At 50.5% G+C, this 137,560-nt stretch overlaps 4 protein-coding genes and 1 long non-coding RNA gene across 5 annotated transcripts in view; 1 reads left to right on the top strand and 4 right to left on the bottom strand.

Annotated features, from left to right (window-relative positions):
• Window positions 1–2,281: 2,281 nt before the first annotated feature.
• On the bottom strand, window positions 2,282–8,744 carry ZNF436 (zinc finger protein 436). Its single transcript, XM_080801321.1, has 2 exons — window positions 8,624–8,744; window positions 2,282–6,018 (listed from the first exon to the last, which is right to left on the bottom strand). The coding sequence occupies exons 1-2, from the start codon at window positions 8,727–8,729 to the stop codon at window positions 4,766–4,768; spliced, it is 1,359 nt and encodes a 452-aa protein (XP_080657447.1). The 5' UTR covers window positions 8,730–8,744; the 3' UTR covers window positions 2,282–4,765.
• A 1,362-nt stretch (window positions 8,745–10,106) lies between these two features.
• On the top strand, window positions 10,107–13,358 carry LOC308341487. Its single transcript, XR_013966710.1, has 3 exons — window positions 10,107–11,088; window positions 12,640–12,707; window positions 12,941–13,358. It is a non-coding gene; the product is annotated as an uncharacterized lncRNA (long non-coding RNA).
• Window positions 13,359–19,924: 6,566 nt separating this feature from the next.
• TCEA3 (transcription elongation factor A3) lies at window positions 19,925–57,349 on the bottom strand. Its single transcript, XM_080801460.1, has 11 exons — window positions 56,813–57,349; window positions 51,818–51,880; window positions 50,784–50,889; window positions 50,154–50,295; window positions 42,643–42,705; window positions 32,891–33,054; window positions 32,669–32,725; window positions 30,141–30,295; window positions 24,501–24,647; window positions 22,589–22,660; window positions 19,925–20,123 (listed from the first exon to the last, which is right to left on the bottom strand). Exons 1-11 carry the CDS (start codon window positions 56,879–56,881, stop codon window positions 20,115–20,117), a joined length of 1,047 nt encoding a protein of 348 aa, XP_080657586.1. The 5' UTR covers window positions 56,882–57,349; the 3' UTR covers window positions 19,925–20,114.
• A 3,949-nt stretch (window positions 57,350–61,298) lies between these two features.
• Window positions 61,299–108,353, bottom strand: ASAP3 (ArfGAP with SH3 domain, ankyrin repeat and PH domain 3). The gene is given in 27 exon segments (XM_080801270.1): window positions 61,299–61,481; window positions 61,484–61,520; window positions 62,474–62,527; window positions 62,529–62,565; window positions 63,107–63,314; window positions 64,358–64,553; window positions 64,685–64,792; window positions 64,887–64,954; window positions 65,525–65,640; window positions 65,802–65,887; window positions 66,877–67,054; window positions 67,310–67,404; window positions 67,640–67,773; window positions 67,862–68,055; window positions 68,229–68,277; window positions 69,429–69,516; window positions 69,829–69,898; window positions 70,840–70,955; window positions 71,138–71,224; window positions 71,375–71,450; window positions 71,887–71,972; window positions 72,191–72,302; window positions 79,312–79,361; window positions 80,576–80,650; window positions 82,546–82,691; window positions 82,783–82,855; window positions 108,114–108,353. Coding segments are annotated over 27 exon segments (2,703 nt in total). The 5' UTR covers window positions 108,243–108,353; the 3' UTR covers window positions 61,299–61,446.
• A 23,040-nt stretch (window positions 108,354–131,393) lies between these two features.
• The window catches only part of E2F2 (E2F transcription factor 2), a gene marked incomplete at its 5' end in the record, with an annotated part of 17,903 nt that continues 11,736 nt past the window's right edge, over window positions 131,394–137,560 (bottom strand). Inside the window, 2 exon segments of the mRNA XM_080801388.1 lie at window positions 131,394–132,048; window positions 136,778–136,970. Of these exon segments, the coding sequence (XP_080657514.1) occupies window positions 131,771–132,048; window positions 136,778–136,970 (471 nt within the window). The 3' untranslated portion in view covers window positions 131,394–131,770.

The following is a 137,560-nucleotide window of genomic DNA, read 5'->3' as shown; positions in this document are numbered from 1 at the left end:
GTATTAATGCTAAGTGATCTCACTCATATGTGGAATTTAAGAAAACAGATGAACATATGGGAAGGAGAAGAAGGAAAAAAAAGGAGAGAGGGAAACAAGCTATAGGAGACTCTTAAGGATAGAAAACACAGGGTTGATGGAGGGAGGTGGGTGGGGGGTGGGTTAAACGGGTGATGGGTATTAAGGAGGGCATCTGTTGTGATGAGCACTGGGAGGTGTATGTAAGTAATGAATCACTGAATTTTACTCCAGAAACTAGTATTGCACTGTATGTTAATAAGGAAAATTTAAAAGAAGAAACACTGTAAGCAAGATGTGGCCTGGTGATGGTCTGAGTGACGGCAGCCGAGCCCATTATCTTGCTTATATCTTTGCAACTCTTAGAGGCAGATACAACTACCCCCATTTTATGGATGGGAAATCCAAGGAGCAGGAAGATTAATTAACTTGCCCAAAGTCACATGGTAAGACGTGAGAGAACAAGTAGAGAAAGGAAGGTTGGTCATGACTGAATGACTAGTCCGCTAATATTTATTGGTTTGGGGAGGGCGCCAAAAGGATCAGGAGCTGTTGAGTATGATATGCAAGTGTCCAGCTTGGATAACCGGGCAATGACTGAGTTAAGAAATACAGGAGGGGTGCCTGGGTGGTTCAGTCGGTTAAGCATTCTACCCTTGGTTTCGGCTCAGGTTGTGATCTCATGGGTCATGGGATGTAGCCTCATGTCACATTCCCCGTTCAGCAAGGAGTTGGCTAGAAGATTTTCTCCCTCTCTTTGCCCCTCGCCTCACTCTCTCTCACGCGCCCCCCCTCTCTACCTCAAATGGATAAGTAAATCTAAAGGAAAAAGGAGGAAGGAAAGAAGGGAGGGAGGGGGGAAGGGAGGGAGGGAGGGGAAGAATTATAGGAGAGGCAGCTGGGAGGTGGTGGAAGAAAGTGCTAAGGTCAATTGGGGCGTTGATTTTAAGGTGCCTGGGTAATTTCCAAATGGAGGGGTCTACAAGGCAGCTAGGCGCAAGGGCTATTGTGAAACTCTCCCCAAGAAGAAAAAACAAAACCACCTTTGGAGAAGCTGAAAATGATACAAACTTTGAACATGAGGCATTTAGGAAAACAGATTTTAAAATGGGATTAACTATGAAACAATTTTAGGTCATGACAAGGTAATTTTCTTCTGTTAGTTTCACTCCTCAGTTGTTTTCACTAATGACCTTTTATCTTGGAGTCCCCAACAGAGAAGCAGTAGCCCAGGCTACCGTAGAGATGGGTATCTAACTAAGGCTTCAAAGAGTCCATTTCTCCCAGGGCATAGGAACTCCTTTTCAAATAATACCAACTTTTGAAACCGTAGGGAACCACTTAACAAATTATCATTTCAGTGTGTTCATTGGTATCCTAGCGGCTTGGAAGCAAAGCCCTAACCTAGCCTCTTAGAGAACAGATCACACCAAAGGAAATCTCCTTTACAATAATGGCGAAGCATTAACATATCAAATACCTTTAGAGCGGAGGCTCCGGGTGAGCCTGCATTTTCCTTCAACGTTTCCTCCCAGAAATAAAAACTGTTGAACAGTTTTTAAAAATAGAATTTTTTAAAGGGTTTTGATAAAACCTCTTTCCCTTTCCAAGTTTTGGCAATAGGTATAGTTACATTTTTTCTTCCGTATTTGTGTTTTTCCTCAATTTAAAGCACTTCTACTCTCTCCCTCTGCCTAGCCCGGCCCTCCCTTTAAAGAAGGTATTCATCAAAGAAAATTGCTTGTAAGTGATTTGAAAACATAGCCACACCCTAGTAATACATAATCACTGCCTTAGGCAAATTAACTGTCCTGAACAGAGAGCCTTTGACTGTTTCTGAGAGGTTATCTGTTCTGGGATCCCAGTACTGGTTCAGTAGAAATTGTTTCAGCGTTCTCAACAGGTACCCAAAAATACCTCCTTAAAGCAACAAGGCCTCCTCTCATTTCTGCTTTTGGATGTGTTTGTCTTTTTCCCTCTCCAAAGCTAATGGGCCACTCATAACCAAATTACTTCCATGCTCTTTTGCCACCAGCCCAATCTTCATAGGAAACTACCCAGATTTTTGCATCTTCCCAAATTTTGGCACTATCCAGAGGGCTCACTCATGTGTGAAAACAATGTACTCCCCCATTTCCACAAGAACATCTGTACAAATGCATTAATGTAAAGACAATCATGCCCCATTTTAATGAATCTGATGAAATGCCATCTTAGGAATCAGTGGTGGATGACTAAAATAATTCTCAGTGTTTTGATTTTTAAAAATTATACTTTTAATTATAGAATATTGTTAGAATACAGATGTAGACACTAGCATAACTGCGACCAATACCGTACGAAAAACTGCTCTACACACTTACTTATTCACTCACTCTCCACAACCATAGAAAACAGGCACAAAGTGTTCAGGGTATGTGCAGAAGCAGCCAGAGACTGGGGAGCAGAAGACATGCAAAAAGCATTAGCCATGAGAGTCTGATGCATAAGTTCTACACAAAGTTCAACACAGCAAATGGGCAGCAGCTGGGAAAAAAGAGAGAAAACAGGTGGTCTGGCCCTTGCCCTTTTAACTTCCCAGCTGGAGTGTAGGCATATGGAGAGAAGCCTGGGGCACTCAGAAGCCTCTTCTTGAGCCACTCACCTCTAAGAAGCCAAAAGCAGCAGCAGGAATAGCTTGGGGCGAGGCAGAAGAAAACGGGGAGTGATATATACTTGGGTCATGAGGATGCTGTCTTCTGGGGCCACTCCAAAGCTGACGCCCATTGTGGCTCACAGAAACCACAGAAGAACTTTGTTATTCATTAAAACCATTAGCAACACTGACACGGGAAAAGACATACTGGAGTTGAGTCATCAAGAACATGTAAGTCATTCAACAATTAAAATACGAATACCCACCATCGGCTAGATTTTTGTATAGAACACAAAACATGCTCCCTGCCCCAGTTTGTATTTCAATAGGAGAGGCAACATAATAAAGAAACCTCCTTCAGGGAGTGGTGGTGTTACTTTCAAGGCTGTGTCACTGCAAAGGATCCAGTTCCACACAGCTGTGGGTCCTAATGACTCATTTTAGTAGACTCCCCGAGAGACCACTGGCTCCCTTAACACACCAAGTCCCAAAGAGCTATGGCAGAAGTATTTTTCAAATGTTACAACACTCACGATAAAGCACAGTAGGAAGAACTTGGGGGCACTTTCAAAAATATATATTCCTTACTCTAGTCCCCTCACACTGCCACCCCCAAAAGCCTGGGTAAGCATCAACATCTGGGGTATTTCTTAATTCCTATGGTGGGCTGGGATGAGAGGATCTGACACTAACAGGTTTAAATTGGGTCAACTCTCATTTTAACTACATGTTTCTGTAGACTGAGAGGATGGAGATATATTCCTATCTAGGTTTATTAATTCCTTGTGACTAGGCCAAAGAGAAGATAATGCAGTCTGAGAGCGGGACAATCAATCTCTCTATCCGGTCATTATCTCCCCCAATTGGCTGATACACAGAAACAAGTGCTTAGTTTTGTACAAAGACAGATCTTACAGGAGAGTGCACACTAGAGCACTATTGTTTAAGTTTTTTCCTTAAAAAAAATGAAAACAAAAGGACATTTCTCACACTGAAGTTGTCTGTAGCTCTGTCACATGATCAACATCACCCAAGAACATGCTAATTCTGTGTGAATACAGTTTCCACGACTGGAAAAATTACAAGAATACACGTTTTACTGTACATTACACATGCCCTTATGCAAGCCTAGATGAACACTGGGATGTGGCCCTTATCAAATTCTAGAGTCAGCAGTATAAGGAGAATTGATCTTAAAGGGCAGAGGGGGAAGAACACAGAAAGGACCGGTGGTATTCCTTGGGGAGGAATTCTGTGTTTCCTTCCCTGAAGTGGTCAATCCCACTTGCTCCTTACACTCCACCATCAGTATGGTCCTAGCTTTCCTGGAAGATATGTTCCCTACAGTGATTCCCAAAGAAAATGAATACATTCTGATTAATGGCGATAACAACAGTGGGCATCTCTTTTGCTCAAGTCACCACCACTGATGAGTTCCTTGGTCCCCAAACCTGTGTCTCATTTTTCCTTTCAATCTGTATCTTCAGTTAGCTTCTCCAAAGATGCAAGCTTTAGTAAAGTTAAATTAGAAACAATGAGAAAAGTTTTGATCATCGCCTTCATCGTGCAGAATCCTGCTCTCAGGAAGATGGAAAGAGACAAATGCATGAGCAACTCAAGGAAAAAGCCTTTTGAAGGGGAAGATGTGTGTGCCCAACTACTACAGAGAGTGAATAGGTGTGGCAATTTGGGCAGTCTCTGGTTGTCTTTTTCTGAAGCAGCTGTGACCACCCTATTACAGTCCAACATTTCCCCTAGCATAGTTCTTTGGGCCAAGGATGAGAGAAATAACTTTTAAAGTTTTACTCCATTTCCAGGCCTGAGTATTTACCAGCATTTATCCCCTGGTCTTCCGATTCCCAGTTATTTGTGGGGCTGATTTTGATGAAGTAATTCATTAATATCGAATGAATAAAAATCATTACTTTGGAGGAAGAGATAACATTCCCAGAGTTGTGGGTCAGAATTGCAAATGGCTTATCTTCTTTGATGTTTTAACCTGTGGCCCACATGGAAATTCAGTATGGTAAAAGAAGCTCAGTCTTGAGAGAGCTCTTGGATATCAAATAAAACTGTACCTTCAAATGAATCATTTCTTGTTAATTACAGGACTTAGTCAGTATGAACTCTCTTATGTTTAATAAGAGCTGAGCTCCGGCTGAAACTCTTCTCACATTCGGTACATTCATAAGGCTTCTCTCCCGTATGAACTCTTTGATGTGTGATGAGGTTGGAGCTCTGAGTGAAACCTTTTCCACACTGTACACACTCATAGGGCTTCTCTCCAGTGTGGGTTCTCTGGTGTTTAATTAGATCTGACCTTTCACCAAAGCTTCGCCAACACTCGTTGCACTCATAGGGCTTCTCTCCAGTGTGAATTTTCTGGTGTGTGATGAGATGAGAGCTCCGGCTGAAGCTTTTCCCACAAGCATTACATTCGTATGGCTTTTCCCCTGTGTGGGTTCTCTGGTGCTGAACCAAGTGCGAGATGCGGCTGAAATTCTCCCCACATTCATTACAGTGGTACGGCTTTTCTCCTGTGTGGGCTCTGCGATGGCGCACTAGGTCGGAGTTCTGACTGAAATTCTTCCCACACTCATCACACTTGTAGGGCCTCTCCCCCGTATGGACTCGATAGTGTTTGATGAGATCAGATCTCTCGCTGAAGCCTCGTCCACATTCATTACACTCGTAAGGCTTCTCACCTGTGTGGGTCCTCTGGTGCTGAGCTAGGTGAGAGCTCCGGCTGAAGCTTTTCCCACACTCCTCACACTCATAGGGCTTTTCCCCACTGTGTGTCCTTTGGTGCTGGATTAGGTGAGACAGCCGGCAGAAACTTTTCCCACACTCGTTACATTTGTGGGGCTTTTCTCCAGTGTGGATTGTCTGGTGCTGAATGAGGTGAGAGCTTCTTCCAAAACTTTTCCCGCACTCATTACAGTCATAGGGCCTTTCCCCAGTGTGTGTTCTTTGATGCTGAATAAGATGTGAGCTTCGACTGAAGCCCTTTCCACATTCATAACACTTATAGGGTCTGTCTCCAGTGTGGGTTTTCTGATGTCGATTAAGGTCTGAGATCTGACTGAAGGCCTTTCCACAATGAGAGCATATATGATATCGGATGCCTGTGTGGACTTCCTTGTGAACAAGCAGATCAGTGACTTGTTGAAGAGGATAGCTTACCCATTCTTCTGCTGTTATATCTCCCCACTGTCTTTCTGATCTATCCCCGCTTTCAAAGGCCTCTTCATTTTCAGGATTTTCCTCAGTATTCCCAACAGGTCTTTCAGAGGCAGTCCCAAATTCTACATCTTCACTAATCTCTTGCTTTGGATTCACCTCGTTCTCACTCCTGATCTCAAAATCTGTAATAAAGGATAAACAGTCATAATAATAATACTGGCAAATACACACAAAAATTTATCTACTGTGTACCAGGCATTATGCTAAGTTCTTTATCCCAATTATTTCAACCACCCCAAAAGTCCAGCATTATGATGATTTCCACCCTATGAATGATTTAAATCCAAGACCCAGAGAAGGGCAACGCTTGGGTGGCTCAGTTGGTTCAGCATCTGCCTTTGGCTCAGGTCATGGATCCCAGGGTCCTGGGATCGAGTCCTACTTTGGTCTCCTTGCTCAGCGGGGAGCCTGCTTCTCTCTCTGCCTGCTGCTCCCCCTGCTTGTGCACTCACTCTCTCTGACAAATAAATAAAATCTTAAAAAAAAAAAAAAAGACCGAGAGGAGTGACTTGTGCAGGCTTATAAAATAGTAAATGGTGGAGCCATGACTGAAATTCAGGTCTGTCTGATCACAGAGTTAATGGTTCTTTATGAAAATTATATATATTCCTGGTGTTTTGAAAGAAAAGAGCCAGAAACAGAAAATATAAGAGACTCCATATTAGAATCTCTAAAAGCCAAGGGCCTAGATATTTTATGCGTGATTGGATTGTGTGTTATGTTCTTAACTTTTCAAGTCTTCATTATTACCATTATGTCATAGTTACTAAGAATCTACTGCGTTACTATGGAAAAAACACATTTTTTTAAAAGATTTTATTTATTTATTTGACAGACAGAGATTGCAAGTAGGCAGAGAGGCAGGCAGAGAGAGAGAGGAGGAAGCAGGCTCCCCGAGGAGCAGAGAGCCCAATGCGGGACTCGATCCCAGGACCCTGGGATCATGGCCTGAGCCGAAGGCAGAGGCTTTAACCCACTGAGCCACCCAGGTGCCCAGGAAAAAACACATTTTTGTCTAGCTATAGCAAGTCTTTAACTGACAGGAAAAGTGACTGCCAAATGTTACTTGCTACTTCCCAGTGGCCTTTTTATATGAATAGAGGAGGGAAGGTTGGAGGATGCAAAAACAGCTCAGAACATTCCCGACATTAAATAAATACAGTCTTCAAATGAAAATGAAAATATACAACCACTGTCTACAAGAAACTTTCTACCAGACACTGTATTTTCCAAGTCGGTTTCTTAGCATACTCTTCAACAAAGAGGTTAATAGGTATGCTGGAAGAAAAGGGTCCATGGATAAATTCATTTGGTACATGGCGCATCCAATAGCCTCTTCTTAGAAATTCACATGCCGTTTAACACATTAAAGGGTCTGACAAGTCTTGAGGTAAAGAAACCTTGTAAATATTATTAACCCAGTGCCAAATTTATTTGGGAAAGGAACTTGTTTTTCTCTGTGTGTGTGTGTGTGTGTGTGTGTCGGTGTGTGTTCTTTCATGCTTTCATTCTTCTAACAAGTGCTACTTGGGCTGGACCATAGCCATATAAATTCACATTTCTTTAAGATTCTCACTTCATGCTTTTGTTGGATTGAGTGGAATATTTGGATTAGAGACTGCAATACATCTAGGTAAATAACTTAATTTCTAGTTACTTTTCTAAAGGAGAGATTCAAGAATCTTGGAACATCAGAAAGAGCCCAAGTTTAAAACAAAACCTCTCATAGTTGCCTTTTGTTCTGGGAAAGGCTACAGAAATAAAGGTTTCCAAAAAAGAATTAGTCTTAATGAATGGCAGATGACCTAGTGAACCATACACAGTTGCTAACTTCTGTCAAGTGTTACCAGGAGACTAAGTGAGTCAAAGACCATTCAGCTCAAGAATATATTATTTATTCTAGTTATATCCACACCAAAGGATAGCCAAGAGTAGACAGGTCTGCAGACCATCAAAAAAATTCACTTCACTGCCTAACAGAATCTGTGATCTCATTTAGTTCATGATTCTCCTGAACATTTGACACACTCAAAACCTACGATCAACTCTGAATCCCCTCTAAACAAGTACCTGCTCCAGATAAATAAAGGAACTCAGCCAAAGCTAGGGCTCTGAAGCCAAAACAAACACAAAAATGTGGCTTTTTGCCCTCCCATGAACCTGGGTCAGAACTCCCCTCAATCTTGCAGTAAAATCACCATTTACAGGGCCATTTACATCCTGGCACGCACCATTATGTTAGACCTGTTTGGTCAGTGATCTGTACAAACAGGCTGGAGAAGGGTAGATGACTCAGGGCACAAGAAATCTGAATGTTTCTAAAATGGGCAGAAACAGTTTTTCTTTTTAGACAATATGACCTTGATGTTCCTACACTCAAAAGATTTGCCTGTGGACTGAACTCAAGCCAATAGCCAATTAATTGCTTTAAAAATCAAACAACTAGGGACACCTGGGTGGCTCAGTTGGTTAAGCAGCTGCCTTCGGCTCAGGTCATGATCCCGGCGTCCTGGGATCGAGTCCCACATCGGGCTCCTTGCCCCGCAGGGAGCCTGCTTCTCCCTCTGCCACTCTGTCTGCCTATGCTCGCTCGCGCTCTCTCTCTCTCTGACAAATAAATAAATAAAAATCTTTAAAAATCAAACAACTAGGTTGTGCTGGAAGAGTTAAGCCATTTTTGAGAGTCTTGAAAATGTGGGGGTGGAGAGAGAGAGAATCCTTACTTACCTAATGAGACGACGTTTCCATAATTCTCCTGCATAACATCCCTGTAAAGGTCCCTTTGTGTAGGGTCCAGAGGTCTCCATTCTTCCCGAGTGAGGTACATGGCCATATCTTCAAATGTCACAGGTGCCTGAAATCACACAATGCTTCCTCATTACTTGGTATCCAGAGTACCAGTTTTTCTTCTTGAAATTAGAGACATGGCTAGAATCATTGAGAAGGCAAAAGGAATTAACTGAAGAGTCGAGAGAATAAGCAGGCAAAAAAAGAGATGTGGTAGAGAAGGGAGCCATTTACCAGCTGCTGCCCTGCTATTTCCATAGCCAGATGTCCCTGCCCACTCCAGAACTTTATCCTCTAGCGGTACTTTTCTCAGAACACAAGCATCACCTACATCACTCCATACCTTTACTCACAATGTTCCCCTTTTCCTGGAATCTCTTTCTCAGACTAGCAAGATCTTACAACTCTTTAAGGCCCTGTTCCAGTACCAACTGTTCTTCTGTGCCCCCAACCCCTGCTCGGCTCCACTCCTCCCTCAGACTCTCCAGCATTAATCACTCCCACTTCTTGGTTCTCACACCACGGCACTTTGGCACTTTGTTCCTACGACAAATAAAGCTGTTATCACGTCGTATTACGGTTAACCGGATGCGTCGTCTGTCTCCCTAAAGATTGTGAGCAGGCAGGGAGGGCCCGTTTCATCCATCTTTTGTCTCCCCAGTATTTAAAGGCATACAGCTGGTGTTCGATAAATGCTTGTCTGTGGCTATACTGGCCTGGTACTGAGGTTCCTGGAGGCAGAATACCGAAGCGAGTGAATTACGAATCCCTGGGAATTGCCAACAGGGATTTGCAGAGCAGAGAAACGCCGGGACAAGGTGGGTAAGCAGAGGCAGGGTCCGAGAAGCCACCCCCGGCTTACCTGGGACCCAGCCATGAGCAGGGTGGCTGCCATCTCGGACTCAAGGATTCGCTTCCCAGAAGAGAGAGCAGGAAAGCAGCTAGCAGACAGCGCTAAAGGAGGCGAAAAGCAGGGCGTGAGGCACAGAAAACAGGCCCTGCCCACTCCCCAGGGCTGGAGTTCTGGCCGCCAGACGGGTGGGGAGGGCCCTGGACCCGGGCCGGGTCACTCTCCTCCCTGACCCTCGAGCGCGACCCGCCCTCTGTGTCTCCGCCACCGTAGGGTGGAGGCACTGCAGGAATTTATTAAGACAGCCCCCTGGCTCGGGCTCTCTCGGGCCGGGGGGTCAAGTCGATGCTGTCTCGGGGAGGAGGCTCTCAGCCCAGCCCACAGAACGCCTCCGCTCTCCCATCTCGAGGCTGGGCCCTTTCCGGCAGCTACCTCAACCAATCAGCGAGCAAAGCTCGCAAAACGCTCTGCCAATTAGATGGCGAACATTAGGCCCACCTCTTGAGCGTGGCTGGGCACCCTATCACGCCTGCGCATGCCCCCGTGGCCTGCCGGGAGTTGGAGTTCCGTTCTGGCGTACAAAGGCCAGTCAGAGGCCAAAAACCAAGGAGGGAAAAGAACAAAAGGGTGAGGAAAGAAGCACGTCCTCCTAGCCAGGGCGTAGTATCTTCCGCTTTCTTCACTTGGAGACCACAGCCCGATTAAACCAGAGAGGTTGCCCTGCATCTCCTCACGACCTTAGAAGCTTATCTTGAGTCGGGCCTTAACTTCGACTTCGGGCCTAATTTAGACGCTGGCCTGTGTTGGGTTCTTCTGGGATTGGCCCTCATTTGACAGCCGGGGCCTGAGAGGAAAGCGGCAGCCGCCCACTCCCCAGGGGAGACTCCGCGGCCGCGCTGTAACTTTGAGCTCCGCCCACGCACTACGTCTCCCAGCAGTGCCTGCGGCACTCTCACCGGCTACCCAGACTACAACTCCCAGGAGACCCTGCGCCGCGGGTGCGCTGGCTAGTGCGGTACGCGGCTTGGCCAGGCGGTGTCCTGTCTCCACCGCTGTTTAACCCTATAGGGGCATCCAACCTTGTCCTTCTAAAGAGGGCGCCCCTTGAGGGGCGGGTTAAGTTGCGCCCAGTGGAGAGGATGCGAAAACCCTGAGGGTATACAGAAGCGACGGTGGGGGATAGGGCGCCTAAGGAGGAGCGAGTCCGGCCTCAGGGCTGAGAAGAGTGGTCCTTATCATCCCTGACGGGTTGTCTCCTAAAAGGATTTCTGACGGTTTCCTGCACGGACGAGTTCTTGGGCCTCTGAGCCCTGAGCCGGGTGGACCTTCAGGATGCTAGCAGTCCCTGACCGGCTGAAGGTGGGAAGCCGAAAAACCCAGCTGGGGAAAGAACAGACTTACCTCCTGACCCGCAAAAGATCCACTAGATCGCCGGCTCCAAGATCTGAGAGGCCTCAAACAGATTCCAAATCCGCAGGCAGAGTTCTCTGAGACTTCGGGTGTTTGGAAGGATTCTGGAGATCACTGGCAGATCCCGGATATCTCAGTCCCGCAGGTAGATTTCAAATCCTTAGACTTGGCTGCAGAGCCCAGAGATCCGTAGGCGGATCCCAAAGACTCACAGACTCTCAGGCAGCTCAGAGAAACCACAGACTCATAGGCAGATCCCTGAGACCACAGCAGCTAGCCAAGAAACACCAGCAGCAGCTAAGCTGCATTCAACTGGAGTTCTTCCGAACGGAAGGGCTTGCAGCCTTCCCTTTCCCCAGCCAGGATGAGAAAATTAGACAATGGCAGCCGAGCACTAGGGAAAGCAGGCATTCTGCGTGGGGAAGAGCTCTGAGCTCGCTGTAGCCTTGGAGAGGGAAGTGATGGAAAAAGAATATAGCAGCTTATTAGGGACTCCCACCCTCTTCAAGTTATAAATATCCCCAGAACCTTGGCTACGTGCCCAGAAGCCTGTTGTCTCTAACTTTACAGGAGACTTCTCTGCCTGGGCTGGGAAAGGGGCTTTTCTTTTGTTTTGCAGATATATCCACCCACTGAGTGACTTGAATTCTCCCCCCACCAACCCCCAACATGACTCCGGGCTATGCTTTTATTAGTGAGTGTCCTGTTCCCAGTGCCCAGTTATTTATGGTTAAATTACTCAAGTGTCTAAAAAGAGCTAGGACCCTACCCAGCCCTGAGGCCGACTCTCCCACTCCCACTCCTCTTCTCATCCCCAGCTGTGAGGCTAGGAATTCTTTAGATAGCTCAGAATTATACCATCCTACCCCATCTGAAATTTATTTGGATACCACACACACAAAAATAAATAAGAAGAAGAAAGAAAGAGAAAAAGGAATTTTGGAGGGTCCCGGAGAGACGGTGTCCGCAGTGGGAAGAGCGTGGGGTATTGAGGTCAGACAGACAGACCTGAGTTGGAATCCTGGCTGTCTGTCCTTTAGAAAGTCATTCAATCTCTGCAGACCCATTTCCCTTTCTGTAAGACAGAGCAATCGTCCCTCAGTTGGTGGTGAGCACTGAGTGAGGTGACATAAAGCACTACGCAGAAGGAACGCTCACATGATAGCTGTTACTATTATTTATCCTGCCTTTGGTGGCGGGGGTAGGGGGGGAGACTTCCAGAAAGGCCTGTGGATATTTTCACTGGCTCAGAAAATCTGGGAAGTCAGAGTGGCCCAGGAGCTGTGAGAACCTGCTGGTGGCCTTCCCCTCATGTGGTGTTTCTGCTGGAAATCCAGAGGGGATTGGAAGTTGGGCCAGTTTGGTGGATTCAAGCAAATTGGTAGATTGAGCCCAGTAGAGCAGAGGTATTTGAGGCTGCCAGAACTCAGAAAGTGGAGGCCTCGCGCTCAGGGAAACTTCTGGACAAGGACAAGGAAGGGGGGGTGGGGTGTGTCAGTTCAGACTTTGGTGCAGTAATTGCACATTTCTAATTGGGCCTAAGGTGAGTTGAGCCCCTGAGCCTCTCAGCCCAGCGGGGCTCCCTTTTCATCCCTTCTCTGACAGATTGCTTTGTAAACTTCCTTAGGCCTTTCTCCCCCTTGCTCCAGTGCTCTAAGTCCTTCTTTGTCCTCTCGATGTTTCTTTTATTCCTCAGGCCTGCCTGGGGGCTGGACGACTCTCTCTCCCTCGGAGCCCAGGTTGGCTGCTGGCCTCCTTCTGTGAGTAAGTGCTTCTCTCTCTCTTCACCTGGGACCCTTAGAGGGTGGAGGAGAAGAGAGGCTGAGAGCAAAGGGAAAGCCCAACTGCCTTTGGTGCCCTTGGGGAAGGAGGGGAGGAAAGACGGTGGGTGAGGGGCTTCCTGCTGCAGCCTTCAGCGGGACTCTGAGGGTTGGGGGGTCACACTGGAGAAGGAGGTGGCTTCCTGCCCTATTGTTCAGGACGTCATTGTTTCTCAGGAATACTTATTGTATGTGAATTTTCAATAATTAACTTGGAAAGCTGCACGTGTTCCCATCATTCGGCAAACACCGAGCACCGACTGGGTACAGAGGGGGCAGCAGAGCCGCTCATCACGGAAAGGGGCCAGAAGAACCTCTGGGCCGGGGTCTCCAAGTTAGGCTTTTGACATTATCTCCGAATGGGGTTATACGTTATGTCAGATCCACTGACCAATTTGATCAAAGACCCTCTTTCTGTGTCCTTAAGCTTGTTTCTTATTAACAAAGACCACTATGCCTGTGGAGCACCCTACATTATTGTATTTTAATAAATCCTTTGATCATCTTGTGAGCAGCACAATTATGGTGTGATTTTTTGTATTAGAAGCCATTAACGTATTAAACGTGGAAAAACATGCCTCAGTATTTATTTGTGAACTTGTTTTGCCATCTCATTTTCAAATGTCCTAGGAACATCAAGAAAAATCCAAGCACCCCGGGTTCCTCTTGACCCCTGCTCCAAGCAGAGCACAAGGAGTTGGGGACATGGGGGACACACTGACTCCGGGTCGCTCGTTGCAGTCCAAGTGCTGTAGTATACGATGAGCAAGTCTGTGCAGAGGAGGGGGCGGACAGACAGCACAGGGCAGGGGAGGAGGCTTCCCAGAGGAGGTGACATCTGAGCTGGCTCGCAGAGACTGTAGGAGTCTCGGAGGTGGAGAATGAGGGGAGGGAAGGCATTCCAGTCTTCAGAACAGCATGTGCGAAGTCAGGGAGGCGTGAAAGGACACAACTTGTTCCAGGATGGCCGGGACTGTGCTGGGCTAGAGGAAGAGTGTGGGTGGAGTGGCTGGGGGAGGAAGCCGAGTAGGGACAGTCTCTTATGTCCCCTTGCCTGCCTGCCTCAGCCTTTGGCCTGTGGATCAACAGAGCTGGTGATGAGGTGCAGATTGGGGAGGGGGGTGCAGACTGGGGCTGGCCTGGGGTGAGAAGAGCAGATCGCCTCGCAGGAGGAGGGGGAGTGGAGAGGACTGGGAAGTTCCTTACGAGCTCCAGAGTTTCAGCTGGTTTTCTCCTGAGACGATCATTTTTTTCCCAAAAATGTAAACAATTGCATTAAAAACGTACAACAAACTTATCTAGTATGAGTTAGTCTACTTAAAAGCATCGGATAGGCCCCCGTTCACCGAATATGCTTCCTGTGTCTCTCTTCGGTATCAGACACTGCGGGGAGACAGGACGCAGCCCCTCACAATGACCGTGGGGCTGCTGTGACGATTAAATGTGAGAGTGGCGGCAACACATGGGCACAGAGGAGGGCCTGGGCACACAGGTACCATCATTGTTATGAGGGAAGTAGAACACACTGCAGATGCCCTTGAGATGAAGCCCTATTTCAAAGTGGCTTAAGAGCATGAACAGCGGCCTGGGTTCAGTCCAGATTCTGTCTCCTGGAAGCAAATTACTCTTTGAATTTTGGTATCCTCAGTTTGTGAAGAGTATGATAAGGCGGGGCGCCTGGGTGGCTCAGTCGGTTAAGTGTCTGACTTCGGCTCAGGTTATGATCTCAGGGTCCTGCAATCTGGTCCCACATCAGAGTCCCCACTTACTGGGGAGTCTGCTTCTCCCTCCCCCTCTGCCCCTCCCCTTGCACGTGCTCTCTCTCTCTCAAATAAATAAATAAAATCTTCTTTAAAAAGAGTATAATAATACAATTCGTAGAGACAGAAAGCAGAATAGTTGCCTAGGGCTTGCCTAGGGCTCAGGGAGGAGGGAATGGGAAATTGCTTAATAGGCAGAGCGGTGCAATTTTGCAAGATGAAAATGTTCTGGAGATGGGCTGCACAATGATGGGAATGTACTTAACACTACTGAACTATGTGTATACTGAAAAATGGTTAAGATCGGTGCTCATTTTGGCAGCACATACACCAAAAGTGGAACAATACAGAGAAGATTAGCACGCCCCCCTGCGCAAGGATGACAAGCAAATCTGTGATGCATTCCATTTAAAAAAAAGCCCCCCCAAAAGGTTAAAATAATACATTTTATGTTATCTATGTGTTGTCACAATTTAAAAAAGGGGCACCTGGGGGCTCCTGGGTGGTTGTCAGTTAAGTGTTGACTATTGATTTCAGCTCAGGTCATGATCTCAGGGTCGTGGGATTAAGCCCTGTGTGGGGCTCCAAGAGAGGCATGGAGTCCGCTTCAGATGGTCTCTCTCCTTCTGCCCCTCCCCCTCTGCATGCGTGCACACGGGCTCTCTCTCTCTAAGTAAATCTTCTTTTTTTTTTTTTTTTTTTTGAAGGGTGTGCCTGGTTGGCTCAGTCAGTAAAGCATATGACTCTTGATCTCGAGGTTGAGAGTTCGAGCCCCAAGTTGGGTGTAGAGATTACTTAAAACTAAACTCTTTTAAAACACAAAACAAGAGAGTATAATCATAATAACTCAGTTCATGGGGTCTGACAGTTAGTGGGGACAATATAAAGTAAGCCCCTCTACTCACAGTAATGACAATCGCTAACATTTCACTGATCAAGTACTTCATGTCAGGTATGATTGTAACGAATCCTCACAACCCTTTGGGCCATGTGCCATTATTTCCACCATCTTATAGAGGAAAGACAGAGGCATGGAGAAGTTACATAATGTGCCCAAGAAAACTGGCTAGTCAATAATAGATGTTATCCATACTGTGAAACAAAGAAATCATCACCATCATCACCACGGTAGAATGCAGTGCAAGTATTCAAGGGTCACCATGCTGTGGGAGTTCCGAGAAGCATCTTTTTTTTTTTTTTAAAGATTTTATTTGTTTATTTGACAGAGAGAGAGATCACAAGTAGGCAGAGAGGCAGGCAGAGAGAGAGGAAGGGAAGCAGGCTCCCCGCTGAGCAGAGAGCCCAATGTGGGGCTCGATTCCAGGACCCTGAGATCATGACCTGAGCTGAAGGCAGAGGCTTTAACCCACTGAGCCACCCAGGCGCCCCCGGAGGACCATCTCTTATGGCCAGGGGATTAGAGAAGACTTCACAGAAGATGTGCCTCTGAGAAGGGAGGCAGCGGAAGGGTCAACAAAGTGAAGAGGATTAAGAAGATTAAGAGGTACAAACTTCAGTTATAGAATAAGTCGTGGAGACAAAAAGTGCAGCACAGGGAATATAGTCAATAACATCGTTAATAATGCTGTATGGTGACAAATGGTGACTATACTCACTTGTCAAATCACTAGGCCGTACATGTGACATTAAGAATGTTTGTCAACTGTACTTCGATTAAAAAACAAAACAAAACATGCACCTGAGGTGAGCCTTGAAGGATGGGTAAGATTAGGACGGGGAGGGGGAGGAGGAATCAGAAAAGGCAGTCACGGCTGGGAAGGTCCATTGGGTTTTCAAGGACGGGGCAAGTACCTCCCACAGGCTGGAGCAAAGGGGCAGCAGAGGTCAAAGATAAGCCACCTAAGACAGGAGAGGAGCTTTGAAAGTCAAACTAAGGAGTTTGAGTTTTGTTTGCCAGCTGGAGGAAATCCAGGGGAGGAGACTGGGGCGGTGGGGAGAACGATGCTCAGAGCCATGCAGGGCAGGGGCAGGTAAGGTAGGGATGCTTTGAGCTAGGAGGCCAGTAGAAGGTGCTTGTGTCAGGGCAGGAAAAAAGAAACCCTGAAAGAATGTTGCTAGTGTTGGGGGAGGGCAGGGTTGAACAAGGGAGGGACAATAGAATCAGTAACTGACAAAAGAGAAGAGGGCAAGGGGAGGGTCCGAGATGGTTCTAGAAAGCCATCTGGCTGACAAATATAAAAGAAGAGGGCACTTGTAGAAAGAGAAGATGTGAGTTTAGTTTCAGATTAATTGTATGGAGAGGGCCAGCGTATTGAGAGGAGAAATCCAGATAGACACTCGGTGACGTAAGTCTTAAGCTAAGGGAATCTCAGGGCTAAAGACAGATTTGGTGGTGTGAATGAGCGTACCAGGAAAGAGTTCTCACTCCATAGAGTCTTTCACGTTCCTGTAACCTTTAGAAAATATCTTCTAAGTTGGTCATAAGATCTTGAAAGTACTTTGTTTTCAAGGTCTTTTGGCCATGACATTACGGGTGAGAAATCCTCTCCTCCATTCCAAGCATGGCCTCTGTGTTTCACCTTCTCTGACCTTGCCTTTTTCCTCCTGTAAGGTAGCAGTCTCCCCTCCCCTGGGAAGCCTTCCTAGTGGCAGAAGTTCGCACTAACTCCCTTGTAGCTCGCCCCCTCTTCGTCTTTGACATGAAGGAGGAGATTGGGTTAAATCAGGAGTCCCAGCCAACAGGCTTTGTGCAACAACCGTGTGACACACAGCATGGCCAGTGTGGCTGGAGCACAAAGTATGGGGGCAGGGCAGAGGCCAGCCCTGTGGGGCCTGTAGCTCCTGCCAAATGCAGTGGGGGCGGGGGGGGGGAACGGAAGGCCTAAAATGCGGTGGGGGGGGGTGCTATAATATGATCAGATTTGCAATTTTGAAAAGCCTATTCCGGTCAGTGGAGGGAAGAGCATGGACTGGAGGGACTCCAGAGTGGACACAAGAAGACCAGTTGGGAGGATATTGATGTCTGCTGATGAACACAGTCTGAGGCCTATTCATGCTTTTCTGTGTCCTTTTGTGAGCCTAGAAGTGTACTGCATAGATGTGCGGACTGGAGCCGACTTGTTCTCGTGCTGTTTGATCTGACTCATCTCCTTTGTAAACAGTAAGGTTATTGAGGGCGGAGATTCAGGGTTTGTATTTTTTCCGGTGCTGTAAGTCCCCATGACACCGGGAGCACAATGGGTATTGAGACTGTGACTACTGAAAGTCACCCCACGGGGCCACCTGAAGCAGCGTGAAGTAACATTTATTGACACAGTTATAATGATAATTGTTGCTTTTGGTTTCTAGACATTTGGACGGAGGACTCGATCATGCAAAGAAAAAGCTGGGTATCTAAACCCTTTACTGCTCAGAGCATGGTCGGTGGACGGCAGCATCAGCAACACCTGGGAGCTTGTAAGAAATGAAAAATCTCAGGACGACTGGGCAGCTCACTGGGTTAAGCATCTGCCTTCGGCTCAGGTCGTGATCCCAGGGTCCTGCGATCGAGCCCTGCATCGGGCTCTCTGCTCAGCAGGGAGCCTGCGTTCTCCCCCTCTGACTACTTGTGATCTCTGTCAAATAAATAAATAACATTAAAAAAAAAAGAAATGAAAAATCTCCAAAAAATATAAATAAATAAATAAAAGTGAACCAAAAAAGGCAGGGGGCACCTGGGTGGTTCAGTCGGTTAAGTGTCCGGCTCTTGATTTCCGTTCAGGTCATGATCTCAGGGTCCTGTGGCTGGGCCCCCCATGGGGCTCCCGGCTGGACGTGAAGTCTGCTTGGGATGCTCTTTCTCCCTTTCCCACGGCCCCCTCTCCCCACCCTGCTCACATACGCATTTTCTCTCTCTCTCTCTTAAAAATAAGTAAATAAAAGTTAAAAAAAAAAAAAAGAAAGAAGAGAAATATCTCAGGCTCCCCTCCCCCAGCCCAGACCCGATGAATCAGAATCTTCATTTTTAACAGGATCCCCCGGGGATCCCGGCCCAGTTTTAGAAGCACCTGGCTGTGTAAACAACAGGGCTCCACAGTCCCGGGGGGGGGTCATACTCGAACCTCAGGTACGGATGGCATTTATCCATCCTGTCCAGCATGGAAGACCGCTTACGGCTTTTTTCCCTGCCAGGCTGGGCATTCCTGGAAGGTAGGGGCTGAGCATTGCGTGCGGCCCCGAAGCTTCTACAGTTTCGGGCACAATGACGGGAAGCAGAAGACCAAGGTTTTGGTCCTGGTTCTGCCACTGACAAGCTGTGTGTGTTTTATCTTCTGAGAGAAGGTTTTCCATCCTTCCAAAGGACACGTTCCCCCAAACCGGACTCGGGGAGGGCTGAAGACGGTGGCGGATTTCTCTGCACTGTTTCCTTACGGGCTTCATCTAGAGGAGGAGGCACGTGATGGGTGGAAGGGGGAAGGCAGGAATCAATCCCAGGGCGGATGAGACCCGGGCATATAAGGAACGTGGGCAGAAGTTACTGCTAACAGCTGCCCTGCTGAGGGAACTAAGGCAGACAGAAGCCAGACGCTTCTGCACCAGCACCCTGTGAGGTGGGCACTCACGCCGCTCCCATAACCACAGATAAGAAAGCGGCTCGGAGAGGTTGAGTGACTTGCCCAAGCTGTCAGGAGTTCACAGGCTTCTGTACTGAGGCCGTTTTAGGAAACACAGAGTCTAGGAGGCTCAGCCTGGGGCTGTCAGAAGGCTAGGGACAGTCCTACACTGAGACCCAGGACACGCCCATCAGACCCGCTCACGAGACTTTTCCAGAAAGCTCTAGATTTGCCTAAAGTTCCTCCTATCAGCTTAAAAAGCAAGCCCGTGTCATTGCAGGAGGAGCACGACAGGGCCCCTTGTGCCCTACGGACTTCCTCTGAAGCTCGGGCCACAGATAGAGCTGCGAAGAGCATATCAACCAGGGCCTGGGCGGGGTCCTGAGCCCCAGGATCTGCAGAACTTGGGCACAGTGCTGGTACCACAGTGTGGTACCCTTCGCTCAGAAAGCTTGAGCTCAAGATGATCTGTTCCCTGCTTAGAGGGACCAGGTCTGGAGTCCTGAAAAGGCCCTGAAGTCAGCTACAAACAGGGGATAGCAGAGAGTCTGGGAAGAGATCCTTCTATACAGCGTGGGAGTCCCATTTGCCGATGCCAAGCTGGGTCCCAGCTGTTCCGCACATGTGCCTCTGGGGCGGGAGTGGGGGTGGGGTAAGATTTGTGTCTGGCTGGTATTTTTCAACTCAGAAAAAGCTGAGGTCGGGATGCGAGGGAAGGGACTGAAAGCAAAGGACTGTCAGACCACAGTCCAAGACATGACACCTTAGCCTTGAGGCTCTGAAGTCTGAGCTTCTGCGTGAGGTTTGTCGACACAGACTCTTAACATCATACCCCAAATAGGCTCCTCTGTTCGTGGATCAATTTTAATAACAGATTATTAGTTTACAAAAGAATTCTCCCTCTGATCCCTAAGAGCCCAGTCAGAGTTCAGCGTTTTTCTTCATCTTAATTTTTATTTTTTCTCCAGCTACAATGGTTTAGTGCTTTCTCTTTGTTCTTCCTCACCTTGTTCACTGAGATCCTGGCTGGCGGTTCTATCAGCAGAACTACAAAACCAAAAAGGCAATACAATTTTAGGGCTCTCCCTATGTCACCCAAGGAAGCAAGGGGCGTGGGGAGGGGTGGGGGAGACATGAAATAGAAAGTAGGATCTGGAGCCACAGAAAACAGAGTCCAAATCCCAGCTCTGCCCTTATTAGCTGTGTGGCCTTGAACCAATCACTCAAGTGGAAAATGGGATCATAATCCGGGCCAATGCCAGAGGCAATCAGGAAATAAATAATAGGAAATTTGATGCCGGGCATGTAGTGGGCTTTTAATGCATGGTCAAAAACATCACTGTGATTATTACTCATCAGTTGGCTAGACTCTAAGCCTCCTGCATGGCAATGGACACCATGTGACAATGGTGTCAGGAGTCATGTAGCTGCCATCTCTAATGGGCCCTGTTGCTCCAACTAGCAGGAATGAAGGGAAAGGAGCTGGATTGGGAGCATACAGAATGTCCTTTTCCCAACAGCAATAATCACAAGAGCTACTATTTTTTGAGCACTTATTCTGAGCTGAGCCATACTACATCCTCATGGTCAACCCTATGAGGTAGGCACCATCTATCTCTCCAATTTTCGCAGGTAAAGAAGCAATTCAGACAAGTTAAGTGACTTGCTCAAACTCCGATAATACTGGTAGGTAACAAACTCATAATATTAAGAACAGTGGTTTCTATGTGCCAGCCCATATGTGCTCAGGGCTTTTTTGTGGTATGGTTATACATGTCGTACACTGCACAAGAGAGCCTGGCCCTAGGGCAAGTTGGGGCTAAAACTCAGCTCCTGCCCCGATTGCCTAGCTCTGTATCCTGGTGCACAGCTATGTCTACTTGGAGGCAGCGAGACCTTTTTTCAATATGATAAAGATACCATATGAGCTATCAACTGTGAATAACAAAGCTGTTAATGCTTTGTTTATATTGCCTTCTCTAATTCCTCAAAACAGCTCTGCAGACTAGATATTAATACTCCCTTTTTATAGATGAGGGAATTCAGGTCTTGGAGAGTTCGGGTCACTTAGCAAAGTCACTTTGTAAGTCGATAAAGCTAGAATCCAAACCTGAGGCCAAAGCCCACGCTCTAAACCACGAGGCCACAATGCTGGTCCCATCCGTAAGTGCTCAATAAGTGAATAAAGGAAAAGTACACAATCATCTGACTTTTACCTTAAAAAATATGGCAACTCTAATGGAGGCCCCAGGGCTATCAAGGCCCTTAGTAAGGTTGCAGAAAACTCAATCGATCAGGAATTTGGAGTATTGTCTTTCAGTGCTCCGAACTGTGTGGCTTTAGGCTTGCTAAGTGTTTTTCAGGAGCTCAATTTCCTGGCCTGAAAGTGAGAGTAATATTGTAAGGAACATTTCTCATAATTGTTTGTGAACTGTGTGTATGCATATGCAATAATCTTCACCTCCACCACGGGAGAAGGCATTACTATCACCCTTTCGCTCAGGGAGGTGAGTGACATGCTCAGGGCCACACAACGAGTAGGGCAGAGTGGGACCTACAACCAGGGCTCCCAACTCCCAGCCAGTCTTGGGCTCCTTGCTAAGTACCTCTGGACTTTTGGAGCACCTGCCAGCTGCCTGGAGACCCAGACATCGCACCAAGCATGTGCGAGTCAGACAGTACTGGAAACTGACATTAGTCACACGATCACACTGAGTGTTTTCAGAAGACGACGTGGCAGGAAGGAGCACTCTGAGAGGAGTCTTTGCTTGGCTCCCATGCCTGAAAACAAAACCTCTACCTTTGCAGGGGCTGGGACAGCCCAGATTACAGTCTTGGGTGATGTAGGGCTCTCCCAGAGCTGCCTTATGAAAGGAGGATGACCTGGGAGGTATTTGGTGGCAATGCCCCCTGACAGGGCTCAGCCTTCCTCTCATCCCTGGCTGTGGCAGGGTTCAAAGGAAATCCCATCTGTGAAAGCACTCTGCAAAGAGGTACGGTCCGAAGGCAGAGTGCTGTTGCTTTTCCTCCCCTCTGTGGATCTCACAAGGCTGACTGCAGCTGTGCTCAAAGGACAGACTTGCCCACCCTGTGATAAAATGTGGGCTGCAGGGCACCTGGGTGGCTCAGTTGGTTGAGCGACTGCCTTCGGCTCAGGTCATGATCCCGGAGTCCCGGGATCGAGTCCCGCATTGGGCTCCCAGCTCCATGGGGCGTCTGTTTCTCCCTCTGACCTTCTCCCCTTTCACGCTCTCTCTCAATTAAATAAAATAAAATCTTTAAAAAAAATGTAGGCTGCGGCTCCCACCCACGCTGGGTGCCTTCCGAAACAAAAACATGCACACGCACCTTCTCCCCGCCTCCCCGACAACCACCCGCCACTATCTCCAGCTCAGCAGACCCACTCTGCACAGGCTGGTCGGCCCTCCCTTCTTGGCTGTGGGTATAGGACTCCTTATGTGGGGCAGCAGCTGTGGATGACAGGGGAGGGAGAAAGTGACAGACATACAGACCTTCCAGCGATTGCCACATTCATTGCACAAGACAAAGGTAGTCATGGGCTCATCCGCACTGCGTGTCTGCACCTGAGAGAGAGAAAAAGAGAGAGCTGGACCACTCAGGAATTCACCCCCATGCTCTAAGACCTGCCATGGCTCCCACTGTCTGCAGCAGTAGGTCCAAATCCCAGAGCTTGGCACTGTTATTCCTGCCCCCCTCATCACTGAGAGCTCCAGAGTGTACACCTCCCCTCCTCGGGGCCATCAGCTCACCTCCAGTGCCCCACTGGCTCAACCAGCCCTCTGCCCTTTCGCTTTTGTTCTTTATCCTTCAGAACAGATCACTCTTCTCTCGCTTCAAGGCTCATCTCCCACAGGAGTTATTTCCTGACTCACCTCTGAAAATACCCCGTTGGCTGTGCCTCGCTGATCAGAACTTCAGGGAGCTAGACGCGCCCTTAAAGATCATCTAGTTCATTCCTTTATTTATTTGTTTGTTTAAGTGGGCTCCACACCCAGCTCCCAGTGCGGGGCTCAAACTCACAGCCTAGAGATCAAGACCTGAGCCGAGATCAAGCAGGGATGCTTCCCAACGAGCCACCCAGGCGCCCTCCCCCACTCTCCCCGTTCCTTATGATGTCAGAAGTGCAAGACTTGAGGCCCAGAGAGGAAAAGCAAGTTGAAGGTCAGCGGACCCCTGGGACACTCTAATGTCCTGTTTCCCAGTTTCTCACGCCCTTGACCAAACCAGGAATATGCAGGAATCGGGCTTCCCCCAGCAAACCCCTTGCACTTACAGATTGAACAATTACTGTTCTGATTGTCTACAGCCAACCCTGGGTGCATATGATGTGTTACTTTGCTGATACTCCGCTCTGCTGTGATGTCAGCTGGGAGTCTGTGAGGGTGGGGGAGGGTAGTCGCCCGGGCTCCTGAGTGACCCCTGCGGCGGGCCAGGAGGGCACAGCTCAGCCCAGCCTCCTTACTGCAGAGCAGTAACACTGGAGGGACGATAACACTGGGGTTTCTCTGTGCAGAGCAAACTTGGCTAATGGGTGGTTTACTTCTGGTGGGAGGCAACACACAGGAAACACATCACTCCACATGGAAATGGGCTTGGAAGAAAGCAGGAGGCTTGCACAAACATCTCTGAATTCCTGGATGGGAATGCTTTGAGAGACTCTTCCAGAACGGCAGGGTTGGCTGTATTTCTGCAGTGGCCACAGATTCCCGAGGGCAAGGTGCTCTAGGTAAATCTTGCTTGCCCAGCAGAATGAATAGAGTTCTAGAGTGACTATGTACAAATTAGAATCCAAGAAGAGTAGTGCCCCAAGACCATAATATGGACAACCCAGAAACAGAAGGTGGTTCTTGGGTTTTAAGTCCTTCAGAGGAGGGGGTCTCCACAGCCTTCTGCGACCCCTCCACGCCAGAACAGTGGTCTTCAGCCTTAGGACTGGGGGCTACATGCCTTCAACTCAGCGGGCCACGTTGGCTATATTTCAGGCAGGCAGAAAAGTCTCGATCTGGGTTTGTTACTATCCCCGCCATTTAGGACTGTCTTGGCCACCTTGGACAAAGTTGTGAAGCTTGACCCTGTCTGGGCCTCAGTTCCCCTATGTAGGAAATGAGGGAACCAAGTTTTCTATTGCTAAGTTTCTTTCCAACCATCTGTGACTCTCCAGAAAGCCGTGCTTAGTAAGTCTGGCTCCTCCTATTCTTGGTTCAGGGTGGACCAGAGCTTGCTGGCCAGGCCTCACAGACCCCAATCTGGATGATTCCATATGCAGGAGAACATTTTCTAGAAGCCACGGAAACAGCAAGACTTGGCCTTGTCTCTGCAGCCCGGAGTTTTAGTCCTTTCTCCCCCCCACTCCTCCCGAAGCTGCCTTTCCACCTCTGCGCCCCCACAGCCCCCGTCCCACACCTGGTTATAGGTACAGTTCTTCTTCTTGCATTTGCTGCACTGGAAAAGGTCAGTGGTGGTACCGCCCGTCTTGGCCATCTGGTGCTCACGGATAGCCTCCTGGGTCATGGCGTTCCTCAACTCCCTCAGCTCATCGCTGGCCATTTCCTGGAGAGAAAGGAGTCTGCCCTTCAGGGCTACAGAGTCCCAGGGACCCTGCCCCCCCGCCCCACCCGGTTTCTAGAAAGCCTCAACAGAAGAGACGGGAACATCCTGGATTGAGGACAAGGAGCTGGAGGGAGGCCTGGACTCCTGGCCTCGCCCCAGCTTGGAAAAAGCTATACCCAGAGAGTCTGCATCCTGCTTTGGGTGGGAAGGCAAACCTGTAGGCTCTGACTGGGCCCAGAGCGGGAGGGCATGTGTGGGAGAGCAGAAGGCAAACAGCTTCCGCCCCAGGGTCAAGAGCTTGTGTACATTTCCTCAGATCTGGTGCTCACGCCCCCTGCCAGTGCCTTTAGGTACCCGCCTGAGCCTTCCTGCTTGAGTTGCCTGGATCGTGACCCCCTGATCTGTGCTGTTCCCCTTTACCTTCCGGTCTGGACTTGACCCAGTGCCTGTCCAAATTGCAATCACGGCCTAGTCCATTCTGCCTGCTGGGAACCTTGACTTGCTGCGGCCGCCCTGACCCCCGTGGGACCCGAAGCTCCTGGGTTCACACAGCTAACTGCTTCCCTGCGTCACAGAACATCTTTCTCTTCAAGCTCCTATAGAACAGTCTCCCATCTCCTGTCCGCTCACCGCAGACACCCAGCATCTGCATTATCCAGGTCCTATCTTCACCCATCTCCCTGGCCACCTGACTCCCCTTTCAACCCCTGCCGGAGGACAGCAGACAAGGGACACTCAAACTGGAGAGAGCTCTAGGTGAGGTTGGTTTGGGGAAGGGAAGATGGCCAGAGCTAATGTTCAAATGAGAACCTGGTGTGGGGTAAACATTTCCATTGTCGTTATCTATTCCCGACTCCTTAAACCGTGGAAAAAGTTTTGGCACAAAGGTCGGAAACTGTAGTGGGCCGATCGCGGCATTGTCACCACTTGGGCTTCCTGATGAAATGCAGAGACCTCTGAATGCAAAATCTTAAGGGCAGGCCTGGGGAATTTTACTAGTGCCCTCAAGTTATTCTGGTCCTTGCCAATGTATAAGTCCAACCATATTCAGTTCAAGGACTAGGTCCTAACCCTGGGCAGGGGTGTACAGAGAAACAAGTCAACCAGGGGCCATGTAAGCAAAAAGCAGCTAACTAGGGCGCCTGGGTGGCCCAGTGGGTTAAAGCCTCTGCCTTTGGCTCAGGTCATGATCCCAGGGTCCTGGGATCGAGCCCCGCATCGGGCTCTCTGCTCAGCAGGGAGCCTGCTTCCTCCTCTCTCTCTGCCTGCCTCTCAGCCTACTTGTGATCTCTGTCTGTCAAATAAATAAATAGAATCTTAAAAAAAAAAAAAAGCAGCTAACTTTCATTTGGGGGGAAATCCAGAGCCTAAGGCATTCATTCAAAGAGAACTAGATGTCAATTTACTGAATGCCTTTAACTGCATTTGCGAGCTGGTGAATAGGTCTCAGCCTTAGGAGAGCCTGATTTGTCCCGGTCACTAATTTCCATAGTGTAAATGCTCCTTCCATGGCCAATTTCAAGCTACTCATGTGGGGTAACTGAGTGCAGAGCTAGGAACAGCCACACAGGACCACCTTTCTTGAGCTGGCCAGCAGGCCCTGACCACTGGACTGCCCCGACCACTGTTTCTGAGCCCTAAGGATTCAGATATGCAGATGGGCCACCTGCCCCCAGGTAATGCTCATCTGGTAGAGTCTCCAGGTATATAGCCAGGATTGTGAGATAGCAGAGCAGCTCCCTAAGGCGGAGTTACACACAGCACAGGGGGAAGCCCAGAGGAGGGTGGCTAACTGCTCCGGGGCAGGAAGGCTCGTTGAAGAAACTGACACCTTAACTAGTCTTGAAAGATAAGCAGGAGTTCTCTAGGGAAACAGCCCTTCTAGAGAAAGAATAGTAGACACAAAAGATCAGCCGAGAATAACACACAGGGGAAAGGGTGTTTGGGGGTGTGTTCAAGCTGGGAGATGTGGCGGGGGGTCCGATGGTGGAAAGGGGGTCTTGTGTACCAGTTACGAAACAGAACAGGAAAACACCCGCTCACCAATCCATTTACCTGTCTCCGCTCTGCCTTATGGAGGAGGCCGTGTCAAAGACACCTGGAGTAAACACAGCACGGCAGTTTAGTACAGCACTGTAATAAGGTGGGGCATGAGGATGGGGATAGAGCGGGAGAGGACACCGGTCCACTGTGTATGCATCTTGACAGGAGGAACCCTGAAGGCGAACCCCATGAGCAGGAGCTGCGCGGCTATGACGTGCCAGGCACGGGTCTCAGTCCCGGGCGAGCAGCGCACAGACAGAACCCCCCCCTCCTCACGGGGTCAAGGGTACAGCCACTCCATGGCCCTAAAGAACATCTCAGAATCGACTCCATTCTGGGATGCTTCTGGGTAAAGAGGAGAAGAGGGAAGGAAGATTGAGGGAGGAAAGAGGGAGACATGGGATACAGAGAGGGACACCCACGTACAAGGGCATCCGCTCTCCCAGGCTCTCCCTGATGGCCGCTCCTGTGTCCTGAGCCAGAACATAGCAAGCTGTCCAACCCCAAGCTGTTACTGTTCTTACTGGATCAAAAATGGTCTTATATTTCTTTTTTTTTTTTTTTAATTTTAGGGGCGCCTGGGTGGCTCAGTGGGTTAAAGCCTCTGCCTTCGGCTCACGTCATGATCCCAGGGTCCTGGGATCGAGCCCCGCATCAGGCTCCCTGCTCAGTGGGGAGCCTGCTTTCCCTCTCTCTCTGCCTGCCTCTCTGCCTATTTGTGATCTCTCTCTCTGTCAAATAAATAAATAAAATCTTAAAAAAAAATACTGCCTTAAAATTTTTTTTTAAGATTTTAATTATTTATTTGAGAGTGAGAGTGAGAGAGAGAGAGAGCGAGAGCAAAAGAGCACAGAGGGAGAGGGAGGAGACTCCCTGCTGAGCAGGGAGCTAGACCTGGGGGTTGATCCCAAGACCCCGGGATCATGACCTGAGCTGAAGGCAGACACTTAACCAACTGAGCCACCCAGGCGCCCCTGGTCTTATATTTCTTACAGAAGCTTTCTGCCTGGGACCAAAGAGGACCCAGGATGAAGAGCTCCTCTCATTTGATGCCTGGACGGTGGGCAGAGGGTAGGGTCCTTGGTGCGTGGCCCCATGGAGGGCCTGCTAGGTTCTCGGCTCGCTCCTCTGGGTCTGGTCAGACTCTTCTTGGCCATGGGTTGACCACCTGATTCTCTTGCTCTGTCCTAGCAAACAGTCCTTGTGTGGAGCCCGCATGTCGGGCTTGGCCAGTTACTTTGCTGGGATATCTGGGGTCTGTCTTTGTCTTAATCCAGACAGTCAGCTCCATTCTGACCTCTAGCTTATGGGAACTTGCTGGGCTTGGCTCGAACCTGTGTCTATACCTTGCTCTTGGTTCTCCTGGGCCTGGTCTCCCCATGCCTTGGATTGCCTGGAAGAGTCTCTTGAGAGCATTCCTACAAGGCACACGCATAGAAGTAGGGCTTGATCCCAGGACCCTGAGATCACAACCTGAGCAGAAGGCAGATGCTTAATCCATTGAGCCCCCCAGATGCCCAAGACCAGATATTCTGAATTAAGCCAAAAGAGAACCCTGGTCCACCTGTGCCAAGTTCCTCCATTTGATGCTAAAACCAGGGCTTGCTCTTGTTTGGGGTATTTGAGGAAAGCAGTGAAGAGAGAAATTAATATACAGCCACTACATCATTCCCCCCCCCCACCACACACACACACACACACACAATACCAAGTACATTCCACACATTACACACACCACACAAACTACACATGACACACACCCACCACACATGCCACAAACGCACACAGGCACCCCCTTGCCAACAGCATCAAGGTTCCCAGACGTCCTGAGGCACAGCCAGACTCCAGGATCCCAATGCCCTGCCCTTCCCCTTGTCTGGGCCTCTCTGACTTGGTGGAGCTCGCCCGGAATCCCCTGGATCAGCCCAGGCAACCAAAGGCCACTCAGATCTGATGGTGTTCAAAAGGTGTTTCCAAGATGTGGGCTCTGAAATTCGATCTGGGTTCGAATCCTCACCCATCACTTACCAGTTGTGTGAGGCTTCAGTTTTTCTCATCTATAAAATGGGGATAAAGATTTCCTCTTTCACAGCATGGTGCTCGGGGTTACAAGAAATGTCAGTCACTGAGTCTATCATATAAGAATTCTGGGGAGGGCTTTACCTATTATTATATTAACCTAAACACTCATATGTATTAACTCATTCAGTCTTTCATGAGATAGCTATTATTATTTTTTTTAAAGATTTTATTTATTTATTTGACAGAGATCACAAGTAGGCAGAGAAGCAGGCAAAGAGAGAGGAGGAAGCAGGCTCCCTGCTGAGCAGAGAGCCCGATGCGGGGCTCGATCCTAGGACCCTGGGATCATGACCTGAGCCGAAGGCAGAGGCTTTAACCCACTGAGCCACCCAGGTGCCCCTATTATTATTATTGTTATTTTTATTTTTAAGTAAGGGCTTGATGTCAACCCTGAGACTGAGCCCTGAGCTGAGACCAAGAGTCAGACGCTTAACCCACGGAGCCACCCAGTTGTCGCATATTAGTTATTATTATTCTCCCTGTTTTACAGATGAGAAAACTGAGGCCCGGAGAGGTTAAGTCACCTGTCCAAGAGCACACAGATAAGTGAGAAGAGCAGAATTTAAATCCATGCAGTCCGGCGCAGTTCTGAAGCTTGTAACCACTGCACTTACTTCCTCGGACAAGCTGTTCCCTCTTCCTTCCCTTACTGACTCCTTCAAGCTGGGTCAATCCTTCCCTGCTCTAAGTTCCTGGGGTGGCTCGATCGTGGCACTCACCACCTCTGAATTGTACACAGTTGCAAATATGTCTGTCTCCCCAGCAGGGACTATGTTCCAAGGAGACAGGGACTGCTCCTCTGCTTGGGCCCAGGATTACACAAGGCAGAAGACGGAGGCAGATGACGAAGCAGTAAAGAGTGGGTGTTGTGGGGCCCAAGAGCTTGCCTCGTAGCTTCGACATTTTTTTTTTTCTTAAAGATTTAAATTTTTAAAAAGTAATCTCTACACCCAACGTGGGGCTTGCACTCAGAAAAACCCTTGAGATGAAGAGTCACATGCTCCACAGACTGAGCCAAACACACCCCTGGTTTTGACGTCTTCTAGCTGGGTGCATAGGCAAACCAGTGAACCCTTTCGAGCCTCAGTATCCTCACCTGTAAAATGGGGATACTAAACACTTCGACCTCAGATGCTGTGAAGATACAACTGGACAATGAGCCTAAGGCACTTAGCACCGTGCTTAAGTCATAGTAGCTGTGTTCGCTATCCTGATGGTCCTGAAGCCTGGAGGGATGGGGAGTCGGAGAGGGTCTGTCTGAAAAAGACCCCAGCTCATCTCCACTGAGTCACAAGGCACAGAGGTGGGCAAAGCCGGAGGGGCCTGGCCTCCCACCCCGCGAGGCAGGGGTCCCAGCCCCACTCTCACCTCTGCCGTCATCTTGGCAATGAGCCCAGCAGAGATGGCCCCGCTGAGCACATTCCTCCTCAGGCTGGGGTTCCTGGGGTCCTTGAGGTTGCTGATCCGGCTGCGTACCCGGTTCCGGTACTTCATGTCTGTGCTCTTGAGCTCCTGGTAGATATGTGACCAGATACGTCAAGGACTAGCGAGCCACTCGTGGAGGGGCACAGAAGGGTGGGGAGCCACTCTCCGAAGCCCAAAGAGCCGCAGGACCTTCTTCTGTTCCTTTCCTCGGACTTGTACAGGGGTTGGGCACCTACATAGCCTCTGACCCCTGAAATGGGGATCTCGCTCAGGCATTCGGGGTCAGCGACACATCGGGGATGGGCAACGGCCTCCCCAGTGAGATCAGACCTTAACAAGCACAGTGGTGTCAGGGCCCCCAGGGATGGGCATGAGGGGGTTGTCTGAGCTTTCTGTGTGACTCCTGTGAGTCATATGACTTCTCTGTGCCTCGGTTTCCTTATTTATAAAATATCGGGCTATTACGAGGATTTAGCAAGCTACACTGCGTGATCCACTAGCCTAGGGGCTGGGACATCGAGTGCTCAACACTTAGGGGCTGTGAAGATAAGAACAGAGATGAAGACAACCCCAGTTTCGAAGGACCACTGGAAGGTGGGAGTCCAGCTATCAGAGGAAAACAAAAGACCAGGAGCCTCATGTTGAAGCCTCAGAGGTATTGCAAGAAAGACATCATTTTGTTCAATTGTGTTCCCAACATATTCGAGCATAGAACCACCTCCCCCTGCGCCTATCCCCTAGGAATACCTATTATCATGCCACGGAACCCACTCTGGGAATTGCTGGTCAGAGTTACTTCTCTTGAACAGATAAGGAAGCTGAGGCTTAGGAAGGATGCAGCCGAGCTCAAGGTCACAGGGCAAATTCCCAGCAGAGACAGGGTGGGAAGCCGGTAATGCTCTCTCCACTCTCCCCTCGCCAGGCAGGAAGTGGCCCTGACCAGGACAAGGTGGAGCCCAGGCCCGGGGGTCACTGACCCCTTCCGAGGGGCGCAGCCCTCTGGCTGCCACGTTACTGCGAGGTCTCTCCAAACAGGACAGATCGTTTGGGGACCCAGAGCATTCAAGCCCCTAGAACTCATCCTCCCCCTTATCTCCCACCTTCTAGGAACAAAGAGGTAAAGGGCTTGATGCAGGTCTGATTTCCGGTCCTACGGAAGAGGGAGGAAGGGAAGGAAGAAAGGCCAGGAGTGGAATGAGGTACCAGACCACCAGCCTTTGTTTCCAGCTGGGCTTGAAGGTCGAAAGGGACCTGTTTGGAGGGAGGGACGATTGCTTGGAGAGAATAGAGATGAAGCTCAGAGTTTTGCTCTGTGTTCCTGAATCACTGAGATTGATGAAAACGTATTTGGTGAGGAGTTCCATAGCCCAAGACGTGCTGGTTCATAATTAAAGGACAGTGGAGGGGAAGTCCCAGGAAGTATTCGGGAGGATATCCAGGTGGGCCTCACACAGGAGGTGGCAGCAGGGGAGGTGGTCAGACCAGACGGAGCAGGGACCGTCCCCAACAGACCCGACTGAGCTCCCTAGGTAGCCCTGGTTTAAAAGGGTCACTCACACCTCACTGAGACTCTCAGAACCCCTCTCCCCTGGGGATCCTGTCCTCCTCCCTCTACACCTCTTCCATATGCTGTGCATATGCTTTCATATGCAGAGAGGGAGTTCCTTCCCCCAAACAACAATCTGTTGGTGCAATGGGCCCACACGAATTGGGGGGGGTCACCTCCTCTCTGTCTACACAGCCCCCTTTCAAAGAGTAGGAGAATGGGTCATACGGAAAGAACTCAGGACATGGAATCCAAAGGCCAAGGTTTTCAGTCAAGCTGTGACACCCAGTCGTTCCTGAGCCTCAGTTTCCTGACCTGTAAAATGGGAGCAACAGCCCCTGTCTCATAGAGACCGTGAGAAGTGACAGAGCAGGAAGTGTCGGCTGCTCATCACAGGGCCTGGTACCCAGCAGGGAATCAATCTTCAGGGGAGAGAAGAGGGGAGAAGGCTGAGCACGAGGAATGCTGTCCTCCCTGTCCATTCTGATACTTGACACTGCAACCGAGCCACGTGACGACATGGCCTGTCTAGCACGGCGGTTGAGCTCTCAATTTCTAGAGTCACGCTTTCTGGGTTCAAATCCCAACTCTACCACGCCTGTTAGCTGCATGAGCTTTGGCGAGTGACTTAACCTCTCTGAGCCTGTTCACCTCCCTTGTAAAATGGGATTAGTCAGGGAACCTACCTTGCGGGATTGTTCTCAACCCTGAACGAGGTGCTGCTCATGAACAGCTTAGCAAGAGGCTGGCGGGTGCAAGACTTAATAAATGTTAGCTAGAATTAAGAACTCCGGTTCAGAGGCAGAACAGAGGGCTGTCCCCAGAGCCCTTCCCCTCCCCCTCACTGTCCCGGGTCCCTTGCACTTGGGAGACTCTGCCGCTGGACAGTCCGGGCACCCACAGCCCCGGCACAACTCAAGGATATGATCTTCGATTTCCGACGCCATCTTGTCACAGTTGACTCCATAGTCCTTGTAATCGTCTGTAAGAGATTTGGGAAGCACAGGCGTCAGCCAGACATGACCTTGGCAGTGGAGCCTGCCCGTACCGGAGACTGGAGTGTCCTGTGCCCCTCCTGAGAAAGACCCCATCTCATCCACCCTCTAGAAGCCCTTCCCTCCTCCACCCCCAGCCCAGGCCCTCTCACCTTCCGCCTTCAAGGCTGCTGAGAGCATCTCCACACACTTGTCCCGCACAGAGTCCCCTGTGAGATAGCACGGTGCCAGGAGGCAGACGGAGGGGGCAAATGTGGGGGTCAGGGGGCTGCTGGGTGTTTTGGGGGTCTCTGCTTTCGATTTGCTGCTGTTTGATCTGAGGATGACAAACAGTAATAGACATTTGGACATTAAGTGGATAAAGCCTTCCCTGAGCACCATTCTGGACGTTTTCATGGGTGATCTCCCTTAATCCTCACACATCACAATGAGGTAGGTGCTATTTTTAGGGGCTTGACATGGATCATCTCATTTAATCCTCATGACAACCCCACGAGGCTGCTTCTCTTCTTACCTCCCTGTTAGAGTTGCATTCGAAAGTGAATCGTAGGACTAGTCGCATTCACAATAATTTGACTCGGGTCACACACGTGGAAGCCAGAACTGAAACCCAAGGAGTTGAACTCAGGCGCCCAGACTCTTAACCCAGCGCTCTGCTCTGCAGGTTACAGAATGCTGTAACACCACGTGAAACCACACTATGATCCGTTAGACACCGCGCTAGCTGCTCTCTCTGTCTTCTCGCTGGACCATTTACTCACTCATTCAGTGAATGCTTAGTAGGCCCTTACTCTGCAGGTCCGGTGCTAAGAACAAAGGGTAAAGCAGACAAGTCAGCAAAGCTCCAATCCTCAAGGAGCTGACGGTCTAGTGACGGGTGAATTTATCACCACTGGCTTTTACCAGGTACCAGGCACTGTAGGAACATTTTCTAATCGAATCCCCAAAGCAGTCCTCGGTGGTGGATACTGTCCTCCTCCTCATTTGCAGATGAGGAAACAGAATGACACCACTGAGACTTGAACTCGGGTCTGTCTGAGTCCGAAGTGTACTCTTAACTCCCAAGATAGATTGCCTAAGAAGGATCTCATTTTGAGGACGCCTGGGTGACTCTGTTGGTTAAGTGTCTGCCTTTGGCTCAGGTCCTGATTCTGGGTTCCTGGGACTGAGTTCTGCATTGGGCTCCCTGGGGAGCCTGCTTCTCCTTCTGCCTGCCGCTCCCCCTGCTTATGCTCTTTTTCTCTCTGACAAATAAATAAAATCTTAAAAAAAAAAAGAATGATCTCATTTTGGTTTGGGCTTAAAAACCCACAAGTATATATACATGTATGTACAGATGACTGGCAGGATAACTTTGCGTCTTAGCGTGGGCGGTTTGTATAATAGATATTTCCCACAGATCTGGAGACTGGGAAGTCTGAGATCAAGGCGCTGGACAGAGCTCACTTCCTGGCTTGTAGACAACTACCTTTTTTTTTTTTTTAAGATTTTATTTATTTATTTGTTTATTTATCAGAGAGAGAGAGAGCATGCACAAGCAGGGGAAGAGTCAGGGTGGCAGGCAGAGGAGGAGAGAGAAGCAGGCTCTCCGCTGAGCAAGGAGCCCAATGCGGGACTCGATCCCAGGACTCTGGGATCTCGACCTGAGTCGAAGGCAGCGGTTTAACTGACTGAGCCACCCAGGCGTCCCGTAACTACCTTCTTGCTAGGTCCTCCCATGGCAGAGAGTGAGCAAACTCTCAGGTGTCTCTTATAAGGACACTAATCCTATCAGATCAGGGCGCTGCCCTCACGACCTCATTTAGTCTTCATTTACCCCCACAAAGGGTCTATCTCCCAATGCAGTCACTTTGCGGCTAGGGGCTTCAACATAGGAACATTCAGATGGCAACACCTTGTTAAGAGCAATAATTAATTATTATTATTAATTATATAATTGGTTATTGATCATAATAATTAGTACTTATTAATTATCTCTCTGAGGTGGAGATTTCAATCTCATCTTTGCTTATCGAGATTTTCTATATCTTCCCTGAAGAGTATATCTACTTCCGTAATGAGAAACTCTTCGGTTTTTTCTTCAAAAAAACATTTGATAGTCACGAGTGGTCACTCTAAGCTGATGGCTCAGACGGGCCTCCTGTGTTCCTGTTCTCAGGGAGCTCCCAGCAAAGGTGTGTCCCGTGTGTCCAGAGAGATGAATGGATACACGGAATGCGACATGGAATACAGTGGACGACCATCCAGCCACAGAAAGGAACGGAATCCTGAGATACGCTACAACATGGATGCCACGAACGGAAGACGTGGTGGGTGAGATGAGCCAGATACGAAAGGACAGATACTGTGTGATCCACTGACACGAAGTACCTGGAATCGTTACATCCACAGAGACAGGAAGTAGGATGGTGGTTGTGGGGGCTGGAGGAAGGGGGAAATGGGGTCCGGTTTCAGTTTGGGAGGATGAGAAAGTTCTGGAGATGGGACGGTGGTGGGGTTGTACCACAATGTGAATGTACTTAATGCCACGATACACTTAAAAATGGTTAAAATGGCTAAATTTTATGTTATGTATATTTTGACCCAATAAAAAAAATCCATTTAGGAATCTTTAAAAAAAAATCCATCTAGGAAGTTCACAGAGTAAGAATAACCACACACTTTGACATATGCAATGATAAGTAATCTGTTTTTATATATTTGGCAAATCTTAATGCATTTGAAATGATAAAATATCTTTTTTCTTACGCTGGAAAAAAAAGGTTGAAACACACATTTTGTTATATATATTTTATCACGATAGAAAAGCTTAAAAAAAAAAAAAGAAGGAAGTAGTGATACACGCAACCAAAAAAACTAGGCTGAAGCTTGGACTGTTGTTGGTCCCTTTTGAGTCCTTGCAAAGAGGGTGCTGGGTGAGGGGAGACATCCGCCAGCATCCTGTTGGTGACCTGTGCAGATCAGTATCACAGTGCCAGCCCCCTTAGTAACCACACAGCCTAAGAAAGCTCAAAGAGGTCCCACAGTGCAGTGCAACTCAGTTCAAGTTCCACAGGGGATGGGGAGGAGGAGCTGGCCACAGAAGGAGCAGACAGGAAGATGCGTTCATGGCAGAAATGCACAGAAGTGTGAAACCCATGTTTTGCATGGGCAGTGTTGAAGGGCTCAGGGCACCTGAAGCGTGAGCCTGAGGGTGTTGGAGAGAAAGGACAGGACTTGTTAAGGGGTTTGTTAAAAAAAAAGGTAAAAGCCAAAGTCATCTTTTATTGCTTGTTTGCTATCTCTTCTCCATAACCCTGACTGTGGCAAGTTCCTGGCCCCATTTCACAGATGAGAGGATGGAGTGATAGTTCCACAACTCCCTCCCTTTCAGAGCTTCTTCTACACTACTCTTGGGGAGGGGCCAGGCGTCAAGATGCCTTCACCTTCATCTCCTTCAGTAACCCATCAGGATCAGCCAGCCAGTCCTTAGGCCTCCTCGGAAAAACTGACTCATGAGGGTTGAGTCTTCCTCCACTCCAGAGTCTTAACCCACTGAGCTCTTGCGGAAGGTCCTAAGGGGCTGCTGTATTTCTTAATTCCAGGGAGTGTTGTTCATATTGTCAGCTGGGTACCTCCTGGAGTTGTACAGTGCACAGCCTGGGCAGCTGCACCATACCTCTCTGGAGCTATGGACGCACTTCTTCCCCTCAGGAAGATGATCCTGGGCTTCTGAGAATTCAAACCCAAGGAGTTGTGTCTGGGAGTGAGGCTGACTGAGTAGCCTAAGCTTTCCAGTGTTAAAAATCTGGGGTGACAAGATCCAACATCCAACATCCTGCTAGGTACTCTTCAATGTAAATTCTGCTGGAGACCTTGTTGTTCCTCAGCCTTTGCTGTTTGGCTTGACCTGGCTTGGATGCCTTCTGTCAGCACAGACAACCTTGGATCACTGGGATTTTTGTGTTCTCTGGAACCCTGAGATTCCTCAAAGGTGCCTATGTGCTGCCTCAGAACTGATGCAGGCTGGGGAGGAAAGGCTCTGCTCTTGTAAGGTTTATATTTTGAATTATGAAAAATTTTGCCCAAAGGGATTTCCTAGCTTTTATTTGTTTTTTTAAATGTAGTTTGAAACTTTCTATTCTAGTTAAATTTACCCTGGATTTGACCCAACCCTGCCTGACAAGTGAGTGGCCTGGTGGCAGGCACAGGGCTGGGGAACCCAAGCTCCAGCCTGCTCTCTGCTGGAGTCAGATTTTGTGGGAGGGAAAGGTGTGGGTGAGGGGGGGCTGGGAAGGGGGTAAAGTCTAGAGCTTAAGGGGCTGCCTGCAATCAGTGGGAATCTCCCCATACCCAACCCTGGTCCTAGCCACTGGGCTCTCACCTACACAGCCATAATAGCCCCAAAGCTGATCTCCGGGCATCCTCTTGCCCTGCCCCCCTTACAATCCATTTGCCACATAGAAGCCTGGGGAACCTTTTCAAAAACTCACAGCAGATCTCATCACTCCCTGCTTCTGGCCCTCTAATGGCTTCCAGTTATTTTCAGCATAAAGTCAAACTCTTCACACCATGGCCTCCCAGCCCCCCTGACGTTGGCCTCTGCCTCCACTCTGACCTAATCTCATGCCACACTCCCCTTCAGTTCATGGAGGCTTCCCCACTGCACTGCTTCTTTCTCTTCCCTAAATACACCTGTTACTCCCACCACAGTGCCTTTGCACTGGCTGCTCCCTCCTCCGGGAAGGCTCTTCCTCCTCCAGATTTTCTTATGACTGGGCCTTTTCCCACCAGTCAGGTCTCAGCTCCAGTATCACATCTTCAGGGAGGCCTCCCCCAACCAGCCCAGTCAAGCAGCCTATCCCTGACCTGTAACTCCCTAGCACGTGACCTGATTTCTTTCATTCATAGCACTTATCCAAGTCTAGAATTAACTTGTTTGTGTGTTTATAAGCATTGTCTGCCTCCATCTCCAGATTACAGGTTCCAGAGTATAGGGACCCCTTTGGCTGGTTCACCACTGTTTCCAGCACCTGGAATAGCATTCTGGGCCAACACTTGATGAGTCTTTGTTAAATGCATGAATATAAGATGAGTTGAGAAATTTGGCTACAAAGAGATAAAAGGCACATCCAGGAGGCCTAGATAGAGCTGAACGGGGTGGGTGACAGGTCCTCTTTGTAAAGATAGAGACCTCTCTCCAAGCCAGTGTCTGTCAACTCCCACCACCCAGGCCAGCCCATCTTCAACTGTGATGGAGCCCCAGATTCTTCCTGGTGCTGGACCTCACTGAGCTACATGCCCCATCACCATATCCTCAATGTCTAGGATTCTCCAGTGGGGACCCAACAGGGAAGCCTGGAGCACACGTTGCTTAGAATGACGCATGATAACAAATGACAGCTCTCGTCTGGGGAATGCCTACACTAAGGTGGTATATTTATTAAGGATCCAAGCTGCTCCAGAGCCGAACTCCAAGGCTCAAGGCCTGACACCACCACTTTGTAGCTCTGTGACTCTGGGCTAGTAATGGGGATGACAACAGTACCCATCTTAGACAGTTTCTGATAGGATTCGAGTACCCAGGAGAATTCTAGCAATGAAGGGTTAGGTAATTTACCTAGATTGCCACATTAAGTGTGAGTATTATTACCAAGGATTATGTACTTACTGAGCATTTATATGGGTTGGGAACAGTGTTAAACATTTTGTTATCTCATTTAATCCTCATAACGACCTGGAAAAGGGTCATAATTACCCCCGTCTTACAGATCAGTAGGCTGAGGTTCAGAGAGTGGAACTGACTTGTCCAAGGTCATCCAACCAGCAAATGGCAGAACCACACCACAAACCGAGATCTGTCTGCTTCCAAATTCTTTTCAATACGTCTCACTGTGTTTCTACAAGGCAGAGAGTTTTCCAGGGTCGCCTAACCCAGGCTAGGTTAGGCTGCTTGTTGCTTTCTTCTCCCCACCTTCCCGGCAGGGCACTCCCAGCCCTGGTCCCTCCCCTTGGCTAGGAGCTGGCTGGCTGGCTGGCGTTCCTGTCTCGGTGCATTTCAGGCAGCCAGCCTCATTTTGCTTTCAGTGCACACGATCGGGAACAGCGACAAACTGCAGGGAAGGCATCACTGGCGGGGGTGGGGGTGGGGCGTCGGATTTATCAACAGCTTCCTTCTGCTCCCCGGATGTGCCAGCGCCAGCCCCACAGCCTGTGATCTGACATCACCAAGCCCGTAGAAAAATTCCACCCCAGGTCGGAACGGAGGCACCTGGAGGCCCGCTTGCTGCTCCTGCGCGCCACCTCGAGGACATTGCAGTTACTACACCGATAGGCAAGCCCAGCTGCCGGGTGACGACAAGTCAACAATTCAGACAGCGGGCTCGCGGGCTCCATACGTCTTCCTCCTTGTCACAGGGGTGCCCTGCGGGGTTCGCTCCATGATGCCCCAGCTACAGTTCCCAGAGCACCACGCTCACTCATATTACTACAGCTTTGCACCTTCCAGTCCCACTGCCGGTCAGGCCCTCTCCTGGCTTGTCCACCCAACTCCTCTTCTCTCAATTCTGAGCACAAATACATTATTTTGGAGGAAGTCTTCTTTGACTTCTCAAGTCATATTGAGACTCTTCCTATGTCCCCATTGAATGTTATACCTTCAAAAATTTTTTTTGTTTAAGAAGCATTTGGAAAACAAAACCAAAAAGCATTTTGGTGTCTGCCTCTATGTCAGTGATTTGCCACATGAAGGCAGAGATCCTGAGTTTACACCTTTGCCTGGGCTTAGAGGCTGCAGCTGGTGGGCTCCAAATGAATTTTGTTTGCCCTACTATGTCTCAGAAAAATAGGAATACATTGTCCATATTTAAAATTGGGAGTTTCAGGGGGTGCCTGGGGGGCTCAATGGGTTAAAGCCTCTGCCTTCAGCTCAGGTCATGATCTCAGGGTCCTGGGATCAAGCCCCGCATCGGGCTCTCTGCTCAGCGGGGATACTACTTCTCCCTCTCTCTCTGCCTGCCTCTCTGCCTACTTGTGATCTCTGTCTGTCAAATAAATAAAATCTTTAAAAAAAAATTGGGAGTTTCATATGAACCTCTAGATGTCCAGCTTTCCTTAAAAAAACAGGAAGACATGGCATGCAGGGCCTGCATTTCCACAAAACAACAAATAGCTGGGCTGGATAGTGAGTTCCCCCTTCAGACAGAGAGGTACGCTCCAGTCTGCCATGGTCTCCACTAGTCTCCCACTGTATGCACATGACCTTGGTCCTTGGAGCATGTTAGGTTTGCAAGGAGGTGCTCAACAAATGTGCTCATTGGATGGATGGATGGATGGATGGGTGGGGGGTGGATGGATGGATGGGTGGGAAAGATGATATCGAGAGGGAGAGTGTACAGGAAACAGTGTGGGTAGTAGATAAGGTGGGTTTACAAGACCTGCTTGTATTTCTCTGGATTCCCCACCCTCAATATGGAACGAGCAGGAAAGGGCACAACTGCTCTAAGGACAAACGTATTTTGCTTGACTGACCTTCAGAAAAAGAATGCATGACAGGAGGGAGTCAGGAGACTTCAAGGTCACAAGGCTAAGTCAGGAAAGGAATACGGAGGTATAAATCCTTACACAAACATGAAATGTTTTTCTTATAACATCACACCCAGAACTGGACTAGTGGTCAGTGTTTCCTTTTGGGATAGAACAATCCTTCATTATGCAGGTCTGTCCTTCATGTTCCAGGACATTTAGCATCTCTGGCCCCTGCCTAGTAAATGCCGTTGGGCTCCCGCCTCTCTCCCACTGCAGACCGAATGTTCGTGTCCTCCATTAAGTTATATGTTGAAGTCCTAACCCCCAATGTGATAGAATTTGGAGGTGAGGGCTTTGAGCGGTGATTCGGTTTAGATGAAGGTAGGGCCCCATGATGGGATTATTGGCCTTATAAGAAGAAAAGAGACCAGAGCTCACTCTGTGTGTGTGTGTGTGTGTGCACGCGCGTGTGTGTTGTGCAGACACAGCGAGAAGGTGGCTATCTGCAAGCCAGGCAAAGGGCCGTCATCGGGAACTGAGTTGGCTCATACCTTGGCATTCCCATCTTCCAGAACTGTGAGGAATAAATGCCTGTTGTTTAAGTCCATGATATTTCGTTACAGCAGTCTGAACTAAGATACCTCCGTGTCACAGTCATCACTGTGACCAAAAATACCTCTACGAATTTCTAAATGACTCTCCACTGAGAACCACTGGTGCAGAACCAGGATGACCCTGAGTCCTCCATTCTTAGGCCTCACTCATGGAAGACATCACCAGTTGACCACAGAACTCTTCCCTTCAGAGGCAGGATGTGGCCTCAGACTCCGACTCCAAGCAGCAGTACTCCCCAGATCCGCCACTCATCAGCAGGCACTTGGCAGCCATTTTGGACCACAGCAGCGCAGCACCCCATCAATATCCCAGGACTGTTTAATCTTCAAAAACCTTAAACAGCCTAATTTTTATGCCTCTTTTTTTTACAGTGGTAGTCTTACTGGTACATTAGGCCTCAAATAACTGTGTGGCTCCACACATAGTCTCCTGGAAGCCAACACATTTACCATCCTAACCTGGTTGCCCCGGCATCCAATATGGCCCCTGGACATGACTCACTAGCTTTGAGCCACCTCTACGTCACTTCCTCCTGCTCTGACCTCCCCTTGGACCATAGCTCACACTCCCTCTTTCAGTCACAATCTCTCCTTAGCCACCTCATCAAGGTCCATGGCTTCAAACGTTAGATCCATACTAGTGAGTCTGAAACTCAGATTTCTAGCCCAGACATTTTTCCTGAGTTCTGGCTTGGTATACCCTGAGTGCCTTCAACTTCTCCATCTGAATGACTAGGACACGCCTGAAACCCAACACATCCCCATCCCAGCTCTGTATCACCTGCTGCAGCCTGAGTTAGACGCAGTCTTCCCCATTCTGTCCTTGCCAGCCCTCAAGAGAAAAGTTTTGGAGTCATCTTGACTCTTGACATTCTCTGGTACCCCTCCCCAGCCTGTCAGGAAGCCCACCGTCATATCTTGCCTGAATTATTGAGTAGCCTCCTGGCTGGGCTCTGCTCCTGCCCTTGGCCCTGACAGCCCATTCTTAGCACAGCAGCTGAAGGCATTCTGATAAATTCCCTCGTGGGGCTCCTGTTCTATTCTATCCTCCAACTCTCCCGCCTCACTTTTCCACTCCAGCCCTGGCCACTTCACCGCCTCCTGACCCTGCCACTCAGGGTCCTGGCTTGGAATGACCCGGAGATCTGCATGGCTCATTCCTTCATCTCTTTGAAAGGTTTGTTCAAAGACGCTGTTCAAAGGCCACTGTTCAAATGACCATCCTTCCCAACCCCCTCACTCTGCCCTGTTGTCTCCACAATGCTCGTCACCTTCTAAATCATTGCCTGATTTATTTATTCTGTGGATTGCCTCTCACCCCTTGTTAGAATATAGGCCTCAGGACCGCAGAGATTTTGCTTTTGTTCATTGCTGTGTGTATCCTTGGCACCTAGAACATTTCCTGGCACATAGTTGCCCCTCAATAAATATTTGATGAATAAATAACTTGCTGACTTATGCTATTTCGGGTAACTAAAATGCAGAGATCCCACTCCAGGGATAAGTTCTCCAGACCTCTGTCCTCACTGGGTCCAACTTGACCTTGAGAATATTCCCTAGATAGTGTTGGGGCAATAGTGACTGGTCAGCCACCCGAGTGAAGGAGCCGTCCCTCTGATTCAGGGTCCCATTCAGTCTTCCTGTGTAGGTCCTAGAGTCTGCAAGGAACATAACATACGAGGCTTTCTGCTTTCCTCTGCCCCCAGGCTGTCTCCATGAAAGCAGAGAGGGGAACACATGCTGAACAGCACCTCTGGGATGGAGAAGCCCGTGGCTTCTTTTACCTTTCCATCGGTGGCCTTTTTGGAGAGGAGCTGGCTGAAGACTTGGAGTCCGCAGAGTCCCTCCTGAAAGAAGAGAAATTGGAGATGAGACTCCTTAAGTTAGCACCAGGACGGATCCCGAGAGCTCAGAGGCTGGGGAGAAAGCTTCTGGGAGCCAGGCCTGCTGGGCTGAGGGTGGTGGAACCCACCTGGACCATGGCTGCCCGGAGATGAAGCTGCAAGTTGTGCGGGCTGGACACCTGCTCCTACCCTCCATTAAATGAAGCAATCAAGGGAAGGGGGTCTTATACGTGCCATGTACATTATGTGTGTTATGCATATGTTACTAGTGGGTTTTTTTTTTTTGGAAAGATTTTATTTATTTATTTGACAGAGATCACAATCAGGCAGAGAAGCAGGCAGAGAGAGAGGAGGGGGAAGCAGGCTCCCTGCTGAGCAGAGAGCCCGATACGGGGCTCAATCCCAGGATCCTGGGATCATGACCTGAGCTGAAGGCAGAGGCTTTAACCCACTGAGCCACCCAGGCGCCCCTAATGGGTTGTTTTTTTTTTTTTTTTTTTTTGGAAAAATTTTTAATTTTTAAGTAATCTCTATACCCAAACTGGGGCTCGAACTTACAACCCTCAGATCAAGAGTCACGTGTTCTACCAACTGAGCCAGCCAGGCACCCCCACACCTTTACTTTGTGTTACTAATTATTAATCATTAATTCTCAACAGACTCCCCTCCTCCTTGCTGTCAGGCAGGCCTTGGCTAGCTGGAGTCCATGGAGACCGGCATTCCTGGGACTGCCTGTTCTCAGGAGGAGCCAAGGAGCTGGAAAAGATCAGCTTCAGCCTCCCCTGCGGGCACCTTACTTAGGAGAAGCAGAGAGAGGCACACAGGCCTTGGAGATAGTAGAGCTGTTAAAATGACAAGTGAAATGGTGCATAAAATTAGACGCATACTATTTCTAAAGTCACACAAGAGAACCAATGCCTAGGAGGAAAAAAGATTGAAAGAAAATGTGATCGTGGCTCCTGGCTGGCTCAGCCAGTAGAGAATGGGACTCTTGATCTCCGGTAGTAAATTGGAGCCCCCTGTTGGGTGTAGAGATTACTCAAAAGAAAAAAAAAAATCTAGGAGCACCTGGGTGGCTCAGTTGTTAAGCATCAGCCTTAAGCTCTGGTCATTATCTCAGGGTCCCGGGATCAAGCCCCACATCAATGCGCCCCGCATCAGGCTCCCTGCCGGCGGGGAGCCAACTTCTCCCTCTCCCTCTGCTCCTTTCCCCGCTCTTGCTCTCTGGCTCTCTCAAATAAATAAAATCCCTAAAAATAAAAATAAAAAAATCTGAAAAAAAAAGGGAAAGAAGGAAAATACAACCACGGTTACAGTAGGGTGATGGGATCAGAGGTGAAAATTAGTTTCTATTCTCCAAAATGCATGTAGCTACATTCTCTTTTTGCTATCTAATACGTTTCCCCCTTTTAATGGTTTTATATGAAATTAATCTGTCTATAAATTGTAACCATCACTCCCCATTTCACTTACCCAGGCTTCCTTTTTTTTTTTTTTTTAAGTAATTTCAGCGCCTGATCTGGGACTGGAACTCATGACCCTGAAACCAAGAGTTGCATGCTCTACTGACTGAGTCAGCCGGGTGTCCCCCGAGACTTCTTTTTAAGTGCAGGGCGGGCATCCCCTTTCTAAGGTACTACAAAATATTCTTACCTACTATGTATATTATCTGACCAGCCCCCATGTAAATTCCACAAGCACAGAGCTTGGTGGGTTTGTTCACTGTGGCGGACGCTGTCCCTGCAGAGCCCACATCCCCTCAGGCACTCACTCTCCCCGTGTACTGGGACTCAAGGACTCCATGCTGTGGGGTACCCCAGCCTGTGCCCGAGAGAGTTCTCCGTGCCAGCCAGTGCCAGCCAGCCAATGGGATGGAAGTGCCAAGGAGGGGGCACCTGGGTGGCTCAGTGGGTTAAGACTCTGCCTTCAGCTCAGGTCATGATCTCAGGGTCCTGGAATCGAGTCCCCATCGAGCTCTCTGCTCAGCAGGGAGCTTGCTTCCTCCTCTCTATCTCTCTGCTGGCCTCTCTGCCTACTTGTGATCTCTCTCTGTCAAGTAAATAAAATCTTAAAAAAAAAAAAAAAAAAAGGAAGTGCCAAGGAGTTAAGGACCCCGGGAGCAGCCTTCAACCAGACATATAGAAATTGGTGAATAAACATCCCAGCGTCCTCAGCCCTCAAGGGGGTGAGCCGAGGTGTGTTCTCCACGTCACCCAGAATTCCCCGGCAGGATTTAAGCCCTGGTGGCCCACAGCACTAGCCTGCCCACTAACACACCCTGGGCTGGCTTCCTTCCCTTCCCCATCTCGCTTCCCTCATTCTTCTCTCTCCATTTCCTGAAATCACTTCCCAAGTAAACCCCTTGCACTTGAACCTGTGTCTCAGGGTCTGCTTCTGTGGAATCCAATCTCATACCTGGACTGGCTTATTCCAGGCCAACAGAAGACCATCTAACACAAAACGGGTGCTGTATAAGTATTTGTTGCCAAAGGCCGTGGAATCGACCAATGCAGAAATATAAAAACTCAAAAGGTGGGAAAAGAAAGCTCCCCAGTGGCAACTATCGCTGGAGTCAATTCCTTCTGGTTCCTTTCCTACGTGCACACAAGCGTATACAACAGGTGTGCTAAAAAGGGAGAAAGTGGTCTGAGCTGCAATCCCAGCCCTGTCCTGGGCAGGTTATCTTCTCTGAATATGGGTTCCCTCCCCCCATCAACTGGGGGAGAAAAGCACCTGTGTCCTGGGGCTGGCTGGGAAGAGGTTTCTGTCCCTATAGGAGTTTTCAGAACATAGAAGTCCTCCATGCCCGGTAGTCCTAGGCACCTGATTTCTGGTTTTCCAGATTGTGCAATGTTCCCTACCCAGACTTCCAGCTGCCACCTCATCCTCCACGTGGCGTGGGCGATAGTGGGTAAGGCAGCTTTAGGGGCTAGGCCTGACTATCCTGTGGGCCAGACTCATTCGGCCCCAGATCTTCACCCCAGCTTAAACGCAGGGGAGGCAGCAGAGAGAGAGAGAGAGGAGGAGCGACCCTTCTTCACATGTCCTTCCAATCCCTCGCTGGGCCCTGGGAGTTCCTCTGTGGGGTTCCTCCCCGAATGCCCCATGGGGACGGACAGGTGCAGGCCAGAGTGGGAAGCTGGAATTCTTGCAGTAGAAGAAAGAAGAGAAGACATGAGCCTCAATCTCTGAGACTCCCCATTTTCCGGCCCTTCTTCTTTGCCTTTCTTTTTAGAGCAAACCAGAAATATTCCGCAATTACTGAAAACGACCATTACGAAAAGTATTTAGGAGCAAGAAAAAATGCTTAGAATACGATAGGAAGATAAACAGGGACATAATTGTTTGTATACTCTGCCTATAGGAGTGGAAAAATTGTGTATATTAGTAGATCAGGACCGGGAGGGAAGAAGATGTCCAAAAGCTGTTTCATTTGTTGGAAGTGGCACGCTGTGGACAAATATTTTTCATTTTTATTTTATTTTTTAAAAGACTTTATTTTATTTTTTTTTAAGATTTTTATTTATTTATTGGACAGACAGAGATCACAAGTAGGCAGAGAGGCAGGCAGAGAGAGAGAGAGGAAGGGAAGCAGGCTTCCCGCTGAGCAGAGAGCCCAATGCGGGGCTCGATCCCAGGACCCTGGGATCATGACCTGAGCTGAAGGCAGAGGCTTTAACCCACTGAGCCACCCAGGTGCCCCAAAAGATTTTATTTTTGAGTAATCTCTACACCCAACATGGGGCTCGAACTCACAATGCTGAGATCAAGAGTTGTGTGCTCTTCTGACTGAGCCAGCCAGGCGCCGCTCATTTAAATTTTAAATATCACTAATGTGGATAGTGTTTATATAATAAAAAATGATAGTGAATCATCATTAAGGAAACCAAAACAAAAAGTTTACCAATTGAATTGAAATCGGACTCTTGCCAACTTAATTTTCCCCACGAGGTGGGGAGACAACCTACTCATTCCCTGGTTGGCCTCTGTGACTTCATTTCCCAGGGAAAAGTACTCTTGATTTTGGCTCAGGTCATGATCTCAGGGTCATGAGATTGAGCCCGTGTCAGGCTCCGTGCTGGGTGTGGAGCCTGCTTAAGATTCTGTCTTGCCCTCTCCTTCTGCCCCTCACCCCTCTCTCTAAAGAAAAAAAAAAAAAAAAAGAAAGATGAGAAGGGTACACATCAAAATGTTAACAGTGGTATTTCTGTTATTTTCTTTTGTGTTCGAGTTTCTAAACTTTTTACACTAAATGTGCCTTATTTATTATGAAATAAATACATGTATTTGGAAAAGTTATAAAATAATATACAGCGTATAATTTCATGTTATTGACAAAATAAGCACGCAAAAAAGTCTGGAAGGATATATATGATTACATAAATGATATATGTATTTATCATGTATGTATGTATGTATTTAGAGAGTGTGGGGGGGAGGGGCAATAGGAGAGGGAGAGAGAGAATCTCAAGCAGACTCTGCACTGAGCACAGAGCCTGATCCAGCGCTCGGTCTAACAACCCTGAGATCATGACCTGAGCTGAAATCAAGACTGAGCCACCTAAGCACCCATAAATTATATACATACAATTTTATATGTATATATACACACACACACACACACACACACACACACACACATATATGTATATATACAGGAATATACATATCTAATATATATATTTAATAATTTTTTTAGATTTTATTTACTTATTTGACAGAGATCACAAGTAGGTGGAAAGGCAGGCAGAGAGAGAGGGGGAAGCAGGCTCCCCGCCGAGCAGAGAACTCGATGTGGGGCTCAATCCCAGGACCCTGGGATCATCACCTGAGCTGAAGGCAGAGGCTTTAACCCACTGAGCCACCCAGGCACCCCTAATATATATATTTAAACACAGATTATTATACATGATTATATGTGCTTGTCTCTAGACAATAGACTTTTTAAAATTTTCTTATTTGTATTTTTAAAAACTTTTACAATGGGCAAGTATCTACCTAAATAGAATAAATACAATATAAAATATATAAAATATAAAATAAATATAAAATAGTTAAATTAAAACAATAAATATAATTAGAATATATTACAAATAAAATATTTTATTTTTACAAGGAAAAAAAAAAACCCCTGAGAAAATGATGCCCATTTTTCGGGCCACAATACTGAGTCTCAGAGACTAAGGGTATGAATAAGTGACAGAGTTCAGCCCAGAACTTGGTTCTCTGGTCTCCAGTCATCTTCTTAATTAAACCCACACAGATGTATTTTTGTTTTTTTTTTAAATGGTTTCATTATTTTTTTCTTACTTAAAAATTAGTACACATTTATTGGAGAAAAATAAGAAAGACAGAGATTTGCAAAAAGAAGGAAAAAAACTCAATCCAACCACCCAGATATAATCACTGTTACCATCCTGGTATATATCCTTCTCATCTTTTCTCCTATACATGCACGTAAAATTCACTTAATTTTTTTAACTTATTTTTTAACTTGTTTTTTTTAGTAAACTCACCACCCCAAGATCAAGAGTCACATGCTCTACTGACTGAGCCAGCCAGGTGCCTCTCACTTACTTAATTTTATAAAAATGGGATCATACCATATATACTATATTATACCCACAGCTTCTCCTAATACTTAGTGAATATTTTCCCACATCATTAAATTTTTTTCTACCCAGCACTGCCTCTCCATGGAGGCCCTATCAGCTTTTTGAACATAGTAAGTGGTTTTTCAATGTGTGGGACTGTTGTGTGTTTGGAAGGATACATAAGATCCTTGCCCCACAGCTGTTTGCACAGCCCAGACTGGGAGTAGCGTGGTAGAGGTATGTCTCCCTTCTGGGTGAGATCTTTTCTTCTACAGCATCATTCCCTAAAACTGTTTTCTGCAAAACACTTGTTTTATAGGATTATAATAAACATTCATTTTAAAATGGTTCAGAGATTAAAAATGTTTCAGAAACGCCAGCAGAAATATGTTACACATACAACATTTAGTCTTTATGCTTTAATCTGGTTAATTCCTTTTTTTTTTTTAAAGTAATCTCCACCCCAGTGTGGGGCTTGAACTCACAACCCCAAGATCGAGTCCCGTGCTCTTCCGACTGAGCCAGCCAGGTGCCCCTAACCTGGTTAATTCCTTAAAATGAATTCCTTATAGTGTCTATAGTGGGTAAAAAGGTATGTTCTTTAAAAATATTGCTATATCGGGGGTGGCTCAGTGGGTTAAGTCTCTGCCTTCAGCTCAGGTCATGATTCCAGGGTCCTGGGATCGAGCCCCGCATCGGGCTCTCTGTTCAGCGGGGAGCCTGCTTCCTCCTCTCTCTCTGCTTGCCTCTCTGCCTACTTGTGATCTCTGTCTGTCAAATAAATAAATAAAAATCTTTTAAAAATATTGCTATGTCATGGATGATATTACCCACAAAATACCTATTATCATCTACCATCAGATACTATTCAGTATTACTTAAAACTGCCTCCTTACCTAGTAGATGAACAAATGCAGATCCCTCCCCCCCACCCAGGGAATTAAGGGCTCTAGTCACATAGGGAACAGGTCGGATTTATTTGTGCATCGATGAGGACTTTTATCTGCTCTCATGGATAATGCATTTGGGTCTATATGAATTCATGCAATTTGGGTGACCCTGGTTAGGTGGGCAAGGGGGAATGGACACGGAGTCGAGACAAACAACTCTTCTCAGCAGAAGTCTGGGGGTCTGACAAAGATGCGATCCCACTCGGTCACATAACAGCTGTGTGGTCTTGGAAAAGTCCCTGCTCCCCAACCTTCGGCTTCCTCCTCATGAAATGGAAATGTTGAATAGAGAGCCAACAGAACACTTTACTTTCTGTATGGTTAAGTGAGTTCCTAGCCCCATTTACCTGGAACCCTGACAAGGGTGGGATGTCAGCTGTGTTACTAGGCAACGTTGCTTATAGCAAATGAGCCCTGATTGGTAAATTACATGCAGGCAGGAAGGGCTCTGAGCCCAATATAAATAATTAGTGGAAAACCATAGCTTTGGGGGGCTGCGCTAAGGACAGTGAATCCTGCTGGGATCCTGGCAGCTTTGTCTTCTCAGTCAGGGCTTCATGACCCCCTCATTGTGGACTCATTACCCTGTACCTTGGTAGAACTCAGAAGAGCTCTGGAGGCCGTGTGGTCCCCTAGCAGATGAGAAAGGCCTGGGCCTGCCCTGCTGGCACAGTGTGCCTCCTGCCGCGGCGTCCTTCTCGGTGAAGCCAGTGACAGGGATGGCCTATTTGGGTCTTGCCGGTCTGTCTGATTGAGCCCAAGAAGAACCCCTCAAGGGGGTCCCATAGGAGGTGAGAGCAGCAGCTCTTCCCAGGGCATGAGGATTAAATGAAGTTATAGAAACAGAGCCGCTGGCAGAGGACAGGACAAGTGTCACCCCCTTCTCTCCATCCCAGGAAAAAAATACCTGTCTTTGGGCTCTTCGCCTCGTTTTTTCCTTGGTGGAGAAAGACCTGTCTCTGGCTTCCAGTCGGAACAGTCAAGCCCTTTTTCCTTCTTTGCTTTGTCTCTCTCCTCTCCTTTTTCTCCTTTGGGGGGTCCAGGGGAGTCTGAAAACGAAAGCGTGGCATTGGTCCCAAACTGCGTTCTATCTCCGCAGACCCCAGCATGACTTCGGGGAGGGTGGCGCAAAGGGCAGGGACGATGATAGCAGCACGTGCCCCCAACACACCCTTACATACACACGGAAATACATTCACACACGGATGTTTATGCAACATGCACACACATGTGCAAACCCATGCCCATACAGGGATAGAAAGACATCTGCACACGGACCGTATTTACACAAATGCGTCTATACAGACGTGTGGTCTCTACAGAACACGCAAGCACACGGAAATACATACATAGAGGCACACGTCTACAAATGTGCAGAGCGTGTGGGCCAACACTGGCATCCCCCCCTCCGAGGCCCCTTGTCATTTCTTAAATCATTTGACAAAACACACACTGAGTGCCTGCTTTAAGCCGGGCATGGTCCCGACCCAGATGAAGGGAGAAGCACACAGCCCAAGCCGACTTTGACCCCTCTCACCTAGCAGTCGCTTCCAGTTTTTGATGAGGACTTTGGCCAAGGACACAACCTCCTTGTCTGAGCAGTGCTTGCGGACCCCATTGACAGCCACTCCAATCCTGGTTGTCTGCAAAGCCAGAGGGTCAAGGGCTGGTCTTCCAATGGGCTCCCAGGACTGGCGACCCTAACTGGCAAGGCCTGCCCCTGCTCAATGCCCCACCCCCCGTCCCCCACCCCAGCCTCTGCAGAGCCCCGGCCCCGAGCCGTGGCTGATGTCGTGACCCTGGTCCTGCAGCACGCATTGAAGTCCAGGGCTCAAGGCCCGGCCCCCAGCCCTGATGGTGACCATGGCTTCGGTGAAAAGCTGCCGCTGAGGACCCTTCACCACGTCCACCTCCTGGCAACTCTGAGTTCAAGTTTCAGCTGAAGACACAGGTCTGGTGCCTACAGCTTGGGTCTGTGCTGATTTTTTTCAGGGCCGAGAACTTCTGGTAATGCTTGGGGGCTGTTTGGGCAACACAGGGAGGATCTAAAAGTGGGCAACTTTTCCTTCTCCCTGGATCACCGGCTTTTCAGATCCCATAGGCCCAGGGATGCCTGGGTGGCTCAGTTGGCTGGGCCACTGCCTTCGGCTCAGGTCATGATCCTGGAGTTCCCGGATCGAGACCCACATTGGGTTCCCAGCTCTGTGGGGAGTCTGCTTCTCCCTCTGACCTTCTCCCCTCTCATGTGCTCTCTCTCTCTCTCAAATAAATAAATAAAATCTTTAAAAAACAACAACAACAAAACAGATCCCATAGGCCCAGGGCTTAGGAATTGGGGTATTGAAGAAAGCAAATCAGTCCTCCTCACAGACCTAGAGGGCCTCCTGCCCTTGGAAGGTACCCGGCCACCATCTCAGTGCCTCAGTCTCCACCTTCAGAGTGCACGACCTCCCATCAGAAATCCCTCCCAGAGCCCACCCTTGGAGGGCCACCCTCCAGGTCTTCCTCTTCCCCAAAAGGTCTTCCCCATCCCCAGGCACAGCCCCCCGAGGCTTCCCATCCCCGCCCCACCTGGAGCAGCTGGATGGACATCCGACAGCTGTTGAGCTTCTTCAGAAGGTCGAGCGCCGCTTCCTGTGGGAGGCCACAAGGTGAGGACGGAGGCCATGGCTTCTGCCCCAGGCCCCTTTCTGACACTGTGTGGTGTTGCGGGAAAGAGGGGGGCAGGAGGTAGGGGAGATTGCTCAGCTACAGGATAAATGTAGTCAAGTGCTCGAAGGACAGGCAAGGGACAGAAAGAGGGAGAGAGGGAAAAAGTTCTGCCCCAGACGAGCTCCCTAACTTCCTCTCCCACCACCCAGCTGGCCTTGCGCCCTCTCTGAGCCCGGGCCCAGCTCTAACCACTCCCCCCGCCCCCCCACCCCAGGTTCGGCTGTTCTTTCTACTGGGCATGTGCTCTCCTCTGCCATCTTGTCCTCTTGCCAACTGTGAGCTCCTGCAGGGTGAGGACTGTGCTTTTTTTTTTTTTTTCTTAATAGCTTTAATAAGATATAACTGATACGCAATACACTGCATGTTTGATGTTTGTGTACACCCATGAAACCATCATCACAATCAAGAGAACATAGCCGTCATCCCCCAAAGTTCCCTTGTGCCCCCTTGTGATCCCTCCCGCCCTGCACCCCAAGCCCAGACCCAGGCCACCGGTATTCTGACGTCAGTCTAGATGCATTTGAAAGGATTTTATATAAAGCATACTGTGATGGGTTTTCTCCTCTGGCCTCTTTGACTCTGCATAATTGAGATTCATGTATGTTGCTGCATAGATCAACAATTCTTTTTATTACTGAGTCGTTTTCCATCGTAGAGATGTACCACAACTGGCTTATCCGTTCACCTGTTGGTGGGACGTAGGGGTAGTTTCCAGCTGGGCCTAGGAGCATTCATGGACAAGTCCTTGTGTGGACATGTACTTTCAGTTCTTTGGGGCAAAGAGGACTGTTTTAGTCTCTGAAACCTCAAGGTTCAGCACACAGCTCAGCACTCCCTGACTGAATGGCTAAAGCAGAGAGCAGAGGTGGGAAGGGAGAGGTGGAAGGGAGCAGAGGACCTCAGATCTGAAAATCTGCTGGCTGCCAGGCCCCATGCAACCCCTGCCCCATTTCAGCCCTCTCCTTCCTACACCTACTTCCCAGAGGCCAGCCCTGGCTCCTGTCCTGAGCTCGGTCCCCTGGGAGCGCCAGCTGACTGTGTCCTGCATGCCCCTTGCCCTGGTCTCAGTGTGTGGTTCCAGCTGCCAGCCCCTGCCCTGCCAGGCTTCCTTGCCAGGACCGCGTCCCAAGGGCTGCCCTCAGCCTCTCTTGGAACTCGGTCTGTAGTACGTTTTCGGAGGCGTGACCTGCGGACGTGCGAGCGTGTACATAAACGTGCGGGCAAACAACTCTGCATGCACCACTAATTCAAGGCTTCCTGGGTGCTGGGCCCTGCCCTCCATCCTTCACCTGCATTTGTCCCTTTCACTCTCACACTGGCCCTGCGAGGCACGTACTATCACTACCCCCCTTCTTACCAAATTACTACCCCATTTTCACAGATGAGCCACCCAAGGAACAAAGAGATTAAATACTTTGCCCCAAGTTGTAAGGCATTGACCTGGGATTCGAACTGAGGCCCCTCGGCTCTAACCACGATACAAACTGCGTCGAGATGGACACGCAGCGACCTCGGGGTGTACGATTACGAAATTTGAGTAAGGGCAGTGGCCTGTTGCTTAATGTTTAACGCCCAGTTCTCAAAGAAAAAAACCACCTGATCTGTAGTGTTTGTCAATTTCTATAGTGTCAATAGTCCTCCCGTGGCCAGTTTGGAGCTACCAACTGCTGTCACTGAAGTAAAGGAGGGACTGGGAAGGGACGTGCAGAACCACGCATTATACGCTGTTTCCACCGTATTGATGTGATCCATGTGAATCAGCTCTAGACCCCAGGTGATAGTGAAATGAAGTAAAACAATTAGCAGTGATGGCTTTGGAGAGTTTATTACCTTCGTTTTTAATATAACTTATTTAATTGTAAGTATATCTTTAATTTTTAAGATAATGCTCTACGTAGGGAACGTAGTCAATGGTATTTCATTATTTTTTAGAGATTTTATTTATTTATTTCAGAGAGAAAGAGCGAGAGCAAGAGAGAAACAGAGAGAGAGAGAGAAGCAGACTCCCCACTGAGCAGAGAGCCCAACGCGGGACTAGATCCCAGGACTCTGAGATCATGACCTGAGCTGAGGACAGATGCTTCACCCACTGAGCCACCCAGGCACCCCAAATCAATGGTATTTTAACAGCATCGTACGGTGACAGGTGGTGGCATACAGAATGTATAGAGCTGAGGAATCACTATGTTGTACACCTGAAACTAATGTCACGTTGGCTGTCAACTATAATCAATTAAAATAATAAAATAGCAGCTGTATTTCACAGCCAGCTTGGAAAATTCCTGAAAGATCAATAATGGCTGTTGCTGCAGCTCACCACGGGGCGTGTGTCTCTGTGTGTCCCACTATACCGCTGGGGGTGATGGAGAGAAACTGCCAGGAGCCCCGAGCGAGAGTTGCCAGCTGTGACTCTCCGTGTACAGGGCTGGGGTGTGCGCCCAGCTGTAGCTCTGGTCCCCTCGTAGAGCTGTGCGTGTGCGGCTCTGAGCAGCGTGTCTGTGTGTCTCTGTGGGATGATGCCCGCGTTACAACCTCCGAGTGGGTCAGTGTGGCTGTCTGAGGGTAGTTCTGCGGCGCACACATGTGTGTGTCTTTCTGGAAACATCATGGCCACTGTATCTGGCACGTCGGTGCCCGTGGCTGTGTCTCATACGCAGTTACGTGTGTAGATGCTTGTCTAGCTGTTGCAGTGTGTGGCTACGTGTGTGCAGCTATGTTTGTTGTGTGTGACTGTGTGTATGTGTCGCTGTGGCTGTCGCTGTGGCTCTGTGTCTGAGGCTGCTTCAGCCGGACACTCATAGCATTTGACAAAAGCCCTTAGTATGTTGCTGGGACTTCGGTAACTGGCAGCAAACCCCAGGCCTGAGCTGCAACGTGGAGGATCCGTCTTGTTACAGGAAATGTGTCCTCCTCTCCCTAACCGCTGCTGGGCGGGCCCCACTTTTGCTCCCAGAGCAGGCCCCGCCTCTCCCGGCCACAGGCCATGAGCTTGTGCCCACCCAGATGCTGCCAAGAGCCCAGGCGCAGACGTGGCCATGAAGGAGCTAGCTCTGTGCTACCGAGACCTTGCATCCAGACGGGGCTCTCTCCTGGATGGAGCTCTGGGTACTTTCACAGGAATCCATCCCCCAAGGGACATAGTTTCCTCTTCCCATTTCACAGAAGAGGGCACTGAGGCCCAGAGAGGGAAAGCCTAGAGAGTGGTGAGCCTAGGACCATACAAGGAATGAGGGGGAAGCCAGGGCAGGTCCCCTCCTTCTCAGCCAGAGCTCTACTCCCCCCAAAACTGCCTTTCCCCAGGTGTCCCAGTCCCACCACCCCCACCTCCAGCCCAGAATCTGTCAGCCCAAGCCTGGGGTCAGCCAGGGACAGGTCTGTGAGGCAGAACTGAGCTCAGCAGACAGGGGCCTGAGCTCCACCACCTGGAGCTGGGAAAACGCCCTCGGATGCGAGGCTCAGTTCCACTGATCTTGGAACCGGGTGGGGGGAGGCTGGGCTTGTAAGGGTGACGGGCTCCCAGAACTCCACAGGTTTCATGTCCCGCCTTGCTGTCCCAAAGGAGGAGTCATTGTCTAACTCTTACTAAGCATCCATGCAAGTGCTCCCGAGGGCCTCACATCTCTTCCACACTCACCACTGCCTGCAGTCACTCCTTCCCAGGAGGTAGATAATCTCATCTCTTCCCTCCACGTGAGGAAACTGGCAGACTCTGCCCTTTATATGGACACCCACTCACTGTGCCTACTCTAGGGCTGCTTGACACACTCCTTGGCTCCGGTGACTCTTCCTTCTTCCCCATTCTAAAGCTTCCCTTAGGGGCCATCCCTTTCCCAAGCTCCTAGAGTCACAGAATGGGCTGAAAAGACAAGTCAGGCTCCAGCAGGGGCTATGGAGCTCTCAAGGGCTAAGTCGTCCTCTCTTCCCTCTCCGGGTGTGCTCAGGCCCTCCTAGACCCAAGGCCAAGTTTGCTCTGACCAGGCAACCTGGTGGCTGCCAGCTTGAGGCAAAGATCATGGTGAGGATCAAACATTAACTTGAAGTTGGCCTGAGAGCCCAGGGCCGCGCAGGTAGGGCCCTCTGTCTGCATTCTCCTCTAGGTCCGGCTCTCCCCTCCAACCCTCCACCCTCAGGCCCAGGCCTACCGCCAGTCCTCCTTCCCTCCCCGCCCTGAGGGCCCCCGAGGGCGCGCAGTGGCTGCCCCGCACCTGTTCGGGCCCCGCCCGCTGGGGCCCCACCCTGCGGCCAAGTTAAGGGAAAGTTGCAAGTTGAACCGCTCCTGGCGCCCGCAGGCTGTGAGGTTGTGGGATCTGCGGTCCCTTGCTGCCCTACCCTAGATCCGCTCCCCGGGTGAGGGATGGAGGCAGCTCAGCACCCTCCATCAGCTCAAGTTTCTTTACCCCTTCTCGGGCACCCAGGATTTTGCAATCCACCCCACCCCCGCGCCGTTCCCCCTTCTCCCCCGCCCCGCTGTCGCCACCACTCCCGGGACTTTGCCTTGAGTCCCCGGACTCCGAAAGTCCTTTTCCAGGTCCCGGTCACTTCGCTCGCTTTCCCCGGCCCTGCGCAAGCCACTCAGGGCCCCTGAACCCCGCTTGTCCAGAGGGGCGTGCATAAGCCTCGTCTCTGGGGCCCGCGCGATCCTGCCCAGCGCCCTGGGCCGGGCACACGCCCACCCCGGGTGTTCGCAGCAGCCCCCAAGGGGCGCTGCGTCCTGCGCCAGCGCGCCTCCCTCGGGCCCCGGCGTCCCGCACGCGCCTCCCGGGCGCCCGGCCAGCACGCGCCCCCGGGACTCCCGGCTCGCACACGCCGCGCCTCCTGGGGGCGGGTGCCGTGGCCCAAACTCTGCGGCCTCACCGTGTTCTTCCTGGCCACCATCTTCTCCAGCTTTCTGGCGATCCTCAGCAGCTCCTCTTCCTGGCCCATGCTGGCGCTCGACGCCCGCCGGGGCGAGGGGCGCCGGGGCTGCGGGAGGCGCGAAGGCGGAGGGCGCGCGACCGCGCGGGCCCCAAACCCACACGACGCACACGCCTGCGGGGGCGGGGCTCTCCCCCCACACCCCCTCGGCCCGCCCGCCTCGCAGCCGCAGGGGGGGAGGGGTGACGTGCACTAAATATAGACTTCAAGGACTCGCCCGGGCAAAGTTTGCCCGCGCCGGCGGGTCTGGCCTCCCGAGAGGGACGAGGCCGCGCGAGAGAGGGCCCTGCGCCTCGGCCCTTCTGCCGAAGCGAGGGTTGGCAATTGGGGAGGCCGTGGCCCTCGGACACAAGGGGCTGTCTCGGCAAGCAGGGCGCCTGAGGGTGCCCCAGCGCTCTGGGAGGAGTCCTGGCTCCAGCGACTCTGCACGGTCGCAGCTCCAAGCGGGCGGACCTCGCTCCGTGTCTGCGCCCAAGTGCAGGCAGCTTGCAGCGCTCGGCTCATATTTCGTGCGCGGCCGTCAAATCCAACTCTGCTCTACCGGGGCTCGCTCATTCGTGCACACAGCCTGTGTACACGCGCGCACCCAGGCCCTCTGGTTCCATCGATTTTGTTGGCTGCAGTGAGGTTTTGCGTTTCTTACAAGCTCCCCCGAGTGCAGCAGGGAGGGCTGTGCCGAGGACTGCTCTCTATGTAATGACGACTTGGGAGATTCTTAGGTGCACCAAACTTTGAGAAATCCTGATCCGGGTGGATGGGTGCCCCTAATTTATTCAGGGTCAGGCCACCTGCCTCCCCAGTGGGATTGGGTCTGGAGGGGGGATCTTGGATGAAAGGAGGAAAGAGAACTGTGCCCTCACAGCTGCGCACCCATTTATGTTCCCATGGAAGGACCTTCCTTCCAAGTGTCTCCAGCACATCCAGGAAGAGTCCTAAATTGGTGAGCGTAATTAACACACAATTATCTTTTTGCTTGGAAGAGGACCTGGAGGGGAAGCATGAAAAGTGGTCAGTGCTGTATGCAGACGGGGGGACACAGTGGCTTGGAGTGTTCAGTGTTAAGAGAACTCCATCCCAGCTGGGGTCACGGCTCATCTGGCTTCTAACTGCTGCTGAGTGAGTGACCTGGGACTATGGTAGGAAGGAGTGAGTTTATCTTCATTCAACAAATGCATTTTGAGTGTCCAAGACCAGTCCCAGCAAACTTGAGATATATCAGTCTATGGGCAGGAGAAAACCTAAGGGAATTTGGATGCAGTCAAATATATTATCACAAGTGCGGTGAGGGTCAGGAAGAAGTAAGGATACTTTAAGGACACATTTGAGGGGACCCGCACCGGTGGACGTTTCATCTGCCCTGAAGAAAGGAAGTTTAATCTTTGGGGCAGAAGTGCGGGGTGGGAAGGGACTATTCACATAAGGGATGAAGAAACTTTCATTCATTCATTCAACATGTATTTATTGAACAACTACGATGTGCCAGACAGTTCTAGCCCTGGGCATCCAGAGAGGAACAAAACAGTCCTCCCGGAGCTCTGAACGTGCAAAGCTTAGGGATGGGAGTGGGCTTGGTGTGTCAGGGTTGGAAGAACTGAAATATTGGCGGGGTTATAGCTTAGAGGTTGGTTTTGGGGGAAGACAGGGCAGAAAGCCAGAGGTGAGTGCGGTCTGACCACGCCAGCATTATGGGCCACTTTTAGGAGGTTAGACTTTATGTTTGGGATGTGTGGAGGTCTCTTGGTCAACTCCCAAGCAACCTCTGGGTTGAAGGGACAGCTGTCTGTAGTTACTTAGGGTTGCCTTTTTTTTTTTTTTAAGACTTTATTTTCAAGTAAACTCCACACCCAATGTGGGGCTCAAACTTACAACCCTGAGATCAAGAATCACACACTCCACTGACGGAGCCAGCCAGGCGCCCCAGGATTGCCTTGAAAAAAGAAAAAAAGCAGAGCTGATCCTCCTCAAAGTTCCACAGAGTTCCCACAGTGAGTTGTATGACATCAACAGAAGCCAAGACACCTACATCACTGGGGCTCAAAGGACCCTAAGAAAACATCGAGTCCAACCTCTTCATTGTACAGATGGGAAGACTGAGGCTTAGGGAAGCCCAGGGTTGCACTGCTCAACCATATCAGACACTGTTGGTACCCGCCGTATTCCCTCTACCCACCCTCACTTGGAGGTCATAGCAGGCTGTTTCTGGACGCACCTCCAACACCTTCCCACATCTCGGAATGAGGGCTTCAGAGCAGGCTGAGGTGCTTGGAAATGGACACTCCCAGGCAGGACCCCTCAGCCAATGAAAGACAACAAAATATGTGGTGGCAAACACACCAATTTTTTCACTTTCAGTGGGACAACTCAGAGATTTGTTCTTTTTTATTCTTTTTTAAACCAATTTCTGTGCCCAACATGGGGCTCGAACTCGTGACCCCGAGATCAAGAGTCGCATGCTCTACTGACTGAGCCAGCCAGGGGCCCCGAAGACATGTTCTAATCAATAGTCTCTCGAAGGTCCTGAAGATAAGCCCTAGTTCACAGTAGCCCCTCATTAACACACCCCCTATTGCTTTTTGACCCAGTATTCCACTCCCTACTTCCTTATTACATTTCCTGGGGTCACCTTGCAAATTATAAACTCCTTGCTCCCAGATCTTTGTCTCAGGGGACCGCAAACTGAGACAAGGACTGTGGCCAGCCTAAACTACTGGCCTTCCGGCTCCCTGGCCAGCACACTTCCTCTGCACCGGAGTTTTTAACCCACGTACCGTTAACATTCTGGAGGGGATGATCCATTGTTTTGAGGGCTGAGCTGTGAACTGGAGGGTGGTCACCAGGATCCCTGACCTTTAGCCACTAGATGCTAGTAGTACCTTCAGTTGGCAACAGTCAAAAAAGGTCTCTGTGTTGCCAAACATCCCCCTGGGGGCAAAACCACCCCTGGGAGCAAACCCTTGTTCGCGCTGCGGTCTTCCTTAGTAGGTCCAGAGAAAGAATTCCAGGCCCGGGGCGCCTGGGTGGCTCAGTGGGTTAAGCCACTGCCTTCAGCTCAGATCATGATCTCAGGGTCCTGGGATCGAGCCCCGCATCGGGCTCTCTGCTCAGCAAGGAGCCTGCTTCCTCCCTTCTCTCTCTGCCTGCCTCTATGCCTACTTGTGATCTGTCTGTCAAATAAATAAATAAAATCTTTAAAAAAAAAAAAAAAAAAAAAGAATTCCAGGCCCTAGGATTCCCGCCCCTTCCCTACTGTTCTTCAGATCCCACAAAGGAAGCCACTGCATTTAATGCAAAAAAAAAAAAAAAATCTTTTATTAGCGATGAGTGAGATAACAAGTCTGAGATGAACAAAACCAGACGCTGGAGGCCCAGAAGACAACCCCATTGGGATCTGTGGGATCCCAGACCAGGCCGGTCTCCAGAATACACAGCCCCACCTCCCAGGCCAGATTGCTTCATTGGCCATTGGCACTCTCTGGCCTCTCCTGTTTGGCCTGACCCATGCCTGCCAGGGCCCAGCGCCGGGTACCCATAAAACCGTCTTAGAGATTGATGATGGCTTAGCTGTACCTGTTTTCTAATACGGGGCTGAAAGTCACGGTGGCACTTCGGGGACTGGGAAGCAGAACTCGAGTCCCTGCCTTCCCATTCCTATTATTCTCCTTCCTCCTTTCTTAGCTCTTTCCTCCCCTGAGAAGGCTTCGAGTTGACCAAAGGAAAAGAAGAGAAGGGAAGATCAATCATCCCAGACCATTCCTTTCCTTCCTGTTACACCAAGGACAGTAGGCAAATGGGGGCTACTCTGAGCCTGCTTCCTGGCTGAGGAATAGAGCAGAGGTCCCCAGGAGGGCTGTGCGGTTCCTCAAAAGGAGCGCTAGTGCTTATTCACTTAACAGCCGGTACAGCACGAGCAGTGGCCAACCAGGATGGATGCGAGCTGTAGACAATGCAGAGTCCCATCGGCGGAAGGGAGCTGATTGCGTCTGCCCCTGGGCCCGGGACCATCCCCTGGAATCCAGTCCTGCTGATTTCCAAACCCAGCCTTTGGGACCAGCGACCCAGCAAGGGACCACATCTGCAAGACCCTTGTCTTACTCGTGTGGCATCTGGACGTAGAGAAAAACTCAGTAAAGTACTGGACTAACAAACGTCCAAAAAGATAGCCCCTTGGCTGGCAGAATCCCTGGTCTGGATGATGAAGGTGGGCTGGTCCTCCTACCCTTACGGAGCCTCCAGACTGATGGAAGAAATATATTCTGGTCTGATGAGAGAGTGAGGGTTCTGCAGCTAATGGTAGCTCATGAGTACTCAGACCCAGCTAATGAGCTCCCGGGGCGGGGACGGGATAGAGAGGAAGGAACTGCCATCAGCCCAAATATGGAAGGGCCCCGTATCCTTGGAGGGGGCACGGGCCCATGGCAGGGAGGAAGGCCAGCCACAGAGGCACAAGGTACAGACAGAGCAAGACCTAAGGTAATGGAGAACTCAGTTCCCCGGTCTTGTGGGCTCAAGTCCTAGCACTGAACATTGGGGTCCCACATGGGTGCTAGTTCTGGCATGCAAGGACCAGCAAGGAGCTAGTCTTGCAAAAGCTGCGCGGAGTTTCCAGGAGAACCCCTCTCCTGGAGTCCTCTCCTTCAGTGAAGCCAACCTGGGGAGAGAAGAATGAAAATGGACATGGTCCAAGTACCTATATTACATACCACCTCAGTTCCACCACCGTCCTATCATGGATAGATGAAATTATCCCCATTTCACAGACAGCGAAACTGAGGCTTGAAGAAGCAAAGCCACTTTTCCAAGTGGCTTTTCCAAGTCCTCCATGTCCTACAGTCCAAGCTCTTATCACACATATGCCACCAACATGTATCCGCTAAATGCTGGGGGGCGGATACCTGGTTGTGGACACAGATTGGGGTCTGGCGCCTGACTTGCATGGACTGAGAATGACGACTTCTCAGAGAGGCCCAGCTCCTGCCCCTGCTGCCTCCGACTCCCAGCACAGCAAACACCGCCACCCCTGAGGGATCCCCAGGGGAACAGTGGTTTCGTGCTCAGCCCAACTGGCTCTGTCCTGTGCCCACTCCCAGGATCCCCAACTAACTAGGGGTGACTGTGAGAGACGCCACGATTCAGCAGGAGAGGCCGGATTCAGGGTGACAGTTCTTGCCTTGTCCCTGTCACACGCCTCTCTGCATGGGAGTGGCCTGTCTGGGTGGATTCAGGGGACTCTCCTATACAAGGGGACAGCTGGCAAGCCAAGGGCTGCGCTCCAGCCGCCCTAATCCTGCCTCATCTGCAGGGAAGTGAGCCCCCAGCCTGGCTGACACAGGTATGCTCGTCTTCCCCTGGAGAGAAGCCCCAGCTCGGGCCTCCTCACCTCTGCCGTCCCTCAAGACCTGGGCTCTCCCCAGCTTCATGAGTCCTGGGCTGGAGGGGGAAGGGGGCACACCAGGGCAAGGGACTGGCCGAACTGTGGCCACCCAGCCTCCTATAGACTCTGGCCATGGGCAGAGGTCCCCATGACCCCACCCCACCCCAGACCAACTCTGCCTCCCACATGTCCTGCCACCACCCCTCGAACCACAGTCCCAGAGCTCATACCGGCATGTTCCTTGTGGGCAGAGGCTGCCTGGCTGAGGGACAGTCTTCCAGGCTCCAGCCCACCCCGCCGATAGGAGCGAGTGCTCTCGGAGCTGGAAGGCAGGGAAAGGCCAAGGTGACCTCATGCCGGGAGCCTCTTAGAGCGGGGACAAAGAGCTCAGGTATAGGCTGGGGACTGAGACAAGCGGGGACAGAGTCCTCCAGGGTCCTGGCTGGGCCCATCACAGGCTGTAGAGGCCTGGAACTGGAGCTTTCCTGTGTCTACTCTCCAGACTCCAAACCGAAAGCATTGTGTACAGGGAAGGGAGGACTGGATTGTGGGTTGGCGATGGGACATGGCAGAGATCCCTCTAGAAGAAGCCACACGGGCGGGACTTAGCCTTCTCTACCCCATCTGCAGCAGTGTGAGTTCCAGGCTCCTTCCCAGCCCTTCAGGCTGGACTCAGAGGCAGGTGTGTGAAGGGCGAAGGGTCCCCTCACCCCCCACTCAAAGGCTAGCGTATTGCGTTAGTCGTGGGCCTCGGAGCTGGGAGGTGTCCCAGTCTTTAGGCAGCCACCATTTACAGGTGGGGAGCTAGACGATGTACATAAGGGTTGGGAAAAACTTGCTCAGCTGCAGAGCTGGGCTCTTACCTGAACCTGACAGGGGGATACATCTCTGCAGGGATGCTTCCAGATGTCAGGCTGGGTCGGGAGGGGCCCTCCTCAGAGCTGGGTGGGGTTTGGCTGGGACCCGCAGCGTCCACGGGGCTTGTGAGGGTGGAAGAGGTGGAGGCTGGACGGCCCAGGCTCTCAGGGGCCCCGGAGGGCTCACAGCTCAGGCTGGGGACTTCAGAACGATCTGGAATCAGAAGTGATAAAACCTGGGGCGCCTGAGTGGCTCAGAGGGTTGGGCCACTGCCTTGCTCATGTCGTGATCTCAGGGTCCTGGGATTGAGCCCCGCATGCCCTGCTGAGCAGAGAGCCTGTTTCCTCCTGCCACTCTGCCTACTTGTGATCTCTCTCTGTCAAATAAATAAATAAAATCTTAAAAAAAATTGATAAAAAAAAAAGAAGTGATAAAGCCTGTCTTTATCTCTTACTCTGTTCTCAATGTCAAAGCAGTCCTTGGCCTCTAGGGCCTATCACGGCTGCCCCCACTGCCTACGCCCCCCCATCTGGTGTTCCCCTCCAGCTTCTCCCCACTCTGCTTGGGTCTCATGGGCTAGTGATGCACTGTTTTTGCTTCTGCTCCCCTGGGTCCTCAGTCTGGACTCCTCTGCTCACCCCTCAGGCTCAGCTCAGGTGCTGACAGGACAGGACGCCCTCCTCAGCCACCCCTCAGTCCCAACAGGACATGCTCCCTCCCTCCCCTGAGCTCCCAGAACAAGCTTCTTCATTCAGTCAACAAACAATTCTTGAGGCAAGCCAGGTTGCCGAAATACTAGTCCCAGAACACTCTAATCCCTGTCCTTTTGAGATTTACATCCTTCGTGGGATGGGGGTGGGGATTTACATTCTGTACCATCCTGTCTGATATTGTAATGAATTGTATTTTGGCTGTTATCGCCCCCACTCACTAGACTGCGTCATGGTCACCCAGTGGATGGTCAGTAAGCGCTTCTCTGACTTTTTACTTAAGCATAGCATTGAGGAATCTGGAGTAAGACAGACCTGGGTTGGGATCCCACATCAGGGACTTAGCTGTGGGATCTTGGACACGTGACTTAACATCTCTGTTCCTTTACCTGCAGGGGGGGAGATGATAGCCTCTACCTGACAGGTGATTGCGAGGGCGGGAGGGGGGACGTGGACTACCGCACACAGCCTTAGCTCAGCACGCCAGCACACGGCAGACCCTCCGTGAACGGTATGGGGAGCGCTTTTCCGGGTGGCTGGCCATACCTCCGCTGGCATGTCCTGCACGCCCTTGGACCATGGTCCGAGAAGGGTTTTTGACCGGCAAGGGTGGGGGGCAGGCCTCACTCTGGCTCTGAGGGGCAGCTGATCCCAGGCTGGCGACGGTCTCATAGGTTTTGTTGCTGAGGTCGACCCTCCCGCTGGCCCAGCGGGCCTGGGCTGGGGGCTTCAGAGGAGAGCGCTGCAGGGGCAAAAGTATGGGAGAAAGGATGGTCTGGTTCCTCCAGTTCAGCCCTGGCCCTCCCCCTGCCAGGCCCAACTGGGCTCCTTCCATGACCTAACAAAGGCCTGAACGATGGGGCTGGGACCCACCTTCTCTTCCTCGTCCTCCTCACTGTCAGAGCCAGGCTCAGGGGAGATTCCCCAGTTGTAGTCCACGTGCAGAGGGAAGGCGAGGGTCCCAGCCTGGGCCTGCTCCAGCTGCCAATAACAAAGCCCTGGCAGTTCAGAGGGTCAGGGGCTCAGCAGAGAGACAGAAAGGGTAAGGGGCTTCCCCTCCTTTCCTAGACCTCACCAGCTCCTCACACTCCTTGTGCTGCTTCTTCCTGGCTATGTCCAGAGCTGTCTCTCCTGCCTCGTTCACTGTGAGGGGTAAAGCCAAGGGTCACGGTCAAGGTCAAATGCATTCCAGCTTAGAGGTTATGATGGGCCTCTGGAATCAGACTGTGTTTGAATCTTGGCTCTGCTACTTCCTGGCTGTGTGATCTTGGGCAAGTTACCTAGCGTTTCTGGGCCTTGATTTTCTTATCTATAAAATAAGTGTAATACTTGTAACCTCCTGACGAGGCTGTCGTGAAGACTAAAAGAGTTACTATGCCGGTAAATAGTGGCTATCATAATCATTATTATTTGTGTTCAGCTAGTATTTACTTGGTTAGGTACTTTCAGAAACATCATTTTATGTTCCTTGCAGGTCTGCTAGGCCAGTGGTATTATACCCACTTTACACACGAGGAAGCTGAGGTTCCAGAGATGAATGGACAAATCCCAAGGTCACAGAGGTGGTCAGAGGCAAGCCAGGATTAGAACCCAAGTCTGTCTGCAAAGTCCGTGCTTGTTACCTGCACCCTCGGTCTGGGAAGAGGGCAGGAAGTTCCGCACCAGGGGCAGGAAAGAATGGAAGTCTGCTGGGGGACGTGCTGGGAGCCCCACCTGTGCCGAGCGAAGCTCTCCCTTTCAGCAGCAGCTTGAGGCAGTCAGGTTGGTTGTAGAGAGCAGCCCAGTGCAGAGCGCTGTTCCCGTCAGCAGCCTTGGCATCCAGGTGACCTCTGCGGAGGGGAGGACAGGGAGGCAGGAAGGGGAACAGACAGGGGAAGGGGTCAAAGTCAGGGAGAAAAAGTGGCGGGGGGAGGATTGTGGAGAAGAGAAAGGAACGGGACGGGGGTGGAGGAGGATGAGGAGGTGGGCAGACGGGCAGGGAGGCTCTCACCCATTTTGGATGATGAAGTCCACCAGGGGCAAGGAGGCAGGGCTGGCGACTCTGATGGCCAAGTGCAGGGCGAGCTCTCCAGGTGCCTGGGTACACGTCCATACCTCTGAGACTCCCCCAGTTCACCTGCCCCCAACCCAATATCACCCTTTTAAACTCTTGCTGCCCCCTGACATCTCCAGATATAAAGCTGCCAGAACCCTGAGAGAGGAGACTGCGGAGAGGGAGTCTTATGTTTGGGAGGAGAGACCCTTCCTCCATGCTTCCTTCCGTGGCTCTGCCTCCCAGTAACACGTGCTTCCCAAATTCGGTTCTTGGCCCCGGCCTTTCTCTCTCTGCTCCTCTCTCTCTCGCTGGTCCCCTGAGAGCTCAGCTAACCTCAGGCTTTCAGCTCTCACTCATGTGCAGGCTGTTCCAAATTCTTACCTCATCTAAGTGCTGCACCCTCACTGCCCACTGGACAGTCCCATCAAGATATCAGACAGTTCAAAGACATGACATCCACTTTTCATCTACAGTCAGCAACTCCTGCCAGTTTAACCTTTCAGACGTCTCTGATACCCTTCCCCTCCCAACTCCCTGGCTCATGAGATATTTGCTACCAGAATCACCAATGCAACAGGCTTCCCTGATCTAATCTGACTCACCTTTACCCATGTCCAAGGTTAGTCAAGGAAAAAGAAAGATACTAACATTTCTTGCACACATATTATGCACTTGGCCCTTTAAACACATGCTTCATTCTCACTTCAACCCTGAGGTGCTATCATCCACCCATTTCACAGATGAGAAATGGAGGCTCAGAGAAGTGAAGTCACCTGTTCTAGATCACACAGCTAGGAAAACACAGACCTGTTCTAGATCTAGTTAGGAAAACACAGAGCCAGGACTCTGGCCCAGGTCTGCCCCACAGAAGTGCTCTGTCCCATTTACTCCATTTACCCCTCCAACAGGTGGGGTTTGAACAGATGTCGGGGGGGGAGGGGAGCAGAGGAGAGTGACAGCTGGTCCTGGAGAAGGACCCGGGAGTATGAGAGGGGGTGGGATATAAGTGGCCCTTGGAGGGGGTCCTCACCTGTCCCTCAGGCCCAGGCAGCAGCTGTCCAAAGTCCTGCCCGTTAGCAAAGGCCTCCAGTACTGACAGGAGGTCCCGGTTGCAAATGGCCGTCCGGAGTCTCTGAGGCTCAGGTGTGGACCGCCGGGCAAACCTGTGTTCCACATACTTGGCCACGATGTAGTCCCTGCGCGTGCTCCTGCCAAAGTCAACCACAGTCTCAGAGCATCAGCCGTTTCCACTCCGCTGACCCCTGGAACCATCCTACAGGAGCTACGGATCTCCCCCTGCCCCCTCCCCCCTCCCCACCGAACCATGTCCTGGCCTCTTCCAGATCTGCGGCTCCCTTCTCCCTAGACTTCTGGTCCAAGATCCTCCTGAGACTACGAGAGCTGGAGAAGCCGAATCCCCAGCCAGGACGCACGGCCCGACCCCCATCTGAGAATCCCCTTACATGTCACTCTCAGCTGAGGGTTTAGGGCCGCCTTGTGCGGGCAGCTGGGCCTCCATGACCTCATTGAAGCGCGTGTTTCCGATGTTCAAGGCCAGCTGGGGTCGCAGGAAAGCGGTGGGGTAAGACCGGTGCTTAGGACAGCGCCCCTGGAGGACGGAGCCTCCAGAGGCCCGATCCCGACCCTCCCCTTTCCGGATCTTCAGGATCCTGCCCCACCTCGCCCCGCCCCGCCCGACCCGAGCGCAAAACCCTGGGGCAGAGCCAGTCGGCCCAAGCCCCGCCCCGGCGAAGCCACGCCCCCAACCCCCTCTGGCCCCGCCCCGCCCTCACCAATAGCTCGGAGGGGCCCAGCAGGTCCAAGGTGAGGGACTGCATGCGCGAGAAGCGCACGCCCAGCTCGCGGTGGACGCCCGAGCACTGGATGCAGGTGAGCACGCCCAGGTTGGTGCTGAGCCACGTGGGGTCTGCAAAGGAGAGCGGCTCGTGCCTGGAGGCGCCGGCCCTTCCCCTCCGCTGCCAGCTCCCTCCTCTCTCCCCACACCTCTGGCCCACCTGCAGCCCCGCAGTCGCAGCACTGGCCATTCCCGGGCCTGCTCTTCACCTCGGCGATGAGCAGCTTCGTGAGGTCCTGGGGCTCCCCGTCCAGCCCGGAGCCCCCCCAGGGTCCCGGGCCACCGCCGCTGGGCTCCGCGAGGAAGGCACTGCTCAAGGCCTCATCCTTGCTGTTCTGTAACACTGACACCCACCTACGGAAAGGGTGCGAGGGGGCATGGGAGTGATACCCGCAGGGGTGGGGTCACCTGGCTGGGAGGTAGATAAGGCTCCCCTGTCCCCACCCCCAGGTTGTCTCCAGCTGGGAGGGGAGTGGGGAGAGACAGGGGAGGGGGGTGTGTAGAAAGGGGGGGGTGGTGTCACTCACGCCTCACACTCATGTTCATCTTCTGCCTGGAAGTGGTATGTCCTGTTGTCTGTGGGGAGAGGGGGTATGTCTGGCCCACAGAAATCCAAGGAGCCCTCACCCAGCCCATGGGGTCCAGGTGGAGCTTTGTCTCTGTGGAACCAGACTCTACCTAGCTGGGAGTTGGGGGGTGGATAATGGTGGGCAGGATAGTGGCTGGCAGCATGGTCTATTTCTCAGAAGTCACCTCCAAAGGAGGATCCTACCAAGGCCCCCCTGTTCCAGGACCACCCTCCCCCCAACCCCAGCTCAGAGACAGGGTATCCTCCAAACCTACTGCCACCACCCCACATGGGCCCTCAGCCTCCTGTCTGGTCTCCCTGCTCCCCAACTCCCCCTTCCCCCATCTGTACCATCTGCCAGACTGTTGTGCCCAAGGTTCTGATCTCATCAGGCCACCCCTTCTTCAGGACCCTCTGTGGCTCCCTATTGCCAGGAAATAAGGTCCGAAACTTTAAGAGGCATTCCCAGGCTTCATCTCCCACCACTCTCCTCTGTGAACTCTGTACTCTGGTCAGCCTGGTCAGACCCACTCTCCAGCTCCCATGCCTTTCATCATGCCAGTCCCATCTCCTGAAACGTCCTCCCCCAAACTCAGCGTTCTCTGTCCTTCAAGGCTACACTCAAAGGCTTTCTCCTCCAAGCAGCCTTTCCCGATTCCCCACAGCAGGGCAGGCCTTCCCCTCCCTTATCTTTGACAGTGCTATATCTGTACCTCTCTTCTGGATACTCCCCATCATCTTACTGGGTCCACACATTACATCCCTGCTAGAGAGAATCCCTGCCCTAGAATGAGATCTATGTCTTTCTCAGCCTGCACCAGCCCCCACGTAAAACCTGGCACCAAAGCCTCCAAAGGATGAAGAGTGAAAATGTTAAAGAAATAACTTCCAAAGCCGAATTACCCAAATCCATCCAAATATACTTTACAGAAATAATATTTAATGTGAAATGGGGGTGCATTTTAATATTTAATAGTCTGTGGAGTAAAGCCTCTAAAAAGAGCATCCAGGGCCTCAGGTATCTGATGCCTGCAGGGCCAGCTGTCTGGTAAACACACAGGGGACTGGACACAGGGCCCTAACTGAAGCCTCCCAGGAGCCAGCAGGTCTCTTAGAGACGCACTGGGTAGTTGTGGGGGAGGATACGGGAACTACTCACGAGTCACCAAGTCAAAGCACTTTTTCTCATCAGGGTTTGGCCTCACTTGGCACGTCAGCAGGGTCAGCTTCACTGGGGGCCGGTTTATCTGTGGGAATTTGGGGAGAGAGGATACATGTTCCCCTCTGGGTCTCCCAAACTCGCAGGCCTCCATTTTCCCAGTCTGTTAAATGGGCATAATTGTCCTGTTCCGGTTCATGGCTCCCCTCTCCCGGCGCCTCAGGGATGTGGAGTGTGGGCCAAGATTAGGTTAAGAGCTTTGAGTCCCAGCCTTCCTCCCACAGTGGGTCTCCAGGGATCTGGATCCAGGTTTGGGGGCCAGGGCTGGAGGGAGGGTTTGACACTTGTTTGTTCAGAAGAGAAGAGAGGACCTATCGATTGTGCCCCCTCCAGGCCTCACCGTGCTGTGGGAGATGGTCAGGCAGCCATACTTGACTCCACACTTCCTTTTCTGCCAGACTCTTCGAATTCTAGAGCCCAGAGGGATAGAGAGACACTGACCCAAGGCTCACACCTAATTCCCCTGTATCAGAAAACAGAGTCCTGGACCAGGTCCCCGGCCCCACCCATCTGACCTCCAGACACTCCTCTTCATCCCCTGACTCCTACACCCCTTACTTTCTGGGGCTCCCTTCTGATGGTGGAGACATAGTCTTGCCCTGAGGTACCTCCCAGTCTGATGGGGGAAACATAGCCCCCACTCTCTGGGAATCCTTATTCCGAAGGAGATCACGTGACCCTGGCCTTCTGAGAGCCGCTAGTCTGATAAAGGAGACACAGCTCCAGACTTTAGGGAACTCCCAGACTGAAAGGAGGATCAGGCTCTCGACCACAACAGCTGCATTACGATTAAGGACAAAGCAAGATAAATATTGAGACCCCCCCCCAAAATAAAATTGGCAAATCCATGATCCAAAGCTACTTAACACTTCTTCAAGAAGCAAATATTAATTAGTATACCAAAATTATTATTCTCTGATAAAAACTGATTAGTCAGGAGAAATGGGAACATACCATGGAGACTTTGCATTTCATACACTGATTTTTTTTTTTTTTTTTTTTTTTTTTTTTTTTACACCAGGGAGCAAGGCACATCAACACTTTCATTTCCAGGCATACTCAGTATATTACAGAGGTTCAAAGGAAGGGCACGGGGATGCTCTAGGGCATAATAAGTGCTCAGTAACTGCTAGCAGCTGCTTTGATCCTTTTTCAAGTTAGGAACAACCAGTGACTTCTAGGAGTTCACGTGCTTAGGATTCGGAGGATTTTGCATTGCTAGAGTGGAGGGTTCTGGAACCCACAGAGTCTACGTAAATGATGAGAACGGCTCCCCCGGGCAGCTCCCCCAACTGTCATTTACTGGCCGTGTGGCTTTGGGCAAGTTAGTCAAGCTCTCGGGGTCACTTACCCGTCACTCTTCTTGTAGAGAAAGCCCACCTTCTCCGTCCCAAACTGCTTGTTGCCTTGGTGCTGATGGATGCTGTAGCCCCCGCCGCCTCCCGAGTTCTTCCGGCTCAGAGTCTCCTGTTCCTCCGACAGGCAAAGGAGACAAGGAGACCTTAGGGCGTCTGGGTGGGCAGAGCCTCATTCTGCAGGGGCCCCTCTCAGACACTTCTCAAGGGACCCTTGAAGTGGGTCCCCCTCTCCCTCCCTCCACGGCGGGCCTTGGGAGAAGGCGTTCCCTTGGGGATGATTCGGGGGCTGACCTCTCTGCTGTCAAGCTGCAGTGTCCCTCGGAGGGAGTCCCGGAGCCGGGTCAGCTTCTGGAGCTCCTCCTCTTGGACTTGACGGAGCTGTGGAACAGAGGACCCCTCCGTCAGCCAGCGGACGGGCCAGGCGCACGGCCCAGACCGAGACGAGCAGAGGCCAGCTCTCCCCACCCTCAGGCTCCCCCCGGAAAGACAGGGGCTTGACCAGGTCCCCAAGGCCGAGGCCCAACTTACCGCATGTACAGAGGCTGCCAGCTTCTCGATGAAGGGGGACAGGCTCTGAGCGGCCTTCCAGCCGTCTTGGAAAAAGCTAAGAGGTGTGAGGCCCAACAAGGGATGAGAAAGATGAGAAAGAGGATGTGTGGGAGAAGGTGCTCCAAGGATCACGGGGCACCTGGGGGCAGTGTTCTCTGTCAGGTGGGAGCCCGCTCTCCGGAGCCCAAGTTGTCTGGGTCTAGATCCCACTTACTAGCTGGGGGATGTTAGTAAACCTGAGGCTTAGTTTCTGAGGAGAAAATGGGTTGCTGGGGATTGAGTGGGAGCCAATGTGTACGAGAACGTACTTAGCACCTGATACACGGTGAACACCCCCTTAAGGGAAGCTGTACAAAGCATCACCAACAAGGCACAGACAGAGTCCTTGAGGGCCTGCCAGACCCTGGGGAGGGGCCTTGTTTTGTGTTGCCTGAAGGGTTAAGGGGCAAGGACCATGGCATGGGGGGGGTGGGGACAGGGCAGAGACCTACTTGTGCTGGGCGTGGAAGAACTTGATGAGGCTCTGCAGGAAATCAGGACCCTGCTTCAGCTGGCTCTCCCCGGCTCTCAGCAGATACTGGGGAAGGAGCAGGGCCAAGCACGCAGTGTGAGCAGAAGCGGAATCCTGGGGGCAAGGGGGCTGCTGTCCCCATCCCAGGCTCATCTTCTTGGCCATCACTGAACCTTGGTGCCAACCCTCTGGGCCAGAACCTGTGACTGGGCCCCCCTGGGGGCTCAGGAGACGAAGACAGGAAGACATATCCCGCCCCGCCCTCACCCCTGCAGCATCCTTACCTCACACATGTGCAGCTGGAAGACGCGCCGCTCTCTCTGAGTGTCCTGGGCCACCTCCCCAGGCGCCCCTCCTGTCACCCGGGCTCGGTCCCTCTCCTTCTCCAGCCTGGCCCTAGGCCCCAAGGAAAGAGAAACCTGAACAACTCTCACTGGGGCCCCTTTCATGTCCCACCACCTCCCCACGCTCCTCTCTGCCACGAGCACACGAGAGCGAGGGGGCCTCCCGTGCGCCAGCCATGTGGCAGGGCGGGGGGACAGCGGTGAACGAGGCAGATTCGGGAACCCACGGGCTGGTGGATCAGATCCCAGCCATCAAGAGAGCCACAGAAAGCTAAAATGGGGATCCGCAGGAAGCGCTGCCTGAGGTGAGAGCTGAGGTCTGCGGAGTTGCCAGGAGGAAGCTAGGAGCATCAGACCCTGCTACGGCTGGAGGCAGGAGGCCTCCGGGCTCAGGAGTGGAGGCGGAGAGGAGGTGGTTCCCTGGCTCCCGGTGAGGGACAGAGGGGCCCGATCACACAGGGCCTGCTTCAGATCATGTCAGGGTTCCCAAGAGCAGTGGGAAGGACTGGAAGGTTTTTATGCAGGAAGTGATGGGCTTAGATGAGGGCCAGGTGAGGTCTGGGGTGACCAGTGTGATTTTGCTGGGAGGGGTTTAGGACCACATGGCTTAAAGGATCACCAAGCACCTTCATGCTCTGAGCCACGGAACCTCCCAGGTAAAGCTTAGCAAACCCTTGTGTTTTTTTTTTGTTTTTTTTTTTTTTAATTTATTTGACAGACAGATCACAAGTAGGCAGAGAGGCAGGCAGAGAGGGGTGGGGGAAGCAGGCTCCCTGCTGAGCAGAGAGCCCGATGCGGGGCTCAATGCCAGGACCCTGGGATTATGACCTGAGCTGAAGGCAGAGGCTTAACTCACTGAGCCACCCAGGCGCCCCCAAACCCGCATTTTCTTTGTGAGTGAAGACGGGGCCTCCTGGGCTTGCAGCTGAGAGCAACCTGGGCCTTGCCCCCACAGATCTCAAGGGTTGGCTGTTTTCCCTCTTTGGGGATGGGTGGATCTGTGTGCAAATGATTTCCTGGAAACCCCACGCCCAGCAGCCCACCCACTCTCAGCCGGAGAGTGTTTCCACATCTGGGGCTGGGCACCTGTCACCACAGTTCCTCTGTCAAGGAGATGTCTTACTTATCAGTGGCGTTTTCAAGTAGGTGCCAGCCCCAAGCAAAGACAGCTGTGGGATACATGACAAACATCACTCCCCCCTGCCTTGGTCTCCCCATCTGCAAAACGGGGATCCTTCTCTGTACCCAGATGAGACAGAGGACACAGCAGACTTAGCACACAGAAGACCCTACAGCTATTATTATCACAGGTCCCTCTAGGCCTTAGTTTCCCCATCTGGAAAGTGGGGAAGCAATGGCCTAGGCAGAGTTCATTCTGGCTTTAAAGTTCCAGGTCCCTCTGGGGTCAGGCCTCTGGGATAGTGTTTATACACAGAATCTGTCCCTGGAGAACCAGAGAGCAGCTTCTCAACCCTGGAACTACAGATACTTTGATCAGATGATTCTGATGTGGGGGCTGTTCCGTGGATGTAGGATGTTTGGAATCTCTACCCACAAGGCTCCTGTAGCCTCTCCCAGTTTTGACAGCCAGAGATGTCTCCCGGGGGTGATGTGGGGGCACAGAATCACCCCCGACTGAGAAACCACTGCTTTAGGATGCAATTCTGTAGGTTTTCTAGAAAAAATTTCTTAGGAGTGACTCTTTTACATTTCCCTAAGACTTGATGATATCCCAAGAGGGAGTCTGTAACAGGGTAGTGGAGTTAGGGTGGGGACTGACCCTATGACCTGGGCCTCCTGGGGGGTCATGACAGATGCTTTTTGGGGGATCTGATGATGAGCAGCAGAGAGAGGTGCTGGCTAGGCCAGCAGGGTGTCAGCAGTAAGCCTGGCTGGCAGCTTGCTAAGGAGGGTGGGAGACAGAGAGGGCAGAGCTGCTGGCAGGGGCAGGGGAATCTCCTGCAGACATTGCTACCACATCTTTCAAAAGTAAAAAATGAAAAACAAGCTAAATGTCTATCAGGAGGAAGTAGTTAAATTATGCTATGGCCAGCTACAGGAATACTATGCAACTGTTAAAAAGGATGAGGAAGCTCTGTATGTACTAACATTGAGGGACATCTGCTCCAGAGTAAATGGACAAAAAGGAAGCACCATACGGTACAGTGGCTAGAAATGCACAGTCTGGGTTTGAATGGCAGCTCTCTCACCCAACTTTTTTTTTTTTTTAAGATTTTTTTTTTTTTTTGATAGAGATTACAAGTAGGCAGAGAGGCAGGCAGGGAGAGAGGAGGAAGCAGGCTCCCCGCTGAGCAGAGAGCCCAATGCGGGGCTCAATCCCAGGACCCTGAGACCATGACCCGAGCCGAAGGCAGAGGCTTAACCCACTGAGCCACCTGGGCGCCCCTCTCTCACCCAACTTTTATAAAACTTTCTAAGCTTTAGTTCACCCATTTCAAAAACAAGACAAATACTGTTTTGTTCTCCGATGGTATAACGCATGGTATGGTCCCTGGCCTACGGTAAGCCCTCAATAAGTAGCAAGATTATGATGATGCTAGTGATATTGACAGTTATGGTAATAACTGCTGGTGATTCCTTTATTTTTTTTTAATTTTACTTATTCATTTGAGAGAGAGAGCAAGCAAGCACCAGCAGGGGGAGCAGCAGGGGGAGAGGGAGAAGCAGGCTCCCCACTGAGCAGGGAGCCCAACTCGGGGCTCAATCTCAGGACCCTGGGATCACGACCCAAGCCAAAGGCAGACGCTCAACCAACTGAGCCACCTGGTGATTCCTTTAGATAATGTGTGTGTGTGTGTGTGTGTGTGTGTGTGTGTGTGTGTGTTAGCATAGGGTGCTTCCTTATTTATTTATTTAATTGGGGCGGCTACTGGCGCTAGTGGAGATTAAAGGACAGAAGCTAGGTAGCTCAGGATGAAAACAAGCTGTAAAGTACTTTGAACGGCTTTGTGAATTACCATAGCTCTGTTCCTCCGTTTCCACTAAGGTAACGTAAGAAATTTACCCTGCCAAAGCTGACCTGGCCACCTGAGATGACCTGCCAACCTCAAACTGCCAGCTGGGGAGTTCTTTTTATTCTCTCACGCCCTGGCCAGAAAAGAGCACCACTCCGATTCCTTCAATGTCCTCAACGGTTCACCAGTGGTTTCTAAACATTTCAACTGTTGGAAATCTTTTATTTCCTTCGAATGGAGTTGCCGCAAGAGGAGTAAAATGAATAGGGAGTGAGAAGCAGGGAAATGCTAGTTCCTGAGGGGACTGAGAGAAATGGAAAGGGGACTTGGGGGACAGTCTAGTATTCAGACGGGGAGTGAGGGGGGCGGCGAGGAGGATGGCGGGAGAGGAAAGGAATCAAAACGAATCGTGTATCTGCCAGCCTGACCCCTTGAACAGCCTCTCCTGTGATGCCTCCTCCCCTCCACCTCCACCCAAACCAAACCACCTGTCTTTTCTGCCACCCCAGTGCTGACACCATCCCCGTGGCACCATCGCTTTGTATTTCCGTCACTTATCGACCCACCTCTCTTCTCGCTTACAAACCAGCAGGGACTGTGGTGGTGTTTTTTCCCTTACTTCTTACCTATAAGTTGGGGACAGTAACAGCCCCTTTCCCTGACGAGGGGAGTCAGTCTGATGATAGATCTAAAGAGCTTATCACAGTTCCTTGGACAGAGGAAGCTCTTAAATGAGTACAAGTATCAGCTGCTATTATTACTAATTATTATTTTTAAGCACTAATACTATGCGGGGTGCTCTGCCAGACCCTTCACATACTAACGCGATAACCCCGTGGGGCAGGATTCATTACCCCATTTTATAGTTGGGGAGCCTGAGGCTGAGACGGGTCACAGATTGCTCTGCTGTTAAGTGCTAGAGCTAGGATTTGGCTCCAGGTCTGTCTGACGATAGAGCCTTGGGGATGACACTGGTAACCAACACGTGCCTCAGATTTTCTCCATCCCTCCTGTCCTGCCTGGTCTCCCCGCTGCCCCCACCCCCGCCAGCTGGTGACAGCACTGTGTCTTTTTTTTTCCGAAATGTATTTATTTATTTTTTAAATGTTAATTCCAGCATAGTTAACATATAGTTATATCTGTTTCAGGTGTACAGTATAGTGATGTGACAATTCTATACATTGCTCAGTGCTCGTCACGGTATGTGATTTATTTATTTGAGAGACAGAGCGTGAGGGGGAGGAGGCAGAGGGAGAGGGACAGAGGACCTCAAGCCAACTCCTGGCTGAACACGGAGGCCCATGCGGGGTTCAGTCCCACGACCCTGAGATCACAACCAAGCCGAAACCAAGAGTCGGCCGCTTAACTGACTACACCCCCCAGGCTCCCTGTAAGTGTACTTAACCCCCAGCATCTATTTCACCGCCCATGCCCCTCCCCCCAACCATGGTGTCTTTTCTGACAGGTCACAGTGAAGGATCGTTTTATACAAGATGAAGCCGAGCCCTAGAGAAGGGACTTGTTTGTCCCAGACCCCAAGCTGGTCAGGTGGGAATGGTAGGAGCCAAGGGTTCGGCTCCTGCCTCTCGGCCCCTTGCTGTGCTATTTTTGGTCTCGGTTCTGGTCTCAGAAAGATGGCCACTGGGTACTTGCTGATATGCAGTGCTAGACGCTTTACAGCCACATAAAGAGTATTACATGTAAGTAGAACATTAGATGTTCTACTGCATCTCCACGTCAACCCTGCCAGGTATCACCGGCGCTGTGTTTCAGATGAGGAAATGGACCTGCACATGAAACAACCGGGAAGAACTCGGCCCCTGCACAGGGCCTGGGATGCCTTTCTTCGCAGCTCCAGGCAGAGCGGGGAACCCACCCTCCTCTGTGACCAACCAGGAAGCGACTCCTGGTGGTATCCGACAGATGCTGTTCGGGGCCTTTCCAGCTGCTGCCCAGACCGGTGTGGGAGGAAGGAGGTGGAAATGCACAGAAACTCAGGGCTCGCCAATATCTAGCCATACCTGAAGCCCTTACAGAAACGAGTGTACACGGACACCTGTGCCGGGATGTGGAGCTCAGCCTGTGTAGCACCCATGGCAGGGGCTGGGAGGCCACAGAGCATAGGGACTCAGAGAGACCACCGGACTCAGAAGCTCTCGGGTCCAGATCGGGCCCTGGTGATACCTCACTGGAGAACTTTCACTGAGCCCCTCTCCCCACCAACTGCAGCATCTTTTCTCGAAACAACACCTTTCAGGCAAGAGCAAGATGGAACTCCGGTAAAAGCAGAACGGCCTGGAGGAGGCCGGGAGGTGGGGGTTATTCTTTCCATTTGGTACACGGTGTCCTGCGAGGCTGCAGGCTTGGTTAAGGAAACTCAGTAAGATGCAGGCCGTGTGGCGACCCCACATCCAAGCCCAAAGACAAAGACTGCCTGCGCGTGCGCGCCTGTCCCTGGGCCTCCCATGACAGCAGATGGCCATGCCCGCCACAGCTCCTGTGACCTTCACCCCGGGATCTACATGCACAGCCGCAGTGTAGATGGGGATACTGCTGGCATGGGGGTCGGGGGGATGTCCTGGCCTTCCTTCAGCCTCAGGAGGTCCCCATGGCCCTGGGGCTGGAGGAACCATAAAGCTCCAGGATCTACTTCTTAGAATGATCCTACACAAGCAATAATTATGGGTGGGAGCCAAGATCTCGTTTCAAGGGGCACCTGGGTGGCTCAGTGGATTAAAGTCTCTGCCTTCGGCTCAGGTCATGATCTCAGGGTCCTGGGATCGAGCCCCGCATCGGGTTCTCTGCTCCGCAGGGAGCCTGCTTCCTCCTCTCTCTCTGCCTGTCTCTTTGCCTGGTTGTGATTTCTCTCTGTCAAATAAATAAAATATTAAAAAAAAAAAAAAAGATCTCGTTTCAAGGATGCTTCCCCAAAGGCAGGGAAGACAAAATACGTTACGAATCATGCATATGTTGGCACCCATTTAAGTGACATCGTATAAGAATATGTAACGATGGAAAGATGGTCATGATGTATTTTTAAGTAAAAAAAAAGGTGTGATTATTATGTTCTCAGTTTTGTAAAATTATTTCTTTATGCATAGAAAAATGACTAGAAAGCTGTTACTACTTGAGGCTCGGAAATTAAGAATTTTCCTCTTGGTTTTGGTAGTTTTCCCTACCCCCACGTTTTTAAGTGACAAAATGACAGGGTCCGCTCATACTATGTAAAAATATACAAACAACAGAGAAGTATGTCTAGTCCCCACGTTGCCCTAATCCTCTCTTAAGGATAATTAAAATGTTTTCTTCTTTTGCTTCTCCTTATTTTCTAAGTTATTCTCAACGGACACATACTGCTTTCGTGAAGTGCAAGAGAAAATTTTACAAACCGCCACCAAGTGCTCTGAGGTAGCCTGGGGAGGCCCTGGCAGAGTCCTGCAGACAGAGGAGTCTCTCTCAGGGGCAACTGGCTCCTTCTGTCCCCATGATGGCCCTGTAGCTGGTGAGAGGTCCAGTGTCTTGTGTGGTGAACCCAAGAGGCCTGGGTATGACCACAAACTCCCTTCCCTCCTCTATGTCCACCAAAATGTTCCGAGACACCACCTGGTGTTGCAGAAAGAGGATCAAGGAGCATGAATCCCCGTCCTACCTCTGCCTAGCTGTGTGGCCTTGGGCAAGTGACTTAACCCTTCTGAGCCTCCAATTCCTCGTCTGACAATCGGGACACTAACCCCTCCTGCACAGGGCTGAGTGCTTGTGAGGATTAAGTGGCTGGTATGTCAGGAAGTGATAGCTTCTTTCCATCCCTCTGCCCACATCTGGCACCACTGAGCAGAAGGGCCTCTGAGAGCAGCATCTTGAGGTCCCTTCACAACTGCATCCCTTTGGTGGTCTCGCAGTCCAGCCCCCAGACTCCCATCAGGCCTGGGCATAAATCGCCCCCTATGGAGACCCCTAGAGAGTGAGAGGCCATGCACTTGTGGGTGACATGTTCGGGCAGCACGGAAGTTCTCCCCAGTGTCTAGCCTCCTGCTGCAACACCGGCATCATTCCCCTGGGAAACCCACCCTGACTGCAGCCACTTACATTTTGGCTTCATAGTCCTTCCAGGCCTTCTCCAGCTGCTTTTTGGAATCCTGTGATTTAAAAAGAACAACGTGCCCAAAGGGGCACTTGGGGTCTGGAATCCGCCGCACACTTTGCTACCTTGAAGGCAACTTTGCGCTTTCATGCTCCCCTATGCTGCTCAGAGCCACAATCCAACTAACGCCTCCCCCCGCCCGGAGCCCTTACTGTAAACCCTGCCTCCCACCCACCCAAATAGACCCAACCGGCCCCCTTCTCAGGCCCCCCACCCACCCAAATAGACCCAACGGCCCCCTTCACCCACCCAACCTCCTCCCATAGCTGCTAAGAATCAGCTGGGTTTGGTGGGCCCTGGCCTGAGGTGTGGGAACATTTTGGGGTCTGCCCTAAGTCCTCTCTCTCAGAAGACAGAGATCACCATGAGGATGAGGATGGAAAGATGAAGTTCAGACTCGTCCCCCAACTTTACCCCACTCCTTCCTCCTGCCTGGTCCTAGATCATCCTCTCAACAGGAAGGGTATAGATAGAGGGACATATGCACAGAGAGGCTAACAAGCCTACCGAAGGCCACACAGCAAGCCAGTGACACCTGGCTGATCCTTGGCCTAGTTTGCCTGGGACGGCTCACACCCTTCAGAATTGCCCCATTCAGCCCAGGAGGGGGTGGGCAGGAAGCTGCCCAGCTGGTTTGGGTGGTTCCCAGGCTGGTGACTGGCCTTAGGCAAGAGGGAAGCCTCTGGGGGGAGGACAGAGTCTCCCCTGAGCCTTCTGGGACAGATTTCTCAGGCAGATTATTCTGTCACTTTCTTTGAGTCTGCTCTGCCTGGAGCGGGGACCTGCCAGGGCAGGGATGAGCCAAGCATGAGGGTCAAGAGCCCCAGAGCCCATCGTGGCTCTTCCGCCAACCGGCTGTATGAACTGTAAGCAGGTTACCAAACTCCCTGAGCCTCGGGTTTTCTCACCTGCAGAGCAGGGACGACAGTGCCTACAGAACCCACCTTGTGCGGCTGCTGTAAGAGTAGCCCGAGCTATCTCACATAAGGGCCCAGGCACACGGTAGGTCAGCCATCCTCGGCTGACCCCAGAGCCACGTCTTCCTGTCCTTCCAAGGGTCCCTAATATGGGGTCAGCACTCCCACAGTGATAGCCTCATTTGACCTGCGGCTTCAGCCCAGCCCTGCCTCCCCTCTGGTCTCCTGCCCACCGCTTTCTCCCTCCATCCCACCACCTTTGGGCACCCCCACTCCCCAAATGGGAACTCACCTGTCGCCCGTCCCTCAGTTGCCCCTTCAATAGACTGTCCAGGGGGAATGAGACGATGTTGTTCAGGTTTTGAACCTAGAAAGAGCAGAGACCCCCCAGACCCCACCCTGGGTGACCATCTTTCTGGCCCCAAGAGGCTAGGGGACAGCACTGGGAGGCAAAGGAGGGCACTGGGGGTAGAGGAGGTTGGGGAGAGAGAGGTGAGGGAGGAGGGTACCGGAGTGGCAGAGTGGGTCTCCCATAAGAGCTGTTACCACTGTCCCTGACTAACCGGCCTCATCACCTCACAGCTCTAGTAACATCCACGGTCAGTCCCATCTCTGGCCCTTTGCCTCCAGCATCCTCACCTGTCCCCTCAGACCCTGACTCTGAAGTGCCCATCTGTCATTTGTATATGGTTAGCTCCTTGTCTCCCCCATCATGTGAGGAACCCTTCCCCTGTGGTCATATGGGGTAAACACAGGAGCAGAGCTCATCAGGGTACCCCATCCCTGGGCCGTAGTGACTGTATCAGGAACATGACTCAAGCCAGCAAATCAGGGTCCTTCCTGCAACTTTCTGCCGAAGTCATGGTAGAGAGACTGTCTTTCTTCTGATAGTATTGTGAATCTGGGTCTGCTGGGCCACCTTGCCCACTGAGCAGACACAGAAACTATCTAAGAGAAAGAGAAGAGGCCTAAAGCCAGTTGCATACCTGGATTTCCCATTACAAGGGCCAATGAACTTCCTGTTTAAAAAATCCTAGTTTGGGGGCGCCTGGGTGGCTCAGTGGGTTAAAGCCTCTGCCTTTGGCTCAGGTCATGATCTCAGGGTCCTGGGATCAAGCCCCACATTGGGCTCTCTGCTCAGCGGGGAGCCTGCTTCCCTTCTTCTCTCTCTGCCTGCCTCTCTGCCTACTTGTGATCTCTGTCAAATAAATAAATAAAATCTTAAAATAAATAAATAAATAAATAATCCTAGTTTGAAAAAAAAAATCCTATTTCGAATAGAATCTCTATCATCTGGCAGCCCCGACTGCCTGTCTGATATTTCAGCTTACCTTTTAAGGTACAGCTTGGGTCTCCCCTACTCCAGGAAGCCTTCCTGACTACTCCTACTCAAGGCCTATGCTGACCTTCCCTTTCCAATTTTTTGTTTTAAAGATTTTATTTACTTTTTTAAGAGAGAGAGAGTATGCACGCACACAAGTTGGGGGGAGAGGCAGAGGGAGAAGCAGATTCCCCTGAGCGTGGAGCCTGACTCGGAGCTCGATCCCAGGATGCTGAGATCATGACCTGAGCCAAAGTCAGACACTGAATGGACTGAGCCACCCACGCGCCCCGTGACCTTCCCTTTTCTGAACTCTGGCAGCACCGGGCCTCTGACCCAACTTGCTGGGTTCTTGAGTTTGTCTTGGTGTGGTCCCACATCTCAGTTCCTGCCTCCCCCACTAGACTGTGGCTCTCTCAGGCACAGCCCGACTCTTTCCTGTGTCACCAACCCCCAGTACAATGCCAAGGATGGAGGAGACACTCAGCGAACCTTAGTTTGACCAAAGCAGGGGGAGGAGAGATAAAGACAAAAGCAATCACTAAATCAGTTGAACTCAAACGCCAAAGACCTACATAGAGGACAAGTGTGAGAGGCGGTGCTACGCAAAGAGATATAATAATGACAGACGCAAGAGTAGCAAACCCTTACTGAGCGCTTACTCGGGGCTGGGCACTTAACTTGCATGAGCCTCATCACAGCTCTGCGAGATGGCTACGTGACAGACATGGAGGGAGAGAGGGAGAGAGAACACGTAGGGGGAAAGTCAGACAAGAAGAAGAATGCAAAAGGGAGGTCAGAACTGGAAAGGGAATTGGGTCATTGGTCAAGGTCAAGGGAGACTGGAGGTCCAGGGCAACCCTGGACAGAGAGGTTCATAAGTTCGCTTGATTTATCCCGAGCCTAGGCTAAGGGTGGCTGAGAAAGGAACAGGTCCTCACCAGGTTCTTGAAAAGTGCAGCCACCTCACGGGTAAACACGGCCAAGTTCAGGAAGCCAGTGGACAGCTCATGACTGTTTTGGGACAAGTGGCTGTTGCCTAAGGACTCTACGGCCTCTCGGTACTGCTCCTCATTCTCCACATGGCCTGTGGAGGTAGGGAAAGGCAGAGTCAGTTCCATGCTGGGGCTGGGGAAGGGGCTGCTTGGCCAGCCTGGGCATCAGGCAGGCTCACTCACCAAGGCCGGAGCTGTGGATCGCCCGCACAGCCTTCTTTATTCTCTGTAAGATGACCTGGTCTCCTTCCAGCATCTGGAAGCAAATGCAGACAGAGTTCAGGGATGCTCAGCTGGGAGGGGTGCCTGACTCCAGGATCCCACCCTCCAAACACACATATAAAGTTTCTTCCCTCGGGCCCCCCAGCCCCCCTCCATACATGAACAGACCACCCTCTTCCACCCAGACCACACAGGACACCAGAGATCCGTCACAGCACTCCAGGAAGACCTACAGACTTCTCTCCCCAACCCCAATGCAGGCCAAGTAAACGCAGCGATTCCAAGGCACGTGGCGTAGTGAGGGGACGCCAGTCCTGGGTCTGAATCCTGACTCTGGCACTACCTAGAATATCGATCTAGACAGATCTGCTAACTTCTCTGAGCCTTGGGGGCTTTGTCTGCAAAATGGAGATGATACTACTGGCTCCTGGAAGTCCTGAGAGAATTAATGATTTGACAAAATCATTTGACAATCCAAAAATGCTTAGCAAAAGACCAGAGGAGAGAATGCAGACACATCTCTGTATTCTCGAAGACACAGACAGAAGAATGCTTGTTCCTCAAATCCCGGGCTCGGTAAGCAGACGGCCACACTATATATAAGCCACACTATACCCCGACTGGCAAGAACTGGTAGGACAGCACCAGGCAACCTCTGTGGGTTGCAGAATAGACAGCAGACGGGGAAGGCCAGGAGTTGTGATGGGGAGAAGCAGGCCTCACAGGCCCTGGCGGGGGGGGGGGGGGGCCAGGCTCAGCCAGAGATCCAAACCTCCTCCTTCAGTGGGGTGCGGATGCTCCAACCTCACGGACCCCTGATGAAATGTTGGTGAAGCTGGAAATTGTAGAACATCAGGGCTGAGAAAGGCTGACAGAACCACCCCTGAGGAGACTGAGGCCTGGAGAGGGCAGGGCCTGGCCCAGAGGCAAAGAGAGGGGCAGCCGCGGAGCTGGGCTTCCGTCCCCGCTCTAGCTCGGTGCTCTATCCTCATCCCCATCCCCCCACCCCTGCCACAGCCCCACCTATTTTGTCCGGTGACTAAAAAAAGGATCAGAGTTTATCTCCAAAGAGTTACCTTCAACGTGACAAGAGTTAGCAAACACATTGGGAACGGTTTCTCCAAAGACTGCGCACAGGAGGGCACGCATGGGGCAGAGCTCGGGGGCAATGTGGAATGTTCTCCGAAGCCCTGGGTGTGGGGGAAGCCTCGGGAGGGAGAGGGGTCTGGTTCCGAAGCTCTGCTCTAGTGCCCAGATGCTGTGTGACCTCCAGCAAGTTGCTTCCTGATTAGCTGTCCGTACAATGGGGGGAAATCATGCCTCTCTCTCAGGGTTATGAGATCGTATGTATGAGATGATGCACAGAGAGGGCCTAGTTTGGTGCTGAGCGTGGCCTCAAAGAACAGCACCTATGGTCATTATCGGTACTTGTGGCTAGAAGGGTCCGCCACACTCTGTGCACGTTTCCTACAGGGACTAGAAAGCTAACATTCTCCTCCCTGAGTATAGAGGGAATATATGAATATAGTATATTCATGTTGGGGACATGTGACTCTGGGACAGTGGAGGCCCATCCCAGGGCTGAAGGAAAAATGTCAAGGAATTAGGGAGATGGGGGGGACAGGAGGCCGTATCTGAACCAGCTAACAAACTCAGACACTACCAAAGAAACAAAGACATGAGGGGAGAACTAGGACATCACGATAGTTCCCAAAGACCCAGAGGGGGGCACACGCATTCGCCGAAGCCCTTGATCCCCACCTTGAGACTTGACAGGGAAAGCGAAGACACGATTAATTTAGGGACCTCTGACTTTACTCCAGTAGTGCGGACCACAGATATGAATGATTTCCAAAGAGACTTAAAAACTCCTGGAAAGGGGGCGCCTGGGTGGCTGGGTCGGTTAAGCCTCTGACTCTTGATTTCCGCTCAGGTTATGCATGATCTCAGGGTCCTGGGATTGAGCCCTACGTTGGGCTCCACATACAGCAAGGAGTCTGCTTCTCTTTCTCCCTCTGTCACTCCCCCGCCCTCATGAACGCTCTCTCTCAAATAAATACATAAAAATAAAATCTTTAAAAAAGGGGAAAGCTCCCCAAAAGGCAGATCCATGTGCCTAGCACAGAGAAAATACCCACTAGTTGTTTACCTAAATGAACATTTTGCAAAGTCCCGGGACATGGACCTGAGGAGTCTGTGTCCCTGCTGTAGATACTTTTGGGGGAGTCTCTCCACCCCATGATACCTGTTCTCGGAAAACTGCCCTCCTCCCCTCTAGAGGCGGGTCCTTTATTACCTTGTTTGTTTGTTCTAGCCAGAGTAGACCAGACCAGGGTGACACCTGATCCAGGCTGGCCCCAACAGCTTCTCTCTCCAAGGAACTTGGAATGGGGTTCTGGGAAGTTGGCTAATTGATCTGAAGTACTCAAGCTGGGACATCTTTCCCACCATGGGCAAAGACAAAAGAACAAGGCAGATATATAGAAAGAAGCAAATGAGACCCATGGTGCCCCAGAAAACCAGAAGAAAAAGGCTGCTCTGGTTTCTGGCAAATCTCCAGATCCTGCACCCCGAGAGGCTCCTTGGGTCTTCATGAAATATCCTTGAATGCACGCAACAAATTCCCCTTCATGCTTAAGCTGCTTTGAGAGCATCTCTCTTCCCTGCAGCATGGCAGAGCCTGCTGGTTGGCTCTCGGTGTCCATTCTCTCTTCTTCCTTTGCAGTTAAGAATACTGACTTTTGGGGCGCCTGGGTGGCTCAGTGGGTTAAGCCTCTGTCTTCGGCTCAGGTTATGATGTCAGGTTCCTGAGACTGAGCCCTGCATCGGGCTTTCTGCTCAGCGGGGAGCCTGCTTCCCCCTCTCTCTCTGCCTGCCTCTGGCTACTTGAGATCTCTCTGTCAAATAAATAAAATCTTTAAAAAAAAAAAAAAAGAATGCTGACTTTTCAGATGGCCACTCGGTCACTCCCAATACAGGCTACACTTTCCAGCTCACCTTGCAGCTGAACATAGTCATAAGACCACGTACCGACCTATGTCATATAATGGATATTTCAATTGTTAGGTTCCAGAAGTATTCTTTTTTTTTTTTCCCAGAAGTATTCTTAAAAGGAAGGGAGGGACTACCTACTTAGTAAAATGGCCAAAATCCAAAACACTGACAACACCAAATGCTGACGAGGCTGTGGAGCAACAGGCACTCTCAGACACTGCTGGTGGGAAAGGAAAACGGCACGGGCGCTTCGCTAGACAGCCTGGCAGCTTGTTACAAAACTACACATACTCTTACCATCTGATCCAGCAACTGCACTCCTCGGTATTTACCCAGATGAACTGACAACCTGTTCCCACATAAAAACACGCCCATGGATGTTTATAGCAGCTTTATTCCTAACTGCTAAAACTTGGAAGACAAGGGAATATTACTTAACAAGAATATTACTTAAAAAGAAGTGAGCTATCGGGCCACAAAATACATGAAGGAACCTTAAGTGTGTATTTGAGGGGCACCTGGCTGGTTCAGTCGGTGAAGCATGTGACTCCTGATCTTGGGGTTGTGGGTCTGAGCCCCACTCTGGGTGGAGAGGTTACTTAAAAATAAAATCTTTCACAAAATGTGGCTATTACTGTGTGAAAGAAACCCAGCTGAAAAGGAGGCTCAGTGTCTGATTCCAATTATGACATTCTGGAATAGGCTAAAGAATGGACACGATAAAAAGATCAGGGGTTGCCAGCAGAGGGCGGGATAAACAGATGGCGCACAAAGGGTTTTTAGAGCCATCACACTATCCTGCCCGATGCCGAGAGTGGACACACGTCACTAGGCACTGGTCAAAACTCAAAGAACGTACACCACCAAGAGTGAACCTAACGTAACTACGGATCTGCGGTGACAATGACGTGTCCATGTCGGTTCACGGATTCTAACAAAGGTGCCACTCTGGTGTGGGCCAGTGACAGTGAGGGAGGTTGTTTGTGGAGTAGGAGATATATGAGAACTCTGTACTTCCTTTCCTTTTGTTTTTTAAGATTTTATTTATTTATTTGTCAGAGAGAGAGCATAAGCAGAGGGAGAAGCAGGCAGAGGGAGAAGCAGGCTTCCTGCTGAGCAGGGAGCAGGACGTGGGACTTGAACCTGGGACCCCACGATCGTGACCTGAGCCGAAGGCAGATGCTCAACCAACTGAGCCACAGAGGCGTCCCTAAAAGTGCTCTAAAAAATAAAGTTGTTTTTTTTTTTTTAAAAGGGGAGGAGTGTCTGGGTGGCTCAGTCTTTTAAGTATCCGACTTTTGATTTCTGCTCAGGTCATGATCTCAGGGTCTTGAGATCAAGTCCCATGTCAGGTTCCACAATGACCATGGAGCCTGCTTGAGATTCTCTCTCTCCCTTTCCCTCTGCCCCTCCATTCCACCTGTACTCTCTCTCTTTAAAAAAAAATAAAGAGAGAAAGAAAGGAAGGAAGGAAGGAAGGAAGAAAGAAAGAAAGAAGGAAAAGGAAGAAATGGGGGGTAACCCCCTGTCATACCGTTCTCCTGGCGAGAATGCATGTGTGATGTCTAGAGCTCAGGCAGCCATCTTGGACCGTAAGGCAGAAGCCATGTGCTGCCGATGGTGGAAGACAAAGTAGTGGCCTTGTCCCCGGTAACTGGGGAGCCCCCCCATCAGCCCTGGACCACTCGCCTGCAGACTTCTTTCATACGGAAGAGAAATACATGTCTGTCTTCTATGAGCCACGTTATGCTGGGTACACTGTTACTCGGGACTGAAGCTAGGAGCTCTAGCTGGCCCAGGCAGGCAAGTCACCTAAAGACCAACAAACTGGGGCACCTGGGTGGCTCAGCCATTAGGCGTCTGCCTTCAGCTCGGGTCATGATCTCAGGGTCCTGGGATCGAGCCCCAGCGGAGCAGGGAGCAGGGAGCAGGGAGCCCGCTTCTCCCTCTCCCACTCCCTCTGCTGTGTTCCCTCTCTCACCGTGTCTCTCGCTGTCAAATAAATAAATAAATAAAATCTTTCAAAAAAAAAAAAAAGACCAACAAACTATCACCCGATGCCCTTGTCAGACATATATCAGGAAATGGCTCTCTGGCAAGATACCATTCCTGACCTTACCGAAGTTCACACAGCCATTCATTCATTCATTCATTCATCTCAGTTACCGAGTGCCTGCTATGCATTTGCACCCTGTGTAAAAGCCACAGTCTCATCTCTCCAGAAATCAGTATCTAAGGGGAGAAAGAGCCGAGCAAATAGATCCCTTCAATGCGATTAGAGCTAGTAATGGAAGATGGACAAGGCACCCGGGAGCCCAGGGGAAGCAGAATCACATCTGCTTAAGAGGAACAGGGAAAGCTGTAAGTTGTGATGCTTGACTATGGGGACGGGACAGGCAGGAAAGGGACTAAGACTGCACTGTGAGGTGGTGTGGGGAGCGCTCGGTATAATGGTAGGATCACTAGAGGAGGGAGGGCTCTGGGAAGAAGGGGAAAGGAGAGGAACATGGTCCGTATGTTCATTCATTCATTCATTCATTCCAGCAAGGATCTGCTGGTGCCCTGTTTTAGCCATGCACGGCCCCTTCCTTCAAGAGGCTCCCAGACATATAAACATGGAAGTGCCCGACGTGGGCACAAAGAGGGGAGAATTCTAATCACCCTTCTCTCCTTTTTTTTTTTTTTTAAGATTTTATTTATTTATTTGACAGAGACACAGCGAGAGAGGGAACACAAGCAGGGGGAGTGGGAGAGGGAGAAGCAGGCTCCCCGCCGAGCAGGGAGCCCGATGCGGGGCTTGATTCCAGGACCCTGGGATTATGATCCAAGCCGAAGGCAGATGCTTAATGACTGAGCCACCCAGGTACCCCCCTCTCATCACCCTTTCCTCAAGAAAAAAATCTGAACACTGTTCACACCAGGGTATAAATGACTGATAACATCTATCCACACTCTATGATACAACACAGCAAAGACTTAAGCTAAAGAAATATTAGTTTTAAGGAGAAAATCCTGGTCATAGTGTGGGGATGGAAAGGTATCTGGGGAAAGGCCCCGCAGTTTCCAGAACTCCTGTAATGATGCTACTGCAGGACGAGAGAGGAGTCACAAGCTGAGATTCTAGCCCCAATCTGCTCGAAACGACCTCCCTGGGGAACACTGACACAGCAGTTCTCAAAATCTCCTCTTGCTTAAAGTAAGAGAAAAACACTACAATGCGAGGAGAAAATCCATTCTCCACTTAACCTACAGAGTTCCTGGTGAAGCTTAGGAGAGATCGCAGACCTGGCAGCACGTGCCAAGGCTCGGGGCACCTGGAAAATATAAGTATGAATCTGTGGTTTGCTTTCTGCCTCTGCAGGAGATCAGTCCTCATTCCCCATGTCTGAGGCTGGACCGGATAGGAAAACAACAACAACAACAACAACAACAACAACAACAACAAATCAGTCTCTGGATGCAGGTAGGTCTACTTAATCCTCCAAGTGGGGTCTCTGAACCAGCAGCATCAGCGTCACCTGGGACCTTGTCAGAAATGCAGGGCTTCAGCTGAATCAGGAAATCCAGGGGCGGGGCCCAGCCATTTGGTCTAACAAGTCTTCCAGGTGACTCTGACGCATGCTAAAGTTTGGGAATCACTCCCTAATTCTAGCCTTGAGACGCAATAAATCATCACAGCCGAATGTATGGGGCTGGCCCCAAACTACCTGGTTTCAAATTCAGCTCCATTTAGGCACTTGCTGTGTGACTTCTCTGTGCCTCAACGTTCCCATTCCTGAAATGAGGATGACAACAGTTTCCACTACAAAGGGTTGTTGGGGAGACGAAATGACTTCACCCAGGTAAAGTGCTTAGTGCTTAAAGTGCTTATTATTTGAGAGCTGGTGATGTTACATATTCCAAAATTAAGCTGAATTGGGTTAGGAATTTCTCAACCTTCCCAGAGCTGATTAAAGATCCTCTCCCCACCCTGCAATGATCCAGCTCAGCACGACCCATGAATGACAGGTCCCGAGGGGCCACTGGGCAGTCACACAGAACCTCCGCCACAGGGCAGACAAGATGGTACATGTGAATGCATGTGGTACATGTGAATGCCTAGGCTGTGCCAGACACGTTTCTTGTCACCCTTCCAGCCACCCTCTGACATAGGCATCACCACTGGCATTTTATAGATGAAGCTGCTGGGGGAAGGAGCGTGTCCAGGGACGGTCAGGTCACATAAATGCCAAAGAGTGGCAGAGCTGTCCTTGAAACCCCGGTCTGGCCACATCCAGGGCTGATGGTCTGTCCTTCCCACCAAGCTGCCCCCCAGACATTCAGGGACATGGCTTCTTTGATCTGGGGACTGGCTCTGCCTCTGAATCTGAACCCCAACTCAAGCACCTCTACCATCCCCTCCCCATCCTTCAAACAGGGACAGGGCAGGTAGAGACAACGACAAATACTCCACAGACTAGCCTACCGAAGAGAACGTAGAGTGTACAAATTGGACCAGAGGAGGATTTCCAGGCCTGAGAGGTAGAATTTAAGGAGACAGAAACAAATTTCAGCTCAGAAGAAGTTCCTGAGGAAGAGTAAGCGACCCTTCGAGAGAGTGAGCTCCCCAGCACTTGGAAGTATTCAAGGACTTCAGGTAGTAGAGCAAGATTCAAACTGGAATTGGATTTAGTAGTGATGGCCATTCAGAGTTCTCTCAAAGCTCAGAGTCAATGGCTCCACACGGGAGCCTGGGCAGGCATCGGGCAGAGGCGGGGGAGACGTGCCTAAACTTGGAAAACTAACTGGAGTCCTTTGGGCAGCCTTGCCTGTCTGGCCCTAGACAAAGCCTGAATTCCCGCTGGTGGCACTGCCCTTTATGCCCCTCCCTCCCCCGGCGTGCTCCCCCCTCATACCTCCCCCCCACACACACACACACTGTGCTCTGGCTCTGATTTGTGTTCTCTGCAGCCAAAGGCTATATAGATGGCAGCACTAGGGCCATGCCCAGCTGGCCTGCTTGGAAGGGGCTTTTGCATACCCCCCTCCTGGGTTAAGATTCATCAATAGGACCCATTCTTCATTCCTGTGATTTCCCAGTGCCAGCTGTGGTAACCATGGCGACTCAGCGGAGGGAGCAGAGCAGCAAAAGCGAAGGCCTTGGGAGTTGCTGATTAAATTTCACCATTAGACATTCACTCCTTTGGACTACTATAATATGGCACAGAGGCATCACTTTTGTGGCCTCCTTAATCTATCTCAGGATTTTTCCCGTTGACCCTGGATTTGGTTCATCATTCTGCTAGCACTACTCTTCAGGTAGCTTCTACCAATTAAACCAGAGTTGGCACAGGAGCTGAAAACCATTTTCCATCTTTGCTTTGGACCATGATGTTGTCTCCCAAAGGACTAAATCACAGAATAGTAGAGATAATCTAACATTACCTCCTCATCCTACAGACTGCAGAGCAAAGGGTCGGATGAGCTTCTTGCCCCAAGTCTCATAGGAAATACAAACTAGGAAAGGATATAAACCAACACTTTTACAGGGCTTTACAGTTCCTAAAGCAGCTTCACATCCATCCTGTAAGACGGACAGCATCCCAACAAGGCAGTGGCTGCATTTGTTCCCATCTGGCCAAAGAGTCAGTGAGGCTCAGAGAGGTGAAGGGAGTTGCCTGAGCTCACACAGCCACAAAGTAGCAGAGATGCATGGACCCAAACTGGGAGGTGCCATTTCTAGTTCATTTCTAGTCTGTGGACCCCAGACCCTGGACGTCCACACAGTTCCTACCTGGGCCCCACCAAGCTGCACCTCCAGGAAGCACCAGAGACCAATTTTAAAAAAGTCTCCCAGGTTAGCATGACCACATTCCAAATTTGTACACAGCTGTTATGATCAATAAGACACAAAAGTCTTTAAAAGCATTCTTGAATTCATGGGTTGGGGGGGGGGGTGTCTGGGTGGCTCAGTCAGTTAAGCGTCTGCCTTCGGCTCAGGTCATGATCCTGGGCTCCTGGGACTGAGCCCCATGTCAGGCCCCCTGCTCTTTGGGGAGCCTGCTTCTCCCTCTCCCTGCTCATGCTTTCTCTCTCATTCTTTCTCTCTCTCTTTCTCAAATAAATAAATAAGCATTCTTGAATTCATGGTAACTTTTTGTCCTTTTCCAAATTTCTCAAGCAATGCTAAAAGTATGACTTCATGGGAAGGTCAGTGAAACTGACATTAAAAAGAGGTCCCTCTGTGAGGGGGCAGAATCCCGGCTCCTTTGAGCTTTCGTATCCACAAAGAAGATTAAATTATATATACTACATATTAAATGTGAAAGTTAAAATACTGCATTTTAAAGAGCAAGCCAAGTTACACTTAAAACATTTAATGAGGGGCGCCTGGGTGGCTCAGTGGGTTAAAGTCTCTGCCTTCGGCTCAGGTCACAATCCCAGGGTCCTGGGATCCAGCCCCGCATTGGACTCTCTGCTCAGCAGGGAGCCTGCTTCCTCCTCTCTCTTTGCCTGTCTCTCTGCCTACTTGTGATCTCTGTCCAATAAATAAATAAATATCTTAAAAAACAACAACAAAAAAACATTTAAAGAGGGGTGCCTGGGGGGCTTGTCGGTTAAGCATCTGCCTTCGGCTCAGGTGATGATCCCAGAGTCCTGGGATCAAGTCCCTGATCGGGCTCCCTGCTCGGCAGGAAGCCTGCTTCTCCCTCTTTCTCTCCCCAGCCTTGTGTTCCCTCTCATTGTCTCTCTCTCTCTGTCAAATAAATAAATAAATAGATAAATAACTAAAAAGAGTGATTTTTTTAAAAAATTTAATGAAGTGATATATAAAATGCAAAAACAAAAACAAAAAACCAACCCCACACAAAAAATCCCCAGGGCTTCTCATTTCTACATCCAACTACTAATGTATGGGAAATGCAGATGGAGAAAGTCGTGCAGCCACGCCTGGGGAATGCAGCAGTGAGCACAGACCGTGTGAAACGACAGAAAAAGCCACCAATCTCCTTAACAAGGGGATTGCAGAAAATGAAACCAAAAACAACGGAGGAGAAATCATTTAAGAGGTGCAAAACACACACCGACAAAAGGCGACGCACGGACCTTCCTTTGCTTTTTAGAACATTTTTTGGAATTTAAGCAAAACTTTGGCATTTGCTTCAAAATAAGATGAGAGTCAGGGAAGCAGGTGGAGGTGTGGTCAGGGCAGGACTGGGTCACGTGTAAATGGGGGTTGTGCATCATTTTGTTCTGTCCCTGTGACCATTCCAGAATCTCCACAAATTCAGGAAAAAGTGAGGGCTCGTTGATGAAAAATAAGATTGAGGAAATAATAATAGTTGGGTTAGTCTACTTCTGGGTATGTTTGAAAATTTCTACAGTACAGAGTTAATACAAGAAGACAAGGGGCCCTTCCTTCTTTCCTCCCACCCCCTCTCCCTCCCTTCCTTCATTTTTGGTGTGGAGCCCAGTACGGGGCCCGAACTCACAACCCTGAGGTCAAGACCCGAGCTGAGATCAAGAGCTGGACGCTCAACTGACTGAGCCACCCAGGCGCCCCGTCCAGGGATTCACATATTCAGAAAGGTAGGGGACCACTGCACTAAGTTACTGCAACGAGCCCTGGACACCTTAGTACGTGGAATTGATTCTTTTCAGTGGATAGCTGTCTGGGCACGGCTTTCCACAAGCGGAACGGGATGGAAGAGTGGGTTTGGAGAAGCTGGGCTGAGGGAGCCAGGGGCCTAGGGCGCAGGGCCAATGGAGGGCATGGGATCAGGCAGGAAGGGGTAAAGTCTGACCTGCTGGCTTAGAGGTAGGTTCCATGCTCTGCGGCCTGATTACAAAAGGGCCCGTGGTGGAAAGAGCACAGGATTTGGAGGCAGGTCTATTCCAGACCCAATTTCTCACTAGCTCGGAGACCCTGAGCAAGGGTCTCTCAGCCATTGGCTCTCTACCTGCAAAATGGGAATGACAGTCACCGCTGCATCAGTTACCCCCCCCCACTGAGAATTAAATCCTGTTAGACTGGGGAAGTTTGTAGCCCATGCAAACGTGAGCTGTCCTGCTCATGTGAGGCTCTACAGTTTGCTTTTTCTCGTCCACCTGTCTAACTGCCAGATCCAGAGCAAGGCAGGGAGCCCCACTGGGCCCTTCGTGGGTGGCCAGCAAGGAAGGGAAAGGGTGGGACTGAGAAGTATTTCCAGCATCCCACCTCCAGCGCAATCCGAGCTCAACTCCACACCCTCAGTGGTGTGTGCGGGGGGAAGCTTGGATTTGCAAACCTGCCCCTTTCCACCCCGTGAGACAGTGAGACAGAGGGAGGAGCTGGGGTAAGGTCTCTAACGAGTCACCGGCACAGAGTAGGAGCTCATTCACACATACTGAGCACCTAGCTGTCCCTAAGCCCCTGCACTGGTGCTGGGGAGAGAGGGATGTCTGCTTGGGTCCTGCCCTCATGGTGCCCGGTGTGGGAGATAGGACACGGCCTGCGGAGGCCCTTGGGGAGCCCAGAGCAGGAGAGAAGCCTGTGTGGGGACACAGACAAAGAGGTACCCACCCCACACTGAGATGAAGTCATGCTTCTCCAGGGCCCTGAAAAACAAGGAGACATTAGTGGAACAAAGTGAGACAGCGGAAGATGACTTTAAGAGAGGAGAGGTGCCTGGCAGAGTCCCTGGGTAGGAACGCTTCCCACATCTGGGGACCAGCCAGGAGCTTCCTGGAGCAGCATGTCGCCAGGGGCGGGGCTGTGAACAGTGAGGCCTCAGGACTGAGAGGGCCCAGAATGACCCCCTGGGAGACCAGGCTCACAGTGAGAGCTAAGCAGATGCTTCTAGCACTACTATATGTCAGGCTGTGTGGCGAGCATGTGACATACTTTTTTTTTTTTTAACTTTTATTTATTAAGTCATCTCTACCCCCAACGTGGGGCTCAAACTCACAACCCTAGGGTCAAGAGTTGCACTCTACCCCAGGTGACATGCTTTGTCCTACTTCATGGAATCCTGTCAGTAACCCCAGAAGGTTTTACAGATGAGGCAACTGAGGCCCAGGAAAGTTTTGGCATTTGCCCAGGCTCATACACCTAGTAGGTGGTGGAACTTAAACTTAGACCCAGGGTGTCAGGCTCTTTTAACCAAACCCCTAGGTTTTACCCCACAGGTGACCGGGAGCACCCGCAGGGCTCTGGACAAGAGAGGAGTGATGTGGTAAATTCCAATGGTAGAAAGATCAGCTCTAGGGCTTGGCTGCAGACCCACGTCCGAGAGGGGAAAAGGGGCGCAGACACATCCCCCAGGCATGACAGGGTGATGGGGAACACAGCCTGACCCAACCCAAAGCCAATCACACATGACAGAAAGAACTGACTCCAAAGTCCCAGAATGAGTCTACTTACTAACATGAATCCAACCACCTCCCTTCCCACTGAGGGATCGCTTTGGGCCAGACACTTGATGCTACCCTCATTTGTTCTTCCCACCGGCCCTGCGACGTAGTTATTATCCTTCCCATTTTACAGATGAGGAAACTGAGGCTGGGATAGATGAGGCAACCGGCCCAGGTGCCAAAGGCAGCTCCAGGAAGGGTAGAGCCCGTAGTTTCCAGAGCCTTCTCACGTTATCATGCTATAGCAAACCATGAGCGAGATCCCACCTAGCTAAGCCTGTTACCTCTGTCAGCACAACTGTGAACATTAAATGAGACCGTATTTTTTCTAATGGTGGATGTCAGGCACCTTGAGAGGTAACGCAGAAACATTCTGAAGGAAGGGAAAGGGACTGAATTTTAGGCCTGTCTCAGCTACTAGCCCCTCTGGGTCTCTCTGAGCACATACCGTCCTTCTGTGCCACAGTTTCCCCATCTGTACACCTTACAGTTGATGGACATGAGTGCTAACTCCCCTTCTAGGAGATGCTCTGGGACTCCGAGTCCTGTTAATCGTATCCTGCAAGGCTGCTCGAACCTCAGGCACCAGGCGAGAGCACATCTCCAACTGGTTTTCATCTGGGCGGGCAAGGCCCCCATCCCCCAGGACCCAAGAGTCCAGGCTGGGGAGTCAGAAGGAGGTGCCAGGGAGCAGGGCAGGGCTCTTTCCAGCTCCTCTCTCCTTGCCTGCCTGTAGCCTCTGTCCTAGCTAAACCACAGAGCCTGGGAGCCAGGACCAGGGGCCCAGCTCTACCCCCACCCCTGCTGTGACCTCACGCAGTCTCCTTCCCTCCCAGACTGACTCCTCGGCTCCCATCTGGAGTCTGGAACGAAGGGGCTGGGCGGGATGCGGAAGGCTCCTGCCAGCTCTGACATTTATTATTTCAGGGTCCCTCAGCCTCTCGCTGTTTTCCTTCCTGCGCGGCTGGAGCCCGTGACTGGCCGGGGGCCCCCTCAGTTGGGCCCCTGCATCTGTCTCCCCGGTCAGGGAAGCTGCTAGACCTCGCCAGCTGCCCCTTGCAGGGTGGTGGGAAGCGGGGAGGAAGAGGGGTTGCAGGAAGGGAGCCGCACCCTCAACGTAAGCTGAGCCCTCTGTAAACCCCAAGTTTCCTGGCTGGGATTTTTCTCGGGAGACTGCTAGGCAGTGATGAGCTAAGAGAGCGAGAACTCTGCCGGACCGATCGCCTTGGATTCCCGTCTGAATCCTGGCCCCAAGCCCTGAATTCCACTCAGCTCCGCAGACAGCCTGGCCTGCCCTCCCTGAATAGAGGAGCCAAGAGCCCCCCACCTCCCATTCTCTGGCTCCCTTATTGGCCTGGATGAGTCCCTTCCCTGCACCCAACGGGATATCCATCACGGATCCCATAAATGTCAGTCCTACCCAGCTCTGCAATTTCCTCAACACACCAGGCTGTTGCCAGCCACCAAGCCTTTGCTCACGCTCTCCCCGCTGCCTGGACAGGCCCTCCCCCCTTACGCCCTAGATGCTTAGTCTTCCCAGACTCTGCTTAGGTTACTTCCACCCTGCCTCAATGGAACTTACCCCTCCAGAACCCATCCCTCCTGCCTTTATGCCTTTTATCCGGGCATTCATGGCCCTTATGTACCACACGTCTGACTTCCCTCTGGGGCTGAAGACCAGCTCATTTGCCTTTGCATTCACAGCCCCCAGCACAGGGCCTCGTGAGTAGCCACAGACGTTTGTGAATGAATGGATGAATGTTCGCAAGGCTCTATGAGAACACAAAAAAGCAGCAGGAGCTCAGGACTCCAGCTTTCACATCACACTGTTCTGAGGTCCAAATTCTCTTTCCGATAGTCTTAGCCAGGTGACCTGGAGCGGGTGACTTAGTTTCTCAGTGCCTCCATTACCCCATCTGTCAAATGGGATAATAACAGCATCTATCTCATAGGACTGAATGCAGTCAGGCCTTTCAGCCCATAGCCCAGCGCCCTGCATATAGGGAGGGCGGCAGCCTAGCTCTCCTGCCCAGAGAACTCGGCCCCCACACCCCCAGGCTGCCAGGGGAATCACCTGGAGCACTTCAAAAAGCAAGAGTACCAGAGCCTCACTTGAGACCTGCTAAATCATGTCAGGCATGACCCATGGGGTGAGAGGTCAGGCCCTCCCAAGGGCTTTGAACTGCCAAGTCCAAACCCTGGCTTTGCCACTTATGCTAGTAGAGTTGCCAGATTTTGCAAACAAAAACACAGGACATGCAGGTACATTAGAATTTCAAATCATCGATGAACAATTTTTTAGGATAAGTATATCCCAGATATTGCATGGGCATCCTGGCCGTTTCCTGGCGATCCTGTTTACTGAACTGTTCATCTCTGCGGCTTCACCTCCTTATGGGGATTACAGGGATCGGATTCAGGAAGTGCGCACAGCACTGCCTGCTGTGTTTGCTCTTCCTATTTCTACTGCTTTTAAAGCAACCCAGATGACATGGGAGAACCATGCAAACATGACACTAACTAGAAGAAGCCAGACCCAAAAGGCCACATATGAGAGGATTCCACTGATATGAAATATTCAGAACAGGCCAATCCAGAGGGACAGAGAGTGGCCAGGGGCTCGGGGAGGGGCAGCGGGGAGTGACTCTAAGGAACACGGTATTTCTTTTGGGGGTGAGATGTTCTGGAGTAAGAGGTGGTGTTTGTACAGCACCGTGAGTAAGGACCACTGACCAGCATGCTTTAAAATGGTTAAAATGGTGAATTTTATCCCAATTTTAAGAAATCCTCCTAAAAGCAACCCAGGGGAGGGGACGTGCAGTCAGTCTCAGTAAACATTTGCTGTAGAAACGAATGGTTGAGAGGCAGCAAAGGGCAGAGCTGAGGGAAGAACCTGTCTTGTCCAGAACTGGGCTGGGCTCTTCACTCCTGGACACCCGGAGGGGACACCAGAGTCCTCTTTTGGCTCTGGTGCCAGGACGTCCCAGACAATTTTAGCGCTCACTCATAAACCCTGTTGCAATGATCTCATTTTCCCTGTGTGGCTCCTGATCTCTTTAGCTATCCTATGTGCAGGGGGTAATTGTGCTTTTAGTAAAAGGGACTTTTAAAAAAGTTAAGTATCAGGGCACCTGGGTGGCTCAGTGGGTTAAGCCTCTGCCTTTGGCTCAGGTCATGATCTCAGGGCCCTGGGATCGAGCCCCACACCGGGTTCTCTGCTCAGCGGGAAGCCTGCTTCCCCCTCTCTCTCTGCCTGCCACTCTGCCTACTTGTGATCTCTCTCTCTGTATCAAATAAATAAATAAAATATTTTAAAAAAATGGGGCGCCTGGGTGGCTCAGTGGGTTAAAGCCTCTGCCTTAGGCTCAGGTCATCCCAGGGTCCTGGGATCGAGCCCCGCGTCGGCCTCTCTGCTCAGCAGGGAGTCTGCTTCCCTTCCTCTCTCTCTACCTGCCTCTCTGCCTACATGTGATCTCTGCCTGTCAAATAAATAAATAAAATCTTTAAAAAAAAAAAAGTTAAGCATCTGTCATGTGCCAGGGATATGCTAGATGATTTATCTGTAAACCCCTTGAACAACTCCATGACAGTGTTATCAGTGCCCATGATCTACAGATGGGGAAACTGAGATTCAGAAAGGTGAAGTCATCTGCCTGAGGTCACACAGCCAAAGGGAATTCAAACCCAGGTTTGTCTGACATCAGTCCCTGGACTCTGCATAGACCTCAGCCTCATCCTTGTATGCTGTGGGTTGTCGATCAGCTTTCCATGGGCCTAAGTCCTTCTCCTTTCCAGACGGGGCCTTGTCTTATGGTCTCCGTGCCATCAGAACCTACCTTCCCAACCTTACATGGGCATGCCATGGCTTACCACAATCATCTTCACCCCAACTACTCATCAGTCACCTGGGGAACTGCTGAACTCCTCACTTGCCCAGGCCTCACCCCTGGGAGATTCTCATAAAGTGGGTCCAGGTAGAGCCTACGGCAACTGAAGTTCTTAAAAGCTCGGTCAAGGTCAAAAGCCATCTGAGTTGGAGAACCTTTAACAGCTGTTCCCAGGCCAGTATGCTCCACAGTGAGGCCCACTCTGACCCCAGTGAGGTCCAGTCCCTACAATGTTCCCAGGACAGAGAGTTCCCAGGGCTCTGCCCCAGAGCCTGAGGAACTCACTATTCCTCCGCAGGCCTCAATGCCTCATGTGCTCTGGACCCAGGCACTAGTCCCATTGAAAGAATCTTCTAGCGGTGTGCCTAGGTGGTTCAGTTGGTTGAGCATCTGGCTCTTGGTTTCGGCTCAGGTCATGATCTCAGGGTCATGAGATCAAGCCCCGCATTGGGTTCCATGCTCCGTGGGGAATCTGCTTGAGATTCTCTCTCCCTCTAGCTCTGTCCTCCCCCTGCTCACTCCCTCTCTCTCTCAAATAAAAATCTTGGAAAAAAAAAAAAAAGAAAGAAAAGAAAAGGATCTTCTAGCAACAACATCTGTCTGAGGACTAGACTGCCAAACGGCCTTCAGGGAAAGCATTTTCCTTCTGCCATGCCCTGCAGTTCAGGTTCTGTCCTCAGACCTGCTTGTGTCACCTCAGTGGCCCGAAACAGCTGAACATCAGGCAAGGAAGTGAACTGAACTTCAGAGAGACTGAAATTTAGAGAGAGGAGGAGACTCTACAAGACTGAGTCTGAGGCGTACAGTCCGGGAAGACCCTCTGCCCTTGTCGAGAGGTAGGTATGGGAAGAGGATGGGTTCAGGCGGGACAACGTTCTAAGCCCATCCTGGAAAACCCTCTTGGCGCAGGTCCCCAGCCATCATCCCATCTCAGCTCCCCATCGCAGGGGAACTTCTCATCAGCCCGCTCCCTGAATCAGTCCGGGCCAGTACAGAGGGGAAGCCAGCAGTGGCCCGGCTCCTAACCTGTTCATCGACCTCTATGTTGCCATGCTCAGGCGTTGTGTCTGCCATTTTCTTATTTTGCCTCTGGACATCTAGGCAGCATCTGACTGAGCTGAGCATGGCTCCCCTCTCGGAACATTCCTCTCCAGTTTTCTGGGGGCTCTGCACCCTCTTGAGTTTCCTCCTTCCCCACTGGCAGCTCCTTCTCACTCTCCTTCATTAGCTGCTCTTTCCTTCCCAACTTCTTGGCCCTGGAGCTCCCCAGAGCTTGGACCCAGGGCCCTCTTCATTCCTCTCCCTGGGGTATGTCATCCATTCCCTCAGCTTTAAACACCAACTAATGCGATAAGCCCACGTGGTCCATGGACCGGCTGCATGAGCATCTCCTGGGACGCTGATCAAAATGCAGATTCTCAGACACCCCCCCCGCCCACCAGCAAACCGGCCAGGGACACTTGCCACTTTTTTGCCGGTCAGCTTGTGAGTCTCCTTCTTTCATCTACAAAACTACTTGCAGTGCAAGTCCTGGCAGAGCGTGCCTCTGGCAAAAGCTGCGAAGTCCACATTCTCGTTGTTCCAGACTCCCTTGCAGCTAGGGTCCAGGTGTGAGCTGGGCTCGGCGGAGCAGGCACTCGCTGCAGACTCCGAGTCGGGAGCAGAGAGGGAAGATCTGTTCTCCTGCCCACGGGGAGAGCCACGAAGGAGCCCTGTCTCCAAGGACAGTGGCAGCAACGAGCCGTGGCATTTAGCGCAGTGTCCTCGCCAAACTGGCTCAGCGGAGTGATTTTGGCTGAGATCCTGCCTGTCACCTCACCCCAGCTCTCCAGCTTCCCAGAAACTGTGTGACCTACTGAATATTCCCTTTCCGTGAACTGCTTTTTTGTGTGAAGCAGCTCAGGTTGTGTTCCATCGCTTGCAATAAGAGGCCTAAGAAAGACACAGCTGCTGAGTTAGACTCTCTGCGAATGCCAGCAGGTGATTCTTACACAGATACAGGTTCAAAACCCGCTATCTCAACTCTGACAACTCTCGCCCACTCCTTTCATCTCCAGACTCATATATCCGAAATAAACTCATACACCCAAACGCCTTCTTGACCTCTCCACTTGGGTATCTCAGGATTCCCGACTTTCCCCCAAACCTGTTTCTCCCCCCAGATTTCTCCTTCCTAGAAAAGGGTAAATGGCACTCTTCCTTAGGAATCTGGGGACGGTTCTTGACCACTCCCCCACATGCACTCCGTCAACAAGTCTTGATGTTAGTTACTACTTACAAAATACTTCTAGAATCTGTCCACTTCTCTCCTCCACCAATCACGGCCCTAGCCACACTTCCATCATTCTCTTCCATGAACAGCTGTAACAGCATCCTTGGGTTTTCTCCTGCTCCCTCTGATCTCATCTCCACAAGGCAGCTGATATGATCTTTCTAGAACGGAAACTGGATCATGCTGCTTGCTTACAAAATAGATAAAATCCAAACCTGCTACAAGGGCCTACAAACTTGAATGTGATCTAGCCCCTGCCTGCTTTCCCAAACTCATCCAGTCTTGCTCTTCCAACACCTCATCACTATGTTGCTGTCCCTCTGGTCTCCTTTCAGTGTCACAGATGCTTTAGGTTCTTTACTGCCTCAGGGCCTTTGCTTAAGCTGTTCCCCCGATCTGGAACACCCTCATACCACTATTCTCTAGTACGCTCCTTTTCAGTTTTCTTCTTTTATTTATTCGTTATCCAACCAATATTTTCTGAGCACCCACTATGGTGTTATGGTAAATACCAGGGGTACAGTGGTGAGATTAGATTCTATTCTCATGGAACTCAAAATCTAGTGAGAAATCAGATTTTAATAAACATCATTATATAAATAAATACAAAATATATCTCTGATGTGTGCCACAAAGGAGAGACATGCAGTGCTATTAGGGAGAACTGGGCTAGAATAAAAGCAGAGAAACAAGTTAGGAGCACCAGGGGAGAGGTGATGGTGGTCTGGACCAGGGTTGGGATGTAGAGAAGCGGGTAGGCTGCGGAGATGTTTACAGAACTGGTGACCCTTGATGATGCAGGATACGTGTGGAGGTACAAGGTTTCTGGCTGGTGTAACAGTACAGAGGGAGGTACCACTCCTGGAGAAGGGGATCCTGGAAAGGCCAGTCTGTGTAGGAAGTCACAAGTGTGGTTTTGGACACATTGAGATGTCTACGTGAAATGGCCAAGCAAGCAGTTGAACATGAGGGTCTGGGCTGGATATACCAATGCGTGAGTGAGTCGCTTAAAGATGAGAGAGGACCGAAGCTGAGGGTGTGGATGAGATTGCCCGGGGAGTGGCTAGCACGCAAAGAAATGAGGGTTCAGGACCAAACTCCAAGGAAGGCCTTGACCGGGAGGATGAGCCTTCATGCCATTCATCACAACATGCAATTACTTACTTTGTTAATCTGTTTACTAGCTGTCTTCCCCAGAAGATTTGAAAGCACAATGGAGCAAGGCCTCTATTTCTTTTAATAAGCAATGTGTCCACCCAGTGCATAACACAGGCCCTGGCACCAAGCAGTCCCAAAGGCCCTATGCTGGCTGCTGTGTCCCTTAGCAGAACTGGCCTCACCCATTCCTTGGACAACATGATTGGGTTCACTGGTCCCCCATGTCCAGCAAAAAGCCCAAGTGGCGAATTGGCAGTCATGGCCTTCCAAGTCATGCTACACCCTCTAGTTCTCCACTTTTGTTTTTTAAAGTAGGCACCACAGATCCCAACTCAGGGCCTGAACTCACAACACTGAGATCAAGATCCTACCTGAGATCAAGAGCTGGTGGCCCAACCTAGCTCCCCACCTTTTTAATTCCACTAAACCTGAGCTTTTGAAGCTGGGGTCCATCTAACACCTGGATAGCCAAGTAGGCAGAAAACAGGATGAGAACTGTGCCTCTCCCTGGATCTTCCATTGTACATAGGAGGGATGGGGACTTTCCAAGCTCTGCCCCTCTTCTCTGGGAAGTGTTCCCTCCCACAGCACAGGTCTCCGTAGCCACGTGAAACCAGGGATGGAAACCCCATTTTCTAGAACCAATCCAGAAGCTGAGCCAGGCCATCAACCTCTCCTCCAGGAACCGGGAAGTGGGACACAAGACAAGCGTGGTTACCTTCAGACACGTGAGGTCACGGGGATATGGGGGCTGAAGCCGCCTTCTTCCCCAGACGACTATGTGATACCTTCTGGGGCCCATGTGATGACAAGTGAGCAGATGTGCAGAAAGAAGCAGAGGCGGGGCAGCCAGAATGATGAAGCAGTTCCCTTTGCTCCTGACGACTTCCCAGCCTCAAGTGAGGCCCTGATGCGGTCTACTATTACTTAACCACGCTTCAGTCCCCCGAGGCACCTCTAATTCCCTAAAACAAGTTTCCCTTCAACATCAGCGGCTTGAGAGGGCTTATGTTTCTTGCAAACAAACTCAAAGATTACATAATTTTTATTATTTTTTGTAAAACAAATAAAGACACATGATAGAGCAGAATATAGAAGTCACACGAGTATTAGCAACAAAGGTCTTTCTAAAACAAGATTAAAAAAAAAAAAGCAAAGTCACAAAGGACAAGACAAACGTGACTCCAATAAAACGTCAACTATGTAATATAGAACATGATACTAATCGAGGTAAACATTCCTCCTAATTACCACCCCCTTGCGAGAATGTATTTTCTTTGAGGTCATATGTTAGGAAACACACACATTTCCACAGCAAATACCTCCAGGGAGAGTAGAAGGATTGTGAAGCACGATTAGAGGTGAATTCTGCCTTTTCTGATATGTTTTTATATGTTTTAATTAAAATGATTATGTCCTTATAGCACTATATGTTAACTATCTTGGAATTAAAATTTAAAACCTAATAAAAAATTATCATGTCCTTTGTGCAATTAAAACTTCATTGACCTTCAAATAAATATAAGAGACGCAAGCCTTCGAAGATCTCCTATTTGTGGAAGACTGCTTTATCTAACACCTAGCAGGAGATACACACTCAGTAGTAGTTTGAGATGCATAATACAGCATGAATTCTTAGCACTGGTCAAAATAGTTTACTTGGTCCTTGTATATGCTCTCTTCCCGCATCTCCAAATTCACTCACTTACCCTCTCCACTGAATGATGGAGTTCCTCCATTTCTCAAGACCCATCTGGAAGTCACCTCTTCTAGGAAGCTCTCCATGACTGCACCAATCCTCACTGTTCTCTCCCCACGACCCCACTGACCTCTTATGGCCCCCTTCTGTACTTCTCTCTAGGCACTCAGGACAGACTCCTGGGATTCCTACTCGTCTCCCTAAGATAGGCACATCTCCCAACCAGCCATCAAACCAGAGCAGCATCTCTACGTCCTTGGTGCCTGGCCCAGAGATGGCATGGAGAACTGGATATAGAATATACTTAGAGGGAACCTGGGTGGCTCAGTGGGTTAAAGCCTCTGCCTTCGGCTCAGGTCATGATCCCAGGGTCCTGGGATCGAGTCCTGCATCGGGCTCTCTGCTCAGCAGGGAGCCTGCTTCCTCCTCTCTCTCTGCCTGCCTCTCTGCCTACTTGTGATCTCTGTCAAATAAATAAATAAAATCTTAAAAAAAAAAAAAGAATATACTTAGAGTCAGACATAGCCACTATGTGGCACTAGGTGACTGCCTTAACCTTCTTGGGTCCATTTTCACCAGTGTTCTTGTGACTACCAGTAAGATGATGACTGTAAAGGGGCCCAGAACAGGAAAGAGGTGGTTGACAGAATGATTTATTTATCTTAATATTCCCTCACATTTGTACAGTGTTTCACAATTAAAAACAAAAAACTTTAGGATGCCTGGGTGGCTCAGTCGTTAAGCATCTGCTTGCAGCTCAGGTCATGATCCAGGGTCCTGGGATCGAGCCCCGCATCGGGCGCCCTGTTCAGCGGGACGCCTGCTTCTTCCCCACCCCCCACACCCCGTGTTCTCTCTCTCGCTGTGTCTCTCTCTGTCAAATACATAAATAAAAATCTTAAAAAAAAAACAACAACAAAACTTTAACAACCTAGAGAGGAAAGCAAGGAAGGATTATTAGACCCATTTTAAGGGTAGAAAAACTGAGGTTCAGAGAAGTTACATAGGGAGAACAGGCATTTGGACTTTGAAAGGAAACAGAATAGGACTAGGGGTTAGAATATTTGGGTGGCAATGCCAATTCTATTACCCAGAGGAAGGAGCTCAGACAAGTCTCTTGTACTTTCTGGACATCAGTTTCCCCAAATTATATGAGAGTTCCTAGGTGATCTCTATGTTAAATGGCTGCTCAATGCTGACATTCTAGTTCAGTGGCCTGCCAAGGGGCCTTCCTAGTAGAATTGCAAAAGAGTCCTGCAAGTCCCAGGACAGTGTCTCTAGTTACTCCTGGGGAAGCCATAGGGGACTAGAAGGTGTGCTTTAAGAATCTGTTGCATTTTAATTCAGCCAAATGGAGCCTCAAGCCAGGGGGTGGGTTAGTCATGCCCAGAATGGGGGTACGGTGGAGCAGGGACGGGGGGGAAGCTGGGGGGTAGGGTAGTAGGCGGATGCCAGCATCAAACTGCATGTAAATATAAACATGAATGCAAAATCAAACATGAAACCTCAGGAAAGTCCAATCCAAAGGTCAGATGCTAACTTTTCGGACACTAAAACAGTGAAGAGGAAAGCCGTGTTTGGGTGCCACAGGCTTTCTGCTGCGAAAACAAAGCGTCACACAGACCAAACCAAAGTCCTGAAGGCAAACGAGGCTGGATTTTTGTCTGGCCTGAATTGGGGCAAAGCTGAGCCCTGACCAGAGTCTACGACACCCTCCAGACCCATTCCAAGGGGCGCCCCCCCCCATACTCCTCCCACCCGTGCTCATTTCCCAGCACACACAAGTACTAACACACACCAACCCAGGCAAGGCCAGATGCACAGGATAAATGGGCATTTCTGTCCCTGGAGAAAGGTTCATAGTACAGTCCCTTCTCCTACTCCTGATCTGATATAACATTTTAATGAACAACCCAGAGAGGAGGGTGAACCGTGAAAGCCCTAACGATGCCAGTGGCACTGAACTCTTCCAGGTCAAGGAATGTGAAGCCGTGAAGATGAACCTCTGGCAACACTCTACCATCAGGACGACAGTTGCCCTGTGAACCTCCCAGAAACACAGAATCCACATCCATAGTGCGGGGGACTTCAAGTTATGGGTTCTGCCTGAGGAAAGAGGCCAAAAGGTCATTGGCTGCTTCTTTTTTTTTTTTTAAGATTTTATTTATTTATTTGACAGACAGAGATCATAAGTAGGCAGAGAGGCAGACAGAGAGGGAGAGAGGAGGAAGCAGGCTCACCGCTGAGCAGAGAGCCCGATGCAGGGCTCGATCCCAGGACCCTGGGATCATGACCTGAGTTGAAGGCAGAGGCTTTAACCCACTAAGCCAATCAGGGGCCACAGCTGCTTCTTATTTTATTTTATTTTATTTTATTTTAATTTTATTTATTTATTTGACAGAGAGAGATCACAAGTAGGCAGAGAGGCAGGCAGAGAGAGAGGAGGAAGCAGGCTCCCCGCTGAACAGAGAGCCCAATGTGGGGCTCGATCCCAGGACCCTGAGATCATGACCTGAGCCGAAGGCAGAGGCTTTAGCCCACTGAGCCACCCAGGTGCCCAGCTGCTTCTTATTTTAATGAAAGCCTGTAACCCTACTATGTGCAACGCACTAGGCTAGGCTCTGTGAGAGAAATGAGGACAAACAAAAGAGAACCGGTCACCGTCTAAAAGGTCCATCAATTAACCTGATAATCATTCCATTTATAAAGATGCATGCTTTACTCACACTGACTCATATAATACCATAGCCCTGTGAGGTAAACATTATTATCCCATTTTATAGATCCCAAATGTGAGGCTCAAACAGCTCAGGTCATACACCCAAGCTCACACAGCTGGCAAACTGCAGGGCCAGTTTGCCACTGAACACAGCTCTGTCTCTTGCAAAGTCAATGCTCTTCCCACACTCCTCTAACACCCCTAACAGAGAGATGCACAGACTCTGGGATGGGGGTTCAGCCTGCCAGGGAGAGGAGGAGAAGGAGATACTCCTCAAGACACTGGCCCAGGGTATTTTGAACTATTGAGCTTTTTATTTGCCACACAGTGGGCGCTCAAGACTCTCACGGTGAAGGCTGGAGATGAGAGCTCCTGCTAAAGTAAAAAATGCCACCCAATTCGGGGCATCCTCTGAAAGGGAGGTGCACAACCCCATTATCCACCCTTGACCCAAAGCCCCAGGGTGTCTGCCCTAGAACAGTGCGGGCAGAGGAGGCCCCCCCGAGCGCGCAGCAGGTCCGTTGGGGTGGGGGGTAGGAATGAACTCCAGTGCAGACGGGAATGGGGTGGGGCAGCCTGCAAGGGCGAAAGAAAAGGCCTGGGACGCGTTGCTGGGAAAGACAAAGAGAAAAGGGGAGGGGAGGGGAGACTACAAACTTGCCAACAGCCTGGCCAAGGTGAACCCCAGCTCCTGGCGCCTTCTCATTCGCATTCATTCCACAAGGGCCGGCCAAATCTCAGAACCCGCAGCCAGGGGGAGGGGGCCTCCCTGAAGCTGCGGAGAAGTTCAGACCGAGGCGGGAAGGCCTGTTTTCCAGGAGGGGAGTGACTTGGGGAGCAAACTCAGCAAACTCGTGGGGCTCCGAAGACGAAAACCCAAACAGATGCAGTGAGGTGCTGAACAAACATGCATACGACGGGGCAGGTCAACACGAGCACTGGGGTTATGACCCCGACCTGTGAAGCCTGTCATCGAGATGACCTCAAGCCTCCCCCCGCCGCCGCACAAAAAGTCCCTCGGGCCCTCCCCCGGACTCGACAGTGAGGTCGCCGATGTTTGAGATGCACTCGGTTCTCACAGATCTGGAGAGGGATCAGGTTTCTGGGGCGCGGTAAGAGCCATCACGGTCACGCCCGTGAAGGTCAAAGCCCTGCCGGGACCCCCGGCCCCTCCCGCCTGGGTCCCCTCACCTCCTCCCGCGCCAGTGCCGCCCCCCGGCACCGGGGCATCTTGGCGGCAAAGGCAGCGGCCCCGGCCGGGGAGCTGAGGTCCTCCGCGGTGACGGCCAGGAACTCGGCGACGCTGAGCTGCTCGGGCATGGCGGGCGCGGGGCGGGGGCGCCGGGACTGCCGGAGCGGGGCGCGGGGGGCGCTCGCTGCACGGAACTGGGCTGGCCTCAGAGCCCACCGCGAGCGCCGTCGGGGCCTCTGCACGCCCCGCCCCCTCCGCGCCGCCCCGCCCTCCACTGCCCTCGCCCAGCACAGCCGCGTTCCCTCGCGTCCGGGGAGCCTAGAGCTTCCCTACCCCGCCCTCCTTTAGGCCCCGCCCCCGGCCTTCCAGCCTTCCCCCCCACCCTTAGCCTGGACAGCCCGGCCCAGGCCCCTCGCCGAGCTCCCCAGCCCCACCCCCAGGCCTCCCAGGCTGAGAGCTCCGCCCCTGACTGACTGCCCCGCCCCCTGCCCCCCGTCGGGCTCCTCCGCTGGGCCACCAAGCCTCCGAACCCCGGAGCTCCGCCCCTCACCGGCCTCCTCGGCCCCGCCCCCAGACCGCCCATCCCCTGAGAGCTCCGCCCCTGACTGACTGCCCCGCCCCCGCCGACAGGACTCGAAGCCCCGGAGCTCCGGACCTCACCGGGCTCCTCGGCTCCGCCCCCAGGCCTCCCAGTCCCTTAGAGCTCTGCCCAGGACTCCCTGCCCCGCCCCCGGCCCCTCGCGGGGCTCCCCTGCCGGGTTCCCAGCCCGCCCAGCCCCAGAGATCTCCGTCCCGACTGCGCCGCCCGGGCCTGCCTGCAAGCTTCTCTGCCACTTGTCCCTCTCGGCCCCTCCACGGCCACGCCCCCTTTCGTCCCTCTGCTGGGCCTCCCAAGTTTGCTTGCCTCCCACTGCGCGGGCGCCCCACCTCCGCGCCCGTCCTGCATGCGCCGTGTGTCTTTTACGGATTCGTTCCCAGCCCTCGTGACTTCGCCCGTTCGGCCTCATCCCGACTCCGGCCCTCATGTCTCCACCAAGCCCACCTGGTCTGGGCCCCCCTCTCCGCTCCCAACTGCACCACTCCCTTGCTCCGCACGCCCAGCTCTTGGCCTCCGCTCTGCGCTCCCCCGGAGCCGCCCACCCGCCCCTTGGTTCGGCCGCTGCTGGGTCTGTGTGGCTCGGTGCCCTTGGGTAGCTGTGTGATCTGGAGGCGGGTAAATTCCTTCTTGGAACCTCAGTTTCCTTCTCTGCGAAGTGAGAAGTCTGATGCCCACTAAACTGTGAAGTTGCGACGAAAGAACCTAACACGTGCGCGTAACGAATAAGCTCTGAGCAATCCCGTTCGCCCTTTGCGGACCCTCTCACCGCGCCCTCATTCTTCCTGGGCTCAGTATCGTGCCTTTCACCCCTCAGCCCTGCTCACTGTCCGTACTGGCCTGAAGACTGCCACTCTTCCCCCACTATTAACCCTTACCTCTTGGAAACCACCTATTTCCTTGGGCAGGTGAGGAATGGGGTTCAGGATAGAAATGCACTTAGGTTTTGTTCTGGAGCCTGAAGTCCTATGGGAAAGAATTCTTCAAGTTAAAAAAATAATAATTAATTAATTTTAAAAAATAAATCGGGGAAGCCCTGCGATGAAGAATATCGGCTTTGGAATTTCGTAGATCTGAGTTCCAATCGTGGTCGCTGCTGTTGACAAGCTGTGTGCAGCTGAGCAAATTGCTTGGATCTCTAAATTTGATTTTTTTCTTTCTCTCTCTCACTCTCTTTCTCTCTCTCTCTTTTTTTTTTTTTTTTTTTTTGAGTGGGAGAGAGCATCTTAAGCACACTCCAAGCCCAGTGGGGAACCCGACCGGGATGATCTCACAACCCTGAGACACGACCTGAGGCAAAATCAAGAGTCCCAGGCTTAACTAAGCCACCCAGGCTCCCCCAAACCTAAATTTTCTACTCTTAAAGTGGCCTAGTAGTATTTTACTCCATAAGGTGATTGAGACTATTACATACTTTACATAGGGGGAAAAAAAAAACCACTTAAAAAATACAGACTAAGATACCACCTGCTGAGGACATGAGTAATTTTTTTTTTCTTTTGGGTAATCTGTATCTCCTAACTTCTCTGCAAGGAGCATATACTACTTGTGTAATAGAATTAAATGTTGAAAACTGTGTACAGTCTGCTGGAGGAGACCGGACAAATATGCTGTGAAATACAACTCAGTCACCCTGCAACTCACTCGTGTCTGTTTTCAGCAGGAATCCCTCCGGAGTTATTTCAAGGTCAATGAGGATCTCTCTCTTAAAATGCAACCGGCACTTTTCTTGCTTGACCTCTAGGGATATTTTGCACTGTTAATCACTCCCTCCTTCTTGAAACACTCTTTCCTCTGAATTTTGAGAGAATTCTTTTCCTTGGTGGTCTTCCTCCCTCCCTGGCTGCTCCGAGGGGCCCTTTCTCAGATGTCCTTTCTCTGCGTGTATCTTAAATGCTGGAATCATTGGGAGCTCCCTTCTAGACCTTTTGCTCTTCTCACTCCACCCAGGCTTTCTGGACACTTTCATCCATCCCCACCAGCTTCCTTCACACCATTAATGTGGATGTTTTCTGTGTGAGTTTCCCATTGGGACTGTAACAAATTATTGCAAACTTGGTGGCTGCAAACAACACACATTTATTCTTTTGCAGTTCTGGAGGTCAAACCACCAGCAAGACTGCACTCCCTCTGAAGGTACTCGGTGGGCATCCATTTCCTTACCTTTCCCAGCTTCTAGAATTGCATTTCTCACATTCTTTGGCTTATAGTCAACTTCCTCCATCTTCAAGGGCATCTTGCCTCTGTGTCATATCATATTGCTTTCATTTCTGTGGTCAAATCTCCCTCCGTCTCCATTTTATAAGCACATTTGTGATTACATTTAGGATCCACCCAGATAATCCACGATAATTTCCCTATCTCAGGATCCTTACATTAATCACAACTGCAACATTCCTTTTGGTATACGAGATAATATTTATAGGTTCCAGGGATTAGGACCTGCATGTCTTTGGGGGCCATTACTGAGCCTACCACATCTTCCAAGGCTCTAGTTCCAGCTCCAACCCTTTTCTGGCTTAAGATCTATGTATCCCGGCGCCTGGGTGGCTCAGTGAGTTAAAGCCTCTGCCATCAGGTCATGATCCCAGGGTTCTGGGATCGAGCCCTGCATCAGGCTCTCTGCTCAGGAGGAAGCCTCCTTCCTCCTCTCTCTGCCTGCCTCTCCGCTTACTAAAGATCCAGTGGCCCATGGGATGGTGCATATCTTACATGCATATCTCACAGACAGACCTCTCAAACTCTACATTGTCTAAAACTGAACTCAGCATCTTGTACCCTGCCGCTGGCCCTGGCTCCCTCTCTGTCCCTATCTTGGTGAATGGTATTATCTTGTACCCCCTCAGGGTCATCCTCTCCATCTCCTTCCACCAACTTCCACTTGGTCAAGTCTTATCACTGTCTCCTAATGTCTCACCAATATGGCCACCTTCTCCTTCTCCAGACCAACCCCAGTCCAGGCCAAGCTACCTCTCACCTCCTCACAGGTCTCCCTGCCCCCAGTCTTGCATGTCTGATCTGATACCGCCCTGCTTAGAGCTCTCTAATGGTCCGCATTGCTCTCTGGGTGAAAGATGAACTTTTTTTCATGGCTAGCTGATCGTGCAGGCACGATCTTGTCGCTCCTGCCATTTATAGCCTTATCTCTCACCCCACCCCTCTATCCCTGACATCATCTGAGACTTCTCGCTATACCGCCTGCTGCCTGTAATACTCCCCGACCTCTTCTCAGCTGCCCAAATTCAATGCCACTTGCTTCAGGAAGCCTTCCCCAACGTCCTTTTGGAGATTCCACAGGACCTGCTATACCCTGCTATAACACCTCTCACTGTGCACTGTAATCACTCGCTTGCCGAGCTGGGTCTCTGGCCAACGTGTTTATTTACTGAGCACTTACTATGTACCAGTCACAATGCCAAGGGCTATACAAGCAATAATTTGCTCAGTACCCCCAACAACCCAGGGAGGCAGGTAACATTATTCTTGCCATCTCTGTGTGGTAGGTGGGAAAAATAAAGCTTAGAGAGGTTAATTAGTATAAAATCAGAATGAGCAAGCAGTAGAGCCCGGATTCCAGCCCAGGTCTGCATGACTCAGAAGCCTGTTTTTTGTTTTGTTTTATCACCAAGCTATGCTACCTAACTTGAAAATGTTGCCTCTTGCAAATTGAGTAGATATAAATGTTCTATATATTCTCTCCTAGAATTAAAACATACCACCCACTAGAGGCACAATACTGTCATCATATCTTACAGGCTAACAAATTCCTTTCTAGCTTGCAAAGCAACTACGTCAAGGTCAAATCCTTTATCAAATGCTCAGACCGAGAGACACATGTTACTCTTGTGGCCCATTTCTGAAGCTTAAGTTTTATTTCAAGATCTTGGGGAGAAGGGGCGGCTGGGTGGCTCAGTCTTTAAAGCATCTGTCTTCCGCTCAGGTCATGATCCCAGGGTCCTGGGATCAAGCCCCACATCTGGCTCCCTGCCCTGCAGGAAGCTTGCTTCTCCCTCTCTCACTCCCCCTGCTTATGTTCCCTCTGTGACTGTGTCTCTCTCTGTCAAAAATAAATAAATAAAATCATTTTAAAAATTGGGGGAGGGGGGAGAAAATTAAATAACAAATGGTAAGTAAATTATAATATTTGGGGGAAATAAGATAAACCTGGGACCCTATCAGCATAAGTTATGAAATTTGAGGGAATTTTCAGAGAAAATATGTGCCTTCAGCGAAATTTCCAGTTGCTTCAAGTTATGTCCCCAGACCACCCTATGAAACAATTCAACTTTACTAGGGCTATTTCAAGGGAAGAGTTTGAGACACTCTACGTATAAAATAGCCATTTCTAAGTCCCTGGGCCACGCTATACAAATCTGACTCCCGGAAATTTACTTATTCACTCAACAGTCACCATGCAGTTCCAGGCAGATTCCTGAGTGGAAAATGAGCAGTGGGGGAAGGTGTGGAGACAGAGATTGGCACGATATGGGGAGGTTCTCAGGGAACTTGAACTCAAATAATCATAAGATGCAAATTGTAGATGGCCTTGAAGAGGAGCTATGGGAATGAGGGGTGAGGAGAAAAGAGAGCCCTTTCAATGTGTGGCTCAGGGAAGCTGGGGAGACTTCAGAAAAGAAAGGACACCTGAGCTGAGCCCTGAAGGATTTGAGGGAGCTGGGGACAGAATGAGCCAAGGCAGGGATAAAGATGATACAGAAAATCTGCTCCCATCAGCACAGACGCATGCCCTAACAGCTTTTGTAATGAAGCAATTCTCTTGATCTCTCTTCTCCCTCCAGCTACTGCCCCATTTCTCTGCTTTCCTTTGCCCCTGGAGCCATTGAAAGTCACTGCTGTCTTCACTGTATCCAGTTCCGCTCCTCCAATATTTTTCTTTTTAGTAAAATAACCCTTTGCTCTTATTGAAGTATTATGTGAACAACTCAGTTAAACTGAGAATTTCCCTAAGTTTCCAGGCTTGGGGAAATCTTTGAGTAATCAATAGGTGTTTAATATCCTGTTACGCCCAAGATTATGTTTATGTTGGAGCAGAATAGAGGAGAAAAATATAAGGATCCTAATATTTGGGGTACGTAATGCAAATGCTCTCTTTCAGTGTCATCACTTTCTTTTTTAAGATTTTTATTTATTTGAGAGAGAGAGTGCGTGAGCATGACAGCAAGATGGAGAGGGAGAGAGAATCTGAAGTAGGCTCCCTACTGAGAGCAGAGCCTGATGCAGGGCTTAATCCCACTACTGCAAGATCATGACCTGAGCTGAAGCCAAGAGTTGGACGTTCAACCAACTGAGCCACCCAGGGGCTCCAGTGTCATCACTTTCTAAAGAGAATGTCTTAAGATAGCTTCTTATCCTTTCTGCTTGCCCCCGAGTAGTATAGAGTCAGGAACAGCTGCTCAGACATCACTCACTGGCATCATTGGAATATTGTACTTGATTTGGGGTCCCAGGCAAATTGCATCTGTCAAGAGGAGAACCCAGGGTGCTGCTGAGATTGAGTGCTGGGAAGGGTGAAAAGTGAGCTTGGAGAGACCTAGAAGCATGAGCCGTGGAACCACCAGGGACAATACCAGGAGTTCCAGAAAGAGGCCTGAACTCGAATATTCTCTTAAATTCCCTGTGATCGGCCTTTCACTCCCACTAGCCACTGCAACTGCTCGCATTCAGGTCACTGGTGCCCCCACGTTGCTGAACCCAGTGTTCAGTGCTCAGTCCTCACCCTGCTTGGCCTCCCTTTCTTGGCCTCCGGGATACAACACTGCCTGATTTTCTGCCTCCCTCACTGGTGGCTTCTTCTTGACCTCCCATGTCAGCTCTTCCTGTTTTTTTTTGTTTGTTTGTTTTTTGTTTTTTGTTTTTTTCTGGTTTCTTAACACTAAGGACCCTGGTCCCTGGTCATTTCCTCTCCTATGTGTGCTCAGTCCTTTGATGATCTCATCTAGTCCCATTGCTTTAAATACCATTTAGATCCTGATGAGTCCCAGACTTACAACTCCAGCCTGGACCTCTCCTGAACTTCAGCCCCTTATATCCATCTGTCTCCTTGACGCTCCTGGAGGGCAAATGGGGCATCTTGAACTTGGTGTATCCAAAGCCAAACTTCAGATTTCCCTCCCAAAGCTCCTTCCCCACAGTGAGAAATCTCTTGCGTCTATATCCGAAATAGATCCTAAACCCACCACTCCTCATCACTGCACTGCTAACAGCCTGATTTCAGCCATATCATCTCCTGCCTGGATTATTTCAGGAGCCTTTGAATTGGTCTCTTGGCTGCCATCCTTACACCAATATAGTCTACTCTTAACAGAGAAGCAAATGATCCTTTAAATAAAATATCATGTCAGAGGGCACTTGGGTGGCTCAGTCATTAAGCATCTGCCTTCGGCTCAGGTCATGATCCCAGGGTCCTGGGATCGAGGCCCTCGTCGGGGTCTCTGCTCAGTGGGAAGCCTGCTTCTCCCTCTCCCACTCCCCCTGCTTGTATTCCTGCTCTCACTGCCTCTCTCTGTGTCAAATAAATAAATAAAATCTTCTAAAAATTAAAAAATATATCACGTCAGAACATGTAATTTCATTCCTTAAGAGCCTCTAATGAGGGACACTTAGGTGGCTCAGTCAGTTAAGCATCCAGATCTCTTGATTTCGGCTCGGGTCATGATCTGAGTCATGAGACTGAGCCCTGCATTGGGCTCTGTGCTCAGCAGCGAGTCTGCTTAAGATTCTCTCTCTCCCTTTCCCCTGCTCACTCTCTCAAAATAAATAAGTAAATAAATAAATCTAAAAAAAAAAAGCCTCTAAAGGCTCTTCATTTCACTCAGACAAAAAGGCAAGTCTCTACATAGCCTGCAAGTCACTACATAATCCGCCTCCCTCTGACCTCATCTACTCTTACTCTTCCCTTTGTTCTCCACCTCTGTTCCAGCCACACTGACTTCCTTGTTCCTTAGATGTACTAGGCACACTCTCACCACAGGACCTTTGCACTTACTGTTCCCACTGCCTAGAATGCTCTTTCCACAGACATCCACATGGTCAACTCCCTCACCTTTTTTCCAATCTTAGCTCACACTGTAACCACCTTAATGATGCTTATCCTGACCATCTCATTTAAAAGTGCAGTCCCCTGGCTCTCCCCATACTCTACATCACTCTATTTTTTCCCCTGTTCTATTTTTTTTCCCTATTTAGCACTTACACCTTTTAACATGCTGCTTTTCTCAGTTGTCTATGTTTTATTGTTTGCTCCCTCCATTAGAATATAAGTTCTGTGAGAGCATGGACTTCTTTGTCCTTACTAGGGTTTGGTGGGAAGCCAGGTTATGTATCCAGGCTTTGGAGCCAGACTGCCGGGGTTTGAATCCTGGCTTTGCTATCTACCATGAGTAAATGCTTTAATCTTTGTGGGTCTCAGTTTATCATCTATAAAATGGGGGAACAATGGCATTTCCCTCATAATGTTATAGAAATGGGTTAAATGATGTGATGGATATAAAGGATTTGGCAGGGCCCCTGGGTGGCTGAGTTGGTTAAGTGTCTGCCTTCAGCTCAGGTCATGAAGGTTCTCAGGGTTCTGAGATCGAGACCTGCATTGGACTCCCTGCTCAGCGGGGAGTCTGCTTCTCCCTCTCCTTTTGTCCCTCGCCCCCAGCTTGTGCTTGCTCGCTCTCTCTCTCACTCACTCTATTTCTCTCTCAAATAAATAAATAAAATCTTTAAAAACGACAGCAACGACAAAGGATTTGGCAATAGCGCCTGGCACATAGTATGTCTCAGCTCAATAAATGGTAGTGATTGACCTCACAGTCCCTAGTAGGAATGTTGTGAATATTTGCTGGATCAAATAGGTATCATTATTCCCATCTTACTGACGCCCAAAGTTACATGACTAGTGAGTGGCTGGGGTAGAGTTCGAATCCAGGTTTAGCTAATGTCTAAATCCTTGCTTCTTCCACTGCTCCGTGATTGATGTACCTTCTGGCGATTCAAGGCTGAGCTCCCGGAAGTGGAGAACTCACATTCCATGCCATGGGGTGAGATGAGACCAGAGACTAGAAGTGAAACATGAGAGTCACCAAGGGAAAATGGATGCGACGAGGGGCTTCTCCCCACCCTTAAGATCAAGCCCATACTCTTCTGCGAGGCCATGAGCCCCTTCCCATCTAGCCCCATCTGCCTCCTCAATCCTCTCTCTCAGGAGAAGAAAACTGACCTCTGGTTAATTCCTAAGGCCTCCAGACCCCCACCTCTGCTCACTCACTGGCTGTTCCTTTTCCCTGCACTATTTTTCCAGCTTCTTTGCCTGGCCTAATCAATTAGGAGATGTCCTAATCATCCTCATGACCCAGATGTCACTGCCTTAGGAAACCGTCCCTTCCTGTGCCCTTCCTGGAGGCCCCCATGCCTCCCCATTATGTTTCACGTTTCCTTATTTTTCCCTCACTCCCTTTGTGTGTATGTGTGTGTAAAGTCCCACTCCCACCCTCTGCTAGGCTGTGAGCTTCATGGTCCTGTAACATCAAGGTGTGCAAGATCTTTCCTACCCAAATGGTCCCACAAGAAACTGGAAAGTACTCAAGAACCAAGAGCAGCTACTCTCCAGGGCCAAAGGGTCTTCATTTGCATATCCTCAGTTCAAGCCGCCAGTAGAGACTAATCTTAGAATCTCAGATCTTAAATTCCCTTGAGAAAGAGTTGGGTAACCACAGTCTGGATCAGAAGCTCACAAGGCTCCATGTTGTACAATGCCAGGATTGTGAATTGTAGTCTACATCATGGCGCCCTTTAGAGTTGGGCAGTGCACAACCTGCACAGCCGGGAATCTGGACCAAGTAACCCTGGGTGCCCATTAGCGTAGGCCAGGCTCCCTGTGAGCTGTGGAAGCCCACCAACACCCACAGCGTCCAAGCATGGCTGAAGGGACCCATCCCTGTGCACCCAGAAGGGTATGGATGGATCAGATATGAAAAGGTCTATAGTTATCATCAGAGTCCCAAAGGGCCCACAAACCCACAAAAGGTTGAAAACTCCTGAAGAGATATTCAGCAAACATGTAAAAATATTCATATTAAAAAGGTGTATGTGTGAATCCATCTGCACAGCTGATCACCCCACTATTCCTGAGAAGGGGGATGGGGTGGGGTGGGTCTCCCGTGACATGAAATTATAATGCAAATAATGATAACAGTTATCGGACTTGCTTTGTGTAGTTAATGTGTAAGTCCATCACATACATACAATAAGCCATAGAACAATCTCGAAGGTAGGTGCTATTATCATCCCCGTTTTACAGAGTAGGAGTGAGGAACTTGTCTAGGACCAGGAGGCAAACACAGGCAATCTGGCCGTGAACCTGAGCCCAATGCCTGGGCTTCTGTCTCCCCTGGCCTAGTTGAAAGCAGACCCAAGGCAGGGTGGTACACTGAGAAATTCAAGTTTGTCGTCACCAAACTCCTCCCTGGAGGGCGAGGATGTCCAGGGTCCTCCAACAGTGTGCCCCTGCTCCAGCCAGCAAAGGCCCGCAGCACCTTGGGCTGAAGCCCACCCAGGCAACTCACGTGGAAGCTGTCACGGGGGGCTAAATTCTTCTCAAGCCAAGTGGGGACAAACTTGGGAGACAGGCCTGGGTCTTAGTGTTGGTTATGCTCCTTATCGGTTCCAGCAAGCCTCAGTTTCCCCACATGGAACAAGGAGATAATAATGCCCATGTCATGGGGGTATTGTAAGGATTAAAGAGAGGATGTTCATCAAATATACAACATTGCAAGCACTTAGAAAACGCTAACTGATGTTGTGATTTGTCTTCAGTTGAGGAAAAGAAGACTCCTTGCATTTTCCTGGAGGTCTATCCCATAGCTCTGGAGGAGAAAGGTCTCAAATGGGTCTCACTGGGCTGAAATCAAGGTGTCAGCAAGGCTGTGTTCCTTCTGGAGGCTCCGCCCATCTGGTGCCTGCCTTTCCAGCTTCTAGAGGCTGCCTGCATTCCTGGCTCCTGGCCCCTTCCTCCGTCTCCAAGGCCAGCAGGGTGGCTTTTGAAATCACTCCCTTGACTGATCTTGAAATCCCTCACTGACCCTGGCTCTGACTCTCCTCCCTCTGTCACTTACAAGGACCCCACGTTACATGGGGGCGTGCCTGGATAATCTAGAATAATCTCCCCATCTCAAGGTCAGCTGATTACCCGCCTTATTCCAACCACAATCCTCATCTCCCCTTGCCGTGTAACATAATGTATTCACAGGCTCTGGGGAGTAGAACATGAACATCTTCGGGGGCCGTTATTTTGCCTGCTACAGTGGATAAGCCAGAAAATGCTGTGAGCATCTGTGCTCAAAAATCTACCATGGCTCCCCACCTCCTCCAAGGAAAGGGCCAGAGCCTTCAGCCTGGCAGACAAGGCTTGTCATGAACAGGCCTCTGTTCTACTCGCGTCACCAGGCCCTTCCTGGCTTGCTTGCCTCTGCTCTACATGAAAAGCTTTTTCTTCCGTCTATTATCTGTAAAGGCCTTCCGTTCAACGTGGCCGGGGTCCAATGTCATCTCTTCCAAGAAACTGTTTCAGAACTCCCAGTACTCTCTCCCTCCCCCAGCACTATCACAAAATATCTTGACTGGAGTTCCTTGGGTTGTCCCACTTTGGTGGGTCCCCATCTGGCTGTGGGCAGTTGAGGCTCAGGGACCGCTAGAGCAATGGTCTGTGGTTCTCACACTTGAGAATCCCACGGAATCACCTGGAGGGCTTGCTAAAACGCAGGCCACTGGGTCCACTGCCCACAGGTTCAGGTTCAGTAGACCTGCGGCGGGACCTGATGACCTGCGTTTCTAACGAGCGCCCAGGTGATCCTGATGCTGTTCGTCTGGGGAACTCTCGAGGACCAGAGGCACAGAAGTCGAGATGTGAGCACCAGGCTAGACTTGGACTCAAATCTCAGCTCTGCCTCTCACTGTGTGACTTCAGAGACACCCCTTGCCCTCTCTGAGCTGCTTTCTCATCTCCTAAAGGATTCTGTCTCCACTCCTCCCCACCCCCACCCCTACCCTCGACTGTGTTGATGTAAAGAAGAGCGCTTAGGACAGTGCTGGGCACCTTGCCTGGGCTGAATGAATGGCCTAGAGCTCTCCCTCTGCAGTCGCCCTCTCCCTGGGTCTTGACTCCCTAGTGGCTGCTCAATAGAAACTTGTGAATTTGGTTTTAGGGGAAAACTACTGGCTTGGATCCGGATGAAAAATGCTGGTGAAATGAGAAGAGCTAAAACAGCCACGCTGAGTATGTCTGGTCAAAGGAATGCGACTTCCCTTCACACCCGTGAGCGCTTGCCTTCTCTGCCTCATGACCACACAGGGCAATAACAATCCCGTATACCATCACAATGGAGAGCAGATCGACTGTTACAAGTTTATGGTCATTTATCGCACAGATGTTTCCCCAGCACCTCTAAGGAGCCTACATGGTGCAGACTGGCTTGTCTCGGGGGTTGCCCTGCCTAGGCCAGGAGACGCCTGTGGCCAGGACACTACCTTCAGGCTTCCCCTCAGGACCTGTTCCCTTAGAACACCACCCACCCACACAGACACACACACGTGCACACACACACACACACATCATGCTTCCTTTGCTGCTTCTGGAGCAATGAGTCTTCTCACACCCACATTTGTAGGACACAAGTCACATTCTTCATGGGCGAAAGGCTGTGTCTTTGCTTCTCGAGCACCTAGCATTGCACACACAAAGGAGACATCCAAGGTCAGAATGGAACCCCCATCATGCCACGCAGGAGGCTGGAAAACCAGGTGGTTAAGACCAGGAGTCTAGGAACTTGGCTGACCTGATTCTAGTCCTGTGCCTTCACCAGGGCTGGGGTTAATGCGGAGCAGGTGAGGGGCCGGTCTGGCCTTTGCCTCGTGCCTCGCCCTAGTCACAGCCCATCTGCCACTTCTGGCTGTGTGACTTCAGGCAAGTAGCTTCACCTCTCTGAACCTCGCTGGGGATCATACCTGTTCTGTAAGGTTTTGGGCGGCTGGGGTAAATAAAATAAAACCTGGTCCTTAATGGTCTCTGTAAATTGTAATTCTTTTCCTAAATTAGACATTAAGCAGGGTGACCACCAGATGGCAGCAGTCCCCATGCTGAGAAAGTAATATGCCTGGTAATCAGTGATCCCTTTGAAGGAACACACTTGCGCACGCGTGTGCGCGCACACACACACACACACACACACACACTTAACACAGGTCAATACCAACTCTTAACACAGGTCAATACTCTTGACAAGTAAGGTTAAGTTATGATCCCGCCCTGGCACAGGATAGATGCTCAGTAAATGTCTGATGAATAAATGACCCTTATCTAGGAGAGCACAGTAGTTAATTGCACCGGGCTTCAGGTAGTCAGATTATGGCTTTTTTCTCCCTCTTATCTTATTGCTTTGTCCAGGATCACCAGGATGGTGTTGATTTGTAACAGTGATAGCTGGTGTCCTTGTCTTGTTTCTAAGTTTTTACCATTGAGTATGGTATTAGCTATAAAATAGTAATTCCTGGGGTGCCTGGGTGGCTCAGTGGGTTAAGTCTCTGCCTTCGGCTCAGGTCATGATCTCAGGGTCCTAGGATCGAGCCCCACATCGGGCTCTCTGCTCAGCAGTGAGCCTGCTTCCCCTCTCTCTGCCTGCCTCTCTGTCTACTTGTGATTCCTCTCTCTGTCAAATAAATAAATAAAATCTTTAAAAAAAAAATAAAATGGTAATTCCTGTGTAATCTCATGTATCGGGTTTCTCAAAATCATAAATGAGTGTTGAGGGGCGCCTGGGTGGCTCAGTGGACTAAGCCTCTGCCTCAGGGTCCTGGGATGGAGCTCCGCATTGGTCTCTCTGCTCAGCAGGGAGCCTGCTTCTCCCTCTCTCTGCCTACTTGTGATCCCTCTCTCTCTGTCAAATAAATAAATAAAATCTTCAGAAAAAATAAATAAAAGAGTGTTGAGTTTTTCGAGTGTTTTTCTTATATCTATAGAGATGGTCACATGGGTTTTTCCTTTAATTAGTTAACGTGGGGGATTGTGTATATCGGTCTCTTTTCATTTTTGAAGGCAGGAATTTATGTTATGCACTGGTATCAGGACAGTACTGAGCACTTAATAGGCACCCAAATATTTACTGAATGAATAAATGAGGAACAGCAGATTCCTGGGGAAAGCTTCCAAAAAGTAGCATTTCTATCTCACATCCTGCACACAAGAAAGTTTTGGAGTTTTGCAGCAAACGTGTTGATATGAAATATGCTTGCAGTCCTGGGATCAGTCCAACTTGGCTATGACTTTTTTTTCCCTCTATTTAGGTTCTATTTAATTGGCTAATTTTTATTTAGGATTTATGTCTCTATGTTTAAGGGAATTCTTCCATTATTTTCTTCTCTTGTATTGTCCTTTTTCTGGTTTGGGGATCCAGGTTATCCTATCCTTATAAAATAAACTGGATGATTTTCCTTTGTCTCATTGTCTGAAAAATGTAGAAGTTCAAGATCAGAGTTTAATAAAACTTGCCTGCAAATCCATCTGGCTCTGGCATCATTTTGGAGTAAGAAACTCCTGAATGCCCCGTCAAGTTAGTTAATGATTTCTATTTCTTTTTGAGTCAGTTTGGGTACGTTTATTATTTTCTAGGAAATTCTCCCTTTCACGTACATTTTCAGCCTTGCCTCTTTTTGGTTGCATTACTCTTTTTTTTTTCCAAACAACTTTGTTGACATATATTTTACATAATATAAAATTCATCAGTTTCAGATATACAATGAAATGATTTCTAGAAGTTTTATTAAGTAACAACTGTTATCATAAATCAGCTTTAGAACATTTTCATGCCCCCAATAGGATCCCTTTGTCTTTTTATAAAATAATAGCTTTACTGAGTTATAATTCATATACCATACGATTCACCTACTGGAAGTATACAGTTCAGGGGTTTTTAGGATAGTCATAGTTATGCAACCATCATCATATCAATTTCAGAGTATTTTCATCTCTCCCATTAAAACTCTGTACCCATTAGCAGTCACTCCCCTCTTCCCTTCCCCTCCCTCTAAAGTCTTTTTTTTTTTAAGATTTTATTTATTTATTTGACAGAGAGAGAGGGATCACAAGTAGACAGGGGTGGGGGGATCTCGCTCCCTGCTGAGCAGAGAGCCCGATGTGGGGCTCGATCCCAGGACCCTGAGATCATGACCTGAGCTGAAGGCAGATGCTTAACCCACTGAGCCACCCAGGTGCCCCAGCCCTCCCTCTAAAGTCTTGAGCAACCACTAGTCTAGCTTCAGTCTGTATGGATTTACCTATTTGGGGCATTTAGTATATATTTTTAAAGATTTTATTTATTTTTTTGAGAGAGAGGAAGACCGCATGAGCAATGGGAGGGGCAGAGGGAGAGAGAGAAGCAGAATCTCTGCTGAGCAGGGAGCCTGATGAAGGACTCAATCCCAGGACCCTGGGAAGATGACCTGAACTGAGGGCAGACGCTTAACTGACAGAGCCACCCAGGCACCCCTATTCTGGGCATTCAGTGTAAAAGAAATCATATGCTATGTGGCCATTTGTGTCTGGCTTCTTTCACTTATCATGTTTTTGAGGTTTATCCATGTTGTAGCAGGTGTCAGTATGTTATGTTCTTTTATTGGTAAATAATATTCCATTATGTGGATATATTTTATTTATCCATTCATCAGTTAATAGACATTTGGGTTGTTCTGCTCTTGGACTATTATAAATAATGCTGCTGCAAAGATTGGTGTGGTTTTTGTGTGGACATGCATATGTGTGCATTTCTCTTGGGTTTATACCTAGGAGTGTAATTACTTGGGCTGCATGGTCGTTCTATGTTAAATTTTCTGAGAAACTGCCAAACTTTTTTCAAAGTGGTTGTTACTGGGGCGCCTGGGGGCTCAGTCGGTGGAGTGTCTGCCTTCGGCTCAGGTCATGATCCCAGGGTCCTGGGATCGAGCCCCGCATTGGGCTCCCTGCTCATCGGGGAGCCTGCTTCTCCCTCTCCCGAGGCCCGCCGCTCCTCCTGCTTGTTCTCCCTCTCTCTCTCTGTCAAATAAAATCTTAAAAACAAAAAACAAAGTGGCTGTACTCTTTGACATCCCCGTTAAAAGTGTCCAAGAGCTCCAACTCCACTTCCTCGTCAACATTTGTTACTGTCTTATTTTTGCCATCCTAGTAGGTATGGGGAGTGATCTCGTAGTTTTTTTTAAAGATTTTTATTTTTAAGTAACATCTACTGCCAACATGGGGCTTGAACTTACAAACCTGAGATCAAGTATCGCACACTCTACCAACTGAGCCAGCAGGCACCCCATATCTTATGGTTTTGGTTTGCATTTCCCTGATGGGAGGCTAAGGCTGCTTGGTATCTTTTCCTGTGCTTATGGGCCATTTGTATATCTTCTTTGGAGAGATGTTTATTCATATCCTTTGACCATTTTTAATTGGGTTATTTACATTTTTATTATTGAGTGGTCTTTCCACTTATTTGGGTGTTCTTTGACTTCTCCCAACAATGCTATGTAGTTTTCAGAATAGAAGTTTTCCTCTTCTTTTGTTGACCTTATTTTTTTTTTAAGATTTTATTTATCTATTTGACAGACAGAGATCACAAGTAGGCAGAGAGGCAGGCAGAGAGAGAGATAGGAGGAAGCAGGCTCCCCACTGAGCAGAGAGCCTGATGCAGGGCTCGATCCCAGAACCCTGAGACCAAGACTTGAGCCGAAGGCAGAGGCTTAACCCACTGAGCCACCCAAGCGCCCCTGTTGACCTTATTCTTAACTATTTTATTATATTTGATGCTACTGTAAATTAAACTGTTTAACTTCATTTTTTTGCATAGTTCATCATTAATGCATAAAAACACAACTGATTGCTGTATGTTGATTTTGTATCCTACAACCCTACTGACCTCATTTATTAGTTTTATATTTTTTGATGGATCCCTTAGGGTTTTCTATACACAAGATCATGTTACCCACAAATAGAGCTAATTTTTCTTTCTTTCTTTTTTAAAGATTTTTTAAATTTATTTTTTTGACAGAGACACAGTGAGAGAGGGAACACAAGCAGGGGGAAGTGCAGGAGAGGGGGAAGCAGGCTTCCAGCAGAGCAGGGAACCCGATGCGGGGCTGGATCCCAGGACCCTGGGATCATGACCTGAGACAAAAGTAGATGATCAAGGACTGAGCCACCCAGGTGCCCCTAAAGCTAGTTTTTATTTCCCATCTGCATGCCTTCTATTTCACTTTCTTGCCTAATTGCCCTGGTAAGAACCTCCAGTGCAATGTTGAATAGAAAAAGAGGGAGTAGACATCCTTATCTTGTTTCTGATCTAGGTGCGAAAGCATTTAGTATTTCACAATTGAGCATGATGCTCGTTGTGGGTTTTTCATAGATGCCCTTTATCAGGTTGAGGAAGTTTCCTTATATCCCTAATTGTTGAGATCTTTCTTTCTTTCTCTCTTTCTTTCTTTTTCTTCCTTCCTTTTCTTTCTTTCTTCCCTACTTCCTTCCCTCCCTCCCTCACTCCCTACTTTCTTTCTTCCTTTCTTTCTTTCCTCCCTCCCTCCCTCTCCTTCCTTCCTTATTTCTTCCCTCCCTTTCTTTCCTTCCTTCCTTCTTTCTTTCTTTCTTCCCTCCTCCCTCCCTCTCTCTCTCCTCCCTTCCTTCCTTCCCTCCCTCCTTCCTTCCTTCCCTCCCTTCCTTCTTCCTTCTTTCTTCCTTCCTTCCTTCCTTTCTTCCTAGTTTTTCATTTTAATTCCGGCATAGTCAGCATACGGTACTATATTAGTTTCAGCTGTACGAGGGCTTTTTTTTTTCTTAAGTCACTAAGTGGTGCTGGATTTTATTAAATTTTTTTTTCTGCATCTATTGAGATGATCATTTGGTTTTTATCCTTCATTCTACTGATACGGTACATTACATTAGTTGATTTTCAGATTTTTTAAAAGTTGTTATTTATTTGAGAGAGAGCACCGGCAGGGGGAGGGTCAGAGATAGAAGCAGGCTCCCTGCTGAGCAGAGACCCTTATGTTTCCCCAACCCAGGACCCTGGAATCATGATCCAAGCCGAAAGCAGACGCTCAACGCTCAACCGACGAAGCCACCCAGGCGTCCCTTGTTGTGGATTTTTGCAACTCGACTCAGAAGAGCCAATGGATGGATATTTCGAGGTTTCCAGTGGAGCTATTATGAATAATGTTGCTATAAACACTCATGTGCAAGTCTTGGCTTTGCATGGACATGCTCTCATTTCTTTGGAGTAGACACCTACGGGTAGAATTCCTTGGTCCTATGGTAGTTTTATCTTTTAAGATTTATTTGTTTATTTGAAAGACACACAGAGAGAGAGAGAGAGAGGGAGAGAGAGCGAGCCCCGGGGGAGGGGCAGAAAGAGGAGAGAATCTCAAGCAGACTCCCAGGTGAGCGCGGAGCTGGACGAGGGGCTCCATCCCACGACCTTGAGATCATGACCCGAAATGAAATCAAGAGTCAGATACTTAACCGACTGAGCCCCTCAAGGGCCCCAGTAGATTTATCTTTTGGGGGAACTGACAAAATGCTTTCGAAGTGGTGGTAGCCTCTTATGGTCCCACCAGTAAAGTATTGAGGGTTACCTGAGAATTGATTTAAACTGTTTCTTCCTCAGGGGCACCTGGCTGGTCCAGTCGTTAAGCCTCTGCCTTTGGCTCAGGTCATGATCTCAGGGTCCTAGGATCGAGTCCCACATCGGGCTCCCTGCTTCTCCCTCCTTCTTCCCTGCGGGAACCCAGCTTCTCCCTCTTCCTCTCCCCCTGCTTGTGTTCCCTCTCTCACTGTCAAATAAATAAGTAAATAAATTAATATTTTTCTTTTCAGATTTTATTTATTTATTTATTTGACAGATCACAAGTAAGCAGAGAAGCAGGCAGAGAGAGAGGAGGAAGCAGGCTCCCCACTGAGGGGCTCAATCCCAGGACCCTGAAATCTGACCTGAGCCAAAGGCAAAGGCTTAACCCACTGAGCCACCCAGGTGCCCCAATAAAAATCTTCTAAAAAAATAAACAATAAACTGTTTCTTCCTCTATAAAGTGGTGGTAATAATAACAGACTTCACAAAGTCAGGGAGCTCATGATGTGTGGCGGATTTAGCAGGGCTCTGGGCCCAGACACCCAAAAGGCTCAGTACATGACGCCTTTCGTATGTTCCCTTGTCTTTACTAATGTCCCAAGCTTCAGACCTGGGTTAACTCACCTGGGTGAGATTGTCTTCAAGTCTTCCCTGTAAACTGACTTCTTGGTGTCAAGTTCCACACCATTCTTCTTAGTCACAGTCCCCTGACCATCTTAACAGGACCCTCCAACCTAGTCCCCCTCTCCCACTGCCCTCAGGGTTTGTGTCAACCTCTGGCTCAGTGGGCTTTCCTAGGGGAAGGGCTCCAAATTGGCTGACCTCGGGCAGCAGGCAGTGGTCCAAGAGCCTCTCCTGTCTGCTGAATGACAGGACAGAAGATATTCATTGCTCTGCTTGGAAGGGACGTCTCCCACCCCTCATATGGCCTAACTCTTCTTAATCCTTTAAGCCCTAGTTTGGGCCTCACTTCCTCCAGGAAGCCTTCCTAATGACCACCACCCCCCCCATAATGTATCATACTGCAACTATCACTCTATTTATTTATTTATTTTTTTAATATTTTATTTATTTATTTGACAGACGGAGATCACAAGCAGGCAGAGAGGCAGGCAGAGAGAGAGGAGGAAGCAGGCTCCCTGCTGAGCAGAGAGCCCGATGTGGGGCTCGATCCCAGGACCCTGAGATCATGACCTGAGCCGAAAGCAGAGGCTTTAACCCACTGAGCCACCCAGGCGCCCTATCACTCTATTTATAATTATATTTTTATACCTCTGTGTTATGAACATCCTAAGGATGGGGGCTATTTTTTTTTTAAGATTTTATTTATTTATTTGACAGAGATCACAGGTAGGCAGAGAGGCAGGCAGAGAGAGAGGAAGGGAAGCAGGCTCCCTGATGAGCAGAGAGCCCGATTTGGGGCTCGATCCCAGGACCCTGGGATCATGACCTGAGCAGAAGGCAGAGGCTTCTGCCTTCTCCTGTCTCCTTCTGCCTGTCTCCTCATTGCCTAACACATAGTAGGTATTCAATAGCCCGTAAATAACCACATCTGTGTACAAAATATTAATGGTTACATGTTAGTATCTAAGAAAACTCTATTAAGAAAAGGCTCTTGAATGGGGCCTTAAGGAATAAGCAGGCACCTGCTCAGTTCAAATGGTGGAAAGGGCATGCTGGGTGAAGTGAACAGCATGTGTAAAGGCCCCGCAGAGGAAAAACAATATTTTCAGGAACTAAGAAGTCCAGTGTGGCTATGGGTGGTGGGATGGAGTGGTAAGTGAGGTAGAGGAAGCCACTAATCATGTTGCAAATGTAATTTTATGCCAACTGAAGGGGTCATGAGGGCAGAGAGGGGCCCTCCATTAAACAGGAGAGACACGATCAGAACTGAGTTTGGGAGGGTGTGAGTACTCAAACTTCAGCAGCAAAGAGCTCACTAAGCCACAGATCCTGGGTCCTGCCCTGAGTTTCAGAAGGTCTGGGGTAGAGCCTGAGAATGTGCATTTCTCACAAGTACCTGGGTAATGCTGGCCAGAGGAACCCACTCTGAGAACCACTGATACGAAGGATGAGATGAAGAATGGGTCGCAAACTTTCCAAAGCATCCAGCTGAGAGGAAGGTGATGGAGGCGGAGGAGGGGAGGGGCTCACATTCTCGACCCGCTAACTTTTCAGTGTCTTAGTGGTGAGATTTCAGGCTTGGTAATAAGCCAGTGTGGGAAAGGGAGGCTCTTTCTGGGGAGAAATCAGCCAGGCGGTCAGGATAGTCCCCACCTTCCACCTGGGAGGACCAGACCCACGCTTGGTAATGACCTTCAGAGAGCACAAGAATCCAGGTGTCCAGAGTTGTCATTTAATGCCCGATTATCACAACACAAGGAGGTTTACACGGGGCTCATCCAGGCAGGACCTGGGGTAAAACCAGACCAGAGGGAAGTGACCTGTCTAGAGTCCCTTCACAGGGACCAGGTGGCCTGGGCCTAATCACCCTCAAGATATACCTGCCATACACAAGGCTTCTTCCCTCGCCCAGGAGCCCGCAGGCTGGCTGGGCTTCTGGGTCCTCGTGGAAGAACAGGGTCCCAGGGGGAGGTGGGGGCCCTGGGACACCAAGAGGAGCACCAGACAGCTGCCTGCAAACCACCCCAGACGGCTTTCACTTTAAGCCACACGACGCTCAGACGCGGGAACACCTGGATGCTTTTACTAGGAACTAAACACTGCAAAACTGAGGCTGAGAACACTGGGGGAGGGAAAGTCAAGTCAAAACCCTCTCAGAACCAGCTTTCTGAGCGTCAGTACCCTCCTCGTCCTCCCACAACGACACCGGTCTAACCACAGTGTTGCTGCAGAGAAGGGACCTCACGCTGCTCTGTAGAACACGTTTCATGGGAAGGGACACAGGACAGGGCCGAACCTCCACAACTTCATGCTACTGAGTTCCCTGGAGCCTCTGGTGCCCCCGTGCGACAAAGGGGACTTGGGGGCTGCCTGTGGGGTTGGGAAATGTCCTGGAAGAAATAACGTACCTCAGAAAGAAAATACCATTAAACAGACATTTTTAAAGCTCTCAATGCAACTCCTGAGAGGTTTCAAGTGTCGCTGGCAAGGAAGAGGTGTGAGCTTGTCACCCCTCCCCACAGCCTGAGGCTTGGCCTGGGCCTTCTAGCCCCCGGGGCCAGGCAGGGTGTGGAGGGGCTAGCACCTGGACAGCTGCTCAGGATATAGACCATGGGCCCAAGGGGCAGCCCCTCTGTCCAGCACTATGGCCCAACATTTGGGGAACGAGCTTGAATTCTGGCCAGACTTTACTAGTAACCCGTTCCCGGTGAGTCCTGTAGGCCTCATCTCTCTTTTCTCTGGTTTAATTCTAGGAGAAGACTCTAGGCAGAGCCAAAGGCATGGAAGTCAAACGTCTCTGTCTTCAGAAATGGGAGATAGCTAAATGGCAGCCCAGACACCTCAGAACAGCGAAACCATCTCAGCCCCACAGGCCCCCAACAGGATTCCAAGCAACACTCCTGTCCCCTGCCCAAGGGCTGAGGTAGTCCCTTGACCCAGGACATAGTGGGCTCTCAAGCAGGCTTCTGATGATACCCCTATGAGTATCTGGAGAGGGGGGACCAACAGCATGTCTGTAAAGTCTACAAAATGAACCCTGTTTCCAGAGCGGGACATCTGTTCCTGAGAGGGCACAGTCAGGGGCCCGGGAAGTTGTGAAAATGACAAGGCACGCTGTCCCCATGCGAGCATTAACTCACATGAGACCCACCCCCAAAGAAGCCCACATCCCCAGCTTCTGCGCAACTCAGGAGCCATCCCATGAGGCCAACTTCATATTTAAAACCAACTTAATGCTACAAACTTAAAAAAAAAAAAAAAAAAAGTGCTGCCCAGCCAAGCCCCTGAGGAAACCTAGCTCCCTGAGGGTAGGTGGTGGGCCTCTAAGACCACCATCCCTGGCTACCACGCTCCAGAGGGCACAGCCTTGGTTCATCCCAGGGCAGCCTCGCCCCACGTTGGGTGGGGAAGAGAGCTGACCTCCTCCCCCACACCCAAGTGGGCTGCAGAGACACCTTGGGACGGTCAAGCCTCTGGGGGCGGGGGACAGGCCAGGGCAAAAGTCCTTCTCAGGACCCTAAGCCTGAAGAGGTAACATAAGCCTGTCTCCCCATCAGGGCCAAGGTCTAGTCCGCAATGAAGACTCCTGCCAGCCCTTCGGCATGCCCGTGACAAAAGGAGCTAAAATGCCACCAAGCCCTGGTCACCGCTGTCCTGAGGTGGGGGTGGCGTGGGGGGGGGGTCTGTGTGAGAGCTGCAGAGAAGAGGAGATCCTTAAAGAATTACTCCCTTCAGTAAACAGATCCTTCCAGGGGAGCATGATAGCAGCTTCCCAAGGGGCTGCTTTCTGGCAGTTTCTTGCTTTAACCCCACCTTTCTCTATGCGGGGCTGCCACTCCCTCCCAGGTGCTCAGGGTAAGACAGCCCCCGTCCCAAGCAGAGGCACAAATGGAGGAAAGGGCCTCGGCAGCCCTCTAGCTGCTTCCACATTCCTGTCCGTGTTTCCCCCGGGGAGGGGGGCCTTTCAGTGCTGACTCCCTGGAAGGTGGTTTTTCCCGTTCTAAGGGGATGGAGAGGTAGGGAATTCCACAGGAAGTGGGTCTCCACACCTGGAGGCTTGATGCCACCTCCCCGGGAGGGCTCCCTGCAACCCTCCCTGGGACAGAGGAGGCCGGGAACCCAAGGCTGGTGCCTCAGCAGGAGAGGATGGGCAGGAGGAACCAAAGGGCCTGTGGCCACCATTTACAAGAATTACGAGGCCGAAGTGCAAGTAGCATTCTAGCAGACTGGACAGCCCCCAGAGACCCGGCCCACGGCTACGGGGACTGGCCTGGGGCCCAGGAAGCCCTGGGCTGCCCTCGGACCATGGATAGCACTGGGCCCGTCTGAGAAGTCTTACTAGAAACTAAAACAATCTCCCTGCTAAAAACTCAAGAAAGACAAACAAACAAAACTCAACCTGAAATAAATACAAAGGCATTAAGTGCTTCTTGATAAATTCAGGGTCCTAATTCACCCCCCCCCAAAAGGCGAGGGGAGGGCCTTTCCCTGGACCTGGTTGCCTCACCTGTAGCCCTTCTTGTGAGAGGTCAGAGGTCAGAAGCTGGATGGGCCTTCCTGGGCCCAGCTTCCATGAGGAAAGAGAGGACCCAACCCCTAATACACTCCTCACCCAAACCCCCTCTCCGAGATAGCTTCAGCTGGCTGGGGGGGTGAGAAAGAGAAGAGGCCCCCCCCATCCCTAGGGCAGCACCTTGTGTCCCACGTCCCTGCGCGGGCAGAGGGCCTGTCCGTCTGTGCGGAGGTAGAGCCAAGGGTGGGCTGCTGGGACAGGCAAGGCCACTCAATTAATCAGCAGGTCCCCAAGGTCGTAGGAGTCGAAGAGGTCACTGATGCCCTCACCCCCGTCCAGGCCCCACAGGTAGTCGTCCTGGTCCAAGGACGGGGAGAAGCTGATCAAGGGAGAGCTGCACGGCAGGCTCGGGGACAGGAACTGGTCCTCGGTCTGCTGCAGAAGTGGGTGCGGCAGCTCCAGCAGGCTGTCGGTGGCCTCCAGGGGGACAAGCGGCAGGGGCGGGGGCGCTGGCGGCTGCGGGACTTGCTGGGGAGTCAGTGCTGGTGCTGGAGACAAGCAGACAGAGGTCACACTTAGAACTGGTGCCCAAAAGCCTCTGGTCAGACCTCAGAGCCCAGGAACGGCCCTCCCCCACCCCTTCCCTGGATGAATGGGCATCTTCTTCTCTCCAAACCTGCCTCACACCCAATGGCAGAGGACCCTCTCCCTCTTCCAGAGCAGCTCCAGCCACTGCCCCTGTTCTCCCACCTCTAGAAGGAGGTGGGATCTCTTGGTCTCTAACTCCTACCCACTTGGGGCACCTGGCTGGCTCCATTGGAAGAGGACACGACTCTTGACCTCGGGGTCGTGAGTGTGAGCCTCGTGTTGGGTGTAAAGATTACTAAATAATGAAAATCTTTTAAAAAGGAAAAAAACCGGGGCGCCTGGGTGGCTCAGTGGGGTTAAGCCTCTGCCTTCGGCCTGGGTCATGATCCTACTGTCCTGGGATCAAGCCCTGCATCAGGCTCTCTGCTCAGCGGGGAACCTGCTTCTCCCTCTGCCTCTGTTCCTCCCCTTTTTGTGCTCCCTCTCACTCTCTCTGTCAAGTAAATAAATAAAATCTTAAAAAAAAAAAAAAAATCCTGCCATTTTCCCAGCACCCAGTCCATTCAAGTTCCAGTGCTGGGACCCTGGTCTAGCCCGTCATCTCCCACCGAGACACTTCTTCCCAGTCACCTTGCCTTGACCCTTGTGCTCTAGCTTAAAATGGCTTGGAAGACAATCCAAGTTTGACCAGCGCTGAGATCGCCCCCCAGGACGTAGCCCCCGCAGGCCTTTCTGTTCCCTCTGTCCCGCCTCCTTCTGCTCACACGCAGCCTCTCCAGCTACACTGGCTCGGCTGCTTCGAGCACACCAAAGCATTTCTCCTCAGATGTCACAGGGCGACTTCCTACACAGGGACGAGGAATAGGGCGCTGGGAATCCCTCCCCAAATATATCCTGATGCCCGGAATCTCACCATTTGAGTCATGCCTTAAACCCCAACCAAGCATTCCTTGGAAAACAGAGCCGTGCTGGTGTGTCCGCCTGCCTGATCAACCTCTCACTCGCTGTGTATCTGTGGGCAAGTGACTTAACGTGGACGAGCCTCTGCTTCCTCACCTCTAAAATGGGGACACGCATTCCCCTCCTTGCAGGGTTGCAGAGAGGACTCAGTGATAAGTGCAGGGAGAAAACCCTCATCAATAAGAAGAGCTCTGGGGGCGCCTGGGGGGCTCAGTGGGTTAAAGCCTCTGCCTTCGGCTCAGGTCATGATCCCAGGGTGCTGGGATCGAGCCCCGCATTGGGCTCTCTGCTCAGCAGGGAGCCTGCTTCCTCCTCTCTCTCTCTGCCTGCCTCTCTGCCTACTTGTAATCTGTCTGTCAAATAAATAAATAAAATCTCTAAAAAAAAAAAAGAAGAAGAAGAAGAAGAGCTCTGGGGGCTCCTGGGGAGCTCAGTCAGTTAAACATCTGCCTTCAGCTCAGGTCATGATCGCAGAGTCCTGGGATCGAGTCCCACATTGGGCTCTCTGCTCAGCGGGGAGTCTGCTTCCCCCTCTGACCTTCTCCCCTCTCATGCTCTCTCTCTCTCTCTCAAATAAATAAATGGATAAATAAATAAGTAAAAATAAGAAGAGCTCTGGTTTACCAAGGGCTTACCATGGCCAGCTCTGCTCTCCAGGTTTCACCTCCTCAAGGGGCCCCACAGGAGGTAATACTGGGACCCCTATTTACAGATGAGGAAACTGAGGCTCAAAGGAGCCAATTAAATGTACGTGAATGAAAAAAAATGGCAGGTTTCTTTAGTGGGTTGCTGAGGCCTGCAGGGGTTCTAGTGAAAGGCTGGGCTTGGGAGTGGGGGAGGGGTGTCCAGGCTCGGACCCCAGGCCCACCCCTCGCCAGCTGTAGAACCAGGAACCTCAGTTTTCTCAGGAGGGGAAGGAAGGCGCTACCTCCCTGACGTGCTGAACAGCAAGGAGATAACCGGCGCGTGTGGAAGCCCCTGCGGGTCGGACCTTGCTCTCTCGGGCTGCTTATCACACCCAGGAGGGAGCTGCTCTCTCTTATCTGTGCCCACTCTGACGGCTCAGACTCACGCTCTATCTCCAAACCACACAGAGCAGGCGCCCGGTTCGCAGAAGCTTTTTAAAAAATCACATTCACGCTGTCTCACTGCCTGTAACCCACCCAGAAATCGTGAGGGAGTTTTACATGTCCCGGTTTTACAGACGTGTGAACAGAGGTTCTGAGGGGCCGAAGTGTCCCGCCTACAGTCACCAAGTCACAGCAGGTGACACTGCAAACTCAAGCCCCAGGCTCCCAGCGTTGACTCCTGCACGGTAGCAACATTTACGTTTACCTCAGAATGTGAGAGCCTGGAGAGATGTTAGAGACAACCCATATCCAGAGCCCCTCCATGACAGATGAGAGAAACTGAGGCCCCAAAGGGGAAGTGATTCCCTCTGGTGATGGCAGAACCTGGGTCCCCTGGCGCTCAGACCTCAAAATGGCTCTGCTTTAGGCAAGAACGTGGAGTGTGTGTATGTGTCTGCGTGTGAGAGAGAGAAAGAATGTGTGAGAGAGTGTGTGAGAGACAGTGTGAGTGTGTGTGTTTGAGAGTGTGAGTGCGTGTGAGAAAGTGTGTAAGAGTATGTGTGTGAGAGAGAGAGAGAGAGTGTGTGTGTGTGTGTGTGTGTACCCCTTCCAGGAACTGTCCTTCTGTTCCCTTTGCCAAGGATGTCACTAAGAGGCCACACGGCAAGGGTGGAGAGGGGCACCCATGGCACAGAGCTGGCTCCTAGGCTGCCCCACCGCCAAGCACTCTGTCAGCCTCTACTCCTTCTAGGAGCATGACTGATCAGTAAAACTGAGGTAAAAACCTCACCCTTACTTATGCTGGAGGGCTCCCTCCCCCCCCCACTCTGCCCCAGGTCTCAGAGGACATCTGAACTCAAAGTGGCTCTAACTGGGAGAGCTGTGCACATGTTGACAGTGGAGTAAGAAGGCAGAGCGAAGCAGGAGAGAAAACAGGGTGTGGCATAGGTCTGGCATGGGAGATAGGCACTGGGAGGTACCCGGAGGGACAGATGGCTGGTGCAGGGAGAAGCCCGACAGAGAAGAGACCACCAGAGAAGAGCTGAGGGTCTGGGCTTTTGTCCAAGCTCTGCCTCCAATTTGCTGTGTGACCTCAGAGAAGTCACTTACCCTCTCTGAACTTCCACTTATTCATGTGTAAAATGAAGGGCTGAGTTAGATCAGGGCTCAGCAAACTTCTGAAAAGGGCCAGATGGTATTTTAGGATTCGCAGGATACTTACAGTCTCTGTCACACAGTCACTTTCTTCTTGCCCCCCAACTCTTTAAATACATGAAAACCATTCTTAGCTCATAGGCCACTTAAAAACAGGCCAGATTTGGCCTGCAGGCAATAGTTTGTGGACCCTTGAGTCAAAGAAATGGAATCCAGCCCGTGTTCTGTGGACACCCCACCAAGCCTCTTCCTTCAGACCAGTTTGAGCTCTGGTTTGTTTAAACACTGGAGTTCTACTTAAGAGAATTCTGGAGCTAAAAAAACAGAAAGTTGAACACTGGCCTCCCTAGCCTCAAAGGATGTGTCAGGCTGACCTGCTGTGCGATCCCAGTAAAAGGAAAAACCATCCTGGGGGAAGGGCCTTCCCAGACTCCCATTTCTACTCCTTCTGGACTCCTTCCCTGAGACCTGTCCCGCCTCTCTGCTCCCTGATGACTGCCTCATGCTACTTGCAGCCCGGTAGAGCCAGCTTTAGCTGTACGGTCCACCTCCCAGCAAGAGGGAACTGCTCCGGTCAGGAACCCCTTCCTTGATCTGTTCCGAGCCTCACGGAGAGAGGACTGAGCTAGGTGTGTAGAGACAGAGGGTCAAGACACAGTTCTGTTGCCCAAGGAGAACTTGGGTGAGTCACATCACCTCTCTGCCTCAGTTTACTCATCTCTAAACTGGGAACAATAATGCCTACCTCATGAACTGCTGTGAAAAGTAATGTGATGGGGCGCCTGGGTGGCTCAGTGGGTTAAAGCCTCTGCCTTCGGCTCGGGTCGTGATCCCAGGGTCTCGGGATCGAGCCCCGCATAGTCTCTCTGCTCAGCGGGGAGCCTGCTTCCTCCTCTCTCTCTCTGCCTACCTCTCTGCCTACTTGTGATCTCTGTCTGTGAAATAAATAAATAAAATCTTAAAAAAAAAAAAAAAGAAAAGTAATGTGATAACATAGATGTACCCACTACATAGCTGTGACTTAAAAAATTTTAGTTGAGCCTTCCTCCAAAAATCTGTAGCTCCCATTTACTGCGGGGTTCCTGAGTGCCAGAGGCTTTGCTGGTAGTAGTCCTCATAGAAGTGTGGTTCTAGCAGTACTGGCAGGTTAACAATGACAAGAATAGCCAGCAGTTACTGCCAGGCACCATCCCAAGGGCCTTTCCCTATATGAATTCATTCAATCCTCACAACCTACGAAGTAGATACTGTTATTGTGCCCAACTTACAGATGAGGCTAAGGCAAAGAGAGGTTAAGTGACTTGTCCAAGGTCACACAGCTGGTAATTGGAAACACAGGGATTCAAACCCAGGACCCAGAGCAGACTCATCCTCCCACACACATACAGGCTTTATAAAGTGTAAAGTGCGAGCTTTCCCTTGCCCAACAAATGTTGCCATGGAGGAGGAAACTCGAAGGCTGGGTGCTCTCCCACCTGCTACTCTTCTAGACAGAGGGTCCTACCTGGGGATGCCACGGGTTCTGTCATCCCAGGGTCCGTGCTGCTGCCGGGCTGGGTGGAGTCAGGGCTGGGGTCAAGGGTGGAGGTCGGCGGGAGGGGCTCCTTGGCAGGACTGTCGGGCTCCTGCACCTCCTCTGGGCACAGGTAGACTTCGATGGGCCCCTGGGTGCTCTTCAGGTATATCTGCAGGTTCTCCTAGAGGAAGAAGAGAAGCCAGGTCACGGCTCTGGGCATCTGGGCACTGACTCATGGGTTTGGCCAAATGGATGGACACCCTGGCCTCCCACCATCCATGTGAGCAAGCTACACTCCTGAGCGGGGCCCCCACGCTTGCCCCGTCTGACCCAAGGTGGACATCTGCTCTTTCTGCCTGTCTGGCCCCCAGACTCCCTTCTGTGAGGGAGAACATCTTGATTCTCCTTTGGGAAACCACTCCTCTGCCATTCTCAAGTCATATAGTTTGGGGGGACAACAGCTTTCCCAGCAGCTCCAGTGGGTGAGCTTGGGGAGCAGGCCGGGAAGGTCACCCACTCGGGTTGCGGGGCTGGGATCATGAAAATTACCTTTGCCACCGGAAGAGGGAAGCCCACCTAGGAATGGAAACAGCACAGAGAATGGCAGAGAAAGACGGAGAACATGAGGAGCATCTAGCCTTGCCTGCAGTTTCCACATCTTCCCTCTGGACCTGTCGCTTGGTTCCCCACAGTCCCCTCCAACCCCCACCTCTGACTTAAGCCATTTGGACTTGGCTTTCTGTTACTTATAACCAGGAGTCCTCATACTCG

The sequence above is a fragment of the Martes martes genome, assembly GCF_963455335.1.
Source record: "Martes martes genome assembly, chromosome: 4".
NCBI lineage: Eukaryota > Metazoa > Chordata > Mammalia > Carnivora > Mustelidae > Martes > Martes martes.
This window is presented reverse-complemented; position numbering and strand designations above follow the sequence as displayed.

Excerpts from the sequence above, each read along its gene's own strand:
- ZNF436 (XM_080801321.1), bottom strand. The coding sequence starts at position 8,729 with ATGGCCATGTACCTCACTCGGGAAGAATGGAGACCTCTGGACCCTACA. Across the intron at positions 6,019-8,623 it reads TGGAAACGTCGTCTCATTAG|ATTTTGAGATCAGGAGTGAG; the intron begins GTAAGTAAGGAT and ends CCTTTATTACAG.
- TCEA3 (XM_080801460.1), bottom strand. The coding sequence starts at position 56,881 with ATGGGCCAGGAAGAGGAGCTGCTGAGGATCGCCAGAAAGCTGGAGAAG. Across the intron at positions 42,706-50,153 it reads GGCGAAGAGCCCAAAGACAG|GAGGGACTCTGCGGACTCCA; the intron begins GTATTTTTTTCC and ends CTCTTCTTTCAG. Across the intron at positions 22,661-24,500 it reads AGAACTGTACCTATAACCAG|GTGCAGACACGCAGTGCGGA; the intron begins GTGTGGGACGGG and ends TCTCTCTCTCAG.